Source organism: Bos indicus, chromosome 17 (assembly GCF_029378745.1).
Source record: "Bos indicus isolate NIAB-ARS_2022 breed Sahiwal x Tharparkar chromosome 17, NIAB-ARS_B.indTharparkar_mat_pri_1.0, whole genome shotgun sequence".
Classification (NCBI taxonomy): Eukaryota; Metazoa; Chordata; class Mammalia; order Artiodactyla; family Bovidae; genus Bos; species Bos indicus.
Genome location: NC_091776.1, coordinates 52,861,637 through 53,005,815, shown reverse-complemented (window position 1 = coordinate 53,005,815; position 144,179 = coordinate 52,861,637). Strand labels below are relative to the sequence as shown.

At 39.1% G+C, this 144,179-nt stretch overlaps 3 protein-coding genes and 1 long non-coding RNA gene across 14 annotated transcripts in view; 1 reads left to right on the top strand and 3 right to left on the bottom strand.

Moving 5' to 3' along the window:
• ZCCHC8 (zinc finger CCHC-type containing 8) overlaps positions 1 to 17,391 on the bottom strand; it is a 22,447-nt gene extending 5,056 nt beyond the window's left edge. Inside the window, exons 1-11 of one of the 4 annotated variants that reach the window (XM_019977686.2) lie at positions 16,852 to 17,391; positions 15,577 to 15,619; positions 11,910 to 11,984; positions 9,886 to 9,991; positions 8,672 to 8,746; positions 6,382 to 6,485; positions 6,203 to 6,268; positions 5,580 to 5,640; positions 4,970 to 5,112; positions 3,917 to 4,059; positions 1,009 to 1,130 (exon numbers count right to left, since the gene is read on the bottom strand). In XM_019977686.2, the coding sequence (XP_019833245.1) occupies positions 1,009 to 1,130; positions 3,917 to 4,059; positions 4,970 to 5,112; positions 5,580 to 5,640; positions 6,203 to 6,268; positions 6,382 to 6,485; positions 8,672 to 8,746; positions 9,886 to 9,991; positions 11,910 to 11,984; positions 15,577 to 15,619; positions 16,852 to 17,050 (1,137 nt within the window). In that variant the 5' untranslated portion in view covers positions 17,051 to 17,391. Of the gene's footprint in view, positions 1 to 1,008; positions 1,131 to 3,916; positions 4,060 to 4,969; positions 5,113 to 5,579; positions 5,641 to 6,202; positions 6,269 to 6,381; positions 6,486 to 8,671; positions 8,747 to 9,885; positions 9,992 to 11,909; positions 11,985 to 15,576; positions 15,620 to 16,851 lie in introns of those variants that run through there. The other 3 variants (XM_070769477.1, XM_070769478.1, XM_070769479.1) reach the window with 3 other exon arrangements.
• A 5,663-nt stretch (positions 17,392 to 23,054) lies between these two features.
• Positions 23,055 to 38,740, bottom strand: RSRC2 (arginine and serine rich coiled-coil 2). Of its 5 annotated transcripts, none has more exons than XM_019977607.2 (10): positions 38,583 to 38,740; positions 34,709 to 34,865; positions 33,612 to 33,655; positions 30,994 to 31,184; positions 30,321 to 30,524; positions 29,176 to 29,298; positions 26,722 to 26,801; positions 25,184 to 25,416; positions 24,749 to 24,838; positions 23,055 to 23,699 (listed from the first exon to the last, which is right to left on the bottom strand). In XM_019977607.2, the coding sequence occupies exons 1-10, from the start codon at positions 38,586 to 38,588 to the stop codon at positions 23,520 to 23,522; spliced, it is 1,308 nt and encodes a 435-aa protein (XP_019833166.1). In that variant the 5' UTR covers positions 38,589 to 38,740; the 3' UTR covers positions 23,055 to 23,519. The 5 variants fall into 5 exon arrangements, with proteins under 5 accessions (XP_019833166.1, XP_019833167.1, XP_019833168.1 ...); XM_019977608.2 differs by having other exon boundaries at positions 25,184 to 25,413; XM_019977609.2 differs by having other exon boundaries at positions 30,994 to 31,206; positions 38,583 to 38,729.
• Positions 38,741 to 38,839: 99 nt separating this feature from the next.
• KNTC1 (kinetochore associated 1) lies at positions 38,840 to 108,805 on the top strand. Of its 3 annotated transcripts, none has more exons than XM_070769476.1 (64): positions 38,840 to 39,048; positions 41,130 to 41,308; positions 41,969 to 42,089; positions 46,032 to 46,147; positions 46,997 to 47,075; positions 48,499 to 48,576; positions 50,077 to 50,111; positions 50,347 to 50,457; positions 51,434 to 51,527; positions 51,892 to 51,944; positions 52,158 to 52,273; positions 52,771 to 52,825; positions 53,349 to 53,447; positions 54,565 to 54,608; positions 54,714 to 54,779; positions 54,872 to 54,947; positions 59,583 to 59,708; positions 59,799 to 59,888; positions 60,274 to 60,327; positions 61,632 to 61,693; positions 64,551 to 64,662; positions 65,366 to 65,509; positions 65,695 to 65,751; positions 65,855 to 65,950; positions 66,957 to 67,073; positions 67,164 to 67,307; positions 67,736 to 67,834; positions 68,532 to 68,635; positions 68,784 to 68,883; positions 69,320 to 69,454; positions 71,030 to 71,149; positions 72,639 to 72,711; positions 73,794 to 73,861; positions 78,214 to 78,494; positions 79,405 to 79,577; positions 80,208 to 80,305; positions 80,858 to 80,996; positions 81,583 to 81,639; positions 82,138 to 82,301; positions 82,968 to 83,072; positions 83,373 to 83,501; positions 84,140 to 84,256; positions 85,369 to 85,478; positions 86,820 to 87,027; positions 88,411 to 88,500; positions 90,439 to 90,610; positions 90,697 to 90,755; positions 90,886 to 91,102; positions 92,269 to 92,342; positions 93,405 to 93,615; positions 93,760 to 93,869; positions 96,209 to 96,255; positions 97,641 to 97,719; positions 99,512 to 99,630; positions 100,008 to 100,143; positions 100,790 to 100,885; positions 101,264 to 101,320; positions 103,058 to 103,112; positions 103,426 to 103,489; positions 103,856 to 103,985; positions 105,070 to 105,159; positions 105,635 to 105,780; positions 106,815 to 106,905; positions 108,033 to 108,805. In XM_070769476.1, exons 2-64 carry the CDS (start codon positions 41,180 to 41,182, stop codon positions 108,048 to 108,050), a joined length of 6,615 nt encoding a protein of 2,204 aa, XP_070625577.1. In that variant the 5' UTR covers positions 38,840 to 39,048; positions 41,130 to 41,179; the 3' UTR covers positions 108,051 to 108,805. The 3 variants fall into 3 exon arrangements, with proteins under 3 accessions (XP_070625577.1, XP_070625576.1, XP_019833576.2); XM_070769475.1 differs by having other exon boundaries at positions 38,840 to 39,084; XM_019978017.2 differs by lacking the exon at positions 38,840 to 39,048 and having other exon boundaries at positions 39,097 to 41,308.
• LOC109571497 (uncharacterized) lies at positions 83,215 to 108,934 on the bottom strand. 2 transcript variants are annotated; one of them, XR_011561156.1, is made up of 3 exons: positions 108,802 to 108,934; positions 91,033 to 91,157; positions 83,215 to 86,971 (listed from the first exon to the last, which is right to left on the bottom strand). It is a non-coding gene; the product is annotated as an uncharacterized lncRNA (long non-coding RNA). The 2 variants fall into 2 exon arrangements; XR_011561155.1 differs by having other exon boundaries at positions 83,215 to 91,157.
• Positions 108,935 to 144,179: the final 35,245 nt, after the last annotated feature.

Sequence of the window (144,179 nt, the reverse complement as noted above, 5' to 3'; positions counted from 1 at the left end):
TCTGTTCACCAGACTCTAATTTAGACCTTTGGCTGCTTCTCTACTGCCCAGTCCCTAAGAATAGCTGGAATGAATTTTTTTTTTAAGTCATTTACTTATTTGGCTGCACTGGGTCTTAGCTGCAGCATGTGGGATCTAGTTCCCTGAGCAGGGACTGAACCCAGGCCTCCTGTGTTGGGAGCTCAGAGGCGCTGCCACTGGACCATGAGGGAGTCCCTAGAACGCATTTTTACTAAAATACCACCACCACCACCACCACAGTTAGTTGTTGAATCCTGAAACATAAGATAAAAGGTGCAAAAGATTAAGTATAGCAAACCTTTCTTGTATCGGAGAAATTTTACTTTGTGGGGGGAAAAGAAGGAAAAGTAGGAAAAAGTTACAGTACACATAGATTGATTAAAGGTAGAAAAATACTTCCCAAGCAATTCTGTAAAACTTACAATACTGCTTCAAACCACCCCATGTTGTTAAAAAAGAAATGATAATCTTTTAATTTTAGAACAGTTCCAGATTTACAGAATCTAATCATTCTATTTTAGTTCCTTAGGGCATAAAATCAGAAAAAACTGGGTTTTCTTTTTGACGAATTCAAGATTTCACTTAACATTCTAGTCAACACAAAAGAAATTAAAAAGTTAAACTCATAAGTAACACATTTAGTTGTCGCTGTTCAGTTGATAAATCATGTCCGACTCTTTGTGACCCCATGGACTGTAGCATGCCAGGCTCCTCTGTCTCCACTATCTCTCAGAGTTTGCCCAAATTCATGTCACATTTACTATTTTTTTCTGGTCACACTGCATGGCTTATGGGAGCTTAGTTTCCCAACCCAGGATTGAGCTCCCACCCTCAGCACTGAAAGTGTAGAGTCCTAACCACTGGACAGCGAGGGAATTCTCAACTTTAACTTCTTTATGAGACAGTAATTGCTATGTAAGGTAACATTTTGAACAATCTACACAAATACTTTTATATCCCAGAAGAATATAAAACCAATATACTTACATCTGGAATTCCTCTGGGAGTAGATATATTAAAACCTGGATAGTTTACCAATTTCGAGAGATCGTAAGTGACACTTTTATTTTGCTGTACTTCTCCAGCTTCTGTCTCTCCATCAGCACCATCTATTATGGATCATCAAAAAGGTGAATATTGCTAAGTGCCCATATAAACCCCTTTCTGGACCAAAAGCAGACCTGGAAAGTGCTTATATTTATGGCCACAAAATTATTCTGAGAATGGCTTTCATTATAATTTGTCTGAACAAAGATTAGAATTTTTAAACAACATGGACATACCATTTTGACAAAAATATAAATATTGAAAAACTTGGAAAGTTTAGTTCTTCCATGAATTGCTTAAAAGTCTATCTTGCACTGATTTTATGATCTGCCTAATGCTCTATTCCAGTTCTTTTATTTAAGAGACACTTATATAATGGTTACTATATATGAAAAATGTTTTCTTCTCAGATAGTACTTTAAACAGTTTATAAGTATTCACTCACTTATTCTTCACAACAACCCTAAGAGGTACTTACTACTAATACCACTTTACAGACGACAGAAATCCTTGAAGGATGGTTGAGAACTACTTCATTCTTTTCGAACATTTATGTTGCTAATCCCATGTCTATATACCTAAGGTAACCAAATGGTTGATGAGAAGTTTCTCTTTATAGAAGTTTTCAGGATAATAAGCCAAGAAGTAATCAAAGAATCAGAATACAACCACTGTGCCATCCTCAATAACTAGATATTGGCAACGTTCACTGATGACTGATTTCACCAACAATTCACAGCAAACAGGGACAGAGAAACATACTGAAAGAAACCATGGGGATGATCAGCAAAACCTCAAAAAACCCAGAAGGACAAAACTCAGAACTTTGTTAAAAACAAGAAAGGAATTTACAGATTAAAAGACATTTAAGAGACTCTCAATTATCTACACTCATGTGTCCAAAGAATCCCTAGGTGAGAAATTTAAGAAGAGACCGGTGGGGGGACTTCTCTGGTGGTCCAGTGGCTAAGACGCTGCATTTTCAATGCAGGGGACCCAGGTTCCATTCTTGGTCAGGGAACTAGATCCCACATGCCACAAGGAAGATCAAAGACCCTGTGTGCTGCAGCTAAGACTAGGTGCAGCCAGATAAATTCTGTCTTTTTTAAAGAGAGGACAGCAGACTTGCAAGCACCTACAGAAAGTGGCATGAGTAATGATAATTTGAATGTCAGCATGACTTGGGGACATAAAATATTAAAAGGACTGTGCTAAATATACTCTTTTTGGTACTACGTGAGAAGGGGGGCTTGGTAAATGTTTTGTTTTTATTTTAATGACCTAAGTAATATCTAGAAACACTTTCTTTTCTAATTTAGAGCATTAGAGATAATACTAAAATCTTAAGAGCAATCCTGTTTTCCTTCTCAGGGATAACCACTGTTGATTTGCTGTATATTGGTTACAACTTTTAAAAACTTATTTACTATCTACCAGGTGTCAGGCACTGTGCTACACGATAGACAGACATACATGAACTGTGACAGGGCATGAAGGAAACAAACAGGGTGCAGTGAGAGAGACTGGCAGGACACGCAGGTGAACGCAGGAGACAGACGTTTAAAGAAGCTGGTCAGGGGAGGCCTCTGCGAGTCTAAACCCTAAAATCTAGACGGTTCTTTTCAAAATATCTTCTACAAACATAACTCCTCATAGAAAATATACAGCATGGCTTCATCCATGTGGGATTTTTGTTTTTTTTTTTTTTTTTTTCTTCTTTTCTTTTTTATTTCTTTTCTTTTTCTTCTTTTTTTTCTTTTCTTTTTTTTTCGGGATTTTTGTTTTTTAAGATCAACAGCAGTGGGAGCAGCAGCAGGAGTAGCAGTGTTAGTGCTCAGTCGTGTCTGACTCTTTGCGACCCCACGGACTGTAGCCTGCCACGCTGCTCTGTCCCTGGGATTCTCCAGGTAAGAACAGTAGAGTGGGTTGCCATTCCTTTCTCTAGGGGATCTTTCCAAGACAGGGATCAAAGCCAGGTCTCTCTCATTGAAGGCAGATTTTTTACCATCTGAGCCACCAGGAAGATCAACAGTATCATAATAAATAAGCATTCCAGAAATTTATCTTTTAAACTCAGTATTGCATAAGAATCTTGCCATGGGAGCTCCATGGATTTACTCCATTTATTACATACATTCTACAAGGATTCTATCCCCTATTTCTACCACGGTTTACTTAGCCATTCTCCCTTACGGCCTTAATGTTGTCTTAAAAAATACATATATATTCTTAAAATTAATTTATTTTGGCTGCGCTGGGTCTTAGTTGTGGCATGTGGGATCTAGCTCCCCAACCAGGGCTTGAACTGGAGTCCCCTGCATTGGGAGCACAGAGTCTTAGCCACTGGACCACCAGGGAAGATCCCTTAATGTTGTTTTTTATTTTTCACTATCATATTCAATGCTAAAAAGTATCTTCATATACATACATTTCCTTGGGCACATGTGTGAATATTTTTATTTTTTTATGAATATTTTTCTAGATTCCTAAGAGAAGTTTTAGATTAATAAGACGGTTTATTTATTGTAACTTTTATAGATCTCCTGGCAGAGATGGGTCATATTTCTGTTACTATTACTGACAAAGGCAAGAGTTTATGAGGTCTAGCTGGAGAGCTAATACCTTGCTAGGTAGTCACTGAGCAAGTCCAGATAATTATTTGGTAACTCTCAATGAAGTTTTAGTTCCTTCCTTGTAAAACAAAAGAAAATCATGATATTTTTTAGTTAACTCAGTAGACATTAAATAAGACAGCCATTCCCATTCTATTTTATTGTTATTCTTTAATTAAAAAAAAACAGAAAGGACAGAACCCTTAAGTTGACTTATCTAACTGAACATACTATACCTTTCCCATCATAGAGCGCAAGCCCTGAGTTCTCCAGTTCGGCCTCTTTGAGCCACCCTGGTGGGTATCCTAGCTGGCGCATTCGATATATAAAAGGTGGAAGACTCTTGTCCGTCACACCCAGTGCATCCTGGAGTTCCTCACTGAGTAAAAATAAAAGAGGAGGAAAAAAATACTGTATTCTCGCTTGGATGAAGATACATACTCTTCTAGTATTTCAAACACGTCCATGTCCTTAGAGCACAGACTTGTGGACACGGCAGGGGTGGGGAAGAGGAGGACGGGGCAAACGGAGAGGGCAGCATGGAAACATACACATCACCATACGCAAAACACACCGACAACGCGAATTTGCTGCATGACTCGGGGAACTCAAACGGGGGCTCTGTAACAACCTAGAGGGTGGAATGGAGTGGGAGGTGGAAGGGAGGTTCAGGAGAGAGGGGACACATGTTCACTTAGGGCTGGTTCATGTTGATGTATGGCAGAAAACAACACAATATTGTAAAGCAACTATCCTTCAATTAAAAATAAATTAAAAAAAAAAAACCAAACCACTTCCATGTCTCATACTACACAGCATGTGGTACAGCAGCGCCTCTCAATCACAGTACAGTCAAGTCCCCTACATACGAACCTTCGAGTTGCCTCTGTATGCCAGCTGTTGTAGTGTTAACTACTGTCCTTTTCAAGGTACTGTACTATAAGATTAAAATTGTTTATTTTTTGTTAGTTTTTTAATGTATTATTTGTGTGAAAAATGTTAGAAACCTATTAAGCTATATACACTCAATTGTGTTAGTTGGGATACCTAGGCTAACTTTGTTGGACTAATGAATGAACAAACTGGACTTACGAACGTGCTTCTGGAAAAGAACTCCTTTATATGTAGGGGACTTACTGTAGATATTTTTTGGATTAACTGATGTACCTTTTATATAGAGACTTGTGGGAGAACACTTGTTTCCTGATTATTACCCTGAAGATACACAGAACTTGTTCCAAATGGTGGGGACACAGAAACGACATTCTAAGGTAACATGACACAGGTACCTAATAACTCCTGGCTTAAATCTTCCAAATCTCTCTTCTACTTCTTCTGCGTGGTATCGCTGCTGAAAATTCTGATTGTTTGTCTCACCACAGGCATCCATATACTCTTTTCTCTTTTCGCTTATTCGAGCAGCATTTCGAGGCTAAATCGTAATGTGTTTGGAAAGAATGGTATCAAGCAGTGTAGAAATAGTTCAGAAATTAAATAAACATAAGCACTTTCCCTAGGTCAAGCACACAGATTATTTCAGTTTTAATGCATAAGGAGCAAGTATAAAAGAGACTGGATAGTTTAGAAAAATAAGCAAGGAAGAGAGGCAGTCCTTCAATTTCTTATTACCTTGGTACTATCACAAAGTTTTTAAAATAAATTGTCTAAACACGAATTCTCATCATGTTTTATTCATCTCAAATAGAGACCACTGTAATAAATTATTATTTTTTAAAATAATGTCTTAAAACTTATGGACAAATTTGGAAAGATTTAAAAATTAAGAACTATAGGAAAGTAAGACAGGAAGTTTCTTTATATCGCACAATGCTATAGATGCATTGAAAATATTAGAAAGCTCTGGTTCAAAGATTTTTTTTTTATATGAGAAAAATTTACCATTGGGCAATCTTTCATTTGATGCTCTTCAGAACCACAATTGAAACAGTGAGGCTTTGGCCTATTTGGTCAAAAAACAAAGATTTTCACAATGTAAATAGAAATATCAAAGCAAATCAATAAAATTCTGTGTGACAGCAACGTGTATCAGAACAAGAAAGCACGCAGATCACCAATTACTAATATCTGCAGAAATGACCTCACTTTCACCACCTGTCCTAATGAGTTACACAAATATTACTTTTGATCAAGTCTTTTAACCAAGAGCCCTTATGTTCCCGACTGATCTGTTACCTCTGAATTTTGTCAGTGGCTGATAACAGAAGGATCTGAGGCAAACAGATTATCATATTTTCGGAAATTTGGAAAGGGGTAGATGGTTATAAGACAGCAATCAAAGACAGCAGTAATTATTCCTTTCCACCCACCCAGGCACATCAGGCCTGAACCAATGAGTTGCAATATGACTGACTTAGAGATTTACTCTATGTCTATGTACTGAAATTCTGGTTTAATCTGTTTATTTATAGTAAGCCGGTAATATTAACTTTTCAAGCTATAAGAGTTTATGGTTTTGGTTAATAAAGAAGAAGAAGAAAACAAAAGCAACTCCCCACACAAACCTTTTTGCCTTTACTTGTATTTCTTGCCCTTCTAGAGAAACAATGTGGCTGAAGACTTGCTGGTACCTTTAGTGAGTTTTATTAAGGAATAGTTATCATAGTCTGCACAATTTGGTTTTTTTTTAAAGGTGAACTTAATGGCAAGATGCATAAAGATCTTCATTCACTATGTAGGATACTTGGGTATTTCCCATCCTTCCGTAAGCTGAGGGTTTTCATTTAGTAGCGGTTGCCCCAATTTATCAAGGCAAAAATTAGTAAAATACAGGACACTTCCTACAACCTGCAGAAAACAAGTCAAAAAATATTGCTATTTAAGCAGAAAAAAAAAAAGATGACATTAGATACTGTAAGACTATGATTAATTGTTTTACCAACTTATTTCTGGATGATGAAATTACTAGAAATAATAATCAACTCCTTAGTGAAGGAGTCACATCCTGATGTGTCAGTAAAATCTCCATCACTGAATTCCCTCAGGGTGTCTAGACCATGGAGTTTTTCCTGTTGGATCGCTACTGTCAGGGGCACTCCCTCCAGACTTAAAGAGCAAAAATTTGTCAACAATTCTTCTATTTCCCATTTCTTTGCTTCCTTTTGTAGCAAGATCCTCTGAAAGCTGTCTTTATTTCTATATTCATTGTTTCCATTTCCTTGTCTCCCAATAGGAGAAAAATTCCATACAAATTTAGAAAAATTTCATACAGAAAAGTTGGAACACCATGAGCCCTCATCTAGATTCAACACTGGTTAACTGACATTTCTGTGTGCACATCGCTCTCTCCACACAAAAACATACTTTTTACTGAGCCATTTTTAAAAAGTAAGTTGCCACCACTCTCACCTTAGTCTAAGCTATTATTTGCTCCTGCTGGAGACTAACAACTTCCTACCCAAGTTCCATCTTCCACATATAACCAGCTACAACACTGCACCATTCACAACATGGCACCCCTAAATACTTCAGTATGAGCCTCCTAAGAATAAGAACATTCTCCTACGAATCATGATACCACCATCACACTTGAGAAAACTAATAACACTTTATATCATCTATATCCTGTCTGTGCTGGGAGGATGAAGAGCCAACAGATCTTACTGAGAAGATTTACAAGACATGGACACAACTCTGCATATGTGATAAAGGCTAATATCTGCAAAGGTATCATGTGAGATCACCCTATAGAGTGCCAAGTGGCAAGACTAGGACCAGTTAGTATAAGAAGCACATTTCAGCTCAACTTTTAGAAAGTGCAAATTTCTATCAGAGATGTGCAAAATGAAGAAGTATGTCTCTCTCTTTTTTTTAAGTGAATTCCACGTTACTGAGAAGAGTCAAAAAAAAAAAAAAAAGACCAGGATGCTAGCTATCAGGGCGCTTTAAAGAAAGATCCCTGACATTGAACTAGATAACTTCATCTCCCTTCTAAACAATAAGGTTCTGGGATTTAAGGTGGTGCCTGCCTAGGATGTTGCACACTTATTAGTCTAAATTGTGATATATCAATGGCACACAATACTCCATGAACATGAAAACTGGTCTTCCTTTAACGGAATCCAGGATTACATCATCTTCTTTAAAAACTTTTAAGTTGCAAAATCACACATGACACTGCACTGACACTTCTGAATTTTGCACAGGTATCAAACAAAAGGCCTGCATACAGGCTCATCTCTGTTAAAAATCTTCTGTTTTTCACTCACTATATGAGTCTTTCAAATATTTAACATTTCCAAGCTGTCACTTGTTATACTAGTAATTTATCCCTCTCAGATTCACCCATCTATAAGTTCCACAAGCATGCTTTCTATATTTTCATCCAAGTTCTTGAAAATGATGAGTGGGGCGAGGATGATGAACAGGTGGAATAAAGAGAACTTTTAGGGCAGTGAAACTACTCCATACGAAGGTCTAATGGTAGATGCGTATTACTGTACAAATCCATAGACACAGAGTACCAAAGTGACCCTTAACATAAACCATGGACTCTGGGTGGTAACGATGTGTCACTGTAGATTTATCAATTGTAACAAATGTACCATCTGGTGGGAGATGTTGATAGAGGGGGAGGTTATAAACGTGTGGGGGCAGGGGATGCATGGCAAATCCCGGTACGTTTCACTCAATTTCTCTGTGAACTTGAGAAAAATATAAAATCTATTAGAAACTGCTCTAAAAAATATAAAATCTATTTAAAAAAAAAAAGAAAGGAGAATGAACAGAGAGGATAGTCAGGAGAAAAAGTCCTCTGCGGTGTATCCATTGTACCCCTAGGTCACAATGAAATAGTTCTTAAAAAGCAAACTATAATATTAGAAGGCTGAAGCCTACACTGTTGTTTACAACAAATTTAATGAAAGAATGTGTGATCATTAGATGACACATCAGTTTACCATCTAAATGCTACCCAATGGACAGAGGATAGGAAATGTATCTGCAGAATTCAAAACTGAAGCGTCCAAACTTACACTAAAAGCTTCCTTATTATTAACGGCACTGGATTCTTCTACTTTATGGTCCTCTTCTAGCATAACACTGGATGGCTAACACAAAGAAAAACACAAGTTACAAAAGCTAAACAATTCTTAACAACTTTAAATTTCATAATTAAATCTGAATACATTCACTTTATTTTCTAACACATACCATTAAGGTATATAAAAGTTTGAATTCATTGCTGTGATAATTAGGGTGAGTGAGAAGTTAAGCTAGGTAGGAAAGTTTATGAAAGCTACTTCTCAAGTGGGAAAGTTAAAAAAGATATAAAAGATAGTATCTTCTGAAGCATTAGCTTACACTATGACTTTTATGTTAGTAAATATTAATTATGGAACTTTCAACATTTAAACTGACAAGACAGGCTTTATCTTCAAATCAGATAATCAAAAATTTAAAAATATAAACTTGATATTGCTGGTCAACACTGATACTCAAGGCACAAAATTCTGAAGTGTTTCTTGAATCAAAAATTAAATAACATTCACTACGGTTTTTATTGTTAAATGTATTGTTCCTTGAATCTTTAAAAAAAATTATATATAATAGATGAAAACTAAAGGTGACAAAAATTTAGTAAATCAGAATACTCCATTCTCCAACCTCTGAGGATAAACAGCTAAAGATCCTTATTTGAGAGCCTTTACTTACCTTAACTTATAAGTAAAAAAAAAAAAGCCCAGAAATCATAATCCTGATTCTCTTGAGATAAATTTATGCCCTAATAGTCACACAGTGGAATCTCTCAGATTTCTTTGGGCGTGCTACTGATTTTTAAAACAAGTAGAGGGGGGAAAAGGATGATATATGAACTTCTTCATTTTAGGAAAAAAAACAAACAAGAAAATCCATTTTTTATAGTCCCCACAAAAAGAGATGTTTTTCCCTGACCTAAAATTAATTTTCTGTCCCAAACCATGTGTCCAAGTTAGGGAATGACGCACGGGGAAAGGCTTTGAGTGTAGCCAGGTGTGAATATTACTCCCTAAGAAAAGCAATCACAATCCCAAAGAAAGCCCCATGGCTGCATTGGTCAGACTGTGGAGAAGGAAGCCAGGTTGCAGGATAGAAGGTGAACAGACAATCTCAACAACCATTTTGGTTTTGAGTCAAGAGGATCCCCGGAGCCACCTAATAATTGGCAGTAAAACGCAAAACCTACTAAAGTCTCTTAAGTTTGAAATACCTGGGGCAAAAGATTAAAGGAAGTCTTTTCCACATCATTTTTCTGCTGTTCCTCAAATCTTTTTACTAAATTTGATACAAATTCCTCTATTTCTTGATGATATTGCCTGCATAAGAGGACAAAATGGTCAGAACCCACACAAACACTGACTTGACTGAAGTCATGCATTTTTAGAAGATGGCATGTGTAAATACTGTTATTTTGTTTTTCAGAGTTTATATCAAATCACTGACTCTATGTAACAGTCTAATCTATTCTTTAGAGAAAAAAAAAACAAAACCCATTTTTGCCAAGTTAACAAAATGATGATGATAATCTAACATAGTGCCTAGCATGTAACAGCTGGCAGATACTTACACAAAGACTACATGGATTTATAAATTTTACGAACTTAATTTGTAAATATATAACACATGGAAATGGTTCAAAATTCAAAAGAAGTAAAAGAGTCAGTTATGTAACAAAAAGCCCCCTTCCTACCCTGTCTCACAGCAACTTATTTCTGCAACACACACACAATCAATGCATTCAGCTCTTCCACAGCCTCTTCCTACAGACTCTGCACACACAAGGCAACACCTATGTAAATATGACACTGGAGGGAAAAAAAAAAAGACCAAAATGCAATGCAAGTAAAATGACCGAGGTCTATGGTCTCCAGCTTTCCAGGTCAAGAACCATGTTCATCAAATACTCTTCAGTACTCAGTTCAGAAGGGGCCAAAAGAGCCAAATTCCTCTTCGTGGACTTGATGATTTGTCAGGTCTCTTTAGCTGACATTCTAAGATTTCTGCAGGCACAACCCCAGGTGAGTGGTGCAGACATTAATATTGTCAGGAGGGACTTCCCTGGGGGTTCTTTGGTTGAGACTCAGCGCTCCCAATGCAGGGAGTGCATGTTCGATCCCTGTTCGGGGAACTGAGATCCTACATGCTGTGCAGCGTGGCCAAAATATATATATTTTTTTTTATTAAAAAAAAAAAAAAAAGGTCTGCCAGGAGCTTGAGTTAGAGGCTGACTCTGATGGTGACAGTAGCCCTGGAGTCCCACGTGCCCAGCACCATGCCACCGGCTGTACCACCCCACACAGCCTCAGGTTCCACTTCTGTGAGATAAAGTAGCCAATGGATCTGCCATGCAGGTAACACCTAAGTATGCTCCCTTTACCTTGCACAGTGTCTAAGATAACAACATGTGATGCGTGAGGGGGCAAGCAACCATCTGAAATGTCTATGACCATGCTTCAAGCAAGGCATGGGTCAAGGCCTCAAACCATTTCAGAACATTCTAGCAAGCATCGTAGGAAAGCACTGAGTCATCCTAGACCCAAGAATACTGAAAACTAGCAAAGGTCTAGTTTTGATAGTCAAAAAAAAAAAAAATCACATGGTAAGTTTTCACCATAATCAACAGGGAAAACTCAGCTCCCTGATTTTGGTAGCGAAATGGTGGTAGCAGTGACTTTTATTAGCAGCTGTCTATTGGGCTATTGGGGCTTCCCTGGTGACTCAGTGGTAAAGAATCCACCTGCTAATGCAGGAGCTGCAGGAGAGGCAGGTTCAATCCCTGGGTAGGAAGATCCCCTGGAGAAGGAAATGGCCACCCACTCCAGTACTCTTGCCTGGGAAACCCCATGGACTGAGGAACGTAGTGGGCTATAGTCGATGGGGTTGCAGAGTCAGACACCATTTAGTAACTGAACAACAACAACACTGGGCTCTTACAGGTGCTCATTCAGTTCCCTAAAAGGTGGTTACTACTAGTGTCCTGTTTCCCAGTAAGGAAACTGATATGCAGAGAGGGTCAGTGACCTCTCCAGGTTCACATATGTAGAAAGCAGAGTTCAAATTCAGGTTTATACGACTGCAAAAATAAGAGCCAAAATCTGGCTCTTATCATGATTCCATAAATTTTAAGTAAAAGAATACAGATGGTATAAATACAGATGAAAACAGCATATTTATACAAATAGTGTATCATAAACACATTAGCTCATAATATTTAGGAAAGAAAAAATTACTTACTTTGAAATAACATTGTTCATAAATAGAATCTGTAATAAAGGTCCATCTAACTTAGTATTGTTCACCAATATTCCACTAAAACAAAAGTTAAAACATATTCTTAGAAGACATTAAAGTAAAACTTGCATATGTATATATAAACACTGAACCTTTATCATTTCTACGTACCAAAGATCATATAATATTTTATGAATAAGATCAAGAACCACCAGGAACTCCGGTTTTCACCAATTTTACATACTTGAACAATTTTATAAAGATTATCTTTTACTTTACATATGTATTTTAAATATTTCATAAAAAATTAAAAGCTGCAGTTCAGTTTTCAACCAAAAAGTTTCTTTACCTAATGGCTGTTTGTTTATAAACTGAGGAGAGGGAGGAACTGAGTAAACCAGCAGGTTACAAAGAATATAATTCTGAAAGAATCAGAATAAATTTGGCTTGGAAATATATAGGAAATGGAAACACTTTATAAATAAATGGGTAGACTCTTTTTGGAGGGCAGAGCACACTCCACTAAACATCTCAGATCCAAATTTTAAAGTAATGATGTAAAATTACACTATTCCTGGATGTGACTTTCAAAAACTGGAAAAAATAGAACTAGACTGCAGCCTTGAAATCTGCTATATATTCCTTCAGTAACCTGGGAGCAGCTGTATCTGATTTCTCCACACCTTCTTCAAATCCTTGTACCTGTACAGCATGTGAAATCAATCAATCTGTATGTGGAACTGCTCACATCAAGTAGAGAAATAAAATTAAAATATGAAGACATCCAGACACTTGTTTCAATTTGCACAAACGTCAGTTTAAAAAAAAAAATACATTGTGGGCTTCCCTGGTGGCTCAGTGGTAAAGAATCCGCCTGCTAATGCAGGAGGCACGGGTTCGATCCCTGGTCCAGGAAGATCCTACATGCCATAGAGCAACTAATCCCATGCACCACAACTGTTGAGCCTGTGCTCTACAGCCCAGGAACTGCAACTACTGAGCCCCTGTGCCACAACTACTGAAGGCCAAGCGCCCTAGAACCCATGCTCCACAAGAGAAGCTGTCGCAATGAGAAGCCTGCACAGCACAACTAGAGTAGCCCACACAGCAACAAAGACCCAGCACAGCCAAAAATAAAGAAAGAAATAAAACTATCCAGCAGAACAAAACACCATGTTTTTAAAAACCACATGCAATTGTGTGACTCTTGATTGGAGCTCAGTTTGAGCAATCAGCGATAAAGACATTCAGTTGGGGAAATCTGAATATGGCTGAGAATATTATTAAGGAAATCATGCCAGTTATTAAGTGTGATAATGGTGTTGTTGTAGTATATGAAAGTTTTTAGAAAAAAGAATACATGCTGAAATATTTGGGGTAAAATATGTATATGGAATTAGAAGAAGGTGATATGTCAAAATATTGTTAAATCTAAGTGATAAAAACATGAGTATTAATTATACTATTCTTTCCACTTTCTGTACATTTAAAATTTTCATCATATAAAGAAGAAACAACAACAAAAACCAACTCACAATGTTTACTGGCTAAAAGAAAGAAGCACTTTGATATGCAAGTTCCAAAAATAAGGGTTAAATCAAGACAAATGGGGTACAAATTTTATCTAAATTTTTTTCTTCCTTGGTTTTCTGTAGAAAGTTCTGTCAGTCTCAGAATGTGGAGAACCCTAATTCTAATTAAATAAATAAATATATAGATTACTCCTTTTTCAGGATACTAATGCTTCCTTCTCATGAATTGGCAAAGCCTATAATGCTCTAATCGTTTGAACTCAGGTGATTGTAACCCACTTATAAATATTTAATGTTCAAATGATCGACTCTATTACAAAGCATGCACCTGTCTAAATAAAATATCTTTACATATATAAAAATTATGATTTTTTTTTTAGGAATCCTATTCACATCCAATACATTTACTACCTAACTACAAACAACTGTAGATCCACAGACTGTGCTCACGTAGATAGTAAGGAAGGTAGGGCATAGAGAAATTATTCTTTAGACATATTCTGAAATATGTTTAATTCTAAAATTTTAGTCACCAATGTAGCAGGTTACTTCAGCTGGTACAGGGACAAAAAATTCCATGTTAAACTGCATCATGGCACCCCAAAGTCTGAAAGCCTTAATATACCACTCTGTGTAATAAATCTGTTTTAACAAATATTTTAGATTTAGTGACTACTAAATAAATGCACACTAAGAAATATTGGGGCCTTCCTGGTGGCTCCATGGTAAAGAATCCACCTACCAATGCAGGAGACATGGTTCACTCGCTCGTTCGGGAAGATCACACTTGCTGCGGAGCAACTAAGCCTGTGTGATACAACTATTGAGCCTGTACCCTAGAGTCCTCGAACTGTAACTACTGAGCCCAACTGCCACAGCTACTGCAGCCTGAGCCCTAGAGGCTATGCTCTGCAAGAGAAGCCACGGCAACGAGAAGCCTTCGCACTGCAACTAGAGAGTAGTCCCTTCTCACTGCAACTAGGGAGAAGGCAATGGCACCCCACTCCAGTACTCTTGCCTGGAAAATCCCATGGGCAGAGGAGCCTGGTGGGCTGCAGTCCATGGGGTCGCTAAGAGTTGGACATGACTGAGCGACTTCACTTTCGATTTTCACTTTCATGCATTGGAGAAGGAAATGGCAACCCACTCCAGTGTTCTTGCCTGGAGAATGCCAGGGACCAGGGAGCCTGGTAGGCTGCGGTCTATGGGGTTGCACAGAGTGGGACATGACTGAAGTGACTTAGCAGCAGCAGCAGCTGCTGCTGCAACTACAGCAAAGCTTGTGCAGCAATGAAGATCCAGCATAGCCAACAAATAAAATTACATAAAAAAGGAAATATCAACATGTGATTATCTATTAAAATTAGATGCCTGAAAGCAAATTTACTCACTGCACTTTTTTCAAAAGCAACTCCTTTCTCTTCTTCTAAAATTTATCTTGCATTGTTTCTACTTACAGACACATTTTAATTGTATAAATAAATCTTCAGCTATATCAATACCGTAATTTGAATTCTGCTGCTGCTGCTGCTGCTGCGAAGTCGCTTCTGTAGTGTCCAACTCTTTGCGACCCCATAGATGGCCTCCCACCAAGCTCCCCCCCGTCCCTGGGATTCTCCAGGCAAGAACACTGGAGTGGGTTGCCATTGCCTTCTCCAATGCATGAAAGTAAAGTCGCTCAGTCGTGTCCAACTCTTAGCGACCCCATGGACTGCAGCCTACCAGGCTCCTCCATCCATGGGATTTTCCAGACAAGAGTACTGGAATGGGGTGCCACTCCCTTCTCCAAATTTGAATTCTAACTTCCCAGAAATGTTCATTGAATAGAAACAACGTGAACAGGTTGATAACTTGCCTGAAGATAACTTGTTCTGAAGATTAAGTAAAAAATTTCTGGTTTGTGTTTCACACGTATTTTCACCCAGTCAGTTTCAAAGTTTAACGCAGTTATGAGAATTCAAATTTTACCCTCACAAATTAAAGGATCATTACTCTGATTTCTTCCGAGTACATGGAACAAATAGAAGCGATACAGAAATCCCAAATACTTTTTAAAACAAAAACAAAAACCTGTGATTAAATATTAATATCAGGACAAAATAAAAAGTACATTACAGTGCAATTTCAAGATCTCATACCTTGGTCGAGTCAAAATATTCAATTTTCTTTTAAGTTCTTGATGTTATTACTTGTTAAGGACTATAGCCCTCATTAAACAGAAATAAGATCATAAAATACAACTACTAACCTCACTTTTGATGTCAATGTTATAAACGTATGTTACAAAAGTTAAAAGACAAATGTTTTGAGGATGACACACTTATTGACCTTTTCTGTTGCAGGACTAGTATCTGGATCTAAAAAACTAAAATACATACCCTTCCAACATGGTATTTCTAAGACGGGGGTCATGTAATTCAAAATAGACTAACAGACTGAAACCAAAAATGCTATTCGGTCAACGGTGCACCGTCAGAAGTTAAACAGCCACTTAAGAAGACGTTCCAGGTCAAAAGCATCATGATAACTCAACAAGGTAAATGCAGCATAACAAACTGTTAAGAACTGAAAAATCTAGGATGGAATCTACGAATGTTCACTGCCAAATCCTTTCAACTTTACTGTCTTCAGAAATTTTCCACAATAAAATGTCCAGGAAAAAGGCATTATGAAAAAAAATGGCTTCGAAAACCTTACACTAGAAAAAAGTTCCTGAACCAAAATTGTAAGCTAAGTAAAAATAAACAAAAAATTTTAAAATAAGTTAAACCCCACCCGCAAACACCTTCTAAGAATGTATTAACATATTAACACATTTTGCTAGAAAGGCTGTGGACATGTAACTAAAGTCAAACGGAAACTTAAATGCACATTCCACACGGAAGCTGTTTCAAAGTGGAAGAACTTTCAAATGAATCCCCAATGGTCATCAGCAATGAACCATTTCTCTGTGCATGCCTCGACTCCTTAGGAACCCCAACTCCACAGAATGGGGCCACTAACTTTGGCCGCGCCTTAAAGACACAGGCGCCCAGGTCAATGTAGCCGGTATCTCCTAACACACCACATAGCGTGACTGCATCAACTTTACATTGGTTCCAAAAAAGGAGACCGGATAATGACTCAAAAGACGGGAACAGACGTGGTAAACAGTCTGCAACTGAACAGTTGAAAGAGTCCGGAATAACGCTAAAATCCCGCCCCAGACTCGCGGACGGGAGAAACGAATGAGGTCCAGGAGACGAATCCCACAAGGGGAGAGGTCTGCGCCGAGGCCTCGAGGACAGCTTACGCAACCCGAACCCTAGATTCTCAGGCTGAATTCTGGCCCTTGTGGAATTTCCGCCCGCGCCCTCCGAGCACGGGCCCCACCACACGCCCTGATGACAGGGCCCAGAGAGCGGGAAGGATATTCTCGGCGCGGAGCTGCTCGATGGTTTCCTCGCACTGCCGAAGCCGTTCCCGCAGCTCCACGTCGCCAATCCCATTCTCGTCCTCCTCGTCGCCGTCGTCGTCCTTGAAGCGGGTATGAACGGGCTTCGGAGTCGACTCCTCTGGGTGGTCAAACGCCTCGAACAGCTCTAAGTCGCCAAAATCCACCTCCGCCGCCATTTTGGGCTGTGGGAAAGATACGAGAAGAGGCGGAGCTGGCCACCAGGCCGGAGGCGAAGGTTTTGTTGGGCGGAACCGCTCTCTATGGCCCGCACCGCGCTAAGCCACTCGAGCAGCGTTTCCTCCAAACGTAGGCCGCCGAAGTTGCACGAGGGGCGGGCCAGTCCTGTGAGACTACAACTCCCAGAATGCAGTGGCGTCTCCTCTACCCACTTCCGAGATTGCTTGAGACCATGGCATTCTGGGATATGTGGTTTCTAGGCGACTGTTAACTCATTGTTTGCATTGCATACTGGGATTGGTTGGCTTTAACGTGAAGAAAGCCGAACCAGTTCAGAAAGTGTTACAATGCGAGTTGTTCCCGTTTTGCCTCAAAAGCAGGAAAAAAAAAAAAAAATCAGAGCACGATGCATGGCTTGACACAGATTCTGGTGTTCGTGCCAAACAGCAATAAAGAACTCCAGTTTTGCCACAGACTACCTTTTTTGTTCTTGGAGAAGGTACTTCAGTTGATTGGACTTGTTTCACTTTTTCATAAAAAGCTAGCTTGATTTTAGATTATTTTAGATTTGTCGCTAGAAGCTTTTGGTGGTATCTCTCCTTCAATCAACCCACTCCAGTACTCTTGCCTGGAAAATCCCATGGACGGAGGAGCCTGGTAGACTGCAGTCCATGGGGTCGCTAAGAGTCGGACACAACTGAGCGGCTTCACTTTCGCTTTTCACTTTCATGCATTGGAGAAGGAAATGGCAACCCACTCCAGTGTTCTTGCCTGGAGAATTCCAGGGACGGGGGAGCCTGGTGGGCTGCCGTCTATGGGGTCGCACAGAGTCGGACACGACAGAAGCGACTTTGCAGCAGCAGCAGCAGCACTCATTCATTCAACATTTATTTACCGAGTTCCGTGTGCCAGGCACTGTTCTAGGAGCTGAGGATGCAAGAGGGAGCGAAATAGAGACGGCCCTGCTTTCATAGAGGGTGCAGTCTAGCAAAAGAAACAAAAGTGAAAGTCGCCAAGTAGTGTCCAACTTTGGGACCCCACGGACTGTAGCCTGCCAGGCTCCTCTGTCCATGGAATTCTCCCGGCCAGAATACTGAAGTGGATAGCATTCTCTTCTCCAGGGGATCTCCCAACCCAGGGTTTGAACCCAGGCCTCTCACATTGCGAGCCAAGTCTTTACCAACTGAGTCACCAGGGAATCCCAAGAATACTGGAGTGGGTAGCCTATCCCTTCTCCAGGGGATTTTCTGGACCCAGGAATCGAACTGGGGTCTCCTGCATTGCAGGCAGATTCTTTACCAGCTGAGCTACCAGGGAAGCCCAAGTTCAGTTCAGTAGCTCAGCTGTGTCTGACTCTTTGCAACCCCATGGACTGCAGCACACCAGGCCTCCCTGTCCATCACCAACTTCTGGAGTTTACTCAAACTCATGTCCGTTGAGTCGGTGATGCCATCCAACCATCTCATCCTCTGTCATCCCCTTCTCCTCCCGCCTTCAATCTTTCCCAGCATCAGGGTCTTTTCCAGTGAGTCAGCTCTTCGCATCAGGTGGCCAGAGTATTGGAGTTTCAGCTTCAACATCAGTCCTTCCAATGATTATTCAGGACTGATTTCCTTTAGGATGGATTTGTTGGACTCCTTGTTGTCCAAGGGACTCTCAAGAGTCTTCTCCAACACCACAGTTCAAAAGCATCAATTCTTCATGGCTCAGCTTTCTTTATGGTCCAACTCTCACATCCATACATAACTACCGAAAAAACCAAAGCCTTGACTAGACGGACATTTGTTGACAAAGTAATGTCTCTGCTTTTTACTATGCTGTCTAGGTTGGTCATAACTTTTCTTCCAATAGGCGTCTTTTAATTTCATGGCTGCAGTCACCATCTACAGTGATTTTGGAGCCCCCAAAATAAAGTCTGTCACTGTTTCCATATCTATTTGCCATGAAGTGAAGGGACCAGATGCCATGATCTTCGTTTTCTGAATGTTGAGCTTTAAGCCAACTTTTTCACTCTCCACTTTCATCAAAAGGCTTTTTAGTTCCTCTTCACTTTCTGCCATAAGGGTGGTGTCATCTGCATATCTGAGGTGATTGATATTTCTCCTGGCAATCTTGATTCCAGCTTGTGTTTCTTCCAGTCCAGCATTTCTCATGATGTACTCTGCATAGAAGTTAAGTAAACAGGGTGACTATATACAGCCTTGACGAACTCCTTTTCCTATTTGGAACCAGTCTGTTGTTCCATGTCCAGTTCTAACTGTTGCTTCCTGACCTGCATACAGATTTCTCAAGAGGCAGGTCAGGTGGTCTGGTATTCCCATCTTTTCAAGGATTTTCCACAGTTTGTAGTGATGCACACAGTCAAAGGCTTTGGCATAGTCAATAAAGCAGAAATAGATGTTTTTCTGGAACTCTCTTGCTTTTTCGATGATCAGCAGTTGTTGGCAATTTGATCTCTGGTTCCTTTTGGGAAGCCCAAAAGAAACAAAAAGTAAACGTAAATGTTCCTGATCTTGGGTCAAAATGGATGTTGATGGGAATTCATTGTATTAAGAAATAAATATGCGTAATAAAAACATAGGAAATTATTGATATGTAACAAATTTAAGATTTCTGTAGGAGTCTAAATTGAGGAATTGAGGTTTGAACTGAATTATGAAATGTTAAGAGGGCAAAGTTGGTGGTGAGCATGGGCGATGGTATTAAGAGTCTTAGGCTGGGACTTCCCTGGTGGTACAGTGGAAAAGAATCTGCCTGCCAGTGTAGGGGACACAGGTTTGATCCCTGGTCTATAAAGATTTCATATGCCTCAGAGCAACTGAGCCCGCGTGCCACAACTACTGATTGGCTCTGGAGCCCTTACGCCACAACTACTGAAGCCTGCTCACCCTAGAGCTTATCTCTGCAATGAGAAGCCACCACCTGAGAAACCAGTGCACCACAATGAAAAGTAGCCCCCACTCTCTGCAACTAGAGAAAGCTTGCACAGCAATGAAGGCCGAGTACAACCAAAAATAGGTAAATGAGTATTAGGCTGAAGAAGTGGAGTCTTAGGCAGAGTGGAGCAAAATGTGGCTGGAACATTAGGCAAATACTCACAGACCACAGTAGGGATATTCTTTCCACTCCTAGAATTGGGAAGTCATTTCAACATTTTAAACAAGTGGTGTATCCATGACCCACAAATTTTCATTGTGATAAGATGATCCTGATTCCATGATTGGAAGAGGATTGGCATGGAGCAGTAACAACATTCTGATTGTAGTAGACAGATTGATATTTTGCAATAAAATAACAAATGTTTGCTTGGATTAGGGTAGTGTCAACAGTAACGTAAAGTTGATATTCAAATAGAGGATATTTAAGCGGCTTCCCTAGTGGCTCAGTGGTAAAGAATCTGCCTGCAATGCAGGAGACTGGGTTCGATCCCTGGGTCAGGAAGATCCCCTGGAAGAGTATTCTTGCCTATAGAATCCCATGGACAGAGGAGCCTGGCAGGCTGCAGTCTTTAGGGTCACACAGACTGGAATGACTAAGCAGCAGCAGAGGATATTTATAAGATAAAGTAACAGAGATAACTGAAGGGTTGTATAAGGAGAATGAGAGACGAGTGAATTAATTGCCCAGATTCTGACTTAAGAAACCGGCTGAATGACTGCTTGAAATAGAGAAAAATTGATGTTGACTATGTTTGGGAGTAAAGAGCGAGTTCCATTTTCGCTATGTGGTACCTTGAGTTAATTTTATCCTTAGAGGTAAGAAACTATTAATAAACTAGTGGAAGAAATTCTTGAAGCACTGGTGTATTAGTATATTGAAGGTAGAATTTTAGGCCCCAGTGGAGGCATGTATTAATCAGGTATTTGGGACTAAACTCCAGAAAGAGGTCTGAACTAAAGATTAGCATTTGGTTCAAATTTTTATGCAAAGTCAATACAAGGATGATAGGAGAATGAGACTGCATAATGTAGAATGGGAAGTCTGGGACTGAGTCCTAGAGGGCTGGGATTGAGAAGGATGAGACAACTGCAGAAATTGATGAATGGCCAATGGGAGAACTTGGAGAGGGCTCCAGGGAAATTACGTATTCTTAAAATCATCTTTTGGCCTATGAAATGTAACTTGGAATGATAACACTATTTGTTTCTACCTCCTTCTACCAACCTACTACTTAAAATGGAATTTACATTAAAAAAGAAACTGGGAGTATTTACATTATTTCTAATTTAAATCACAATCATAACCCAAATTGGAACCCTCATCTTTAAATTTACTTACCCTGCAAGCCAACTGCATTTACATAGTTTATCAGACCTTGCTTCCAACAGTGTGGTCTTATCTTCCTGCCTGCCTAGCTACCATGTCTTTACAGAACCTACTGGACAACTTATGTTCCTGTTGCATACAAAAGTAAAGCCAACATCCATCAGAAAGTACCAGGCTTTGAAAAAGAAAGCAGAGTAGTAGCCAGGAAAAAGGGGAAACAAAGTTTAAGCACATAAAAACTATGGAGTGAAAAAAAAAAAAAACTATGGAGTGTTATCTTCCTATGAAGTCATTTCCAACTGAGCCAAGCAGTTAACTGTCCCTTGCCTCCAGGACTCCAGTAATTGTTTCCTAAAGTTTAATCATGCAAATTACAATAATCTATATGCCTCCCTCTAAATTTATTGTCCAGGACAGTTGCCCCTTGGCTGTATGTGGCTATTAATAGTCCAAGTCACTCGGTCATGTCCTACTCCTTGTGACCCAGTGGACTATAGCCCACCAGGCTCCTCTGGGATTTTCCGGGCAAGAATACTGGAGTGGGTTGCCATTTCCTCCTCCAAGGGATCTTCGGATCAAATCCAGGTCTCCCGCATTGTGGGCAGGCTCTTTACCATTTGAGCTACAAGGGAAGCCCAAAACGGGGTTTTCACCACTGGACCACCGGGGAAGCCCCTACTGTTTATAAATGTAGCTAGTCCCAACTGGGTTAAAATACAAAACAGCCACTGGATTTCAAAAATAAACATGAAAATAACAAATGAAACCTCAATTAAAAGTACGTATTACCTATTCAATTATTTAGACATTATACTAAATGAATCAAAATTAGCTCCCTGTTTAAAACTGGCTACAAAAATTCTTAGAATGGACTGTTATTCATAATTTATGGCCAGCACCTAAAATACCAGAGAAAAATACAGGAAGTTTAATGTGTGCTCTCCATAACCACACTGCATTACAAGCCCACAGACTTTAACAAAACAGATTTCAGAAGGTACAGCTCAACAGCAAATGTGAATCTGGGATGACTTCCAAAATGAAAAACCAGTGTTTCTTTCCCCAGAAACTTAACTTTGTCACTTAAGAGGCATCTCTCCCTAGACTTACTGTGCTCTGGGAAAACTAAACATTTATCAGAATGCATTAAGTAGTCTTCCCTTGTTCTACTGTGCTGCTACATTGTGGAGATGTTTTTCAAAGGACTTTTCCAGGGAAAGCTAAAAATTATGAATTTAATAGAAGTAAATGAAGTACAAGTTCTGTAGTCCCCTCCTGCAAATCTATGCCCTAAATTTATTCAATTTAGTGACAAAGTAGATGGTTGTCTCTTTTAGCACTTTAGTCTATGATAGAAGAATTCTAAATGGATAATGAGGAAAGGGCATACAAAGAACTTGTTATAAGGCACTTTATTAAAATAAAAGTGCTTACATCCCTTTAATGTATTAATCTATTTCCTGAATAACATATGGAATATTAACAAATACTGTACACCAATTCTGTCCCTTATAATAGTAGGAAAACAGTATTACTTTAGTAAGTTTTTTCACTGCTCCCAACTTCCTTTTTACATTTTTGCTCACCATGGTATTGCCTATAGCGTAGTTGTTCTTAAAAAAAGAAAAAAAGAAAGAAATTTCCAGCCAGTGTCTTCTAACAGAAATTGCAAAATGCCATAGAAACCATAAAACAAATTCAAATAAGAATTCCAGGTAACTTAAATTAACACCAGTCTTGAGAAAAACCAATTTTATTATCATTACCACCCAGCTTTATTTGTGCTGGATTATGTACCAAATGGCCAGATCTTCTAAAGAACATCTACATAACATTTCTTTCATGTTTCAAGAGATGAAAATAACTGTACAAGGTTAAGTACAAAAAGTACACAAGACAGCGGACACCAAAAATTCATGTATGAGATATTTATCCCACCTGCAGCTTTTATATATTTGAAAAGTAGAATTCATGAACTAAAAAATATTGTCCTTCTATAGTCCTGTCAAGTTTAATGGAAGTGGGTTTAACCTGATTACAACACTAACACCAGTATCACTGATCTGATATTTACAAAAAAATCATATTTTTCAATAAATTAAAGTCAATGCAACGCCCATGCACGCTAGAATGCCAGCTGTTCGGTGATCAAGGACCTGGCATCAGAACCAGTCTGTAAGAGTCCCCAGTATAGTGTGGTCTTCAAACCGTGTCCATTCCTCGCATTGATGAGGTGAACCCCAAACCCATTCCTCTCTGTGTGTGGGTTTGTGATCTTGCCATTTCATACTGAGCATCTAGATTTCTAAATACTTCTTCCTGCTGTTTCAGTGTCTTATAACTTTCTTCATCAACAGAGCTACATCCAGCTTCATCTTCACTCTAAGCAACAGATACAAAAATATACTATTAAGATGAATTCACCTAGACTAGCAAGTACTTCTCTCACTTAAAAGTCCTGGTAGATCATATTTTTGCAGTATATATTTGATCTCACTTAGCTTCAATTCGTCATTCAAGGCAATGTTCCTTCTTGGTACTGGGATAGAAGATGTTAACAAAAATCAACTTCATTCAGTGGGAATGAGAAAGAACATTTAGAACATGAAAAACTATGTAAATAAATGTCTAGAAGAAAATGGGGATCAAGTTTCATCTTTTCAATGAAAAACCAACTCCCTTAGTACTGACCAATATTTGAACATTTGTGGACATTATCAGGTTACTGTATAAAACCTAAGACTGTATTTGTTTATCTATACATTACTCAACAAAAAAACACAACCTTCTACATCTCCTTTAAAGGAGATGGTCCACTGGTTGGGAAGCTGCCTTCCAACAGTGGACGCAGGTTCCATTCCTTGTCAGGAAACTAAGATACCACATGCCATGGGGCAATTAAGTCCATAAAAAAGACCCTGCATGCTACAACTAAGACATGATGCAGCCAAAAATAATAATATTAAAAAAAACTTTCTTGAAAAAAAAATAAAGGTCTGATGACAGTTAAATCTTAACAAATACTCTATCAACAAATATCAAATTTAACAACCTCTATTGTCAGCTAGTGATAATTTATTGGTCTAGTGTGTTTCATTTATGTTCTATTCTCAAAATTAACCTAGAAAACATAAATAAAAATGCACTAGATGTATAGCAAAGGGAACTATGCTTAATGTTATGTGGCAGCCTAATGGAAAGGGAAGGGGAGAATGAATACATGTGTATGTATGGCTCAGTTCCTTTGGTGCTCATCTGAAATTATCACAACATTCTTAATCAACTATACTCCAATATAAAATTTAAAAAAAAAGGCATTAGAAAGTATCCAGAGATGGCATATCACTAAAATAACACTGAGAACCAATGTTACCCTAAAGATACAAATTTACATGAGTTTTAATACAAAGTGTGCAAAGTGTGTAACTCACCTTAATACCCATTAATTTCCTAAATTTGACATTTTGGTCCTTGTTTCCAAAATTCAATTTCTCCCATATTTCAGCAGATTGGGATTTGTCCTGTTAAGAAACAATGCACTTTTAAGACATGTAAAATTTAAATATCTTTTATTAGGATACTCAAATTTTCCATAATACAGCCTAAGTAAAAAAACCATTAATGACATTCTATCAATGGAGTTGGTAATTGTCTTATATAAAACATAAAAACTAAGGAACTCTTTCCCTTTAATAAATATGTGGGCATACTGGTTTTCTCTGAAAGTCTGACTTAGATCATGCATTTTTTTCCCCCAGTATTAATAATAGTAGCAAGAAAGAGAAACCCAAACTAAATTATTCCAATCCAAATGAATTTTTCTAACTTAGAAATCAAGAACAAAACAGGGGAATAAGAAAACTTACTCCTTCTTTCTTGCCTTGCCATAGCATTTTCCTTTTTTTCTCTTGTTCAGCAAATTTCATTGGATTCACAGCTGCTGGGTTGTAATAGCTAGGTACAGCTATTCCGGTCTCTGCCAAAGCTTTCGCCTGCAAGGCTGCCATCTGAGCTGCCATAGCTATCTGAGGAGTTACTTGTGTTCCTGACGCCAAGAGGGCAGCAACATTGAGAACAGAACCTCCAGTAGCGGCAGCTGCTGATGAGGAAGCAAGTATGGATTTTAATGAAAACAAGCATCTTAATTTACAGTAACATATTATTTATATGCAAGAGCTACTAAGGTGCAAAAGGCAGAGTATTTTCACCAAATATAAAAAAATGACTTGAGTGTTAAGCTTATAAAGCAATAATATTCTAGCAAACACTTAATGTATTCATCAATAGACATTGCTGTATGTAATTCCTTGTATGAACTAAAACTTCATTTTCTTCTCTGAGGATAAAGAGAATTCTGTAAACATGAAAAAGGTGTACGATTTCAATGGAAATGAACTATGGTGACTGTAGCTAAACTTTTAATAACTTTCATTTGAATGGTTCTTGATAGGTCACAATATGATTTCACTATATCATTTGAAACTCATATGAAATATTTAAAACTATTAAACAGGTTGTTGTTGAGTTGTTAAATTGTGTTTGACCCTTTGTGACCCCGTGGACTATAGCCTGCCAAGCTCCTCTGTTTATGAGATTTTCCAGGCAAGAAGACTGGAGTGGGTTGCCATTTCCTTCTCCAGGGGATCTTCTCGATCCAAGGATCAAACCCACATTTCCTGCACTAGCAGGTGGATTCTTATCACTGCGCTACCTGGGAAACCCAAACAGGTTATTACACTCACTTAACAGATAGATACCTGGCCCAAAATAAAAAGTATCAGGTCTGGTACTTCTACCTTCCAAATAACATTTCATACAAGCTCTCTTTGATCACCCTTAAGACATCCACAGGCAGTGCATTTATGTCATATATAAAAGCTTGGATTCCTTAAGCAGTGATGGCTAACATGCTACATGAACAATAGTAGTCACTATTCACTTGTCAAAATTATCTACACTGACCAAGTCAGAAATACAGCACAAAAAAAGTTTTATGAGGTAGAAAATTAAAATAACATGTTTAGGACTTCCTCGTGTTACAGAGAATAGAAACCTGCCTGCCAACGTAGGGCAAATGGGTTCAATTTCTGGTCAAAGGAGATTCCACATGCTGTGGAGCAACTAAAGCTCGTGAACCACAACTAGTGAGCCTGTGTGCTGCCACTAATAAAGACTGTGCACCTGGAGCATGTGCTCTGTAACAAGAGAAGCCACCACAACGGGAAGCCTGAGCACCGCAACCAGACAAAGCCTGTGCGCAGCAACGAAGACCCAGTGCAACCAAAAATGATTAAAAAAAAAAAAAAAGCTAAACACACACAAACAACAAACAAAAATAACACGTTCACAAGTCAGTAATGGTTTTTAAAATGCCGTGCATCCATAATAAAGAAGAAAGATTTACCTGCAGCTATTTCCTGTTGTTTTTGTTTTTCAACCATTTCCTTTTCTCTCTGTTCTTGTAATTTCTTTGCCCTTTCCAACCTGTCAAAGACAATTTAATAAAAAATAACAACATACAGCCAACATTTATCTTTATATGTATACATGTGTAGGCACAAAACACTATATAGAATTTTAAATAAATTTAGTATTTTCCACAAACTGACATCTGCATGTGAGAAAAAAAGCAATCATTCTTAAGCTGGTATCACAGTCACAATCCAATGTTATTTCAATACTGGTTTTAAACATTTTTAAATTTACTGAATAGCCAACAACTCTAACTGCTTTTATGTATAGTTCCCAGAGAACAGTTAAAATGGTTAAGAGATAAAAATTATTCAGTCTTCATCAGTGCTGGTTACAGGAGAAGGATAAAATTTAACCTTGCAAATTTGAAACACTGAAAAAATATATCCGAGTAAATTTTAGGTTATGTTCAATAATTTACAGAATTACCTAAAAGCTTCTTAAGTGAGGCTGATTGGGAGTAAGGCCAATCAAAACATGCAGATGATATTTATATTTAAATAGACTTTATTGTCTCTAAATTAAAGGAAATTAAAAAGGCAAAAATAAAATTTCTAAAAGGGCAAGCAAACCCTTCCTATAATCTAATAAAACAGGGGAAAAAACTATTAGAAAATTATTTTTAGGAGATGAAGAAATTAGTAAAGGAATTGGAAACATGAAACACAAACTCATCCCTAAGCAAAATAAAAACAAATTCTGGTTCACACTAAATTCACTAATGAATACACATACTAAACAAAATGTGCTGTCAAGTCAGCACCTGCTATATTACAAATCTTAAGTAATGTTATCTTCATAATGAGTTCCTGAAAGAGAAACCCCTTTTCTTCTCTGAAGACTCCTTGATTTACCAATCATAAGTTAAACACTGTCCCCTCCCTCCTTTTAACATGGTATAAAGAGGCAAGGATTGGGGAAAGTTTTTTGGGGGAGGGGAGCAGTGGGCACGATGGGTAAAATATAGTGGTAGAAAACTGGCATTCCCTTTTTAACAATTACTGAAATTTACATAAAAGGAATATAGCAATCTTGCACACATAAAGGAAAGGCATGTAGTAAAGCCTCGAACTTGTCCTTGGAAACAAAAGTTTCTGATTAGAATTAATGTTAAAATATAGATTTATAAATACTTAAAAATATTTCAAACGTAGTTTTAGAATTCTGTTATTCAAAAACAAAAAACAAAAAGTCTACGTACTGTAGTTTAACAACAAATAACCACCCTTCAAATTTCAAGGTAGCCAAAGAATAATTTGGTATTCTGAAATTAGAGCATTTCATGTATTGTCATCTGAAAATCACTCAGGAGACTAAGTCAGTTTTAGAGGCTAGTCACAAACTCAACTTTAATAAAATCAAAAAATAAAACACAAAAAAATTCATGATCAAAGTTAATGAACTATTCTTCATACATTAGTTCAGATATTGTGGAAAATTATTTCCTAACTCCGTTGATTTTAGTTTCAGGAAGAAAGTGTTTGACAACTTTTTGTTTGCATATTTTAAATGGCCATTGCAGGTTTGGAATCAACACCATTCACTAAGGTGAATGGAATGAGGAAGGGGTGAGCTCACACCTTTGCTGCTGCTGTTCAGCTGGAGTTTCTGCCAGGCTGGGTTCGCAGGGCAGCAGCCCATCAGGTTACATTGTGATAACTGTATTTTTGTAATGAAAAAAAAAAATACAAACTCAATTTCATAGAGAAAAAAAATCAAAATCGAAAGATTTAGTTTTCAGAATATGGGAAAACCTGCAAACAAGGGCTTGTATTTTACTTTACTTCTTGCCTCTATCAGGTAGTTCAGTCAATGGTTTCGCAGATTTAGTTAGATAGCCCTGTTGTTTGTTGTGTGGTCCCACAGTCACCCATCTTTGAAATATTATAAAACTTAAAAATACAGTGATCTTTCTACGGTATTAGCAGTAAAAATTTTAAGATCAAATGAAGTGGTTCATTATTTGGCACCTTCAAAATAAGAAAATTACTGACAGAATTCTACTTATTGTTTCTGAGACTGTGTTCTTAGGAACAAAGAAAGTAATGACAAAGCAGTTTTAGAGACAAAATGGACAGAGTTCTTAGATCAGATTTAGGATTTTTAAAAACGTTTCCAATTGCAAACTGAAAATATTTATAAGTCTAGATTGGAGAAAAATGAATGAATTAATCGTGGAAGAGAAAAAGAGCAACTGCTGCAAAGTACCTTTTCCAGAATTAACAAACCACTTACATAGCTCTGTATCACAAAGCACCAAGTAGTCATGGCTACATTTAGTTGTTTGAATTCTTCTGACTGAAAGCATTCATTTGCCCTACACAATTGAGTATCCATTTCAAGATGAAAAGGAGAAAAAAAATCCATCAAACAAAAATATACACACCTCCGAGCTAAAGCTTCTTGTGCATCCATTGCTGTGTTTCTGCCTCTAAAGGGAGGTGGACTAGGAGTTCGGCTTAAACTTCTGCTAAATCTTCTTGGTTTTTCAATTCTCTTCTTCCTATCTCTTTAATAAGTCATATTTTACATGTCAGTATGGCCAAGTAATACTTTACTAAGTCAAAATCACAGTTACATAGTTCAAACTGTGTAAGACTAGTTTTCCATAAATTCAATGTAAGCACTCCTTTTTCAGATGACATTTAGGTTGTTTCCAATTTCTTGCTATTATGCCCAATGTTGCAAAAGTTAAAAGATATGTACATTAGTAATTTTACACATGTGTAGGTCAATATATGTGCTTCCCTGGTGGCTCTGCAGTCGAGAATAGGCCTGCCAATGTAGGAGACACAGGTTTGAGCCCTGGGTCAGGAAGATCCCCTGGAGAAGGAAACAGCAACCCACTCCAGTATTCTTGCTTGCAAAATCCCATGGACAGAAGATCTTGGCAGGCTATAGTCCATGAGGTAGCAAAACAGTGGGACACGACTTAGCCACTAAACAGCAAGGTCAGTATGTAGAATAAATTTCTAGTAGTGGAATCAATAGGTTAATCATACAAGTGACAAACCCAAGTTCTTATAATAAGTTTAAGTGCACTTATACCCATATTTCAGCCTTTTATAGGCTGTTTGACTTAAGAAGCAATAAATTAACAAAGAAGCTTCCCCACTAACTTTATACCAGTACCTGTGAATACAGATATAATATACTATTAGTCCATGGGATCGCAAAGAGTCAAATACGTGTGGCCTAACTGAACACTATTAATAACTGCTTTGTAGGGAATAAACCTATTCTTTGAATACTTGAAGTGATCTTTATTGAACTTCCAGTTTCAACAAATTGAAGCCTCCTTCCAATCAAGACAAGTTTGAACTAATAAGCTCATCTTTTGAATATCTGAGAAAATAAACCAGTATGGTGGACAGAGCCCATGTACTGACTTTGCTTCTCGGACCAGGTCCTAGCTTTACCATTTAAGAAGAGTATGATACTGAACTTCTTGGGCAAGTTACTTAACCTCTCTAAGTCTGACCTATCAGACCCTGTTCCTATCTGAGTTTATTCAAGATGATAAGTACCTACCGACTTCTACTCCTTGTCCTACTCCTGCTTCTACTCCTATGCCTGTGTCTTGATCTTGAGCGGGAACGAGATCGGATCCGACGTTTTCTTTCCCTGCTTCTGGATCGTGATTTCTTCCTCTCTCTGCTTCTGGATCTTGACTTCTTCCTATCCCTACTCCTGGATCTTGACTTCTTCCGCTCTCTGCTTCTACTACGATGACGCCTAAAATTAAAGCACACAAATTTTCAGTTATTTAAGAGTTCTGTGTTCAATTATAAACATTATGAATTATCTGCAGCATATGCAGCCAATACTCCTGTGTTGTATAACTGAAGTTTTTTAATGAAAGGAGTTACACAAAAAATAGACCTTTGTTCTTATTTGATGATGCTTCCTAGAGAATAACGTGATAATGTCAAAAATGGAATGTTTCCTACCCCAATTTAAGATTTAGTTTAATAGTTAGCAGCAAACAAATCCTATACCAGCAATGTAAGAGGACTGTTATATGGGCAAACTATATATAGTTTTCAGCAATATTTTTTTTTTCCACTGTAAAAGACAGACAAATCAAAAAGTTAAAAATTCCAAATATTCTAACCAAGATTTTGTTGCATTGCTCTGTTAATGTAAACTTTTTATGTAATTTAGAAGTTCTGTAGAAGGCATTAACTTAGGAAAAACTACTTACCTTTCACGAGACCTAGACCTTGAGTGACTTCTGCCTCTTGATGATTTTCTTTCTTTGCGTTTGTGTCTGTCCTCACCATTTTCAGATGAATTCAGCCGCTCTCTTCCTTTATCAGAAGAATGTTCTTTGTCATTATGTTCCTCAGACTTGTGTTTCTTAGACGACTTATCTTTGGATTCATGTCTTCTTGCCTGTTTTAAGAAGAAGTTGGTTCTTTCAGGAAAATAGTGCAACAAAGAGAGTTAGTATGGGTATCAGAAGCAAAAATGTTGTGATGCAACATTAGTAACCTTAGGAGTGTGTGGCAAATTTAAAAAAGATCTAGTTTCACATCACCCAAATGTTGCAAATATATACTAATTTTACTTTTTCCTTATACACCCCCCAAATGCAGTTTTTACCCCAGAATATTTTCAATATCACAATTAAAACAATGACTTTCAATGTTAAAATAATATAAACCATTATTTCAGAAAAACAGAAATCCCTCTTGTTTCTTTTATCTAAAAGGGAAGTACACATGTATCAAATTTTTTTCAAATTTCCAACAAACCTTTTAGAGAAACAGACCATATATATATATATATAAACACAACAACTTCTAAATCCAGAGTACATAGTAAGTTAACAATAGTGAAGATAAGGACACAGAAATGCAGCAGAAAATGCATTTCCAATTAGGCAGTTAAGTAAAATTAATCTAAGTATTAATATTTTCTGCAATTTCAAATTACTTTACGCAGAGTTAAGTGTCCTTTTTATATAGCTATACTGCCACATCCTTTCTTAAAGACGGCTCTTGATTTTTCTCCCAATGTCTACACTGTGAAGCAATCACTTTTCATCTTGCAATATCCCAACAGGCTTGGAGTTCTATTACATTTCATGTACCTAGGGTAGAAAATGGCAACCATATCTTTTAATTTTTATGAAATCAAACTAGGTATAACACAATTAATCCCTATACCATTATATAATACATACTTCCCCCATATTCTGAAGAATTATAAAAACTGAGGCTTTTCCTTTCACAACATATGCATTCAGAGACTGGGCTAAATCAATTGTATGATCAAGTCTCCATCCTACACTCACTGAATTACAAAGTGCTAAATGTTAGATTCCCCCACATTAGGATTTGTTAGATCCATCCTATAGCTAAAGCTTACAATCCTGGACATTTCAGAATCACAATTTTAAAGCTAGAAGGAAACTCAGATCCTCAATTCCCCTTACTTTATATAAGACTAAGACCTCAAGTCACAAAGCTACGTATTAGGAGAGTTGAAACCAGACCCCATATTTGATGCCCAGACTACGAGAGGACAGTTAGCTCATAGGTTCCAAACTAGACCTTAGCATATTTCCAAGATTAACTTTTCTTAAAAACAAAAAACTCAGTCAAACATTTTGGAACATGCACGATGATACATTTGAAAAGGGTCATAGTAGGTAATTCATTATTTTGCAGAAAAATGAGAGACCTGGAGACACAGCTAAAGTTTAGTTTCAATGCCAGTTCTCTGTATGAGCTTATAAAACACTATTTTCTTGATTTTGCCATATGGCGGCAAAGTGGAAAAGCTTTAAGTGGTTAAGCTTGCAAAAGTTTTAGAGTTTATTTTAAACCAGTTTTCCAAACATAACATTACTATTATTTTAAAAAGAAAAAAAACCATTTAAAACCCTTAACTGATTTAAGATATACTTAAGGGAAATAGGAGTTTGAATGACTAATAGTTACCTTATCATGAAGTAGGCTTATTATTTTGCTATCTGAGTCTGCAGCGTCTTCAGTTCAGTCTCTTCGCGCATTAGCACGCTGAGTATGATTTATTATAGAAATGTTATCATGTGAGCTAAACAAAATAGTCATTTTCACAAAAACTCTCCTAAATTAAAAATGTAACAGAGCTTCCATTAGGGGAAGAGGTGAAGTCCCTGCCCACATTTGTTTAAGGAGTCCCTTGCCCAGCCCCCAGGAGACTCTCCTCCCTTTTGGCTTCTACTTCTGCTCTTCCTTTGTTGGCTCATTCCTTGTCTTCTCAGGTGGGCAAGTTATCTCTTCTGCAATACAGCTGCTGTCTGTATCCTCAAGTTTTGCTGTCACTGCCACCTTTCCAGCTGTCCCTCACTGACGCTTTTATTTCAAAATTCAGTATTACTATTAGGGAACTAGTTTACTAATGAAAAGGACTCTTGTTACCTTCCACAAAGAAAAAGTAGCCCATAGATATCCAGAGTACTGCTACTTAAGAATGATTGCTATTTAAAAATCCTGAGCAGTCGTAAGGCATAAGGAGACTCGGGACCTCAGATTAATGGAAGCTCTGTGCAACAGGCCTAAAAAACCAATTATATTCTTCATATGAAATTTTTATGGTGAATATTTTCACAACATAACATATTAATAGTTTCTGAATGAACTTTTCATATAAACAACTATCTTCTTGAAAAAAACGATGAATCCAAATCATGCTTATTTTATAACTCAATTAAACCTTTTAAATTTCAAGTTTTGGTACTTACCTTGACAATATCATATATTCACACAAACATTTCTACCAAATACTTTACAAGTATTTTAAAGTGCCTATTCACTACAAAGTGTTAATTACCTCTTTGCTTCTGCTCCGGCTCCTGTGTTTTCTTCCTTCATTATCTGTGAACACACAAAAATTCACTATAAATAAACATATAAAGACATCTCAAACATAAATTCCAAAACTCACACAAAGAACGTTTCTGTCCATTTGCCTAACTAAAGAATTTATTAAATATTTACTAGTCAAGTAAAGCCTCTAAAGCCTATTTTTTATGGCAGGGGTGGGATATTTGAAACAAGCAATCTGAGTAAACCAGAATATAATCAAGTAAGTAAGTAAAGGAAGTTCCACAAAAAGTCCATGTTCTATGACACATGACCAAACAGAAACTTTTAGGTAGCCACAGATTCTTAGTATTTTACAAAACATTCTGTCCAGTCCATCTTGTTTCCTATTACACAGCAAGTCAAAAGGACAGAAGACTTCCTTTAAAAAGTAGTTGTGATGATACTGCACAGTTTCCAATATATAGATAAAAAATCACACTTAAAACCATTTTGTAGATGATTATCTGTGGGTACAAAAGATATATAACTAGATCCCGGGTCTTAAAACTTTTATTAAACTCATTTCTATTCTACTTCTCATTTAAGTACCTCATTAAGTATTGATTCATTAGCAATACAGCATGCTTTCTATGCCACATCAGTCTAGTTTTTAAAAAAAGAAGTTAAAGACCATTTCAAAACACAACTCTTGCTTTCAGAAATAATTTAACATTAAGTTAAAAAGAAAATCAAGGTTAAAAATATTCTTGTAACTTATGTCAGAGATGTGAAATAAATTCAGAATACGCCACTGCTCAGACTGCATCTTTCAAAATATTGTTTTGCCTGTGTTAAAACGACAAAATTTAAACCTCTAGGGCTAATATTAATGTGACACAAGTTTAATCATACAGTTTGAAAAATTATGAAACTTCTGTATGTATTAGGACATTTTTAGTCCTCATAATTGAAAATTTCTCCACCAAATTACCAACGCACTTTTCACTATTCATTTCTCAATTCGAAGAACACATATAAACTGTATCAGTAAACTAATATCTTTTACATTTTCACATGGATTATAAAAATGCTGGTAGTGGTATCTTTTCTAGCAATTCTTACCTGACTTTCGTTTTCTTTCTCTTGACCTTGACCGTGATCTTGAATAATGATGTTTTGAGGCTCTAGGAGAAACAGATACATCGGACTGCTCTTTTTTCTTATCTGTATCTGGGGATGTTTTTTCTGGGGCTAGTCCATCTCGTTCTGTGTCACTAGCCTACAAGTTCAAAGAAAAATCTTTGTAAATTCTTAACTGCTTTAAAAATGTTTTCAATTTCTTAAAAGAGAGAGGAGGAAAGAAAGACACTTATCCTTGGGTTTTACACAATTAAAAACAGAAAATCAAGTAACCAGAACAGCTGATTTCCAAGTGGCTAAATATGCTTTGTACTTAATAAGTCTGAGTAAACTGAAACGACTAACCCAATACCAAACAGACGTATGTAACTGGATGGATTTTTTTTATTCATTGTTTTTACATCTTTCAAAACAACGAGGAAAGGAAAAATAAGGGTCCAAGTATTTCCAATAAATACTTAAGCAGAGAAAAGAGTCCATTTTAGATCTCTGAATTCATTTAGTTGCCTTTACTACATGGGCATAACAAAAAGGCATTTTAAATGAGCTGTGAAAGGTTAAAAAGACTGAGGACTGTGAAATCTTAAAAAGCAGAATGCTTCTAGAATATTATACATGAAAAAAAAAAATTAACTTACCTATCTGAGAACCCAGTATTAATTTCATTAACCCTCTTTAATGAAAGCCCCTTGGCACAGTGCTTCTCCAAGTCTGCCTCTCCTCACATACGGAAAAATTGTTTCTGCTTTAAAGCATTATAAGTTACACAATACAAACTTTAAAAATGGAAAGAAACAGTCAAGTGTACACTCACTCTGAGAGACCTGATTTACCTGAGACAGTAGGGTCCTTCATTTAACTATCAGCTCTTTGTTTCCCAGTTTACAAAAGGGAACATCTTTTTTTTTAAAAAAGGAAACTTCCTGTGCCTTGATCATGACATAGTACTCAGCACAGAGATCAACCAAAAAATGAAGAAACTAATTCCAGTTATTAGTTTTCCATTAACAAATGTATTTCTGTAAGAAATTGATTTAAGTAAGTCATAGGAGAAACTAGAACCTTAATGTTCTTGAGTCAGATTCTGATAAAAGGCAGGGAAAACAATTTCAGTATATGTGGAAGGTGGTGACCCATCTGACCAAAGAGGGAATATGAAAGAGTCAATACGCTAATATGCCTGAGGAGCTAATTACTTAGGGCATGAATTGGCAAAGTATGGCCCCTAAAAATGACTTTTACATTTTTAAAAGGGTTGTTAAAACAAGCAAGCAAGAAATGTGACAAGAGACTATCTGTTGTATGTGGTCCACAATGCCTAAATCATTTACCAACTTGCTCTTTACAGAAACAAATTTCAATGGTGAATTACTATACATTTTCAGCAGAAGGAATAATCACATGATAATGAACTTCTTCTCTTAGGAAAATTAGTCCAGAAAACAAACACCAAGTAAACTAAATGGACAGTAATTTAACAAGTGAAGTTTGAGAGGCTGCATTATTTCACCAACTTTTTTCTGAGGGTCAAAAATGAACCCAACTCACTCAAAGCTGGACACTTCAGGAATAAACTAATACATTTAAAGGGAGGGATGTATTTACAGACTGGGTTAGGATAAAAGACATTATGTGTTAAGCGTCTAACAATATTACCAAAAAACAAGAAACAAGTGGAAGCACATAACTACTGGGGAGGCTCATTCGAGCATATTTGCTTCTTTATGTATGGGTCGTATCTAGAGTCAGAAAACTTTTGTGCAGAAAGGCTCTCATCCCTTAGAATCAGACTCAACTTTCATTCCACAGATGGGATTCAGCAATATGAGCTGACTCACCACAGAAGATACTCTATCTGCTGTCTATTAATATATGATACTCTTATCACACAACAAAAGAGGATTCTGATTTTCACACTAATACTGGTTATTTTCTTTTATTCTTGCCCTCATCACTATTCTTAAGGATTGTTTATAACAAGTTTATGATATGTTGGTCAAGTTACACTGAATATAAAATAAAGCAACAGCAAAAACTTCAAGCACTGCTATCTCTTCTCTCAGTGCATGCCACTTTTCTGTCCAACTGAGACAGCATACCTGAAACCACTGGCACATCTCATTCACTTCTAAGACATCATGACTAGTTAAAAATCTTTCCATGGAAATGCCAGCATCTAGCCCAGGTCCTAAGTTTTCAGTCAATGGTTTATTTAACTACATGCTTAACATTAAGGAAGTCCGGCAACAGGGAAGCCCAATGTCCTTGACTTAAAGGAAGGCACTCTGTAATACGGGGTAATAACACATCAAACAGCCATTTTCATCTGTAAAATATATACAACAAGACGCCAACAAAAACCATCGTATCACTAAACAGATGAATAATAGGCGGCCACTTAGACCACCCTAAGCTTTTATGTCCTTTAGGATATTTTACAGTAATTAAGATCTCAATTTAATAAGTTCAGTTCTGTAAATCTTATATGCTAACTGCAAAAATGCCCTTCACTCTAGCATTTGCTCTATTAGAAAAACATCATGGTTTCTTAAAATTTACATCTTTACTCAATGACGCTCAAGACACAATATACCTATGTTTTCGCAGTGCAAAGAGAAGTACATTGGACTTAATACTAGGCTACATCTCCAGGGGATCGTGTCTTTCTATCGAACAAGGCACTGAAGAAACAAATGTTTTCTTAATATCTGAGCTCAGGTAAAACAATATTCTTCCAAGACACTATTTAAACAAAAGAAAACACCAAATCGATTATTTGCACAAATACCAAATAGCCTGCCGACTGTTTGAAACTGGTTCGATTGTTATCAAAAAACCCAGTTCTAAATCAAATCGATTAGGAATGGGGTGACAGGGAGGGGCAGATTAACGATTTCTTATGCCAGATGGAGTACTCTATATGTAATAATCCTATTTATTTTCGAAAGCGAGAAAACAACTTTTTAATCAGTAGAAAAGGATGCAAAATGTTTGCAATTTTCTTTTAACCGGATAAAGTAAAACGAAATATTCCCACAATAATGCGACCCATCTGGACTGGGTATCATATCCAAAGTAGGCTTATTTTACACAAGAGGTAATTGAAAAATTGTAATTTTCATTTAAAATTAAACGGGCCAATGAAGGACTCAAATTTAAAATAACAACGCCAATGATAGGGCTTGATTGTTTCTCAAAGACTTCAAAACGGAGCATCATCAGTCCGAATTCGTAGTTTCAAAGTCTTCTCCTAATTAAATCGAATTTCTACCCCCTTCCAGAAACTCGTTCCCTAGATGCTTACTAAGGAATAAACTAAGGTTTACGCAGACGCCAACACTAATTGAAATTTTGCGATTAGAATTGTCTCATTGAGCGTAGGCAAAATGATCGCTCCTAGACTGCTCTCTTTTCGCGTTCTATCCCTTACAGGTACCGCCTTTCTGACCCAATACTTTTCAGAGACGACCCCTGATCCCTTTTCTCTTTTCCCCAGCCCTCTCCCACTGCGAACATAAATGCCCAAGCCTTAACGAAATTCAATATAACCCACTAACTAGTGAGTAAGCTAAACTGCAGTCAGTCCTGTGAACCAGAAGGAACCAAAAACTGGGAAAGAGACAGGAAAGTTCTGGAAAAAAAAAAAAAAGACACTCCCTGCTGCTCCCCACCCCCAACAACAGCGCCTTATTTCCCCCTCCCTACAGCAGCCAGCCATGATGGCGGGCGCAGAAGAAGGCCAAGGCGCCATTTTGTCCACACACAAGTGCGGACAACAGCCCTGGAAGCCGCTCATCCCTTCTTTGGAGAGTAACAGGAAACTATCCATGATTTTAAACTCAAGTTTGGCACCCACCGCCATAGTCCAGAGTCTTGGCCGCAACGGCGGCGCCTCCACTTGCCACTTTCCACAGTACTGGCCGCTTCGACGCTTCGCCACGGACTGAATCGCTCGCGCAAGAGACCCGGATGGCACAAAGGGGGGAAAAGGCCCGGCGCTCAGCACAGCTTGCTGGGAGGAAAAGGGGTGGGGATAAGAGTTTCTGTAGCAACGCGGTTAGACGGTGATTGGTTGTTCTTTTGAAGGAGCCGGTAAGGCGGGGAGAGGGCGGGGCCAAGGACGTACCACAGAAAGATCTGCCTGGATTTCAGAACTGGTGGAATTTAGGGTGGGGCGACTTCCTATTTCGCTTCTAGAGCAATCTTGGCCTCCCCTAGTCGCCGTAGAAGGGGTTGGGCTTGGTTTTCTCCCGCCAATTTAAACCTGTGGCAAAGACCCTAAAGACTCTAGTAGCGGTTGTGGGAACGTGGATGCGGGGGAGGTAAATTTGAGTGTTCTTTAATTTCTTCAATTGCAGGTGAGGAGGGGGAACCACGCTACTATAGGAGCTGGGGGGTGGGGTGGTTTTAGGTCGAAATAGAAGAAACCTCAGCTCAGTTTGGGGTGTTATCCTGTTAAGACGCCGGCGGGAGATTGGTTGGAGTTGTTTCTTGCTGGCCCATGTCTAGCTGAGAGCCTATTTGAAACTTTCATTTCGTTTAATTCGTTTATGTGTTCACTTAGCACCCAGAGTAATCTCAGACTTAATCACATCACTCACAGGCCTACTTAGTATTTTTTCCACCCTAGCACTGAGGATGAAAGCCAATCTTGTAATCAAGGATTCATTGGTTCCACCTGTTGGTTTAGCCCCCGCACTATCCCATTCTTCATATGGCCCTACAGCAGCCACAAACTCATTCCACCCTCTGCATCTTTGATATTTGGCCTGCATCTTTGTCCCCCCTGAGCCTTGCATAGTTGCCTTGTCTTGTTATTGGGATCTCAGCTCAGTTGTCATCTCTTTCCCCTTCCAGATTTTTCTTATGCGCCACCCCCTGTTCACCTGAGCATTATTTGTAGTTGTGCATTTACTTATTTTTTCATAGGGAAGCAGTATAACAGTTAATAACTGGCATGAATTTGAATCTTCTCTAGCGACATCGTTAACTCATTTTAGGTGACCATGGCCATTTACTTAGTTCCTGATTCATGCTTCTCACCTGTAAAATGGATTGTGCAGATTAAATGAATAATACATTCAAACTATTTTGCCTGCTAAATACCGCATTTATTTTTGTCTGTCTTTCCTATGGGATATGAATTTCATAATGACAAAGACCTTTTCTGTCTTCTTCACAGATGTATTCCCAGCTCCTAGAACAGTGCCTGACACATAGTAAACTTTTGTCAAACGAGTGTGACATACCTGGGAGGCTGATAATATTTCTCTGTTCTTACAGATGTGGGACTCCGAAACTCATAGAAGTATTTACTTCAGCCTGTCTTAATCTCCCAATTCCCGCCCAAACACAGACACTAAAATTATTGTCTATTCTAATGTGCCTTGTTTTCGTGCCCTTGCTTACATTCCTAGTAAGAGCTCTTCCAATATTTAAAAAGCTCCTGTAAGTACTAGCTCAAATGTTACCTTCTTCCACCAATACAGTAGTGGATTAGCTGCACTTAAAAGTGAGTGCTTGCCGTGAAACCAAGCATTGTTTTGTGAACGTTTGAAACTGGTAGTGACCTTTCTGGCTATGTACAACTGTATTCCTATTTTACAGAAGAGAATTGAGGAACAGAAAGGTTAAATTACTTGCTTGACCACAACAGATTATTAAATGTAAAAGAGCTCCAAGTCAAAAATCATTTCTTTCCTGTACTGTTACTGTCAAAGATTTAAAAAAATATCTGAGCAGTTATCAAAACAACTGTAACTATTTGGTTATTTTCCCCTCCAGTCTTGATCCAAGCATTGCTTTTCATTTTAGTATTCTATGCCCTGGAGACCCAGTGAAATGAGTTATTTAAGTCCTTGCTGATGAAATAGTTAAGTGACTCCTAAGGTTGCAGACACACTCTTTGGTCCAGTCAGAAGCCTGATCCGTTTTTTTCCACCTCTTGTTAAGATTTATGGCGTAACAATTCTGGAAACATGAATGGACATGGTTTTTTAAGTTCGTCTGGAACCGTAACCAACCTAAGGTATCCCAGACAATATGCATTCAGAAAGTTCACTGTTTTTTGCTATTCTGGTTAAAGATGTTTTTCAAATGAAAGCTTGTTATAATTTCACCTAGGTATACAAAATACTAGAAACTCTAGGACACATTGGTAAGATCGAAATTGCCCGTGTCCCTAAACCAGTATGTTCTTCTCTAGTGATAATCATAGTTCTAGTTCCATATATCTTATTGATCCAAAGTGTCTAGTGACCACAAAAATAACACAGAGAAGTCTCTGTTTATTGGTGTGTATGTGTATATTTGTATACATATATATATATGTATTTAATAAAGCCTTTTTATTTCCCAAGGAGCTGGAGTCTATGCAACGATGTAATTTGGTCTGATTTTACAGTTGTCATAGGGAAGGCAGTGATTCCTGATCAGGAAAACAATCTCAGAAACATGTGGAATGATATTGAGCTGCTAACAAATGATGATACAGGAAGTGGGTACCTAAGTGTTGGTTCAGGAAAAGAACACGGAACCGCTTTATATCAAGTAGATTTACTAGCAAAGATCTCCTCTGAAAAGGTAATGGTTATGTTGCTGTTTTCATTCACAAAATTTTTACTGTGTTTACTAAGACTGATAGCCACAAGGTAGTTGTTTATAAATGAGTATAGTCCTTTCTCGGGGATTCAAAGTTTAGTGTCAGGTTACTGGAAATTTCCATCTGAATTCCCCATACATCATTTTAAGGTCAATATTCCAAACCTAACTTTTCATACATCCTCTTGACATTTTAGAAACACAGATGTATGCAAAAATGATACAAAGAATATCTACCACCAGCTTAGGAAGTAAAACATTACCTAGAATTGAAGCAAGCCCCTGGGGTCTCTCCCTGATGGTCCAGTGGCTAAGACTCCACGTTCCCAATGCAGGATTCAATCCCTGGTCAGGGAACTAAATCTTATATGCTGCAACTCAGAGTTCGCATGCCACAGCTAAAGACCCTGCATGCCACAAAAAGATCTAGGATCCTGTGTGCCACAACTAAGACACGGTGCAGCCAAATAAGTAAACATTAAAAAAAAGAGAAACACTTGACTAAGAAGTTATATGGGCTCAAGAAAAGAGGCCTGTCAAGTGAAGTTTTAAACTTGGGTGCTTGGGTGATGACATCATTGATGACTGTTGTTAAACATGTATGAAAATGCTTTATTTTCGTCCTACTTTTCCCTCCCCCAGGCCTCATTAAATCCAAAAATACAAGCATGCAGCTTAAGTGATGGGTTTATTATTATAGCAGACCAATCGGTGATACTGTTGGACAGTATTTGTAGATCTCTTCAGTTACATCTTACATTTGGTAAGTCTAACGTAATGCAGTAAACAAATTGGAAGTCAACTATATCTTGCTGCCAATTTCTACAGCATTGCCTTTTCTTTACTCCATTATTTATAAGACTTGAAATTAAACTGATTTTAAGAAATGAATCTTGAGTACCAGATGGAGAGGATACTGAGATGATCCTTTCTGTCAATAAGTCTAGGGAAAAGCATACTAGGAGAGCAACAGTTGATTTGCAGGGTTTTTGTATTAGTAGAAAACGGCTTCCCTGGTGGCTCAGTGGTTAAGAATCTGCCTGTAATGCAGGAGACACAGGTTTGATCCCTGGCTCAGGAAGATCCCCTGGAGAAGAGCATGGTAACCCATTCCAGTATTGCCTGGAGAATCCCATGGACAGAGGAGCCTGGTGGGCCACAGTCCATGAGGTCGCAGAGTCAGACACGACTGAAGCTACTTAGCACACACGCATGTTCAAGTTCCTGGATCTTATGCATAATTTCAATACCATCAGGAAATATTTGAATACTTCTAGCACTATATATATTTAAAATGTGCTTATGAATGAATTCCTATTGGATTAAAGAGCTTTAAGTATGTATATGCAAATATGGATTTAAGAGTAAACTAAGGGACAAACAAGTCAGTGGTTTTGTTGGAAAATAGGTGAAAATATTGTGAAAGTTTTTCTGAAATTTTTGAATGGTTCTATGAAGACCTACAAGACCTTTTAGAACTAACACCCAAAAAAGATGTCCTTTTCATTATAGGGGACTGGAATGCAAAAGTAGGAAGTCAGGAAACACCTGGACTAACAGGCAAATTTGGCCTTGGAGTACGGAATGAAGCAGGGCAAAGGCTAATAGAGTTTTGCCAAGAAAATGCACTGGTCATAGCAAACACCCTCTTCCAACAACACAAGAGAAGACTCTACACATGGACATCACCAGATGGTCAACACCGAAATCAGATTGATTATATTCTTTGCAGCCAAAGATGGAGAAGCTCTATACAGTCAGCAAAAACAAGACCAGGAGCTGACTGTGGCTCAGATCATGAATTCCTTATTGCCAAATTCAGACTGAAATTGAAGAAAGTAGGGAAAACCACTAGACCATTCAGATATGACCTAAATCAAATCCCTTATGATTATACAGTGGAAGTGAGAAATAGATTTAAGGGCCTAGATCTGATAGTAGAGTGCCTGATGAACTATGGACTGAGGTTCGTGACATTGTACAGGAGACAGGGATCAAGACCATCCCCATGGAAAAGAAATGCAAAAAAGCAAAATGGCTGTCTGGGGAGGTCTTACAAATAGCTGTGAAAAGAAGAGAAGAGAAAAGCAAAGGAGAAAGTATCTGAATGCAGAGTTCCAAAGAATAGCAAGAAGAGATAAGAAAGCCTTCCTCAGCGATCAATGCAAAGAAATAGAGGAAAACAACAGAATGGGAAAGACTAGAGATCTCTTCAAGAAAATTAGAGATACCAAGGGAACATTTCATGCAAAGATGGGCTCGATAAAGGACAGAAATGGTATGGACCTAACAGAAGCAGAAGATATCAAGAAAAGGTGGCAAGAATACACAGAAGAACTGTACAAAAAAGATCTTCACGACCCAGATAATTACGATGATGTGATCACTGACCTAGAGCCAGACATCCTGAATGTGAAGTCAAGTGGGCCTTAGAAAGCATCACTAGGAACAAAGCTAGAGGAGGTGATGGAATTCCAGTGGAGCTATTTCAAATCCTGAAAGATGCTGCTGTGAAAGTACTGCACTCAAGATGCCAGCAATTTTGGAAAACTCAACAGTGGCCACAGGACTGGAAAAGGTCAGTTTTCATTCCAGTCTCAAAGAAAGGCAATGCCAAAGAATGCTCAAACTACTGCACAGTTGCACTCATCTCACACGCTGGTAAAGTAATACTCAAAATTCTCCAAGCCAGGCTTCAGCAATATGTAAACCGTGAACTTCCTGATGTTCAAGCTGGTTTTAGAAAAGGCAGAGGAACCAGAGATCAAATTGCCAACATCCGCTGGATCATGGAAAAAGCCAGAGAGTTCCAGAAAAACATCTATTTCTGCTTTATTGACTATGCCAAAGCCTTTGACTGTGTGGATCACCATAAACTGTGGAAAATTCTTCAAGAGATGGGAATACCAGACCACCTGACCTGCCTCTTGAGAAATCTGTATGCAGGTCAGGAAGCAACAGTTAGAACTGGACATGGAACAACAGACTGGTTCCAAATAGGAAAAGGAGTACGTTAAGGCTGTATATTGTCACCCTGCTTATTTAACTTAAATGCAGAGTACATCATGAGAAACACTGGGCTGGAAGAAGCACAAGCTGGAATCAAGATTGCCAGGAGAAATATCAATAACTTCAAATATGCAGATGACACCACCCTTATGGCAGAAAGTGAAGAGGAACTAAAAAGCCTCTTGATGAAAGTGAAAGAGGAGAGTGAAAAAGTTGGCTTAAAGCTCAACATTCAGAAAACGAAGATCATGGCATCTGGTCCCATCACTTCATGGGAAATAGGTGGGGAAACAGTGTCAGACTTTATTTTTCTGGGCTCCAAAATCACTGCAGATGGTGACTGCAGCCATGAAATTAAAAGACGCTTACTCCTTGGAAGGAAAGTTATGACCAACCTAGATAGCATATTAAAAAGCAGAGACATTACTTTGCCAACAAAGTTTCGTCTAGTCAAGGCTATGGTTTTTCCTGTGGTCATGTATGGATGTGAGAGCTGGACTGTGAAGAAGGGTGAGCGCCGAAGAATTGATGCTTTTGAACTGTGGTGTTGGAGAAGACTCTTGAGAGTCCCTTGGACTGCAAGGAGATCCAAGCAGTCCATTCTGAAGGAGATCAGCCCTGGGATTTCTTTGACAGGAATGCTAAAGCTGAAACTCCAGTACTTTGGCCACCTCATGCAAAGAGTTGATTCACTGGAAAAGACTCTGATGCTGGGAGAGATTGGGGGCAAGAGGAGAAGGGGACGACAGAGGATGAGATGGCTGGATGGCATCACTGACTCGATGGACGTGAGTCTGAGTGAACTCCGGGAGTTGGTGATGGACAGGGAGGCCTGGCGTGCTGCGATTCATGGGGTCGCAAAGAGTCGGACACGACTGAGCGACTAAACTGAACTGAATTGAGAGAAATTGAAGTGTTTTTGTGAGAAGAGCTGAAAAATTAATGAATTATTTTAAAACAAAACTTAGCTGAAAAGGAATTAGAAGGTATGCACATGAGAATAAAATCTTGATCTCAACATGTAGGAGGAAAACCCATATTTTGTGTAATCTTAGCATATCTACCCTGATGGGGCCACAAGATTCAGTTTCACCAATGGAAAGTGAAACTCTGTCTACATATAGTACTCTGTGTACAGATATTACTAGTAAATAATTTTAGTTATAAACAATTTACTTTCTACTGCCTTTTGTCTTAGTCTTCCCCTTTCAGTCTTCACTTCCCCCTGGCCTTCTTGCTTTTGTGCAAACAATAACTTTCTCACCTCCTTCAAATTTTTGTTCAGATCTGACAAAGGGAGCTGTCCTGAGCACACCAATTAATACCACATGGCTCTTCAGAGCTCTGTTTCCCTCCTCTGCATCACCTTTGTTTGTGTCATATAATTAGATTGTTATGCTGACTGTTTATCATCTATTTCTGCCTTAGCATTTGAGTTCCATGAAGATGGGACTCTTGGTAATATTCTCAGATGTATACAAAAGGCCTTGAGCAATGCTTAGCCTATCAGTGCTCAGCAAATATTTATTGACTAAGAGTCAGTAGCATTCCTTTTGCCATTAATCACTACTTTCCTGAAATATTTAAAAGAAGCTTCTTAAATCGTTGACTTTTAATAACAAAATTTGCGATTCTTTGTATTGAAAATAAGCATTTTTGGAGGAAGCTTGGCATAACTTTGATTTGAAATTTTCAGATACTGAAGTGGATGTAGTTGGCCTGTGTCAAGAAGGAAAGTTTCTTTTGGTTGGGGAGAGAAGTGGCAACCTACATCTTATTCATGTAACGTCAAAGCTAACATTACTCACCAATGTAAGAGCTTGTTACCTTGTTATGTTTTTCATCTTCATTATCTAAATTCTGAACTATCTCTTAGCTAAAAACTCTAGCAAAGCTTTGCTTGATTTGTGTTTTAAATTACAAGAATAATGCTTCTTAACGTTGAATTTAAGAATCATAGCTTAGAAACTGAAAAAAATGCATAACCTGAAAGTTGAGAATTACGTTTTTTTGGGTGGACTTTCTGAGAACTTTAAGCCCAGGGGGCAGTCTCTCAAGATAGCTCTGAGGGACTGCTCTGAAGAAGTAAGAGAGGAGCTAGGATATATAGGAGTTTTGCAAGACAGACCATATAGTTGGAACATCAAAAGAGTACTGTTAACTAAAGAAAATCAGGTATCTCAGGTTAATGAATTTAGTGTTTTCTATGTATGGGAAGATGCAAGAGTGGGCTCACTGAAATCATTCCTTGATATGTGCACCTTTACCACCCAGGGCCAGTATCAGGCACTTCCCCATCCAGAGTCCCTTCCGTGTACACGTGGGAGTAGCTGCCGTGGCTGAGGGCTGGCCAGTGGGCAGCCTGTTCATCTCCATCCTGAGTTCCCTCATGGCTGGATGTGGCTGCAGCATCCTTTGTTTGCTGAAATGGCAGGCAACATTTTTTAATCCACAAAACATGACATAAGTGCAAAATGGAAAAATTACAGTTTGAAGACTGTATACTTGTCCATAACAGTTTTCCATTTCAAGACTAAAATGTTTGGGATATAGGTAAAATTATTGCTAATGATAATTGATAACCCTCGAGTTTAAAGAAAATAATCTTTGATTGTATTTTTCTGGGTTTAATCTTATCATTTGATATTAATTTGTAATTAGGCATTTGTTCAGAAAGCTAACGATGAAAATCAGTGTACTTACCGGAATCTTGTTATTGAGAAAGATAGTTCAAGCGAAGGTAAGTTTTTAAATTTCTTTTTTAATATCTTCTTAATAATGTTCAGTCAAAAAATCAGATTTGTACTTAATATATTAGGTAAATTAATTTGCACTAGGTGGCTCAGTTGGTAAAGAATCCGCCTGCAATGCAGGAGACCTGGGTTCGATCCCCTGGAGGAGGAAATCAACCCACTCCAGTATTCTTGCCTGGAGAATCCCTGTGGACAGAGGAGCCTGGCGGGATATAGTCCATGGGGTCACAAAGAGTGGGACACAACTGAGTGACTAGCACTTACACAAAGTTAAACTTTTGGGGTGCAATTAATATTGTTTTAAAAAAAAGTTTATTTTAGATCTTTTCAGAGGCTTAAATGTTAACTCTTCTTAAATAATATATCCTAAACTTTTTTATAGTTTTAAGAGTTCTATAGATAATTAAGGATACATAATATTCTTTTAAAATGTTGTTATGGATTTTAGTATATTTATTATACTTCTTTTTTTTTTTTTAATTTTTTAAAATTAATTTTATTTTATTTTTAAACTTTACATAATTGTATTAGTTTTGCCAAATATCAAAATGAATCCACCACAGGTATACATGTGTTCCCCATCCTGAACCCTCCTCCCTCCTCCCTCCCCATACCATCCCTCTGGGTCGTCCCAGTGCAGCAGCCCCAAGCATCCAGTATCGTGCATTGAACCTGGACTGGCATCTCGTTTCATACATGATATTTTACATGTTTCAATGCCATTCTCCCAAATCTTCCCACCCTCTCCCTCTCCCACAGAGTCCATAAGACTGTTCTATACATCAGTGTCTCTTTTGCTGTCTCGTATACAGGGTTATCGTTACCATCTTTCTAAATTCCATATATATGCGTTAGTATACTGTATTTATGTTTTTCCTTCTGGCTTACTTCACTCTGTATAATAGGCTCCAGTTTCATCCACCTCATTAGAACTGATTCAAATGTATTCTTTTTAATGGCTGAGTAATACTCCATTGTGTATATGTACCATAGCTTTCTTATCCATTCATCTGCTGATGGACATCCAGGTTGTTTCCAAGTCCTGGCTATTATAAACAGTGCTGCGATGAACATTGGGGTACACGTGTCTCTTTCCCTTCTGGTTTCCTCAGTGTGTATGCCCAGCAGTGGGATTAACAAACGTTAACTGGCCTTTATTTTGATGTAGCTGAGATTATTTTTTTCTGGTGAATGAAGTTTGGTTTATAAAAGTTTCTAAGAAGTAATTTTGCTTTTACAGATAATTTACCAACTCTCTATAAATAACTTTTATCTGTGTTGCTACTATATTATTTGGTTATTAGACTTTAAATGAGCAAATGGACATATTTTTAAGCTAGGTCCAGACTCTGATTTAAATTTTTTATTGATGTGCCTTTTAAAGAAGCTGGCTTGATTTTATTTTAATAGATACCTATTATATGCTGCTGCTTACAAACAATGGACTTTTTTATATTACGAACCTTCAGCTTGTAAAAATTCAACAAGGTAAGTAATGTATTATTTTCTTATTACTGATTTGCAGCGAATTTTTTTTTGAGCAAAGGGCTCTTTTTTTTATCAATAATTTTATTAATTTTTTGTTTTCACTGGGTCTTTGTTGGTGAGCGTGTGCTTTCTCTATTTACAGAGATCAGGAATTCTGCTCTCCTGTCGCGATGTGCAGGCTTTTCATTGTTGTGGCTTCTTTTCCTGTGGAACACAGGCTCTAAGGGGGCATGGGCTTCAGTAGTTGCAGTTCCTCAGCTGTAGAGCACAGGCCCAATGTTGTGGTGCACAGGCTTAGTTGCTTCTCAGCATGTGGGATCTTCCCAAACCAGGAATTGAACCTGTGTCTCCTGCATTGGCAGGCATAGTCTTTACCGTTGAGTCACCAAGGAAGCCCCACAGCAATATTTCTTATGTGTTTTCCAAGTAATTTTAACATAGTCTCTTCGAGAATATTTTAGTGTAACTCCATTCTTTGATACTGGGCATACTTTGAGTATTCGTAATATACTTATTCTCCAAGTTAGGGCTGCAACAGAATCTGAAGAACTATTTATTTATAGCCTTCAAGGACTTTACAACTTAGTCGGAGAGACGGGCGATATGCTAACATAGTAATAAATGCTTTTTGTTGAAATGAATGAACCTGTAAACTGAAATGATTGCATTAATAATTAATAATACAGAGCAGTAATCTCGAGTGTGTTAGTGAATTGTGTGGATCTTATATCCCTCTGAGCTGGCAGAGATTGAGGAATTGATTCTAGGCATGTATTCAACAATTTTTTTTTTTTTTAAAGATCTACTATGTGCTAAGAAGGCTTCTCAGGTGGCACTAGTGGTAAGGAACCCACCTGCCAATGCAGGAGACATAGGAGATAAGAATTCAATCCCTGGGTGGGAAGATCCCCTGGAGGAGGGCATGGAAACCCACTCCAGTATGTATGCCTGGAGAATCCCATGAACAGAGGAACCTGATGGGCTACAGTGCCAGGGTCACAAAGGTCACAAAGAGTCGGACCCAACTGAAGCGATTGAGCATGCTTGCACACATGTGCTAAGGATGTGCCAGATGCTGGGGCTATGAGGAGATTTAAGGTACACAGTTCTCTAAGTTTGATGAAGGAGCTGGACAAGTGAAACTGCTCTTCCAAAAGGGAGTGCAAAGTGTTGAGGACATCACAGGTAGCACTTCAGAGCTTGACTAGGAGAGTTGGGACAGGGAGAAGACGCTGAGTAGGAAGAACCGTGGTGCGTGAACGTGTGGAGAGGCCCTATAAGGATATAAGACACGCTGGCAGGTGCCCTGAGTACAACATGCCATCACAGTTTATTTCTTTGGTCAAGGGCAAAACTGAAAAGTCACCAGCACTTTATTAATTTCTGACCAGTTGTTCTTCTCACTAGATTGTATATAATTTCATCTTGACACAAAAGGGGAGACTTGTATGTATTTTATGTCATACTATAAATTTAGCCTACTTTGTCTTTTTCATGCAGCGATTGAAAAGGCAGACTTCGATACAGCTAAGAAGGTAAGAAGACAAGACCACACTGTCTTCTTAAAACTTAAATGCCAGTTTAGGAAAGTGTTTCTGCATAATTGTCTAATGGTTGATTTGGGGGAATTAGCATAATAAAACATTTTAATGACATTCCCATTAAAAGATACATTTGTAACTGTTGATTTAACTGATTTTTATCAATCTTTCCAAGGAGTTTGGACTATGGAGCATATATATAACATTCTTATTTTTTTAAATCTTGCAGTTACAAGGACAAATCAAGTCCAGCTTTATTTCTACTGAGAATTATCATACTCTCGGTTGTCTCAATCTTGTGGCTGGTGATTTAGCAAGCGAAATCCCTGTGATAATTGGGGTAATTCTTTTTTTTATAAAATTTCAAATTTCTTTTTCTGAAACATTTCTTCATTAAAACATAGTTTTGGTAAAATTGTGAATTTGTAGTGTATAGCAGAAACAGGGAAATTAGAAAATTTCATGAAATTAACTCAATAGAGTTAACTAAGTTTCTACATGGGAAAAACTATTGCATCTTTATTTTCACTAATCTCTACCTGACATTTAGCATGTCTTTAAGTTAGGGCTTCCCAGGTGGCTCAGATGGTAAAGAATCTGCCTGTAATACAGGAGACCTGGATTCGATCCCTGGGTCCAGAAGATCCGCACAAGAAGGGAATGACTTCCAGTATTCTTACCTGGAGAATTTCATGGAGAGGAGCCTGATGGGCTATATAGTCCATGGGGTTGCAAAGAGTTGAGCAACTAACACTTTCACTTTTCACTTCAGCTATGAGTGCAACAGCAGCAAACAAAACATCTAATATCATATTCGTGGAGTAGGCAAAAATTCTATATTGAATTATATTATTACAGCATTTACAACATGTTTGCTTGCCAAATTTATATATTAAGCAGGTATTTTTCCCTATCTAGTGAGTGTATCCTGTTCAGTATTTCATCGGGCATCAAATAATTTGAAATGAATATTTATGAATTTTTTTCAAATAGTAATTATTTTAATGACAGTACTTCATCAAGCACTGTATTTATCTCATAATTCTAGAGGAAGTCTTAAAGCTTATCTGGTGTCTCTAAGTTGCCTGAACGTGCCTGCTCCTTGTTAAATGTTCATGTGGTAGGAGTTCACTTTTCTTTTCATTCTGTTCTCTTGAAAACTAAGAGAGGAACAGGATGATAACAGCTAGCTGAGCTTGAATATATATAAATATATTTTGAAATTAGTCACATGTACAACTTTGATGTTTCTACCTGGAAGAGAACTTGGGTCTGAAACCAAGTTTGTAATTGACATACTGTTTTCACTTCTGTAGGGAACTGGCAGTTGTGCACTCTCAAAATGGGAGCCAGATTCTTCCAGGAAAGGGATGACAGTTAAGAGTGTTATTGATTCAGAGATTATCAAAGGTAAAAATAAGTTAATGAAACTACTTTTGGTAATTGAAAGTGAGTTGTTATTTTCATGTCAATATGCTAAGTCTAGCATGTGGCCCATTTTAGCAAATAACTCTTGCGAACAAGCCAGCTTATTAGTCTATGATTGTCTGCATATTTGACTTCTTGGAGCATTGCTGTTGTTACTCTTCATTTTGGGAGGTTTTTTGTTTTAGTAGTCATCCAGAAAAGTAGAGGGGAGGAAATAAATGGGAATGGAAACTTCTTGTTTAAGTGCACTTCTGCCTCTTCATAAGTATGTTAGTTTACTGTCTTAAATATGGCGATACATAACCCAGAAACGAAGGCCTTACACACCTTGCTTTCTCTTTTGTAGGTGCAAAGAAGTTCCAGCTAATAGACAACCTACTTTTTGTTCTTGATACTGATGTATGTTTCTGATATTTCGCCTTAAGTATTTTCACTTGGTTTTATATTTAACAGTGGAAATGTTGTTAAACTTTACCAAGACAAGGACTTTAGCTGGGGTGAATTACTGTCTTGTGTAATGTACTTTATTTCAGTTACATATCAAAAGATAGATTCCCAAATGTAAATTTTTAGCCATTAAGAGGATGTGTCAATGAAATGTCTCTTTTGCAGAACGTGTTGAGCTTATGGGATATTTACACCCTAACTCCCATATGGAACTGGCCTGTCCTTCATGTAGAAGAGTTTCTTCTCACTACAGAAGCAGAGTCACCTTCATCAGTCACCTGGTACATTATGACACTCAACATTGATTTCCCTTCTGTTAGAACCAGGTTTCTTGCCTGGTTCTGATCAGATCTTTGCTACCCCGTGGTCTGTACAATCCATGGAATTCTCCAGACCAGAATACTGGAGTGGGTAGCCTTCCCTTCTCCAGGGAATCTTCCCAACCCAGGGATCAAACCTAGGTCTCCCTCATTGCAGGCAGATTCTTTACCAGCTGAGCCACCAGGGAAGCCCCATTATGTGTTACATTACAAATAACACTGTGAACAGACTGACAGGGTAAAGACCATTTCATTATTAGCCATTAAGGACAAATGGGTTACGCAAAAAGCTCCAAATGAATGTGTTAGAAAGAGTGTCAGTCTAGGCCATAAACACTGAGAAGTCAAATTCATTATCTTCTGTGTGAATAAATTTTTATACAAGGATATCACTTTGACTTAGCTTATATCTAGCAACTGGCTTATGTGATTCACTTAAACCTTCTTTTCTCTTTCAGGCAAGGGATTACAAATCTCAAATTAGTGGCTCTAACAACTACTACTAATAAGAAGGTTTGGGAGAATTTATTTCACATTTGTCCATATTATGTGTTAGAAATAGCATTAATACAAAACTAGTTGTTAAGTAGTCTTGAAATATATTAGCTCTTAGTTCACACAGGTACTTGACAGATCAGAAATAACCCTGCAGAGCTCTTTTTTCTCATCTAAAAAACAAAGTATAAATCTCTGTTCCATACTTTAATTGGAGCATTTCCATAAGAAAATGCTTATTATAGTGATACTTCATAGTTCTGACACTGAGGAATTACATTTGCCTTACGTTTACATTTGTCTTCCAAATTACATTCGCCTTAGGTTCAAATTGTAAAATGGACTCCAGGTAGCAGATTTAGAAGATGGGATAGGATATAATTTTATATGTAACCTTTAAATGATACAGTAACAGATTTACTTATTTTTTCAATTAACTTTGTATCAAATGTTTTCATCTATGTCCTGGATTGTAAGTGCTATCTTGTGCTTAGAGGTTTATACTGACCTAAGAAATTCATAGCTGTCTTGTTTTTCTTAGATGAAAAACCTTGTGGTCTGTTCATTACCTGCGATGGAAATACTGTATTCTTTGGAAGTATCTGGTATTTCTTCTCTGGTGCAAACAGGAATTAGCACGGTAAGCTGACATGTATTTTGAACTACTTTATAGCAACAACAGCAAAAACAATTAAGAATAACTGAGTCAAGAATGAGTGGAACCTAGTGGAATACCTGGATAGATCTCAGGTTTATAACTATATTTATTGTTATCATAGGTCTTGAGCTACATTTATTTGTAGGAGGTCGGTTTTCATTTAAAAAGACAAGAAAATTAATTGACTAAGACATCAGTCAATTGCATATTCAGTTTTCTTGTCTGTTCACAGGGAATATAAATAATTGTTAATTTGGGAGAGGTTATCACTTTTTACTTATTTTTTAACTGTTATCCTAAAAAAGTTTTTTCTTACTATGTTTCATCTCTTTTTTATACATATGCCCTGTATTTTTTCCAAACCATTTGGAAATTACTTTCAGACATCATAACCTCTCATCTCTAATTTCAGCAGGTATCTCCTAAAGAGTCAAGCCATTCTTCTAAAACATAGTCATCACACTCACAACATTTAACATTAATGCAATATTATTGTGAAATATGCCATCCAAATTCAAATTTTACCAATAGTGCCAATTACTTGAGAACTTTTTTTTTTCCTGACCTAGGATTCAGTCAAGCATCACAAATTGAATTTTGTTGTTGTGGTCACATGGTGGTTTACTTTAATCTCTAAAACTTCCCTAGTCTTATTTTGGTCTTTTCCGACACATTTTCTTGAGTACTAGTAGAATGGTTGAATGTTCCTCCATTTGGATCTGTCAGCCTCGTCATGATTAGATTTGTGCTAAGCTTTTCTGGCCAGGATCCTGCATAGGTGATGTTGTGTCCTGACTGGATCACATTAAGGGACTCAAGTTTACTCATCTTGTTATTGGTGCTGTTAAATTTGATCACTTGGTTAAAGCAGATCTACCAGATTTCTTCCTTGTAAAGGTATACGTTCCCCCTGATAATTAGTAAGTGATTTCTGTGGTACTATTTTGAGACTGTGGGAATATTCTTTTCTTCAACAGTTTTTCCCGGTAATTTTAGAATCCATTGATGGATAATTTCTGCCTAAACCAGTTGTTACTGTAGTAACTATAAAGTGAATTGATAGCATTTCTCAATTTTAAACATGTTTTTACTCTTGTAGGATACCATATACCTTCTGGAAGGAATTTTCAAAAATGATCCAAGGTAGGTCACATTTTGTTTATCAGATGCATCATTAAATAACAGCATAGTTAAAACTTATTTACTAATATTAAATGACAAATGTCAATATTAAAATGTTTTTTTCAGTTTGTCTGAAGACTCAGTCTCCGTTTTAGCACTCAGATGTCTTACAGAGGCTTTACCAGAAAACAGGTAACTTCTTTTTTTCTAAGCCTTACCTTAATGAAAGACTTGACTTCTCTGATTAATAAAAATTTTACTGAAATTTCTTTTCAATTTTTCAGATTGAGTCGGTTACTTCACAAACACAGATTTGCTGAAGCTGAGAGCTTTGCCATTCAGTTTGGACTAGATGTTGAGGTAATTATTCATGTATTCATTCATGTATTGAAAGCATTTCTTCATGTACTAGCGGCTGAGGAGACAAACAGGTAAAACATGATTGAGATTTAGTGTGATCAGACCTGTAATTAAGATATGACCAAATAGAGTAAGGGATTCAAAGGAGATACTGAACTTTTAAGTAGGGTGGAAAGACTTCCTGGAGGAGGTAATTTTATGTCTTATCTTGAAGATATTCCTGATAGTCCTGGGAGAGGAAGGGAATTCTAAGTATTAGGACACATGAAGAAAGTGAGGGATGGGACTTTCCTGGCAAACCAGTGGCTGGGGCTTCACCAACCAAAACAGGTGGGGTTGCAGGTTTGATTCCTAGTCAGGGAGCTAGGATCCCTCATGCCTAGAGGCTGGAACACCAAAGCATGGAGCAGAAACAACATTGTAACAAGTTCCGTGAAAACTTAAAAAAGAAAAATTCATCCCTTATTAAGAAGAAATTCACACAGATATTAAAAAGAAAGAAAGTGAGGGAGTCTTATGGTTTCCAGAAACTCCTAGTAATTAGTCAGGACTAGCATATAGGTTCATTGTGCATAGAAAGAAAAGGAGATGATGGAGAAGAAGGTCAGAGCCTAGAGGGCTTTGTGTGCACTGCAGAGGATTTAGGTTTTGTTCTGCAGGTGATAGGGAGCTACTAAGAATTTCACTGTATAAAGAGGGGAAATTGATAATGGGATTGAACCCGTATCTCAGTTGGAAGACTGAGCCAGTGCAGCGAGGTAGAGACATACAGGAGGGAAGGCCAAGAGAGGTGTGTAGAAGGTAGAAGCAGTGGGGCTCAGTGATCAAACAGGGTGATAATGTTGGGAAGGGACTTGCAGGACTCTGCTCAGTACACTAGTTGGAATGTGATGATATGACTTAAAATGAAGAGTGTTGTGGAAGAGTTAGGGATAACATATAAAGGGTTCTGCCTATGAACATTGCATGTGTGACTTCCCTAGTGGCTCAGTGGTAAAGAATCTGACTGCCAATGCAGGAGATATGGGTTCAATCCCTGGTCCGGGAAGATCCCACATGCACCTAAGCCCGTGTGCCACAACTATGGAGCCTGTGCTCTGGAACCGGGGAGCCGCAACTACTGAAGCCTTGTGTGCCCTAAGGCCCACACTCCCCAACAAGAGAATCCACTGCAGTTCCATGCAGAGTAGCCCCCACTCACCGCAACTAGAGAAAAGCCCTCACAGCAACAAAGACCTAGCACAGCCAAAAAATATAAATAAATAAATAAAATTATGTTTAAAAAAACATTGCATGTAAGGGATCTTATAAAATGAGGCTCTCTGATAGGAACCTGGAGAGTGATCTGAGCTGAATCTGGAGGTGGATAACACAGGGGAATGGCTCAGACCTCTCAAGGAGAATGTGGAGAGTCAGAAGAGATCTGAGTATGAGGTACAGGGCACCACCACATGGGACATAGAGGAAGAAGGGCGATGAACACATTTGGGAAGAAACCCACACAAATGTGCAATTGAAGAAGCCAAGGAAGAAGAAACTTTGAAGTTTAGGGAGGAGAATCCCTGGCAGTCCAGTGGTTAGGGCTTCTTGCTTTCACTGCTGAGGGCCTAGGTTCAATCCTTGGTTGGGGAACTACGGTCCCATAAGCCATGAGACGTGGCCAGAAGACAAAAAGTTGAGTGGAGAGTGATCAGCAGTTGCAAATATTACCGATAAAATCAAGCATAAAAACTGAAAGTTGTTGAATTTGGTGATTAGGAATTCATTGATAGCCCCTGAAAAGTCGTGGTAAGTAATGAAGGAGGGAGCCTAGTGGTAGTGAAGAACTAATATTTCCTTTGTGGGTGGTGAATATCCACGTGTTTGTTGTTTAAAAAATGTAGCATATTGGGGACTTCCCCACTGATCCAGTGGCTAGGACTCCAGTAATCCCAATGCAGGGGCCGGGGTTTGATTGTGGTTAGGGAACCAGATCCCCACGTGCTGCAACTGAGAGCTTGTGTGCTGTAGCTAAAGATCCCGTGTGCCACAAAGACCTGGCGTAATCAAATTTTAAAAAAGGGAATGGAAAAATGTAGCCTTTTATATTACATAACAACCTAAATGGGAAAAGAACTTGAAAAAGAGTAGATGCAGTGCATATGTATAACTGAATCATTTTGCTGTACACCTGAAATTATCACATTGTTAATCACCTATACTCCAATAATTAAAACGTTTTTAAATATAGCATTTTAAAACACACAAAAGAATTAATTCCATTTATTGTTTAAAAGTGTATATGAGTAAAGAAGTAAGTAAGTTAATGGGATAAAAAGCACCAAAATTAAGATAACAGATACTTCTAGTTCAGGGAAGGAGGATGACATGTTTGGAAGAAGAGAATGGGATCTTAAACTATATTAGTAATTGCTGCGGCCAGCACAGCAGGTAGGGAATCGAAAGTGGTCAATGCACAGTTTGGGAAAAAGAAACTAGAGACAGAATTAAAGTCTTAAAGATGGGACTGGGAGACTGAAGACCTCTTGGGTCAAGAGCCCTGTTCCTTGGAGCCACATCACTTTTATTTAGTGTTTTGGCAAGCAGAAAGTATTTTATGTTACCATGAAGTCCGCCTTCTGTGTCCCTGGTCATGTCTCCCATTTTATTGATTACTTTAAACTATCTTTGTTATTTTCTTGTGCAAGGGCTATCACCTAGCTGGAGGTCATAGACCTGAATATGCCTTGGGAAAACATCTTAGTGTGTGTACAAGCAGTGTTCTGAGCTTGCGCTGACCCGGCACTCCAAGGTCCACACTATGTTTTTCCTTAGCTTAGCAGGGTGTGACAACCCCAACTGATCAACCCGATGTACTTTTATTTGGGTGATGCTGTATTGCTATATTTTGCTTTTATTCTTTTCCCATGGCTATTTTCTCATGGCTTAGCCAGAGCAACAGGCGGCTGACTATTAACCCTGCAAGTAATGTGCTTTATTTTTTTTTATTTGAGTGATAGATATACAAATATTTGTTATATTATTATCTTGTTAAACATCTGAGAGTTTCTAATTTTTAAAAAGGTAAATAGAGCAAAAAATCAAAACCAGTGAAAGGTGTTTTCAGGTACTGGAGACACAGAACTAGAGAAACTACTCTTTTATATCTTTTTTATTTTATTTTTCTCTTTTAATAAAAAAAATGGGTGTACATGTGTTCATATGTACATCATGTATACATATCATTTTTAGTTTTCGGAACCAGAAAGCCCACGTTAAAATTGGTATTTTGTTTATAAGAAAGGAACCTGAAGTACTTCCCTGGCAGTCCAGTGATTAAGACTCCATGCTTTCAAAGCAGGAGGCTCTAGTTTGATCCCTGGTCGGGAAACAGATACCACATGCCACATGGCTAAAAGATAATTAAATAAAATTAAAAGAAAAAAGAAACCTGAAAATTTGGCTTTGTCTATATTCAAGTTGTATCTAGCAGCTAAAGAACCTTTGATGGAAAACTAGACATGAAACATAATTGTGTGGTCATCTTCTAAAAACGAGCTCCATTTATTAAAAAAATTTTTTTTAATTAATTAATTTGGCTGTGCTGGATCGTAGTTGCAGCACACGGGGTCTTCAGTCTTTAGTTGCAGTATGTGGGATCTTTGGTTGCAGTGTGCGAAGTCTTAGTTGTGGCATCTGGGATCTAGATCTTTGATCAGGATCAAACCTCGGCCCCCTTCATTGTCAGCACCGAATCTTAGCCACTAGATCACCAGGGAAGTCCCTCAATTAACTTCTGGACAGCATAATTTCAGACCTTCTCTTGAGTTTCAGGCTTTTTGGAAGGGGTTTTGAAATTTTTGTTCTGTTTGTTTATTTACTTTTGGGTGTGCTGGGTCTTCACTGCAGCATGCTGGTTTTCTCTAGTTGCAGCACATGGGGGCTGCTTGTAGAGCACAGGCTCTGGAGTGTGCAGGCTCAGTAGCTGTGGCTCATGGGCTTCTCTAGTTGTGCCGTGAAGGCTTAGTTGCCTCATGGCATAGGGATCTTAGTTCCCTGACCAGGCATTGAACTTGAGTCCCCTGCATTGGAAGGTGAATTCTTAACCACCGGAGCACTTGGGAAGTCCCAAGTTAAGTTTTCTCAGCCATACAATAGGGATCTTAGTATTTACCCATAGGATTATGATGAGGTTCAAATGCTTACTTAGGTTTTTATGAGAATTCACTGAGATAATTCACATAAAGCTCTTAGTACACTACTGGTCACATCTAGTGAGGACTCAGTAGAAATGATTTATGTAACTTTGCAATCTGGATTACCTTTCAGTTATCTAAGTGTTACCTTCTTTAATGCTTTTTTTTTTTTTTTAATATTTATTTTTATTTATTTACTTGGCTATACCAGGTCTTAGTTTTGGCATTTGGGATCTTTAGTTGCAGTATGTGGAATCTAGTTCCCTGACCAGGGATTGAACCCAGGCCCCCTGCATTAGGAGCACGGAGTCTTACCCACTGGACCACCAGGAAAGTCGCAATGCTTATTCTTGAACTGCATGAATACTCACTTTTTTCTTTTTTTAGTATACAGCATAAGGTTTCATCAACAAGTGTTATTTTGCTTCAGACTTCTTGATGTGGCATGTTTATATTACAGCTTGTTTACAAAGTAAAATCAAATGATATATTGGAGAAACTAGCTTTGAGTTCTCTGGACACCAGTGAGCAGACTAAATGGCAAAAACTTGTAAATGAAGCCAAGGAAAATCTACATAAAATCCAGGTATGTTTTCCCTGTTGTATACTGGAATATTCAGATTGATGGACTGATCTGCATTGTGTTGCCTTACCATGTCTGGCATTCATGCAACAGGATGATGAGTTTGTGATGAATTACTGCTTGGAGGCTCAGTGGATAACCTATGAAACCACCCATGAAATGCTAAATTATGCCAAAACCAGGGTAAGTTTTTCTAATGTTTGTTCATGTTAGTTTGTCTTATACAAAATAAATAATTTCCAGAAAGCTGAATTGTTTTTATATCAGTTTTTAAAGTGCATTTTTAATATACATATTTTTTCCAAGTGATGCCATTTTTTGCTATAGATTGTTCTTCTCACTGATCTTTGACTGAATACTGTTGCTAGTTAAATTCCTTAAAATCAAGGTGTAATATGGGCAAAATGTGAGCTGTTTTCATGCAATGCATTATTTTTAAGATATATAATTTCTTTATTCATCTCAGTTCAGTGCAATTTAATTTTTAAAAATGATTTTTTTACTTTAATTCACAGAATGGAGAACCTGACATAGCCAATATTCTAACTATGTTTCTTATTCATCTTAGCTTTTGAAGAAAGAAGATAAAACTGTTCTTGTCTATTCTGATGGCTTAAAAGAGGTAATTGCATTAGATTTATAGGTTAATTTGGGGATGAATGTACTAATAGAATATGCTTTTGAATTCAAGATAGGTCTGTACTTTTTCAAGAGCAAGTTACTTTAATACATTTTTCCTTATTGCAAAATGGGATTAATAATAGTACTTAAGGGTTATTTTGAAATCAAATGAAATATTTCCTCTTAGGTATTTTTTTAGTGATTGCTACCTCAAATAATTATAAATTATGATAGTTACGATGGTGTCAAAAAATATATGTGTGTGTACATGTACATACAGATCTTCTTAGACTTATGATGGGGTTATGTCCTGACCAACCCATCATTAAGCTGAAAATATTATAAGTGAAAAATACATTTAAGGGACTTTCCTGGCAGTCCAGTGGTTAAGACTCCGTGCTCCCAATGCAGGGGGCACAGCTTCCATCCCTGCTCGGGGAACTAAGATCCTGCATGCCGCATGCAAATAAAGAAAAGTACGTATAATACACCCAACCAACTGAACATCGTAGTTTGGCTTCGCCTACGTTAAATGTGCTCAGAGACTTACATTAGCTAGAGTTGAGCAAAATCATCTGACTTAAGGCCTACTTTGTAATAAAGTGTCAAATAGCTCATGTAATTTATTGAATACTGTACTGAAAGTGAAAACACAAAATGGTTGAAAGGGTATCAGTTGTTTGGGATTATGAGGCTGAAGGGGAGCTACAGCTTCTTAATTCTTCCCAGCATAAGAAAGTATTGTCTTGTATATTGTCATTAACACAGGAAGAGATCCAAATTTGAAGTGTGGTTTCTATTGAATGCATATTGGTTTTCCACCATCATAAAGTCAAAAAATCTTAAGTTGAACCATTGCATGTCAGGGACCATCTATATAATTTTTAACTCTTATCTTAAAGTAAATGTTTAGTATAATCCAGCTAGGTTTTACCAGAAGGTCATATTTATAAATCAGTGGGAAAACTAATTGATTTTGAAAGACACTTTCCCTGCTAAGCTTTAGGCACTTCCTACATCATCCATTGGGATTGAAACATTTGGAAGGCAGATTTAAAGGCACAGTTCATATACAAATACCTTCCTCTTTGCAGTTTTATTGCAATGACTGTGACTGGAAATGTTTCCATCAGTCCAAGTTTTATGTTTTGTGTTAAATAAAGGCAGTCATATTTAGGGGTATTGACCTGTAATGCAGGATAAAAGGAAAATATGCGCAAGATTTCTAAAACAATGCCTAATTTTGGGTGTTTTTTATTTTAATGTTACTGCACACAATATTCAGACTGTTGGGTTTATTTTTAGGTACTAAGGGCTCATGCAAAATTGACTACTTTTTATGGAGCATTTGGACCAGAAAAATTCAGGTGTGTACATTTGGACTGTCATAAAAGATACAGCAATGCTTTGTATGAATTTGTGTTTCTAGGGAGTGAATGATGGAAAATGTTATCCTCCCTGCTAAACTTTAGGCACTTCCTACCTCATCCAGGTAAGGCAGACCACCTTACCTGCCTCCTGAGAAATCCGTATGCAGGTCAAGAAGCAACAGTTAGAACCAGACATGGAACAACAGACTGGTTTCAAATTGGGAAAGGCGTCCTCAAGGCTGTATATTGTTACCCTGCTTATTTAACTTATGTGCAGAGTACATCATGTGAAATGCTGGGCTGGATGAAGCACAAGCTGGAATCAAGATTGCTGGGAGAAACATCAATAACCTCAGATGTGCAGATGACACCACTCTTATGGCAGAAAGTGAAGAAGAACTGAAGAGCCTCTTGATGAAAGTGAAAGAGTTGAGTGAAAAAATTGGCCTAAAACTCAACATTGATAAAACTAAGATCATGGCATCCGGTCCCATCACTTCATGGAAAATAGATGGGGAAACAATGGTAACAGAGACTATTTTTTGGGAGCTCCAAAATCACTGTAGCCATGAAATTAAAAGACGCTTGCTCCTTGGAAGAAAAGCTATGACCAACCTAGACAGCATATTAAAAAGCAGAGACATTACTTTTCTGACAAAGGTCCGTCCAATTAAAGCTAAGGTTTTTCCAGTAGTCATGTATAGATGTGAGAGCTAGACTATAAAGAAAGCTGAGTGCCGAAGAATTGATGCTTTTGAATTGTGTTGTTGTTGAAGACTCTTGAGAGTCCCTTGGGCTGCAGGGAGATCAAACCAGTCAATCCTAAAGGAAATCAGTCCTGAGTATTCACTGGAAAGACTGATGCTGAAGCTGAAACTCCAGTACTTTGGCCATCTAATGTGAAGAACTGACTCATTGAAAAAGACCCTGTTGCTGGGAAAGACTGAAGGCAGGAGGAGAAGGAAGATGGCAGAAGATGAGACGGTTGGATGGCATCACTGACTCGACGGACATGAGTTTGAGCAAGCTATGGGAGTTGGTGATGGATAGGGAAGCCTGGCGTGCTACAGTCCATGGGGTTGCAAAGAGTCAGACGTGACTGAGCGACTGAACTGACATCATCCATTGGGTTTGAAACGTTTGGAAGGCAGATTTAAAGGCACGTACCTTTGGCCTTAGCAATTCATTTCTGGAAATTAATTCTATTAGATATACTAACGTGCACCAAGAAAGCATTTATAAATATGCAGTATAGCTACTTCAAACATAAGTTTATTTATCGTGATAAACTAACAATGAAGGAAGCTTTATTTTTTTCCTTGTGGCTCTTCAGTTATTCCAGTACTATCATTAAACATTCCACCTTTTCAGTGCTAACTGAAAATGTTACCTTAATTACATATTAAAATTCTCATGTGTGTTTAAGTTTCTGGAATATAATTGTGTTCACTTGATCTCATCTCTATTCATTCACCAGTATCCAATAGTTTTAATTAATGTAGCTTTAAAGTGTCCTATTAACTGATAGACTAGTCTCATTATGCTTATTTTCCAGAATTTGGGGGATTACTCTTTTCTGTATGAAAGAGTCAGAATCAGCTTATTCAGTTTTTTAAAAATCTTATTTTTGTTGGATTTTTTATTATTTTTTAAATGGGAATGTGCTGAACCTAAGATCAATTTGGGGAGAACCACTATCTGCAATATCAAATCTTGATATTTAACGACAGTATGTGTCTTCCTTGGAGGAGGAAATGGCAACCCACTCCAGTATTCTTGCCTGGGTAATCCCATGGAGAGAGGAGCCTGGTGGGCTGCAGTCCATGGGATCACAAGAGTCGGACACAGCTTAGCAACTGAGCCCACACGCACATGTCTTCCTACTCATTCTATTCTTTTCTTATATTCCTGAGTGGTAGCTACTCAGTTGTCTTCATGTAGATTTTGTATACTTTATGTGAATTTTGTTCTTTCTTCCTACTATTATAAATGGAACTGTATCATATTCTCAAAAGAATATAGAAGCTATTGTTTTTTTAAAATTACTTTTAAATCAGTTACCTTATTGAACTCCTTTTTTTTTTTTGCTTATAGTAATATTTCAGTTAATCTTGCTTTTTCCAAGTATATTATTATATATGCAAATAATGATAATTTTGCTTCATTTTTTCATTTCTTGCCCAGTTTCATTGACTGATACTTGTAGGACATTATTAAATAATGGTGGTAAACAGACATCCTTCTGTTAGTCCTGATGTTAGTGAAAATGCTTATTTTGTCTTATTTAATCATGACACAGGCTTGTAGAGTATTGTCTTTTTGTCATTTTAAGGAAGTATTCATCTTGTATTTCTGAGCTTTAATTAAGACTGGGTAGTCACTACAGCATTATTGATTATAGCAAAAGACTGGAAATAACCCTAAGGTTCACCTGTGGGGGGTCTAGTTAGATTATAGTAAATCCATGCCATGGAATCATATGTAGTCCTTAAAAAGAATAATAACTATATTTGCTCATTTGGTACAAGTGCCAAAATAATATTAAATGAATTTTTTCAAGTATAAACAGTATATATTAAAAATTCATTGAAATCATTCATTTAAAATTTAAAATGGTTGCTTGAATATGTAGTGATTATTTCAGAAAGGGTCTATAAGAAGAGCTGTGCCTTCTGGGGAGGGAAATACAGGAATTCTATAGGTCTGGATAAGAAGGAGACTAATTGTATAATCTTTGGTATTTTTTTTTAACTCTGAGGAAAAAAACTAGTTAAAATGCATAATGATATCCACTTGTATAACTTTAATATATATTTTTAAACTATTAGCTTCTTTCCTCTTTTTGACTTTGCAGTGGTAGTTCTTGGATTGAATTTCTGAATAATGAAGATGACCTTAAGGATATTTTTTTACAGCTAAGAGAAGGAAACCTTGTTTGTGCACAGTACCTCTGGCTGAGACATCGGGTAATTTCTTTTGCATTTTTTTCTGAATGGCTTTATAGTTCCCTAGAGATGTTATTGAATCAGTGTTGGAAACAAATGAGGTGGGAGGAATGACTGGGCAATGAGGCGTTTTCAGACTGTTTGATAAAATAGAGAAAACCGTTCTCTGATGATATTAACTCAGAGGAAATATGATGATAAAATAGGAACTTACGTTGTCTCATTACTCAGAGTCTAGTTGGGTCCTAAACTTAGCTCAAGAGGTAACATTCTATTAAACAGTTTATTGCCACAGTTTATTCACACCTTCTTTGTTAATGGTGGGGAAGGTAGTCATATTGCAGCTCAGATAGTGGTAAAGGGTTGCCTGTTACAGTTGCTGCTCTAAATCACCTGAATAATGATATAGGATATTAGGTCTGAAGAGCAGGATCTGGGTGTGAGGCTGTTAAAGACACATGCTTGTTAGGGCTTATGCTGTCACCTTCAGTTAAGTTTTCCTTAGAAAGGCATCTCTGCCAGTTCCTCTGCCTCGATTTATTAACTCGTACTCACTGCCGTGAGGTTTCATGGAATTTGGCTACCAACATGAATCATTTGCTTTAAGGGTCAATTAAATCAGTAAAATATTTCTTGAGATGACTTCCTAATAAGTCTTTCCCTCTTGGGAGGCTCTCAGTTTAAATTTATCAGATAAATCTTAGTTTCTCACTCTATGATTTAGGCAAACTTTGAAAGCAGATTTGATGTGAAAATGCTTGAGAACTTGCTCAACTCAATTTCTACACCAATCTCTCTGCAAAAGCTTTGTCCATGGCTTAAAAATGATGTGATCCCATTTGTGAGAAAGACTGTACCTGAAGGACAGGTAAGTTGCTGTCAGTGTTTCCACTCTGGATGATTCAATTTTATTTTTTACTTTATATGGTTAAAGATTAAGTCATGCTAACACCAGGTAGTTCATTTTAGTATCTCTTTTGAAAGATTATCATGGAGGTTTTAAATTATTTCAGTGATTATCTATTTGTACTTTATATGATGTATCTATTTCAGAAAATTCTTGCAAAATGGTTGGAGCAAGCAGCCAGGAACCTTGAATTAACTGATAAGGTAATACCAGTATACTTAGTAGTAAAGAGACATTTCAAGTACTCCCCATTTTGTTTTGAAAATAAAAACATTATTTTTAATGGTCTCTAATATTTTTTTAAAGGCAAACTGGCCAGAAAATGGGCTTCAACTGGCAGAGGTATTTTTTACAGCAGAAAATGAGTTGGGATTGGCATCCTCTTGGAGTTGGAGTTCCTTGGTATGATACAAAAAAGAAATTTTTAGTAATAAAACATTTGATTCTTTACCATCTGAGCCTCCAGGGAAGCCCAGTTCAAAAGTATTTAATTTATATTAAAAAGTTTATCTCTGTAGTTAGACATATGTGCCTATTACATTTTCTTTCTGTGTGTTCTTTTGTTGTGTACATTTACAATCCACAAAAAGGAAAATCCTAATGTTTCTGTCACAACTTCAACCTGTTCTAATGCATTGTTTTTCTTTATTGAACCAAAGGGAAACAATATATAAACATACTCCTAAGTAGTCTAATTGGGATTTTATGCATTAGTAGCATTTCATAGTCCTTTAAAAGGGCAAAACTTAATAATGCATTAGGATTAGTTTTTTTGGAGAAGGAAATGGCAACCCACTCCAGTGTTCTTGCCTGGAGAATCCCAGGGACGGGGGAGCCTGGTGGGCTGCCGTCTATGGGGTTGCACAGTTGGACACGACTGAAGCGACTTAGCATAGCATATACTATTAAGAATAAAATAAAAATTTTTTCTGTAGGTTGCAAGCAGTATATTGATATCATATAATCTTTATGTTATAATCTATAAAGTATATTGATCATTATATGTTTTTTCCACAAGAGAGCTTTTCCTCTTTTTCTTTTCCCTAATTGCCTTTTATCAATTGAAAATTCTGTTTCTTGTATATAGCTTTAGGAAATGTCATAGCTTTATATCTGGTTTTAATCTATAGCTTTACATCTATATGATCAGAACATTGAGGACCATCTAAATGATGTTTGTGTACCTAAGTATATTTGGGGTTCTGAAAAAATATTACACTGTATTAATAGTTTTTTCTATTTTTTTTTAAGAAAGAAAAATTTCAGATTTCTATTGGATTCTGATCTGTTAATTTGTACTAGTTAATTTTAGTTAGACTTATACAAAATTTAAAGGCATAAGTTATTTGTCTTTCCCTCATACTTTTATTTCATATCCGTAACAACTTCAACATTTTTGTTTTACAAGGATAATCAAAACATGGAGGAAGTATGTCAGTTAAGGACTTTGGTAAATAACCTTCGAGAGTTAATCACACTGCATAGGAAATACAACTGCAAATTAGCCCTCTCTGATTTTGAGAAGGTAGGTAAAAGTCTAGATTTATCAGAATTATTTTACCACAGTCAACATGACTAGAGTTTGCATTTATGCCATCTTTATTTTGATATCCAGGAGGATACAACCACCATTGTATTCCGAATGTTTGATAAAGTGCTGGCCCCCGAGCTTATTCCTTCCATCTTCCAGAAATTCATAAGAGTTTACATGCATGAACATGACTTACAGGAGGAGGAACTTCTGCTTTTGTACATAGAGGTAACTTCTTTTTTCCTGGATCCGTGCAGTGTGTCGTTGTATTGAATGTTTAACTCTTTGAGGAATGTGGATACTTAACATTAGGATTTGTGCAGCATATTGTTGTTAAGAATGTGAGTTAACTCTGCTACTCATTGGCTGGTAACCTCGACACAATGGGATAATATTAGGACTTTCTGCAAATGGCTGTTGTGAAATAACAGAAGTGTGAACAAAGTTTTCTGCGCCATGTAAAAGTGAAGACCAAGGTTTTGGCAATTTTGCACTGTTGACCGTAGTTCATCATTCATAGCTAAGTACAAGTTTTTGGTTTTTTAAATATCCATAAAAGCTGTTTATCTGTATTTATTTATGTGTGTGTGGGTTGGTTTTGTTTCTTTGTTTTCTAGTGAGTTTTAAATTTAAACAAAATGTTTGTCTCATTTTAGGATTTACTGAAGAGATGTAGCTCAAAGTTCACCTCACTCTTTGATACAGCCTGGGAAGCAAAAGCCATGGCAGTAATAGGATGTTTATCTGACACAGATGTAAGTGAATAGTGATCATATAGGGTTTTTTTTGAGCATTGCATCCTTTCTTAAAAGTTTCTTTTTTCTGGTCACAAAAGCAGCAGATATTTTTCGCTGTTCACCTGAAACTGCCACAACATTGTTAGTTGGCTATATTCCCCAGTACAGAACAAAAGCTTAAAGTTTGAAAAAAATAAATATTAAAAAGCAAAACCAAGAAAAAGCAATACATATTTGTTAGAAAGAATTTATATAATATGAAAAAAATAATAAAAAGAAAATAAAATCACAATCACCCATGATTCTTTTTTCTCGTGAAAATAAAAAGTGAAAAGTCTTCTCATTCCCACCTGCAGAAATACCACGTGGATATTTGAATGCATGTATTTCCAGCATTTCTATGGTCTTACAAACATACAGTTTTTAATATTTTTATCATATGCCTTTATTTTGACTTCACACTGTTTTTAGTCATTATTGTAAAATGTGAATAAAATCATAAAAAACCTTTTTAAACACAGAGACTGTAGAAAATAATGACTTAATATGTGTGAATTTTGGAAGAAATACATGGTTTTGCTGTCAGAAGATGAAGTATTCTCAAGTTTCCATACAGCAGATGCAGGGCCCTTGCTGTAGATTGGGCAGCATCGTTAATTAGCATGAAACGTAAATCCGAGGGCTAGTCACTGTTGGTGCGTGTGTGTCTTTGTAGCTCATATTTGATGCTGTGCTCAAGATAATGTATGCCGCAGTGGTCCCCTGGAGTGCAGCTGTGGAGCAGCTGGTGAAACAGCACCTGGAGATGGACCATCCCAAGTAAGACTACAGTCTCCTGATCTACTTTTTTGGTGTGGGATAAACTATGTTTTGAGTTGAAATTAACATTTTTTTCTGTCCTTTACTGTGTCTCTTAGTATTTCATAACAGAGACAGTCCATGTTAATATCAATAAATTTACTTTTAGGGTCAAGCTGTTACAGGAAAGTTACAAACTAATGGAGATGAAAAAACTTTTACGAGGCTATGGAATAAGGGAGGTGAATCTCTTAAACAAGGAAATAATGGTAAGACCAATAATTGAAGAATCTTTTAACACCTTTGTTCCACTTCTAGAACACCACGGGAAATGTGACCGGGTTTTACATTCTTAAAGATTCATATACCTAGGTTCTTCACTACTTTCCTTTTGTTAGATAAGATGTTAACAGAGTGTTTGGTTATTAAAACAGTAAAGACAACAGATAATTAAGGAGCTAAAGAAGCAGATTACATCATAATTTGTGTACTTTAAATATATATAATTTTTACTTATCAATTAAATCTCAAAGCTAAGGGGAACCAAAAAAAAGTGAAAGGATTGTCATTAAATTCAGAATACAAATTGTGTTTTAATTCTTCATACAGTTTAGCTTTTGCCTCATTGTTTTAATTACATAAACATGATTTCTGGGTTCTCTGTGAGATTTCATAACAAAGAAATATGAATTATATCTATTTCAGAGGGTGGTCAGATACATTCTCAAACAAGATGTCCCATCTGCTTTAGAAGATGCTTTGAAGGTGGCTGAAGCATATATGTTGCCTAAAGATGAAATCTACAGTCTAAGGATTATTGACCTGATTGATAGAGAACAGGTGTGAAAGTTTTATATTATTCTTACTTTTATCCATATATGGTTTCTTTGTTTTGAGTTTTTAAAGATTTAACTATCAAATTATACAAATAGACAAGCATTAAAGCAAAGTTATACCAACATTAGGCATTAGATTGGCCTCTATCTATAGTTTTTTTTCTTTTAAAGTATTTTGTGAGTACCTAAAGAGCTTTCATGGGAGAAGGCAATGGCACCCCACTCCAGTACTCTTGCCTGGAACATCCCATGGATGGAGGAGCCTGGTAGGCTGCAGTCCATGGGGTCATGAAGAGTCAGACATGACCCAGCGACTTCACTTTCACTTTTCACTTTCAAGCATTGGAGAAGGCAATGGCAACCCACTCCAGTGTTCTTGCCTGGAGAATCCCAAGATGGGGGAGCCTGGTGGGCTCCCGTCTATGGGGTCGCACAGAGTAGGACACAACTGAAGCGACTTAGCAGCAGCAGCAGCAGCAGAAGCAAAGAGCTTTCATAGTCTTTGGTAGTTAACAAAATTTAGCTCATGTTTTATATATGCTATAGGACCCTTTGTTCCCAGAATAGGATGTGGGTTTATTTTTGTATTTTTAAGTGTCTTTATATAATTCTAAAACTATTCAGTTCAGTTCAGTTCAGTCGCTCAGTCGTGTCCGACTCTTTGCGACCCCATGAATCGCAGCACGCCAGGCCTCCCTGTCCATCACCAACTCCCGGAGTTCACTCAGACTCACGTCCATCGAGTCAGTGATGCCATCCAGCCATCTCATCCTCTGTCGTCCCCTTCTCCTCCTGCCCCCAATCCCTCCCAGCATCAGAGTCTTTTCCAATGAATCAACTCTTCCCATGAGGTGGCCAAAGTACTGGAGTTTCAGCTTTAGCATCATTCCTTCCAAAGAAATCCCAGGGCTGATCTCCTTCAGAATGGACTGCTTGGATCTCCTTGCAGTCCAAGGGACTCTCAAGAGTCTTCTCCAACACCACAGTTCAAAAGCATCAATTCTTTGGCGCTCAGCCTTCTTCACAGTCCAACTCTCACATCCATAATGACCACAGGAAAAACCATAGCCTTGACTAGACGGACCTTTGTTGGCAAAGTAATGTCTCTGCTTTTGAATATGCTATCTAGGTTGGTCATAACTTTCCTTCCAAGGAGTAAGCGTCTTTTAATTTCATGGCTGCAGTCACCATCTGCAGTGATTTTGGAGCCCAAAAAAATAAAGCCTGCCACTGTTTCCACTGTTTCCCCATCTATTTCCCATGAAGTAATGGGACCAGTTGCCATGACCTTAGTTTTCTGAATGTTGAGCTTTAAGCCAACTTTTTCACTCTCCACTTTCATCAAGAGGCTTTTTAGTTCCTAAACTATTAGGCATACCCAAGAATTACAAAGGGTAGTATTTTAATTTTTTTGTTTTCTGTCATATGAAACAATTTTCAGATTTTTAAACCATGGAATCATAATCTGTTTTTCAAAATGATATCATTTCATCTTTAAGTAATAAAGTTAGGAGGTAAATCCAAATCATTCCTTGCCAGTACCAGCTGTTTTTTTCTTCCTTTCAAACTCTGACTGTAGGGTGAAGATTGTGTCCTTCTGTTGAGGTCTTTGCCTCTTGCTGAAGCTAAGAAAACTGCAGAAAGAGTAATCATATGGGCACGACTGGCTTTACAGGAAGAACCAGATACTTCTAATGAGGTGAGATTTTGACTAAATAAAATGAAGATAAATCCAGTTTTTATGGCTATTTATCAATAGGATAGAAAAGACAGACTCACAGATAAGAGTATTTGTCCTTCTCACTGCTACAGTGGCCTAATATGAAAATTCCTGTTTACTATGTCAAAAATTTATCATATAGAAATAAAAACAAATATGGCTGCCTTGGAGCAGTGCCTCTGGGCCCACACTGAGTAATCTAGGATCTGCAGATCAGAAGGAATAATTGAAGCACCTGTTGGACATAGAGTTTTCCCTAATGCCTTAAAGTGTAAACAATGTTTTACATTGCATGGGGCATAATCATTACTCTCAAGTAACATCAGCCGCAGAAACAATGTATATCTAATCTGAGAACAGAATCTTGAAACTTAGCAGTTACCAGAAAGCCAATTCAGGATAGACAGATAAGGAACCTAAAACCTAATTTATCCAGGGGAGTTGAGTTTTTTAAACCTTTGGAGATACTTACTTCCCAGTCATTCTCAGTGATTCACTTCCCTTCAATTTTTTTCTTTTTTTCCCATTGCAGCCTTTTTTTTTTTTTTTTTAAGAGGTGGAGGCTGCTCCTGGTCTTAGTTGCTGCATGTGGGATTTAGTTCCCCGACCAGGGGTCAAACCCAAGCCCCCTGCATTGGGAGCATAGACCACCAGAGAAGTCTCCACTGCAGTCATTCTTTTACCTTTAGGGAAATGATTTTTTAAAACACCTAAAATTTATTATCCTCTTACTGTTCACAGAAAAGCAGTGAACATCGTTGTGAAGGAGGCCCTGTTGTTAGCTCCTTACTGATTGAGTTTAGAAACTAAAATTTTAAAATTAGTGGCTTTCCCAAGAGTATTTGGAAAGTGGCAGTGCCTCACATAAAACTCTGTCTTCTCAATTACCAGCTTCAACTGCAACCCATGATCAAAATGTTTGAGTACTTCATATGAACCCGACCCTGACTAAGCCTTTTACATACATCATCTCTTTAAATTAAAGCTTTTCCCTCGTTGGTTTTTCTTATCTTAAAAAAAGAAAGTTTTTTTTTCTTTTTTGGTCTTGAGAATAATTATTATTTCTTAGACTTCTGATTTCTATACTAAACAAGTTCAGTTCTTTTTAACTTTTCCAGAGAGCTTTATCCCAATGTTTTCTCAAATAAGTATAAGCTATTAAACAAAATCCAAATGCTTGTTAATTATAGTGTAACTGAAAGGTGATATGGGAGATTTACATATTCTGTGATATCCCTAAATCATACATGAGAGAGTCCGTTTGGTATTTTTCATATTTAGCTTATATAGTATTCGTATATCATCCTTTCCTTGAGTGCCCAACTCCCTATAACACAGACCTCTCAATTGTTCAGCCATTTCTATTATTTATTCTGATTCTGTGCTTTTTATGTATTTGTTTATATATGCACTACCTATACAATGGCAGATATAAGAAATGGACTTCATTTTGCATTTCTCTTTTTAGGACAAGGCCTGGAGACTGTCTGTAGCGAAAACATCAGTAGACATTCTTAAAATACTTTGCAACAGTCAGAAAGGTATTTCCATTTCTATTCCCTCACTTTGGTATAGTTCTAAAACCGATCCTTTTCAGGAGCAGGTATCAGTGACATCTGCCATACTGGTGCACAGGCTCTGGTCATGTCTTTTTGTTTGTTTGGCTCAGACTGTATGTTTTCATGTTTGTAATATTTATTAATTTGACTGCGCCAGCTCTTTTTGCAGCATGTGGGATCTAGTTTCCTGACTAGGGACTGAACCCATGCTTCCTGCATTGGGAGTGTGGAATCTTAGCCACTGGACCACCAATGAAATCCCCTGGTTGTCTTGTTTGATCCCACACATTTTTCTTCAGGAAAAGCCTTCCTTGCCTTATTCTTTTGATTAGCAGTGTAAGAGCAGAATTATCTAAGAGTAGCTCATCATTTGTGTATACTTCAGTGACTGTTTAACGCCAGGCTAGATTTCTCTGGTGCCTTGCACTGTTCACTCATATTGCTCACTTATCATTTGATTATGGCTGAGGAAAAAACCATTTAACCTTGAACTTAAAACAGTTAGCAAGGGACTTTCCCAGCAATCCAGTGGTTAAGACTCCACCTTCCGTGGAGAGAGGGCCCGAGTTTGATCCCCGGTCAGGGAACTAAGGTCCCGCCTTGAGGTGTGGCCAAAATTTTTGAAAAAATAAATGTACTATTTCCAACAAGAAAAGCTAGAACAGACAAATAATTACCAAAGTAACTTTCTTGGAGGGAAAAAATCTAGACTTTATTTCAGAAAAATTGCCATTTCTCATGTAACCAAAAAACTTCTTTTTTCTACTTTCAAAGAGAATACTTAGATTTCTTTTTTTTTAATTGGAGCACAATTGCTTTACAATGTTGTATGGTTTCTGCCATACGTCACCATGAATCAGCCATAGGTTTACTTATGTCCCCTCCCTCTTGAACCTCCCTCCCTAGATTTCTTTTTGTGCTTACTTAAATTGTCTTCTATCAGAATCTGAAAAGAACTACTGAAGATTTGAGAAAACCAAAGTGAATTAAAATTTTAGCTTTTAAAAATTCTGATAATATCAGAATTTGGATGTCTTCTATAACTTTTAAAAATTGAATTACAGATAATCTGCAGAAGAAAGATGAATGGGAAGAAACCTTGAAACAGTTTAAAACTGTTGCTAGCTTACAGGTAAGTTAAGCCATGTTGAACATTATTACCTGGCTAATCAGTGCATTTGGCATAAATGATCAGTTCCTCCTTAAGATTTTCTGCAGTAGCCTTCAGGAACTTTAGATATACTGGTTTTCCTTTTCTCTTTTTAAAAAAAGTAATTTTATTTATTCATTTACTTTTGGCTATGCTGAGTCTTCTTTGCTGTGCAGGATTTTTCTCTACTTTCCAGTTGCAGTGCTCAGGCTTCTCACTGTGGTGGCTTCTCTTGATAGCAGCACATCAGATCAAATCAGTCGTTCAGTCGTGTCCGACTCTTTGCAACCCCATGAATCCCAGCATGCCAGGCCTCCCTGTCCATCACCAACTCCCGGAGTTCAGTGAGACTCACGTCCATCAAGTCAGTGATGCCATCCAGCCATCTCATCCTCTGTCGTCCCCTTCTCCTCTTGCCCCCAATCCCTCCCAGCATCAGAGTCTTTTCCAATGAGTCAACCCTTCGCATGAGGTGGCCAAAGTACTGGAGTTTCAGCTTTAGCATGATTCCTTCCAAAGAACACCCAGGGCTGATCTCCTTCAGAATGGACTGGTTGGATCTCCTTGCATTCCAAGGGACTCTCAAGAGTCTTCTCCAACACCACAGTTCAAAAGCATCAGTTCTTCAGCGCTCAGCCTTCTTCACAGCCCAACTCTCTCTTCAGTAATTGTGGTGCAAAGGTTCAATAGTTGTGGTTCCTGGACTATAAATCATAGGCTCAATAGTTGTGGTGCCCAGGATTAGTTGCTCTGCCACTTCAATCCCGAACCAGGGATTGAACCTGTGTCTCCTGCATTGGGCAGGTAGATTCTTTACCACTGTCTGTTTTTTTTGGAAGCAGCTTTAATGCGATATAATTCACATACCACACATCTCATCCATTTGAAGTGTATGTATAATTCAGTAACTTCTTCGATGTACTGCATTACTGATTGTTTAAATCACGGTCAAGTACATACAATGTAAAATTGGCCATTTTAACCATTTTTCAAAACACAATTCAGTGGTGTTGACTCCACTCACAGTGTTGTACAACCATCACCGGTGTCTGCTTTTTATCACCTCAAGCAGAAACTTTGCATCTGTTCAGCAATACAACTCCCCATTCCTCTCTTCCTGCAGCGCCCGGTAACCTCTAATCAACTTTTTATCTCTATGAATTTGCCTGTTCTAGAAATTTCATAAAAGTGGAATCATACAATATTTGTCCTTTTGTGTCTGACATTTTTTGCTTAGCATAATGTTTTCAAGGTTCATTCATGTTGTAGGATGTATAGCACTTCCTTCCTTCCTCTGAATAATATTCCACTGTACAGCTCTATCACATTTTTATTTATTTCTTGATGGCCATTCAGTTTGTTTTCACATTGGGGCTGTTGTGAATAATGCTGCATTGCACATGGATGTTCAAATATCTGTTAAGTTCCTGCCTTCAGTTCCTTTGGGTATATACCTGGGAGAGGAATTGCTGAGTCATATGGCAATTCTGTCTTGTTTTAACTTTTTAAGAAATGTTCTCTCTTTTTTGAACTAGTCAGTTGTTCCATGTAAGATTCTAACTGTTGATTCTTGACCCGAATACCCGTGTATAAGCGAAGAGGAACTAAAGAATCTCTTGATGAAGGTGAAAGAGGAGAGTGGAAAAGCTGGCTTAAAATTCCACATTAAAAAACTAAGGTCATGGCATCCGGTCCCATCACTTCATGTCAGACAGAAAGGGGAAAAGCAGAAGCAGTGACAGATTTTCTTTTCTTGGGCTCCAAAATCACTGCAGATGGTGACTGCGGCCATGAAATTAGAAGACAGTTGCTCCTTGGAAACCTAGGCAACGTATTAAGAAGCAGAGACATCACTTTTCTGACAAAGCTCTGTGTGGTCAAAGCTATGGTTTTTCCAGTAGTTGTGTAGAGATGTGAGAGCTGGACCATAAAGAAGGCTGAGTGACAAAGAATCGATGCTTTTGAATTGTGATGCTAGAGAAGACTCTTGATAGTCCCTTGGACTGCAAGGAGATCAGACCAGTCAATCCTAAAGAAAATTAACCCTGAATATTCAATGGAAGGACTGATGCTGAGGCTGAAGCTTCATTACTTTGGCCACCTGATACGAAGAGCTGACTCATTGGAAAAGACCCTGATGCTGGGAAAAATTGAAAGCAAGAGGAGAAGAGAGCAGAGGATGAGATAACATCACTGACTTAATGGACATGAACTTGAGTAAACTCCAGGAGACATTGGAGGAGAGAGAGGCCTGGCGTGCTGCAGTCCATGGCGTTGCAAAGAGTTGGACACGACTTTGTGACTAAATAACAACTCTCTTTTTAAACTATATTCTATCAATCATTTATGCCTTTTTAAAAAACCATTTTGATTTAAGGTATCTGTATAGATTATTTAATTCCAATGACCCTGAATGATGGCTAACAGTAGCCATCACTTACTCAGTTCTTACCATGTACTATACATGATTCCAGGGGCTTCTCATGTGCTATCTAATTGTCACAGTAGCTCCCCACAGAGGTTACTATTACCATTCTCCTTTATAGAGGAGGAAACTGAGAAACCACAGCGTTTCAAAATATTGTGAAAGAGAGCAAATTTTATGTAGAAACCAGTCCAAAAGATGACTATCTACTTCATGATCTCTACTTTTTTTCTATATAGTTTCATTCTAGGCAGTTTGCTTTTTCTTGAAAATTAATTTCTGTTTACTTTGAACGGATTAACTGTCTTCAGATGTGAAATTTGAAATTAACTTTATTTTGGCTCCAGGTCTTTCCTAATGTGAAAAGACTTTGTAAATAGAAAGGCTATCAGGGCTCACAGAAAAGTAGGAAATGGAGTACATACAAGGATCTCTTTGTGAAAGGTTGAAGTAAATACACTGGCAAATGTAACTCTCAACTGTTTTATCTCGAAGTATGGGAAGAAGAAATAACTTATCACAATTTATTGTACCACAGTTTCTCAAAGAATAGCCCATGGAATCCCAAGGGTCTCTGAGACCCTCTCAGGGAGTCCATGAGGTTAAAACTATATTTATAGCAAAAATAAGAAGTGATTTTTTTCTTTCCAGCCATATTCTCTCATGAGGGTAGTGGGGTTTTCAGAAGCTTCATGCTGTGATAACATTGTCACTCTAAAGACTGATAGAATGTGCATTTTTATATGCCCATGTATTTAAAATTTTTCTGTTTAATTTCCAATACAGTAAATATTGATAGATATCTCATTAAAATTTGGGGGAGGGCCCTGTTTTGTTTTTGGTTATGCTGGGTCTTGGTTGCTGTGCAGACTTTCCTCTAGTTTCAGAGAGGAGGGATGCGCTCTAGTGGTGCTCAGGCTGCTCATGGTGCTGGCTTCTATTGTTGGGCTCTTGGGCATGCAGACATCAGTAGTTGCAGCTCCCGGGCCTAGTTGCTCCTCGGCCTGTGGGTTCTTCCTGAACCAGGGATCGAACCTGTCTCCTGCACTGGCAGGCAAATTCTTGAGCACTGAGCCACCAGGGAAGCCCCCCTCAATAGTTTTTAAGAGTATAAAGAGGTGCTGCACCCCTAAAGTTTGAGACCTTCCGTTTTAAACAATAGATGTCTTCATGTAAAGCACCCAGGAGTCAGGATAAGTTAACTTCTCCACATTCTTCTTACATTTGAGAATTGCAGATCTTTTAAAGCAACAGTTTTGATCTAAGCAAAGTCGTGTTTAGTTATGCTACTATTTGTGGAGCATTCCTTGTGCCAGGTGTAGTGGGGAGAGGCCAAGGATGCTGCTAAACAACCTTTTGTACCCAGACAGCCTCTGCAGGAAACAATTATCTGGCAGATAGAGAAACCCTGCTCCAAAGTGTGGTGTCAAATAAAAAAGTCCCCCTCACTGCCACTGCCTCTTGGTGCCCTTCCTTGGGCTTCAAGAGGACTTTTTCTATTGGGTTGGAAAAATAAATCCTAGTTCTGGAGTTAGAAGCCAACCAGGAGTTATTACAGAAAACAGCAAAGCTGGCTTCTTCACGCCGCCAGGGTGGAATTGCACAAACCTAATACTTAACCCCTTTCTCCTTCTGCTCAGGGTTAGGTTTAGAATTACTGAGAATTACTGTAGGTTTAGAATTACAACAGAATTGCTGAGCCAAATATACTCAGCAGTGCTGAAGTTAGGAAACCCTCCGTTAAAGTGATATTTTCCCCTGTCCCAACCTTTATATAAGTTACTTTTGAAATATAGAGACTTAAATTCTTAATTTACAAGGGAGAAAAGAGATTCATGACACACCAGTGATGTTCAGCCATGGATGAACTGAACCGACATGGGGCTTTGTCTCGCTTGCCTTATTGCAGGAGAACTTTGAGGTCTTTCTTTCATTTGAAGATTACAGCAAGAGTTCCCTGGTAGCAGAGCTCCGGGAGCAGCACATTAAAGCTCACCAAGTTGCACAGGCCAAACACAAACCCTGGAGGCCAGCAGAGCCCCGGGCCACTGAGGAGCAGAGGCTGAGCACTGAGTCCAAGCTGCACCGACAGGCGCTGACCCTGCAGGTGTCCAGGCAACAGCTGGAAGCCGAGCTGACCTTGAGGGCCTTGAGCGATGGGAACGTGGAAGCTGCACTGAGAAAATGCAGGTGAGTTCTTAGTCCCCAGATCACACAGCTCATCAGAAAGGAACACCCACTTCATTTATTTCTTTGATGATAAGGATAGGGCTGGTGGTAAGTCAGAAAGAGAAATACAAATACCGTATATTAACACATATATGTGGAATCTGAAAAAATTGGTATAGATGATCTTATTTACAAAGCAAAACTAGAGATACAGACGTAGAGAACAAACATATGGACACCAAGGGGAATGGGGGAGGGGGGTGAATTGGGAGATTGAGATGACACATATATACTATTGATGCTATGTGTGAAATAGATAGCTAATGGGAACCTACTGTATAGCCCAGGGAACTCTGCTTTGTGGTGACCTAAACAGGAGGGAAATCAGAAAAAAGAGAAAAGTATATGTATGTATATATACTCTCATATATATACAAGAGTATATGTATGTATATATAAAGAGGATATATGTATGTATACATATAGTTGATTGACTTTGCTGCACAACAGAAACTAATACGACATTGTAAAGTAACTATAATCAACAATTTTTTTTAAGCTATAAGCCTAATTTTCAATAAGCAATAAAAAATTTAAAAAGATACATAGGGCTGGTGACCCTTTCACTTCCACAGAAATGATTCTTGGTTTCTCACCCTAAGAGCCTGTCTTGGTTGCCTGAGTCAGAAAGAGGGAGCGTAGAAGTCTAGTAACTGACCCCCCAAGTATCTGAACGGTTCAGATAACTGAACCATTGAGTATAGGTCATCTTGCACTACAACAGTACCCCAAGCAAGTTTTCACTGTGTACTGTGAAAGCATTTAAAGACATTGTACATGTTGGTAGTGATTATATATTAGTCTGAGTAAGGCAAACACATCTGTTTCCCATGTGAGTGTTCTAACTTCTGACGCTTGCTTTCTTCTAAAGGGACTTGTTTAAATATCACTGCAACACCGACACTGGGCAGTTCCTGTTCCTGATGTGTCAGAAGCTGTGTCACATGTTGGCCAGTGGCGTTCCAATGACAGTACCTGTGGGTCTAAATCTTCCCTCCGAGATACATGACCTTGCATGCCAGGCTGCCACCATCTGCAGTCCAGGTGACAAGATTTATAATCTACATAGTTTTATGTTCTCTGCTTCATTCCATTTTTGTCTAGCTAATGCTGTCCCCTTACAATTGGACATGTGAAGGTATGGAGTGATCGTTATCCCCTTTCACAAAGGGACACTTATAATTGAATCTCTGTGGGGATTACTATTTTAAAATATTTCCAAAGTTAGCAATGTCATTTTTTTTTTTTAATATTTATTTCTCTATTTGGCTGTGCCAGGTCTTAGTTGTAACAAGCGGAGTCTTTAGTTGCAGCGTGTGAGATCTAGTTCTCTGACCAGGGATCGAACCCAGGCCCCCTGCATTGGGAGTGCAGAGGCTGAGCCTCTGGACCACCAGAGAAGTCCCAACAATGTCATTTCTGACTGTTGACAATACTCACTTTCAGGGGATGGTGAAATTCCTTGCCTCCCCATATCTGATCTTACTTTCCAGTCAAGCTTAAGAAAAATATTGACCTGTATTATTTAGGGTAGTCAAAGCTATGTGAAAACCTTTCTCTCTACTTTGTGGCCTGTCTTAGAATTTTGAATGGTAATTATTAAAAAGATTTGTTGTTGTTGTTGTTATTCTAAACACATGAAATAATAGTTTAATGATTTTTCTCCACTTTCAGATTTTGTGCTGGACGCCTTAGAACTCTGTAAATATACTTTGATGGCAGTAGAGCTTTCCAGACAGTGCCAAATGGATGATTGTGGAATTCTCACGAAAGTAAATTGCTTTGAATTTCTTTCCCTTAAACAAAACCCCAGCCCAATCCATTATATACCACTTTTAAATTATTTGCATAGTTTATAAAAATACTGAATCAACCTCTTATATTTTCTTACTCTATACCAGAGAACTACTTAAGGACATGAGACCACTTCTCTTTTCTAGTCACATTTATTGGCTTTAATTTGCATTCTTTTGAAACAGTGGGCCTCAAACAAGGCATCTCTGGACATTGTCCAGAGTAACTATTTAATTTTTTTTTCTTTGGCCTCACAGTTTGTGGGATCATCCCTGACCACGAATGGTACCCAGACCCCCACAGTGAACACACCAAATCCTGACCACTGGACTGCCAGGAAATTCCCTGAGCAGTAATTTAACTTAAAGCAGCATTATTTTAAGCCCTCGACCAGAAGAAACAGACTTTATAGTCTGGCTAAAATTACATTTGGCTCTAATAGATCTGATTCTGGATTCTACTCAGTGAAGAGGGTATCTGTGTCCCACAGTGTCCTTATCTATGTGTTTTCTGTACACTTTGATATTTAGACTTCTTTCGGAACTCATAAAGATCCATATGAGGAATGGTCTTACTGTGACTTCTTCAGTGAAGATGGAATAGTTCTTGAGTCACAGATGGTGCTCCCTGTCATCTATGAATTGATTTCGTCACTTGTACCTCTGGCTGGTAATTCTCATCTGTGTAATATCTTTTTCCTGTGTATTTCTGGGTTTGGAACTGGAACTACTCACAGTAGCATGGATGAATCAATTGTAGGCATGAGTGTGTGCATGCTAAGTTGCTTCAGTCATATCCAACTCTATGTGACCCTGTGGACAGTAGCCTGCCAGGCTCCTCTGTCCATGGGATTCTCCAGGCAAGAATGTTAGAGTGGGTCGCTGTGCTCTTCTCCATATTACAGGCATAATGCTGAACAAATGAAGCAAGGAATAAAAGAATACATATTGTATTATTTCATTTATGTAAAAAACAGGCTATAAGGCGGCCATGCTGTTGGAAATGAGGATAGTGGTTACTCTTGGGGGGTTGACCAGAAGGAGACAAGGGGGCGGTTTCTGGGAGCTCTTAGTGTTCTGTTTCTTGGTCTGGATGTACACTTTTCTGTGTATTTTTCTGTATGTATACTTGGGTTTTTTATTTTTTAAGTAGCAGATTGCTTTAGAATGTTATTTGATAAGAGCACAATATTAAAGTATCCCTGGGACTATGTGTTCTATGAAAGAGTTATTATTGAATTTATTCTGTTTTGTAGAAAGCAAGAGATATCCCTTGGATTCTGTGAGTTTACCATACTGCTTCACCAGTGAAGGTATATGGCATCAAACATGTATAACCACTGTTTCCCTTTTGTAAATTTGCCAGTACAGAAAGTTCTTTAAATCCTGGATATGAACCTGATACAATGTCCTCATTTCTTAGTTACTGCTGTTACATTGTTACTCTTCCAAACAGTCAGGAGAGTGGGTCATTTGGCTTATCTATTGTTAACTTTTGTGAATCTGTTCTACATTTTGGTCTTCCAAGTGGAGAAGTGGTTTTCTTCAGCTCATGACTTAAAGCATCTCAGAATAAGCAAGTTAAAATCAAAGTACCTCCATACCCATGTACTTAACTATTTTCCGGTTTCAATCAGACCTCTTGTTAACTCTCATTTACTAACTTTGAGAACCAATTCTATGACTATTCTGTGCATTGAAGAAGTAGACCGTCCCAGAAGACAGTTTCCAAATATGGTCTTTGTTTAAAAAAAAAATCTAAAGATTAAAATACTTTTATTCAAGTAAAATTCCTTTTTATCATTTCACAGGAGACAGCCTAATGTTACCTGTTATCAATTCCATCTCTGCCTTGCTTCAGAACCTTCAGGAATCTAGCCAGTGGGAACTGGCCCTAAAATTTGTGATTGGTTCCTTTGGTACCTGTCTTCAGCACTCTGTGTCAAGCTTCATGAATGCCAGTTTGAGCGAAAAGGTATTATTTCGAGAACAAATATGTTCAGTTTGCAAGAATATAAATACAAAAGCACTGTTAAACAAAGGAATTGGGAGCCCACATTTTCCCATTTGGCTTTGTAGTGAGGAAATGGATTATTTGCCAGGTTTAGGAAACATCTGTTGAACATCTACAAAAATGTATACTTGATTTTATCGGAAATTGTCCATCTGCTGTTTGTTTTTACTGTGGCCCAAACTATTGTAATTATTACAACATTATGAAAAGACTGTAGAAGACAAGCTATCTATTGATAACTTGCTTATGAAGCTGGTCTCAGAAGGAATTGCATTCATTTCTACTACGCTATTGATATTTACTAAATGTGAGTTTTTCTTTTTTTAAAAAAAAACAGCTTTATTGAAATATAGCTTTCAAAATTAAAATGCACGTATTTTAAGTATGTCAACCAATGTATTTTCACCTTGTTGCCAACACTATAATCAAGGTACAGAGTATTTTAAAAGGTTCTATTTTTGTCCTTTCCCCTTCACGTCCCAGCTTTCTGTCATTATAGATTAAATGACAGTGCTATTTGCATATGATGGTGAATTTTCAAAGTTCCTTAATATTTAAGAAAAGTTTTCAAAATGCTCATAGAAATGGACCTGAGGATTCTTTCCTTTTTTTTTTTTTTTTTTAAAGTTGTTTGAAGAGGCCCCTTTAGTTAAATCCAGGCACGTTGTTATGGAATTGAAAGAGAAAGCTGTTATGTTTATCAGGGGAAATGCCACCACACTCTTGTACAAAGTGAGTATTTGTTTGTGCTAAGTTCCTCTCCCTCCCCACTGCCCCCACCCTGATTGCTTCTGCAGGTAAGTGTGTTCTGTCACATAGAACTTGCTAGAGTTGCTTTCCTTAAATTTGTAATAGTGATAAAAGACATGAAATCTAAGCAGCAAGTCAGAACTATTTTACTATAAATAACTTTTTGTGCAACGCTTGTTCTTTCTTAGTCTGAAATTAAATTTAGTGGCAAATCAGCTGTTAGAGACCGAGTTCTGTTTTAATTGTGAGGAACTTGCTTCTCCAGGTGCTTTCTCCCTACAGGTATTTAATTGTCGCCTGGTGGATCTCGACTTGGCACTGGGGTACTGCACTCTCTTACCGCAAAAAGAAGTCTTTGAGAATCTCTGGAAGCTCACAGATAAAGCATGGCAGAATTACGACAAAATATTGGTATGACTTAAGGAGGCACACCTTCGGTTCCTGAAGAATTAAAGATTTAGCGAAAGAAATAAAACTGGTCTTGCCACCAGATTTTCAAGATTTAGCAGAAGAAGCATCAAGCTAACTCACATGGTTTCTATTAGCTTTTCCCTAACTAGTGACACACCAGAGATTGCATATGCAGGTCCTAAGCATTGCTCAACCCAGGGAATTGTATTTTTTTTTTTCTTAAATCTGTATGCAGCCACAGAACCTCACTGCATATTCTTACTCTAGTGTATTTGAAACCTTAAATTCACGGGCCAGTTCTTTTTCAAAGGACAAGTTTAATGGATGCGAAACTTGTCTTTAATATTTGTTTTAAAATTGCCCTTTGTGGCAATTTTACTTGTAGGATAGCTCAAATTGGGCCTTTTCTTATGAAAGAAATCCAGACTAAATTTATGGCATCACACTAAAAGCCAAATCACTGAAGTAATTATTACCTAAGTGTAAGTAATGATGGTTTACAAAGCAACATGTAACATTCCAACTGTTACCATAAAGAAAGACTGAAGATTATGGTTTTTATTGTTGAGTTCTGCATAAAAAAGCATTAAAACATTGTCTATTTGCAACTGAATTTTAATTCTATTTTAACTTTTTAGGCAATATCTCTGGTGGGCTCTCAGTTGGCCAGTCTCTGTCAGGAAACAGAAACGAAGTTTAAGTTCTGTGAACTCAGTACTGATGCCCGGTGGGGTATTCGTCTTAGTAAACTTGGTGTGAGTATTCTTCAAGTGCTGTGAAGTTTCATCCATTCTGATAATTACCCAGTTGAAAAATGTGAAACAAAGGACTCGTTGTCCTTTCCTTTTGGAGAGGTTGCTCATACTCGTGCTCAGTGACTTTAGTTGTGTCCAAGTCTTTCGCAACCCCATGGACCGTAGCCCACCAGGCTCCTCTCCTCTATCCATGGGATTTTTCCAGCAAGAATACTGGAGTGGGTTGCCGTGCCCTTCTCCAGGGGATCTTCCCCACCCAGGGTCTGAGCCCATGTCTCCTGCTTTGCAGTCCGATTCTTTACCAGTGAGCCACCAGGGAAGCCCGTTGGAGAGGTTATATGTAAATATAAACTGTGGCACATAAGTTTTAGGTAAATAAAGTACCCTCATTTTCAATCTCAAAGCAATAAGGACCTTTTGCCTCATTTTCGTTTTGCTCTATTTTTAAGTAAATTAGAAGCTTGATATTTCATCTACTAAGCCTTCTCATTAGGAATGTATCTAGTATTAATTGACATTTAAAGCTATTCCAGGCCTGCCCTTTAACCTCATACTTTATTGTGTGTTGGTAGGTTAAAGATAATATAGGTAAATGTAAATACAGGTATACTAAGCTTCAGCAACTCCTCCGAGGGAGTAGTAAGTGGCCCTTGTTTTTCAATTTGCAAAAACAAAATCCTGTTTTCTTTACTATGAATGTAAAGCATTTTATTTTATTTGCAGATAGTTGGCTTCTCAGGAATGAAACCACTGTAGAATGTATTTTGAATATGTATTTTGAAGCCTCATTCCTATTCCAGAATGGGACTGTTTGTTGCCAACTGCCATACTTTAGTGATGAATTGCCAGGGGTTAGTATGACTGAGATTTTGCACCTGAAATTTCAGAGTGATGCTCAACTTGAACACAACTAAAGTCACTGAGCACGAGCATGAGCAGCCTCTCCGAAAGGAAAGGACAATGAGTCCTTTGTTTCCAATGTAAAAGTTGAAGGAGCTATAGAAAAATGTTTCTCTATAAAAGTGGACAGTGAAAGGGCACAGCACGATGGTACCCTTGTTCTGATACATTTCAGTTTAGCAGGTTTTTTCTTTTGCTCTTTTTATTTCCAGATTTCTTTCCAGCCAGTTTTCAGGCAACATTTTCTCACCAAGAACGACCTCATCAAAGCTCTCGTAAAGAATATAGATATGGACACAAGCATCATTCTGGAATATTGCAGGTAATTCTTTAAATCTCAATGGTATTTTTGCTATTAGCGTAACAAACTGGTAATCCTAATGAAAGAACACAGTGATTAACAATGATTATGACACATGACCCATGACTTATGATGTTTTCTTTTGCTCAACCCCACACTGAGTAAATCCAAACCAGATTAAATTCTCTTATATATCACCTTTTAAATTCACTGTTTAGTGTTTTCGCAGCTTGCCTCATGATAAGCATCACCTAGGGCCCTTAGTTAAAAATATAGATTCCTGGGTCCCTCTGTTGGTTCTGATTCAGCTGATCTGAGGCCCAGGAATCTGGTCTTAATATGTGTTCCAGAATCCAGACCATTTACATGATCAGAGAAGCTTGGGATATTCTTCCAAGCGAGTAAACTTCTGTATCAGATCAACTTAGGGGCTCAAAGTAATCTTAAAATTGGTGGAAAGTATGATTTAGGGAGAATTGTTTTAAAAAATAACTTAAAAAATCTAAGACTAAATGTTATTTATAGATACAGTTTAGTGTAATGAGAACAGTCAAACGATTTGTAATTTACATTTGAGTTTTATCTGTCTGATAAATTTAGGTACTAAATCTGTTGGCTTATTATTAGTTTCAAAGTGGTTTTCCACACATCATCTCATTTCATTTTTATTGTATATTATCACCAATTTATGTATGAGTGAACATACCCCTCTCAGGTGCCCTGCGCAGGGTTAGATAATAAGTGATCATTTCTAAAATACCACGGATGCCGTAACCCTCACCCAGTTTGTGACAGGTGAGTGGAATCTTGAGTTCTTGATAGTGAGACTGCTGAGCGCCCTTCCTCACCAGACAGGGATCTAGTTCTTTGTCCTTGTGGATGGTGGGGAGTATTGTCCCCGGCTGTCACCATCCTGGACTTGCAAGTCAGGAACTGGAGGCTACTCATAGCTCTGAGGAGCTCTGATTTACCTGTACTCCGATGTAACGAAACTCAGCCATTCTTGTTTGGACTGCTGCAAAGCCAGAACGAGGTACACACACTCCCTCTTCTTTTTAAACTGAAACTGGGAGATTTTTGCCTGTTGTTTTCTGGTATTGACCTCTTTTGTGAAATTTAAAGAGCTCTAATTTTGTCAGGCTAATTTCACCATCTTTATGCTCACATGGTGTTGGTGATTTTTCTTTGGTTGACAGTGACTCTTTTGCCTCAGGCAGCCCCACTGAATAAATTTAGATGACCTTTAGAATTTCAGGGAATGACTTTAAAATTGTTGTATGTAAACCTGAGTTTTCTGCGAGAAGCTCTGTCTAGAAAGATGTGCATTCTGGGAGATTCATGTGTAACTGAATACTATTTCAGCACGTTTCAGCTGGATGCTGATGCGGCCCTTCAGCTGTTCATTGAAACACTCCTCCACAACACGAATGCCAGCCAGAGCCAGGGAGACGTGAGCACAGGATCCACAAAGCAGCAGCGTTCCAAACTCCTGGCCAAAGCCCTCGAAATGGTTCCTTTATTGACGAGCACAAAAGATTTGGTCATCAGTCTTAGTGGAATACTGCATAAGGTAGATGAATGGTGAAATGAATGCATCGGGTCATTTCAAACAGCCCTCCTACTCTTAACTAATCAGATATATATGGTAACCAATTGGAAAAGTAAGTCCTATATTTTTTTGTAAAGTATTTTCAGAAAATTTTAGATTTCTGTATTCTTATTATAATTTAATATAGCACTTTTCCTTTTTTCCCCCCCAAAATAAAAATAGCCATTTTTTCCAGACTTTTAAAAATAGCACACATTCTTTGAAAAAAATCAAACTACAGAGAAGGGTATAAATCAAAAAGTAAATTTCCCTATAATCCCACTCCTATAGATAAAAAGTTAATAGTTCAGTAGATATCTTAGATCTTAGACTAAATATACTATCCTTTTACTCTCTTTTTCTCATTTAACATATTTTACATGTCAATAAATAGACATCTCTCCCATTTTTGGTAGATAATGTATTTATTATTCCACTATGTGGATGAAACATCCTGTGTTTAACCAGGCTTTTATGAATGGACTTTTACATTGTTTGCAAATTTTAATTACTCTAAGTTGTTACAAGGAATATCTTCATACACACATGTTTGTGCTCTTGTCTGTTTTGTTGTTTTTTTTTTTTAGGGGATCTTCTGAGAATTGGAACTTTGAGGTCAGGGGGTAGTTTGATGGGGGAATGAAGGTGGATGGATGGGGAAATAAAATCATGCCTACAAGAAATACTTCAGTTAAAGTTTTGTCTGTAATTCAGCCAAAAATAATATAGGCTAGCTCAAAATTTATAGGTACTATAGAAATCATCTTCTCACTTTGTTCAGTGTTATTATTCATGTGAATTTAGTTGCCATTTAAATTGTTTTTTTTAAGTAATGGTATGTGGGCAGAAACGGAACAAAGGAAATATTTCCTTTCTTTTTATAAGCATATATAGATACCACCCAGCTAGTTTTTGTAGCTTGTATGTGATTATAGCTGGAATGAAGTCCTTTGAAAAGGTTTTACTTGGAGGCCCACACTTTTAATTATGTCATTTCCAAAAAAAAGGTCGGTTTTATCCTGTTCTAATTTTCTCATCGTAAAAGACAGAAATAGAATTTTAATTTAAAAATCTTATAAAATTGTAAAATTTTGATATGTTTATTTTTCTAGGTTTTTAGTCCTTTAAGAACATTTTTCTTTATTCAACCAACTTTGCCTCATTTCCAGATGTTTTAAAGCACATGTGTTTATTCTAAGAGTTGATTTTAGAGATAAGAAAATGTTAGTTCATTTTTTAAAAGAATAATCTAATACGGTAATGCACTGAGGTGTTATATTTGTAATCTGTGCCAATGAACATAACTAGCAACATCAACCAGCCTGGCAACATCTTCAGTTTTGATGTATTTTTGTTTTTATGCAGTTGGATCCCTATGACTATGAGATGATTGAAGTCGTCTTGAAAGTCATAGAAAGAGCTGATGAGAAGATAACCAACATTAATATTAATCAGGTATAACAAATATATCATAGATTTTAAAGTTATGTTTTTAATTTAGATCTTTTTAAAAATTAATGTTATTTAGTGTCTTTCTGAACTGTTCTCTGAGCTCCCTTGAAACTGTACATTTTTTTTTTTACTCTATTTCCTTTTCTTTAAAGGGATACAGAGTAAAAAGAGTTTTTTATTCTCCATGTTTTATCTTATTTTATTTTTTGGCCACGCCTCTGGCATGTAGGATCTTAGTTCCCCAACCTGGAATTGACTCTGCACCCCTTGCATTGGAAGTCCAGAGTCTAGTACAAAGTCTTAACCACCAGAGAAGTCCCCTCTCCATGTTCTATCTTAATCCAGTTTTTGTCCTACTGAGGCAATTTAAAACTCGCCAAAAGTACAAAGCCACTAAAAGACTGATATAGAAGAATTAAGGCAAAAATATTTGTCATCTGGCAAAAAAATCCCAAAGCATGTAAGACCCAGAATCAGATTTAGCTTTCTATATTAGGTAGGTCCTGGACTCAATTCTATTTGAGTTCTTGCAGTAGCTTACTGGGCTTCCTCCCTGGTGACTCAGATGGTAAAGAATCTGCCTGCAGTGCAGGAGACCCAGGTTCAGTCCCTGAGTTGGGAAGATTCTCTGGAGAAGGGAATGGCTACCCACTCTAGCATTCTTGCCTGGAGAGACCCATGGACAGAGGAGCCCGAGAGCTACAGTTCCCGGGGTCTCAGAGTGGGACACGACTGAGCAACTAACACTTTTTAGTAACTTCCTATTCTTTTACATATTTTGGTCATAGGAGCTTATATATTTTCTTAAATTAGCTTTTAAAAATCAAAAGAAAATGGGTTGATTTAAAAAGTAGTACAAGCCCCAAGGATTTCCCAGGCATTCCAGTGGTTAGGGTGCAGCACTTTCACTGCCAGGGTTCAATTCCTGGTTGGGGAGCTAAGATCCTACAAGCCTTTGCTACTGCTGCTGCTGCTGCTGCGTTGCTTCAGTCGTGTCCGACTCTGTGCGAACCCCATAGACGGCAGCCCACCAGACTCCCCCGTCCCTGGGATTCTCCAGGCAAGAACACTGGAGTGGGTTGCCATTTCCTTCTCCAATGCATGAGAGTGAAAAGTGAAAGTGAAGTCGCTCAGTCGTGTCCGACTCTTCACGACCCCATGGACTGCAGCCCACCAGGCTCCTCTGTCCATGGGATTTTCCAGGCAAGGGTACTGGAGTGGGGTGCCATTGCCTTCTCTGTACAAGCCTTTAGGTATAGCCAAAAAAAAAAAGTTATATGAGCCCCAAAAATATAAGATATAAATTTAAAAGAAGATGCATGTGTGCACAGTTGCTCAGTCGTGTCCAACTTTTTGTGACCCCATGTAGTATAACCCACCAGGCTCCTCTGTCCTTGGGATTTTTCAGGCAAGAATACTAGAGTGGTTTACCATTTCCTTCTCCAGCAGATTTTCCTGACCCAGGGATCAAACCCGTGTCTCCTGCATTATCAGGCACATTCCTTATCACTGAGCCACCTGGGAAGCTACAGAAGCCCTAAGAGAGGACATAGAGGATTCATTTTAGATCTACTGCCTATGTACTTAAAGTGAAATCAAGTATTTTTTTTTTTTTTTTGAAATCGAGTATTTTTAAGATACATCTAAAACTATTTGAAGAGAGTATAGAGAACTTCGAACTCTAGAGTATAAGACATCCCACCAGCAACAGTGTTGCTGTGGTTTAATTTCCAGTGGAAATTAGTGTAATTTCTTTAATAATCACAAAATTTATGGTTTAGAAGACTAGTATAATAGTTTTAAAGGTAAAACTACAAAAGGTTTTGATCATCTTTATGAGGAGAGACTGTCCCAGGAATCCTGTGATGGTATAGAATTAGACATAAAATGCTTAACGATTAGTTTAATCTCACAGGGAAAAACCTTTTTATTTTAATACAGGCACTAAGTCTTCTGAAACACTTGAAGTCATACAGAAGAATTTCTCCCCCAGTGGACCTAGAACATCAGTATATGTTGGAGCACGTCATAACTTTGCCATCAGCTGCCCAAACCAGACTGCCTTTTCACCTAATATTCTTTGGCACAGCACAGAGCTTCTGGAAAATTCTCTGTATGTTCATTAACCTCTTTTGAATTGTCCTGAATAGCCAAAACCTTTTCCATAGGTAAATCATACTATCTTTGTTTCCTTTCCAGCTACAGAACTCAGTGAAGAATCCTTCCCAACCTTGCTCTTAGTTTCCAAATTAATGAAGGTAATGGGTTACAACCGTGAAAGTCGTATCTTTGTTCTGTGATTCTTTCAGCCCCTCTGCAGAAAAATTTATGTAAAGCCCATAAAAGTGAGCATATAAGTCAGTCATATAACTTTTCCCTTCTTTGAAGTTCTCTTTGGACACTCTGTATGTGTCTACAGCCAAACACGTTTTTGAAAAAAAGCTGAAGCCCAAGCTCCTGCAGTTAACACAGGGTAAATCCTCAACACTGATTAACAAGGAGATAGCCAAGATCACGCAAACCATCGAATCCTACCTGTTGTCCATAGTTAACCCAGAGTGGGCCGTAGCCATCGCCATCAGTCTTGCCCAGGATGTCCCAGAAGGTATGGATTCTTCCTTTAATTGAGCTTCAAGTGGTTGGCTGTGTTGTTTTCGTAACTTGTTAAAAAAAAAAAAATGATGCTCCTTTCATTTCCTTCTGTTTCTTTTAAGGAGAAGAAGTATGATAGCTTAGAAATGTATGGGACTCCACTGGCAGTCCAATGGTTAAGATTCCATGCTTCCAGTGCAGTGGGAGGAGTTCGGTCCCTGGTCAGGGAGTTAAGATCCCACATACATGTTGCGTGGCATGGCTAAAAAACTTTTTTTTATAAAAGTAGAGAAATATATTTGCCCCCCTGTCCTCACTTGTAGCACTGTCATATGTTAAAGAGGCACCAGTGAGGGGACTTCCCTGGTGGTCCAGTGGCTAGGACTGTGCTCCCAGTGGCAGGGGGTCTGGGTTCAATCCCTGGTCAAGGAACTAAGAGCCCACATGCTGCAACTAAGAGTTCAAACGCCACAACTAAAGATTCTGCCTGCCACAAGTAAGACTTGGAGCAGCTAAATAAATACATTAAAAAAGAAGAGGCACCAGTGAACTAAGCAAGATGCAGTGTTGCTTGCTTGGCGCTCAGTGCCAGAGGCACTGCCTAACTTGAGTATAAACTCATACTCTCTCATGTCTAATCATACGTACTTTCTGTAACGAAACCTTAGACACTGTCTCATGGTCAAACAGGTATACAAACACTTAAATAACTTATATAACACTTATATAAACTTGCCGTGTTTTCAGTTGTAACAAAAGTTGAAAATAAGTAATTTTTCTAAATGCTCATTTGTCAAAAACTGGTTAAAAAAAATAAAGGGTATTCATAGAGTACTGTGTAGGTGATTTGGAAAGATATCCGAGATATATATTCAGTGAGAACAACAGATTATGCTCCATATATGATCTTATCCCATTTGGGATAAAACACTTGTACACACGTGTGCACACTTGCACACAGAGAACTTCTGGAGGAATGTAGAGGTCTAGGGAATGGGAATAGAAGCTGCAGAGATGGCCCTCTGTGGACTGTGCTTCCTGCTTTGTCTCCTGTCCTGCTTAAATTGTTTTTTTACAGTGAGTATGCCTTCCTGTTGTTTTAAAACTGGCTAATTTGACTAAAATACATTGTCTTGAAAGGATTATGATTTCTTTTAAGTCTTTTCTTTATCTCTTTAGGTTCCTTCAAGATGTCCAGTTTGAAATTCTGCCTATATTTAGCTGAGAGGTGGCTTCAGAATATTCCATCTCAGGTGAGTCTGAACTGTAAGATGGGAGGCTCCTCTTTCTTTCTTTCTTTCTTAAATTGAAGTATAGCTGATTTACAATATTAGTTTCAGGTGTACAACATACCGATTCAAAATTTTCATAGGTTATACTCCGTTCATAGTTATTATAAAATATTGGTCTATATTCCCTGTGCTGTACAGTGTATTCTTGCAGCTTATTTACTTTATTCATGGTAGTTCATGCCTCTTATTCTTGTGCCCCTCCCAGCTTTCCTCTCCCTACTGGTAAGCACTAGTTGGTTTTCTCTATCTGTGAGTCTATTTCTGTTTTGCATATATACTCATGTGTATTTTTTAGATTCCACAGATAAGTGATGACATCATACAATATTTGTCTTTCTCTGTCTGACTTATTTACTAAGCATAGTACCCTACAGGTCTGTCCATGTTGCTGCAAATGGCAAAACTTCATTCTTTCTATGGCTAAGTATATTCCTTTATATATATATATATGTATACCTCCAGTACTCTTGCCTGGAAAATACACACACACATCACACACTGTATCTTCTATAGCTGTTTATCTCTCAGTGGACACTTAGGTTGCTTGTATATCTTTGCTATTATAAATAATGCTGTTATGAGCATTAGGGTGCAGGCTCTGCTTTTTTTTTTTTTAAGGTTCACATTTCTATTTCTTTTTTAAAACTTATTTTTAATTGGACGATACTTGCTTTACAACACGGTGTTGGTTCCTGCTGTACCACAGTGAGAATCAGCCATAAGCATACATATATCCCCTCCTTCTTGAACCTCCCTCCCCTGCCCTCATCTCACCTCTCTGGGTTGTCAGAGTCCACTTTCTTTTTAATTTAAGTTGTGCTCTCTAGCATCCCTTTTCAGCCCACCCTGGTGATAGATATTTTCAAGGGTTGGGGACCTAAACTGGAGAAAGAAAATGAGGCTTGGTGTAGATTACTAAGGTTGTAACTAAGGCAGGAAGGGACCTTGATTGATAAAGATAGATTCTTAGTCTCACTGAAGATTTAGAAAACAAGTTTCTGTTTGCTTGGAATTTTTTAAAAGGATGAGACACGTGAAAAAGCTGAAGCTCTGCTGAAGAAGCTTCATGTTCAGTACCGGCGATCAGGCACGGAAGCTGTGCTCATAGCCCACAAGCTGAACACTGCTGAGTATTTAAGAGTGATCGGAAAACCAGTCCATCTCATTGTCAGTCTGTACGAACATCCCAGCATAAACCAAAGAATTCAGAATTCATGTGGGAAAGATTATCCTGGTGAGGGCAAAACTCTTTTTGTATCTTTCCATCCAAGGAGAATTATCCTTTTGATTCCCTGGTATCTTGCATTGAAAACTTGGGGTTCTTTTTTTAATTCTTTTTTTTTTTTCTTTTTTTAATTCTTTATCTTAAATATCTTAGATATTCACACAGCTGCTAAAGAAATAGCTGAAGTCAATGAAATTAATTTGGAAAAAGTCTGGGACATGTTGTTGGAAAAATGGCTGTGCCCGTCCGCCAAACCTGATGAAGTAAGTGCTTGCTTTGATGGTGTCTGTTGTTGAGTATGAGCCAGTGGCGTCTTCTCAAAGAAGAGGGTGATTATTTGTCTCGCCATGATATGACTTCTCATTAGAAGCACAGGCTCTTAGAAGAAGGAACATTTGAGCATTTTAATACCTCTGTTATCTGATGAGTTTTAATGAAGTTGTTTACTTTTTCTTTTCCTTTAAATATTATTTTGCAGCTAGTCTGTCTTTTTTCACTTGCTAGTATTTTTTTAATTGAAATATAGTTGATACATTCTTCCTTTTAATTGATGGTTTCAGATGAACTGTTATATAATAGAAGTGGCCTATGCTTAGACTTGATGGTCATACGATTATTTTTTATTTAGAAATAAGTTTAAAGGTACAGAAAAGTTGGAAGAATAGTACAAAAGAATTAGCTGTGTATCCTCCACCCAGATCTGTCAGTTTTTAAACATTTTGCCACATCTGCTTCGTCATTCTCCCTATGTTTACCCGTAACATTTTTCTGAACCCTCTGAGAGTAAATTCCATGTGTCATGCCCCTTTACCCTTAATAATTAGGTGTGTAATTCAAAGAGCAAAGATTTTTCTCTCATTGAACCACAGTATAATTATAAAAATCAGACACGATTTTGATAGAGTATTGATAAAATACATATATGTATATGTTTGTATACTTGAATTTATGGTCCATGTTACAGTTTAACCAGTTGTGCCAATGATGTTCTTTATAGTAATTTTCTCCTCTGAGACCAGGATCTAATCCTGGGTTATGTGTTGTATTTGTCATGTCTGTAATTTCTTTTACTCTAGAACAGTTCCACAACTTTTCTGTCTTTCATGACACTGACATTTTTGAACAGTTCAGGCTTGTTATTTTGTCAGCGGCCCCTCCCCTTGGGCTTTTCTGTGTTCTCATGATAAGACTGGAGTTTTGCATTTGGGGCAGTATGTTACCTGGGTGATAGGGTGTCCTTCCCAGGGTATGAGGTTTAGAGGCACATGATGCCTCTTTGCCCAAATAGAGGATGTGAATTTAGATAACTTGGTTACACTGTTGTTTATTTCTCTCAGACACAGTTACTATATTTCCTTTTGTAATTACTAAGGGAGGTGTTTTGAAACAGTGTAATATCCTGCTCTTCTCCACATTCCTCCCTGCACCACCCATAGCCCTTACTTCTTTTGTATTGATGATTCTTACTTGACTCTTATCTGTGCTGAGACTTTGTCTTTTTTGGAGGGTGCAGACTCTCTGGTTTGCAAAATGTCTCATTCTGGATTTATGTTTCTGATGTTTCTCATGATTAGATTCAAGTTGTGGATTTTTAGCAATAATATTCTGTAGGTGATATGTTCTCTTCAGTGTATCACGTAAGGAGACACATAATGTCAGTTTTTTAGAAATAATATTAGCATCTAAATTTGTGATGGGATTCAGCATTCCAAATGCAAAATTCTCTGCACCGTTTCTTCTCAGTTTTCAGGGAGAACTTACTTAAGGAGATTCTGTAATTCTTCTGTTCACCTAGGCAGGTGTCCTTAGAAAAAAATGTATTTGTAAACAAATAGTATAACTGATGTGACATTAGCTTTTCAACTCATGGTTTTTATATCACTTGTAATTCAATTTAATAAGTATTTTGTAAGTGTTACCAAGAGCAAGGACCATGTATCAGTGGAAACAGAAGAGTTAGAAGCATATCCAGGCCACACAGAATCTATGGTTGACACTCAAACCCCCATGTTTTAACTTAATGCATAAATCTGGAACACTAAACTGAAATCCCTGTGAGACTAGAAACTGTATTTATACACGTAATGCACCTAATGCATTTCTGTGTAAGTCCCCATAAATATGTACTGAATTAATGGACAACTCATATAATTCACAGTCCTTTCCTTTTAAAAGTTACCCAATGAATGTAAACTCCAGGAGGACAGGAATATTTGTTTTGTTCACTCAGGGAACCCATGTGCCCAGAATTATGCCTGGTGCGTGGTAAGCACTCAGTATGTATTTGTTGACCGAATGAATTTGAGTAAACCCATTTTTAAAGCAAGAATCTTCTCATAAAGTGATGAATTACACTAATTTCTTATCTGTAAATGTAATTGTTTTATAAGTCTTTTTTTTTTCTTTGTTGTCACCAAACATGGAGGTGCTGGGAGTTGAACCCCAGGCCTTGTGCACACTACGCATGCACTCTGCCGCTGCACCACCCCCTCCTGTAAATACAGTTTTGCATGTTGGACTTTTTCATTTAATAGACTTTCATAATCTTATGTAGTCAATCAGTTTTCTTCTGTTTTTAACTTGTTTATCCACTTTTTCAAAGACACCATCAGAATTGTTTGAACTTCAAGAAGATGAAACACTACGAAGGTATTCTTCCTTTACTTATATTTGTCTACACCCTGTTGCCCAATAGGAATCTTACCAATGATTTTAAAACCAGTAGTTTTAAAAAAGGCTTTCTTAGTATAACTTGGATCAGAACCTCTGAGAAGAATCAGTTCACTGACACAGGACTATGAGTGTGTTTAAATATCTCCAGTCAAATAAATAAGAAACAACCAAGATCCAGGGTTTCTGAATCCTCTGTGAGTTCGTACATTTAGCAGAGAATGTACTGTGAGCAAAGGAAAACTCTTGTGTAGCCAGGACTCTGACCCCAGACTTGGACGTGTTCTCTGTCCCTGTCAAGCTAGGCTGGTTCAGATATGGGCCACCAGGATTCCTTTTTCACGTCTAACCTAAGACAGACCCAGAAAGGCACACTGGTGTCACGTACTATAAGTCTGGTTGGTAATGGCTTGCTCTCTTGAGCAGACTTATCGGTGCTCAAATCAGAAAACATGGTAATCCGTTAATGACACTTGGCTTAGGCATGGGAGAGTGAGTGGTGGCATGCATGCCAGCTTCTTGCCGTTTTGGTGTAGGCCAGAAGTGTCAATGGTCGGGTCGCTCATGAAGCTCTACACCCCACATCAGCCGTGGAGATCCTATAGTAAGAGAGGGTATAGGAAGATAAGCCCCAGAAAAGGATTTCTCCTGATCTGGGCAGAACTGGTCTAGTACCCCCTCCAGGCTCTCCTTCCCTCTGGGCACTCCCTCGTCTTTGCTTAGTCTTTCAAGAGCAAGAACACCTTTGAGCAAGAGGAAGCTCCTGGAGCATCTGACCGAAGCAGCCAACACGGAAAGGCTTAGGGGGAATAGTTCATAGAGAAAACTTCCAAGATGGAGATCCCAGAGAGTAATTCATGGCAATTTCATAACTTCCTGTCTTTTCCCACTAGAATCTCTATCCCTTTTTCCTCCAATTTGCCTGATCCATCTTGCCCTTCTCTTGGGGGCTGGGGGGAAGGCAGGCAGTCTGCCCTGCGTCCCGAGGTTAAAACGTGCCACTAACAAGGTCCTGTGAATTAAAACACAAGTTTCCATGTATAGTGGTGTTCAGTGTACTTTGCAGCTATGGTTTGTATTAATTTCTTAACCAGAGAGATTTAAACTATCAGAGGTTGCTTAGCCATTTCCTAGATGAGAAGAGTGAGGCCTATCTTTTGTGTCTTTATTATCTTCTTTAGCTGTGAAGGAACCCAAGAACAGATTAAGCATCCTTTAAAGAGGAAAGTAAACAGTGGCCTTGACCCATAGCCCTTCAGGCCTTTGTTTGGGCTGTCTGATGCTGTTTTTTTATGGATAATAAAGCAAGTCTCTAATCAGTCACTAAATTAAAATCTAAATGTAATAAAAAAATATTTTTTCAGAGTCCTGTATCTCCTTCTGTCTCGTCCAGTTGATTATAGTTCAAGAATGCTGTTCATCTTTGCAACATCAGCCACAACCGTAAGCTCTAAAAATTTGGTCAGAACTCATTTTTGTATCTCATATTTCAGCTTAACATTTTTTCCCTGCATATTTACTATTGACAGATGACTAAGATAATGCTTTCTCTGTACTTTCTCAAACTATGTCTTACTCTGTAGATGAGGTTTGTAGTGTCTGCTGAGCTCCATTTAGTGCTGGCTGCAGAAACATCCTATTTTGCAAACTGAGTGGTGCAAGCGTTGGCAGTTCCCACGGGTTATCCATGTTCACTGTCCTAACACCCTGGTCCAGTGTTAGTCATTCAGTAGTGTCCAATTCTTTGCAATTCCATGGACTGCAGCCCACCAGGCTCCTCTGTCCATGAGATTTCCCAGGGAAGAATACTGGAGTGGGTTGCCATTTCCTTCTCCGGGGGATCTTCCTGACCCAGGGATCGGACCCAGGTCTCCCGCATTGCAGACACTTTACTGTCAGAGCCACCAGGGAAGCCCCCAGTCAACATTCCTAATACCAGGGACCCCCAGCCAGCAGGAGTGAGAGAAGTCTCCACTCTGGTCTCCAGGCCCTGCCTGACCTGTCGCACCCCCTCCCACTAAACTCTTAACTAGTCAGAACTTCCCCTTATCTCTAAAAGCATGTGACTTCTTTGACCTTCAGGCCTGTCTGTATGGGAATGCTCTCTGGGGAACTTTCTTTAGCGCTTCATGCTCTCATTGCTGAAGGCTCAGGTTTGCTCTCTGGTCAGGGAGCTGAGATCCCACAAGCCACAGGACGTGGGCAAAAAAAAAAAAGTGCACTCTGAGGCAGTTGGAGCTGAGGGAAAGGAAAGATGTAGGTCAAAGGATAGAAGGAAGAAAGAGGGAAAGGCTAAGATGCTGATCGTTTGTTCTTGATGACAAGCAGCGTGAAGGAACTCCCTCTTTCTCTTGCATCTTAGTTTATCTGATAGTTATCCTGGCAAGTAAGTAAAAATGATATTCCTTGAAAAAGTACCAGGTTCAGCTCCCAGCTCAGTCATACAAGTGCTTTTCCCTGAGAAAATCCTCACACCGCGTTGTGTTTATGTGTACTTCCTGTCATGTCACGTGGACATTAATGAAAGCATTTTGATTAATTAATAATGTGTATGCAAATGTGAACTCAGTTATATATTAATTTTTACTACTTCATCAAGAACCCTCTTATGTGGACATCTCCCTTATTTTCAATACTGAAAATGTGAAGAATGCAGTGGCTTTCACAGCAGTCGGGTGTTCCTAGCATTTACCCACCAGTGCTTTTGCACCATGAGTGCAAATATTGGGTTGGTCAAAAAGTTTGTTCGAGTTTTCCCATAAGATGTTAAATAACATCTTATGGGAAAAACCTAACCTGAACTTTTTGGCCAACCTGTATTAACAAAGTGTAAATGGTAGAGTCCATCATGGTATTATTATGAAAGTGGTTCTCACCCTGTTCTTTCTGAAAGACTGTGAGGAACCCTTCAGCCCTCAGGCAGGGGACCATGGAACACAATTTGAGAACCACTGAACCCCCTCCCCCAAGGGCAAACATAGACTTGAATCTTTCTTTCTTTCTTTTTTTTTCCCCTAATTTAGCCATGCAAATGGCTTCAGGGATCTTAGTTCCCCCACAAGGGATTGAACCTGAGCCCTGGGCAGTGAAAGTGCAGAGTCGTAACCACTAGACTGCCAGAGAATTCCTGGCTTTAATCTTTTAAAAACCAACATGGCTCAGGTCACCTAAATTGAAGCTCAGTTACCCAACTAAAACCCACGGGTGCAGCTCTAAAACTTCTTTGGTCTTACAGATGCTCAGGATGCACCAGCTCACTTTCGCCCACAGAACTCGAGCCCTGCAGTGTCTCCTCTACTTGGCTGACAAGGAAACTATAGAATCTCTCTTCAAAAAATCCATCGAAGAAGTGAAGTAAGTGGAATTTTTAAAATTGTATTAATAGAAAACGGGTCACTCTTTGGAACCATAACTTTTAAGCCTCTTAGTTCAGAAGATTACATTAGAGGGGCTGTGTCAACAAGGTGCTCTTGCCTCGAGTGTCCTGTTCTGGCAGAGAGGAGACAGGCCCTGAAGGACATCTTGTTTCTCTCGAATCTTTGAGACTTTCAGAAACTGAGTGTTTTCTTCATTTTCCTCCAGTTGATTTCTTTCTAATATTTCTTGACTATATCTTAGAAGCCTAAAACAGACATGTAATAGACCAGTCCAATATTTCTAAGTGTTGGCTTTTATTTTAAACGTAAATGTGGCTAGTGAGGAGATTCCCATTTCCTGCCTCTGTTTTTCAGATCTTACTTGAAATGTATAACTTTTCTGGCATCGTTTGAGGCGCTGAATATCCCCATCACCTATGAATTATTTTGCAACAGCCCTAAAGAAGGCATGATTAAGGGTCTTTGGAAAAACCACAGCCACGAACCCATGGTATGTACACCAAGATACCTGCAGTGGCGGCCTCCATCGTCTCAGATGCTGCCTGCCACCACTCAGATCCCTGAAAGACAGATCCAAAGAAACCCTTGATTCCTGAACAGGTCTGCTGTTCTGAGAGCTTTCCTGTTTTCCTCTCCTGGCTGGTGACACGGCAACTTGGAAGTTGCCTTACCTCTCTCCCAAAAGCCTAAGGCCTGAAGCCATCCCTTCCTACCAGGGCAGGGTGGTGGGGGTAACGCTTTTTTAATCCACCCCAAGCCTGTCTGTCCTCATCTAGACAGACTGTCCTTGTGCAGGAAGTTTTGTTCCTCTTCCTTCTAGTTACCAGTGGGAGTTCAGTCTCTGAGGCAGCTGGAACCCAGGGCAGGAAGGATATGCGGCCAATAGGCAAACTGTTCTAGGACACAAGAAACAAAGCGGGGAGGAGGAGGAGCCTGAGATGCTGTTTGTGAGTCCATAACATCAAGAAAGAAAAATAATTTTTTTCTTTCCCTAGACAGATGAGGGTCTTCATTGAAATTAGGCAGTAGACACAGGTTGGCTGTAAGCATATTTTGTCTTCAGCTATCCTACCTTTTCCAAAGATGGTTGAATTTACTGGTGTCTTGATTCAGTATTTTTTTTTCCCCTGCTTCAGGCAGTAAAGTTGGTGACTGAGCTTTGTTTAGAATACAAAATCTATGACCTGCAGCTTTGGAATGGACTCTTGCAAAAGCTTCTTGGCTTCAATATGGTAAGTAAAACTCAGTGCCTTAGACTGCGGTATATTTTAAAGATTTTGCACAGCATCTCCTAAACATTTTGCACTGATACTTGTTACTGAACAGAAGTATGTGGAAAATGTTCACTCTCATTTGGTTCATGCCCAACTTAAAGAATGTGGCATGAGGCCAGAGAAAGTGCAGTCTCAAAACTGACATAAATTTCACTTGAAACATACAGAAGATTCCCTGATGTCTTTTGATGTTTGTGGATTTATAGGTGACCTTCTCTGCTGACCCTCAGAGAAGATACATTTGCCTGATATTCTTTGTGAAAGTTTCAGACTCCTAGATTGGACTTTGGAATTTTTCATTTGGTAATCTTCAGAACTTTTGTTTCATTTTTTCAGATTCCTTATCTAAGGAAGGTTTTAACAGCCATTTCTAGCATCTATCCTCTGTGGCAGGTATGTAGTTTTCTAAAATAAATTTTATAGAATTTAATCTTTAGACTCACTGACCTTGTGACTCACAGGTACCCTGGATTAAGTAGTCAGTTCCTCAGTGAAGCTGCAGGGTGCTGTTCTATTAAAATGGTGCCTGGACCAAGAATACTCAGCTCAGACTTTGCCTTCCCCAAGACATCACTTCCCCAAGTCCCCTAAGCCTCATGAATCACATCTCCATTCATGCCCTTAAAATACATGGGCTCAACTATAACTCTGGTCGTGGTATAATGTATTTATTTTTAAAACATTTATTTACTTATTTATTTGGCTGCATCAGGTCTTCGTTGTGGCATTTGGGCTTAGTTACCCTGCAGCATGTGGGATCTTAGTTCCTTGATCAGAGATTGAACCCCTGTCCCTTGCATTGCAAAGCAGATTTTTAACCACCAGACACCAGGGAAGTCCTGGTATAAATTATTTAAATCACACATGTGACTGCCCATCTTGGATTTTGAAGATTCCTAAAGTCAGAAACCCTGTCTTATTCATCTTTTCTGCATTTCACGTGTTGTTCACATACACAATCACTGTACATATATGTAATACATATAATATATAATATGTGAGTGCTGAGTCACTTCAATCCAGTCATGTCTGACTCTTTGTGACCCTACGGACCGTAGCCCACCCGAAATATATATTTTATTCTTAGTTTGATAACTTAGAACATATGCTAAGTAAAACGTGAAAATTTTCCCTTACCACTTCCCTTCATAATCTCCCCAGGAGTGACTCCTGTTGACAGTTTCCTTTGTTCTCTTCTAGAGTTTCCTAGTATCATCTAAGCAGGTGTATGTGTACGTGCGTGTGTATATTGTGTGTGTGTGTGTTCATTTTTGTACATATAAATTAAATCACATTCCAGATGAAGTGTTTTTTTCCATGTAACGATGGTATCTTGGAGATTGTTTCCTATTAGCATGTACAGATCTCCTTTTTTATTGAGATATAATTCACACGTAAAATTTACCCTTTTAAAGTATACAATTAAGTGGCTTTTAGTATATTCACAGACTCGCAGATAGAGAATACAAAGAAGTGATTACCAGAGAGAAATGGGGAGTGGCAAATTAAGGCTATAGGACTAAGAGATAGAACTACCATGTATAAAACAGATAAGCAGGACTTTCTTGGTGATCTAGTGGCTAAGGCTGCACTTCCAAGGCAAGGGGCCCCGGTTCAATCCCTGGTCAGGGAACTAAATGCCACCACTAAGAGTTCATGTGCACAGTGAAGATCTTCGATCTTTCATGCTGCATCTAAGACCCAGTACAGCCAAAATAAATAAACAAAAACAGATAAACAGCATGGACGTATTACATAGCATAGGGAGTTATAACCATTATCTTATAATAATCTTTAGTGGAGGATAATCTGTAAAAATACTGAGTCACGATGTTGCATACCTAAAATTAATATTATAAATCAACTATAATATAGTTTTTTTAAATATAAGAGAGTATTTTACAGAGCAAAAAACAATAATAAATCAGCCAGGATTATGTGTTAATATCCTAAAATATATAGTATGAGGAATATTCTAGAATCTTGATGCTCTAGAACAGGGAAATGGCAACTTAAGATTTTGGTCTTAAGGTCAAGAATATAAGCCCTTAAATGTATATAATTCTGTGACTGCAAAGCAGAGTTCATAAGACCCCAGACATGAGTTCTCTGATACACGTGTCTCCACAGGTCCCCTACTTCGGCAGAGCTTGGCAGTGTGTGGTTCAGATACCACTGCTTTCAGGTATTTTTCTGTCCCCTGAAATGTTGACAGTAGCCTTTTATAGTTTTGTATATAGACACATTATTGGGTTTGCTTTGGTTTCTTTGTGTGTGTGGTTTTTTTTTTAGTGTGGACCATTTTTAAAGTCTTTCTTGAATTTGTTACAATATTGCTTCTGTTTTTTATGTTTTGGGTTTTTGGCCATAAGGCCTGCCGGGATCTTAGCTCCCCAACCAGGGTTCAAACCTGTGTCGCCTGCATTGGAAGGCAAAGTCTTAACCAGTGGACCACCAGGGAGGTTCCTAAACACATGATTGTTGCTTTTTATTTTCAGCCTCTTGTCCTTTAAGCCCCAGTCAGCTGTCAGATTGTTGTGAGAGTCTCATTGCTGTTCTAGAGTAAGTAAAATATTTTTCCTACCCCCCAAATCAAATTTGTTGCTTATAAAATTCCTTTCTAATAAACGTACCTTATGAGTAATGCCTTTTTCCTAGGAAGTTAAGCACACCACTTGATTGAAAATAAAATATCTCTATTATTTTTACAGTGTCTACTTTCTTTGTGCAGTGCAGCTAATGAACTTATATTCAGTACGCATTCTCTAAAATTTGTACCTAGTTTTAATGTAAATATAGAGTACCTTTTGTGATTACTGTAAATCATATAGTTAGATCATAGATTTTTAGTCTTCTAAGTATTTGTTGCTCAACATGTATAGACTTGAATCCGACAGGTTATTAACTAATTAACATGCTCTCTTGAAGATGTCCAGTTTCAGATGACCTCGACATGATCAGAGTGGCCAGACAGTATGTCCAGTTAGAGCTTCCGGCTTTTGCATTAGCGTGTCTAATGCTCATGCCCCACTCAGAAAAAAGGCACCAGGAAATAAAGGTATCTGACAAATTACTCATCTGGGGCTGCCAAAGAGGTGGAAGGTCTCACATTGCATGTCCCCTGCCAAAGATAGCACTTCGTTTTCATCAAACCTGTAAAGCATGAGTAGGATAGAAGGTTTGTGTTGGGGTCTAGTGGGAGGTATGACTGAAAGATAGATGAAGGCTTATCTTAGAAAGCCTTAAGAGGAGTTTGGACCTTATTCTCTATCAGTGGAAAACAGTGAATTTTCCTGCAAATGCAAAGTGAAATGCTCAGGCGGTATTTAGAGGGAAGTAATCCACTTGGGCTTGATCAGAAGAGAGAGGGAGCAAGAAGTAAAACTCCTAAGAAGCTCTTGCATTTGGATAGAAATTCATCTCACCTGATGCACATACACCAGCCTTGTGACTAGGCCAGGGAAGCTTGAGGAGGTGAGTGCCCAAAGGAGGGTGGTGGCAACAAAAACAAACCAGAGGAAGATGGCTTGAGTGCAGCTTGACTTGGTGATTAGTTGCGGAAAATAGAAAAGTCAGGTTGTGTGTGGGTGTCTGAAAAAGGCACATGAGCATTCTGAGGACAGAACTTTTAAAAATAGCTCCCATCCCCTTTATACTATAGAATAAATAGAACAAAGCATTTTGAACTGTTTTACAACGATTTCCCCATGGGTAGATAAGCCAGTTCATAAAGATCTATATAAATGAACACACGTATTTTTTATTTGTCACATGCTCTATTTGTTTCATTTTTTTCCCAAAGCCATCTGTGCCTGTCCTTGACTTTGTTCTCTTTTGACTAGTCTTAAACTCATCTGTTGATGCTTTTCAGAGTTTTAGTATTTAAATAGATTCCTTCTGGCACTTAGGATGACAAAATGTTTATTAAACAGCTCTTTGCCATTGAAATAGTTATTTGTAAAATGCTTTTTCCTTACTTCAGTAATTTTGTTGTTGTTGTTGTTATAGAGGCGGTCTTTTTTCTGTACTAGATACGCTTTAAGATATTTCAAATGTAAATACGAAAACCTTCCAGGTTTGACAGAAATTAGTAGTGATTATACTTTTCTATTAATTATATTTTGACTTTTTTTTTCCTCCAGAATTTTCTGAGCTCGTGTGACCCTCAGATCATTTTACAGCAATTAGAGGAGCATATGAATACTGGCCAGTTGGCAGGGTTTTCACATCAAGTAAGTGGCAGTTTCCTCTCCCTTTTGTTATGAAAAATTTGTTATTAGGAGGTAATCAATTTTCCCCAAACCAAGATTAAGCTGAAAACTCACCATCTCCATCTGTTTGTTAATGTATACAATTACGTCACTCTCATTAAAGCCTTAGTAAATTTTTAAAAGTCAGACACCCTGGGTGTCCTGTTTACTTCTGTGCACAGTGGAAAATCTGTAGCCTTCAATGCTTGTCACTGTGAACAGATTTTCCTCAAAAAAAATCCTGAAATGCTTAACAACAACAACTTTTAATTTATTCACTGTATGCTAAAATGGGCCAAAGCAGTCCCCCCCACCCCCCAGCCCACTGCCTCAAAAGGAAGGCTTAGTCACAATGCAGTGATTATTTAACATCTAATTATCACAAATGCTTTGATATTGAAGGAGACAGTGTGGCATTTAACACATTTTGAATATGATGATACCTGTTATTCTATAGATTAGAAGTCTGGTGCTGAAAAATATCATAGATAAGAAGGAGTTTGGGATTTTGGCAAAGACAAAATACTTCCCAGTGTTGAAATCACACATGATGAATACCAACAACATCACTGAACTCGTAAACTATTTGGCAGATGAGTTAAGGTAAGTTGATAAAATTTTTTTAAGAACAACTTAATGTAAAAAAAACAATTTAATGTAGAATATCCTAAAATTTATCTTTACTTTGGAGGAAGATATCAGATAATTATAAAGCTATTTGGTTGTAATTAAAGCTCTGAATATTAAACTGTAGCATCACTACATTATGCATACCATACTGCTAACACATACTCAGAAGTAGCTGTTTTGTAACCCAGTCTCTTGGAACATGAACTTAGAATCAGACAATTACTCAAGCTGCCTGAAATCCCAAAATAGGCATCTCACAGTCCTGCTCTAAAACCCAACATTACAACTTTACTCCTTAGACACTTGACTAGAGGCATGGACAACTGGATATAACATCATTTTTGCTAAGCTTATCTAATTTTCCAGTACCCACAAGTTTAGAAATAGTATCCCTTGGGATGGTGTTGGGAGCAGATTTGGAAATTAAAAAGAAGGGCAAAATGAGTTGGCACTGAAAAAAGAGAAAGCTCAGTCAGGACTGAAATGTTTCCAGATCCATCCCTACGTTTGTTTGGTCTAACTGTGCTGATCCCTGGGAAGTGTCTCTTTCTTAGTAGCATGCCATGGATTTCTTTTTCTTTTCTTTTTAAAATTTTTATTTCTTTTTTTATTTGGCTGCACCGGGTCTTAGTTGCAGCATACAGGATCTTTAGCTGTGGCATGCGGAGTCAGCATGTGGGATCTTAGTTCCCTTTCCAGGGATCAAACCCTGGTCCCCTGCATTGGGAGCATGGAGTCTAAGCCACTGGATCACCAGGGAAGTCCCATACCGTGGATCTCTTTCTGCTTGTTTACCGCCTGTGATCCAGCCGTAATTACAGGTTGTCATTTATGAACAAGTAGTATTTTTTGCGGTGCGTTGATATACTACGCTGCACATACTTTAGGTGTGTCATGTGATAGATCTTGCTGTACACCTGTGAAGCCACTGCCATAGTCGAGATGGCAGACCTACATATCACCCCCACATTTTCCTTATGCCCTTCTTCTTCTCTTTGGTTTCATAGTTTAGATGACGCTTCAGTCTTTATAACTGAATATTACAAGCATTGTGGGAAGCCCATACCACCAGGCACCACTCCCTGTGAAACTCTGAAGGTAAATCTGGCCCAAGTTACTGGGTTTTAACCTGACACCATTTCTGTTTCTAGGGTCTTGATATTGAACCAGCCTGTTGTGAAGATAAATGTGTTTTTATGTACAAACTGCCTGTATTTTCACATTTCACTTTTTGTATGACAGAGTCCCAGACTCAGAATCAGGAGGTCTTGGTTCCACTCATTTGTGCCAGGAAGCAGCCGTGTGGCCTCAGGCCAGTTGCTGTACCTGAGTGGCCTGCAGTTTTCAGATCTGGCCCTCCCAGCCTCTCAGGTGCTCTCAAGAATCAGGACTCCTTGTGGAGTCTTGTTTTTAATACAGGAGCAGGTGACAAACCAAGTTTTATTGTATTTACTTATTTGGCTGCACCTCAAAGCTTGTGGGATCTTAGTTCCCCACCGAGGGACTGAACCCCGGGCTCACAGCAGTGCAAGTGCAAAGTCCTAACCACTGGACCACCAAACTAAATTTCAAAGCACATTGATTAATGTTGTGCTGGAGTTTCCATTGCTTTTATTTCTTTTTCTTTAATTAGCTAAGACATACATGTCCAGTATAGAAAAACAAAAATCTGGAGGAGAAAAAAATAATAATAACAAAAAAACTGAACACTTGAAATCTCAGTAACCAGAGATAAGATCACTGTTTACATGTTCGTGTGCATTCTTCCAAATGCTTTTGTGTATAAAAACCACACATAAATCATTTTTACTCTTGTTCTGAACTTAAGTATAAGGTAAAATTTTTCATTTTGATTGTGTTTTGGTAGTTTTAGTAAACATTATTAGGTTATTATGGTTTTTTCTTCCCTCGGTCCAGATCAAGCATATTAAAATATTTAGCCTACATTTTGTTAACATCCATTAGTAACTTCTTTCGTTCATTTCCAGTCTGTTGTGATCAATGACATAAGATTACCTTTTTCAAAACGGGAGAGTATTGATTCAGGAGACAAGTTTGTGGCCCTTAAAATGTATCTGTTTTTCTCTGATCATAATTGTCTAAAATGCAAAATAACCTCATACATAGATTTTTAGCAATATAGTTGTCTTTTCTGTAGTTTGTCAAACAATTTTCTATTTAAAACACTGACACTCATAGAAATGCTTGTGTTTCTTCCCATTTAGATGTTTAATGGATCCTAATAGATCAAAGTTTTTTCAAGAAGAACAAGAAGTTTGGAATCTGTTAATAACTGACACTATTTATTACAGTTTTTAAATTGTGCAATCTGTGTGCAATAGCTATTGTCAAATATTCCCCGAGAAGTAATAACTAAGATGCTTAGTAACAGCAGAACTGCCTCATAAACAACTCATGTCCCAAATTAATAAATCTTTTCCTTGCCAGTTACGTGCATAACTGGTAGAGACTCAGTGTTTTTGTACTGTATATGAAGAAAAGTATTTTGCTCTCCCAATAAGTAAAGCAACTGCTTACATCCTTTTCTTCTACCTATGTAAATAAGAATATCAGTCTCTTTTTTTTTTTTTTAAGTCTTTATTGAATTTGTCGCAATATCGTTTCTGTTTTATCTTTTGGTTTCTTGGCCACAAGGCATGTGGGATCTTAGCTCCCTGACCAGGGATCAAACCTGTGTCACCTGCATTGGGAGGTGAAGTCTTAACCACTGGACCATCAGAGAAGTCCCAGAATATCAGTCTTTTTAACTGATAGTCATTCGAGTAAATATGTCTATAATCTTTGCTGCCGTGCATATCCATCAGTGGCCAGCTAGATGTACAGAAACCACTCTGGATAGTTGAAGCGGAGAAGGATTGAGTGTCAGGAACTGATTACAAAGGTGTCAAGAGGACTGAAAGGCAAAAGGGAGATGAAGAAGGGGCACTGGAGAAGCCGAAGGAAAGGAGCTATTAGCCTAACATCAGAACCTACCTTTGGGGACTTCCCTGGCGGTCCAGTGGTGAAGACTCAGTGCTTCCCATGCAGGGGGCTCGGCTTGCATCCTTGGTCCAGGAGCTAAGATCCCGCAGCAGCACATAAAGTGGGGAAAAAAAGAGAAGAAGCTGCTTTCGCTCCGAGCCGGGGGTGCCGCTGTTCCAGAGACTGAGCCTCCTCCCCCGGCACTGCTGCCCCTGCAGCCCTTGGTTATCCTCCGCTCGTGCTGCACTGCCAAGCCCCTTCCAGTAGGGGAAAAAACAGCAGCATTTTGCTTTCAGCAACCTTCTAATTCCCGTGCCTGTGCCAAGAAATGACAGAGCTAAACAGAAGCCATCTGGCAAGGAGCCTGAGAGATGAAGGCTGCAGGCTGTAAGCCCCTGGCAGGACAGGAAGGAAGCTGGCTGGAAGGGCTGCGTGAAGCTGCAAACCTTCAGCAGTACCCAGCACACAGAAATGTTAATCACACCTCTTTTGGTTCTACTTGTGAATAAACTGAAGCTGATAATACTAGAATTCATTTGCCTTTGTTTGGCTTGTTGAGAAAAATATTTCTGTATAGGAAAGTCAACGTAATATGATCAAAAACCTGGGTTTTGGATAAATAACAAGTCTGGGTTTGACCCCCCTGGTTCCATCACCTACTGTGATTTCCAAAGGTCTTTACGAAACCCTATTCCTACCAGAAATAGATGTCTCCTTTACTGCATCCTCCCAAAAAGTGGGCAGTTTTTCTTTTTAAACTTTTTGCTAATTTGATCAGTGAAAATAGTGTCTCGGTATTTACGTTTGTATTTCTTTAGCATCTATGTGATTAATCCTTAAGAAAACTGTAATTATAAGGCTGAGCTCACAAGTAGAGCCTGTGATTGTTACTCTTGGGCATAAATGTGCAAGGAACAAAAGGGTCATGTGGTGGCACCAGAACTTAACAAATGGAAATGACCGTTCCCACTTCAGCAGTCCCCAACCTTTTTGGCACCAGGGACCGGTTTTGTGGAAGATAGTTTTTCCACAAATGGGGGTCGGGGGGGCGGGGGTGGTTTCGGGATGATTCAAGCACGTTACATTAATTGTGTGCTTTATTATTATGACATTGTGATGTATAATGAAATAATTACATAGTTTACTATAGTGCAGAGTAAGTGAGAGCCCTGAGCTTGTTTTCTTGCGCTCAAGCAGTAATGTAAGCAATACGGAGTGGAGGTAAATACAGATGAAGCTCCACTTGCTCGCCCGCTGCTCGCCTCCTGCTCTGTGGCCCAGTTCTTAACAGGGCACCTACCGGTACCGGTCCATGGCCCAGGGGGTTGGGGACGCCTGCACTTCCTGGACTCAAGCTGGGCTAAAAAGGATTTCTTTCTCCGTCTTAACACTGGTTTCATCGTTCAGAGTAAATTTCTGGATGTCAACTAGATTTATTGTAGTGATCACTTCATCAAATATACAAATGTTGAGTTATGTACACCTGAAACTATTATTACATGTCAGTTATTCCTCAATACAATAAAATAATTTTAGATTAGGAATCGTATCAAATAAATTGGTGGAAGATGAATAGACATGCACATAAGTTCTGATAGGTAGCAGGTTAGCTTTTTTTTATTATTATTATTATTCTATTTTTCAGCTGTAGCGGGTCTGCTTTGCTGCCTTCGGGCTTTCTCTAGTTGAGGCGAGCAGGGTCTACTCTTCATTGCAGTGTTTAGGCGTCTCATTGCAGTGGCTTCTCCTGTTGAGGAGCACAGGCTCTAGGCACACAGGCTCAGTAGCTGTCATGCAGGGGCTTAGTTACTCCTCAGCATGTGGAATCTTCCAAGACCAGGGATCAAACCCCCGTGGCCCTTGCATCTTCAGGTGGTTTCTCAACCACTAGACCACCAGGTGAGCCCACAGGTTAGCTTTTAATATGCCAATGAAGTGGTTTTTTGCTATATAAATATACTTGAATTTAAGTTCAAATACATAATTAGAATCTTTCTTGTTATGATATTTATTGTATTTTTATTAGCCATGACCATTATTTTTATTTTCCACTCATCTCCATACAGCCATTCTCCCTCCCCTTCCCTAAGCATATTCTAAAAACTCAGGCTCAGTAGTTGTGGCTCATGGGCCTGAGAGCTTATGGGCTCAGTAGTTGTAGTGCGCGGGCTTAATTGCTCCGAAGCACGTGGAATTCTCCCAGACCAAGAATCGAACCCGTATCCCCCATACTGGCAGGCGGATTTACCCACTACCACCAGGCATGTCAATAGACAAAGATCTTGATGAAATTTAAAAATTTTATATTCTGGGACTTCCTGGTGGTCCAGTGATTAAGACTCCATGCTTCCACTGCAGGGGGCGCTGGTTTCGTCCCTAGTCGGGGACTTAAGATTCCCCACATGCCCATGTAGCACTGCCCAAAAAATTATATTTTAAGACAAGAAAAATTGAAACAAAACTTTATCTGCTTGTGTTGGCCTCCTCCCTCCCCTCCTTTATGCATCGTGTGTCTGCATTATGAGTTAACCAGACCTACCCTGTGGCAGAAATACCCGCTCAGCCATAAAACCCAATTTTTCTTCTTCTGGCACTAGCCGTGTAACTAGAAGATACCATTCCTTTCTCAGTCCTATAAAGTGTCATGATGACCCACCACTGACATTGTATGTGCAGATATCTTCAGTGAGTGCTATGTAAAATGCCAATATATTGGTTTCCTTATAACGATTGGTTCTGTACAGACTGGTCAGACGACCTGGGAAGATACTGGGCCACACCTAATGGAAGTTTTTAGCTTAAATACTTATGACCTTATTGATGTTACTAGCTATATTACATGTATTCTGCCTAATTCACAAGATTATTGTTTCTTGCATGGCCAAATGCATGACTGATCCTCAGATAAAATGAATGACTTTGAGGTGATGGATAATATTGTTCTATAAGATCAATGATTGTAATAGTGTAGCTCTAGATATGGAAAGAAACAACAGGAAAGAACCATTTTCTAGACCATAGAAGACCAGTAAGACAGGTAGTCCAGAGGCCTTTGGTTATAGCTAATAGGGCCTAGTCCAGTAATGTGTGTGTGTGTGTGCTCAGTCATGTCTGTGACCCCATGGACTGTAGCCCACCAGACTCCTCTGTCTATGGAATTCTCCAGGCAAGAATATTGGAGTAGGTTGTCATTTCCTTCTCCAAGTCCAGTAATAACACAGCCCCCCGCCCCCTAAAAAAGAAAGGCCCATCAATGAAATCCACCCCTGACCTAGAAATGAACATGCCTAGCATCGTGGGCAATGGCAACCCACTCCAGTCCTCTTGCCTGGAAAATCCCATGGGCGGAGGAGCCTGGTGGGCTGCAGTCCATGGGGTCTCGAAGAGTCGGACACTACTGAGCGACTTCACTTTCGCTTTTCACTTTCATGCATTGGAGAAGGCAATGGCAACCCACTCCAGTGTTCTTGCCTGGAGAATCCCAGGGACGGGGGAGCCTGGTGGGCTGCCGTCTTTGGGGTCACACAGAGTAGGACAAGACTGAAGCGACTTAGCAGCAGCAGCATCATGGGACAAATTGGTCACAAAATACCTCCCAAACCTTGATTGCAATTAAGACTGAAAGAAAGGAGTTATAAAATGAATGATGCCCACCGTCCAGTTCTACAAAAATCAAGTCATTAACTGCTGTAGTCACTGACCTACAACACACCCTGAAAGGAATTCAGGGTGAAGATCAAGCTGAGGCACTTTGTGCTCTGGGAAAAGCAGAACTGGCCCTCAGATTGTTAGATATTTTCAGGAGAGAATTTTGTAAACCCAGTTTCTTGCATCTTCCTGTACTTGGAAAGGCACCAAACCCACTATGGTGTCTGTTCCTGTAACTAACCTCAACCTTCTACCAATATGTCTGATAGATTTCATGTCCCCCTTCACTGAAATCACATTGGAATAGCCCTCAGAGCTCTCTGAGTCACCGTCTCCCAACCTATAATCCTTAGATTGGTTGGAGTAAAAGTTTTCATTTCTTTCTTATACTATTGATTTTTTTCATCAATACTCTCTAGGAAGATTTTCTATTTAAAAAAAGGTTCTTTAAGACTTCCCTGGCAGTTCAATGGTTAAGACTGTGCTTCCACTGCAGGAGGTATGGGTCTGATCCCTGGTCAGGAAATTAAGATCCTGCAGGCTGCTTGATACAGCCAAAAATTAAAAAAAAACAGTTCTCTCAGTAGATCTACCAGGAAAAGGCACCCTTCTTTGGAGGGTCGAATTCTTTTTTCTTAATTTGGCTGTACCAGGTCTTCGCTATGGCATGCAGGATCTTTAGTTGCAGCATGTGAACCCTTAGCGATGTAGTTCCCTGACGAGGGGTGGAACCCAGGCCCCCTGCCTTGGGAGCACAGAGTCCCACCAGGGACTCCAGGTGGACTCTGTACCACCAAGGAAGTCCAGGGTCACATTTTTTAAAGCACAGTGTTTAAAAACTAGATCTCAGTTGCAGCCCAGTATTTCCTGCCCATATACACCAGGACTTACAAGTGGATCCAGTCTACCTGCCTTTCTAGCCTCAATGTTCCCACTCTTCCCTTTTCTCTGGCCAGCCTCTCCCCTTCCCCAGTCACTTACTAGGCCATAACCATATTTACTTCCTTCCCAAAACTATTAAAAGTTACCTTTGTCGCCTTCTCTATTGATCATCTCATATTCATTAATTTGTCTCCAAACCTTAGAACTGTGCCTCATGTAGGAGACTTTTAATATGTTTGTATGAGATAAGTAAATTTTGGCTACCCATTTTTCAGGGTAAAATTCCTTCCTTGAATGTTTCATGGTCACATGCACACATGAAGGCACCTCATTACACATAACAAAAAGAGAAATTTAGCAACAACTAAATAAGTAAAGACACTATATTTAATTTTCGTGACTCATGCACAGTCTTTCATCATCTCTAGCTTTGCATGAAGTGGCTCATTGCCAATCCTTTGACTAGTTGGAGTAAAGAATCTAATTAGTGGGGCACTCTGCTTGCCCTTTTTAAGGATGGAAAAGCTGGTCTGACAAGATGGAAGATATTCAGTCTTTGTACTGTTTCTTCTGGGGCCCAGAGATTTGGAATCTACTTGCTGTGCTTATGTAAGCACATTGGCTCCCTCCCCTGGGTAGTTTTTGACAGAGCTTTAAGAGAATAAGACCAAAGAGTTTGGGTGAAAACGTCCATCCAGATGGGAGTAGCCAAGTAAGCATACAGATGTGCTTAAGATAACCAACGGGTTCTTTTTAGTTGTTGAATGCTGGTGCCCTAGATATAATAGGCTAGTGATCCCCAAACTTTTCTATGGCATGCCCTTCAGTTAAAAATGTTTGAATATGTACTCCCAATGTATATTCCTTTAGTAGAGATTTTGAAAAGAGGAAATATGAACACATTTAGTATCTTCTAATAACCTATCATGGGAAAAAACCTAAAGCTATATACCTGAAACTAACACAATATTGTAAGTCAACTATAGTTAAATTTTAAAAAAGAAGACAAAGAGGGACTTCCCTACTGATCCAGTGGCCAAGACTCCTCACTCCCAATGCAGGGGGCCTAGGTTTGATTCCTGGTCAGGGAACTAGATCTTGTGTGTGACAACTCAGGCCCAACACAGCCAAAAAAATAAATATTTTTTAAAAGAAAAATAAAAAATTGAGATTTTAATACTTTCTGCCTATATCCAATGGGTTGTCCTGCACACTTCATGTTGGAAACCTCTGGCATAGACAACTTTACTTTGCAATACTCTTAATATTGAGGTGTAATTTACGTATGATAAAGCACACAAATCAAAGTTGGGTTACCTTTTCCCTATGTCTACAGCTGTACAATGATAATCCTTATCAAAATGTAGAACATTCTAACACCCCAGAAGACTACCTGGTGCCCCCTCCTAGATAGAGCATATTTCCCCCATTAATAACCATTGTTCTGACCTCTACCATCATAGATTATTAGTTTGACCTGGTTTTGAACCTTCTTCAAGTGGACTGTTACAGCATCTACTCTAGAGTCTGACTTCATTCCTCAACATTTTAAGAGTCACCTATATTATTTTGTATAGCAATATCAGTAGTTCATTCTTTTCCATCCTTGTGAGTATCGTATTGTATTAATGTACCTTAATTTATCTATTCTCTCTCTCTTTTTTTTTTTTTTTGGCCAGACAGCATGTGGGATCTTAGTTCCCCAACCAGGGATCAAACCCGGTCCCCCTTCATTGGAAGCTTGGCGTCTTAGCCACTGGACTGCCAAGGACATCCCTACCCATTCTACTTGCTTTTTTCTTGTTTGTGCTGGGTCTTCATAGCTGTGCGTGGGCTGTCTCTGGTTTGGTGAGCAGGGGCTACTCTTCACTGAAGTGCACGGGCTTCTCATTTCATGGCTTCTAAGGAAACGGCAGCCCACTCCAGTATTCTTGCCTGGAGAATCACATGGACAGAGGACCTGGCAGGCTATAGTCCATGGGGTCGCAAGAGTCAGACATGACTTAGCAACTAAACCTTGTTGTAAAACACAGGCTCTAGGCTCACAGGCTTCAGTAGTTGCAACGTGTAGGCTCCAGGGTGCGTAGGCTTCCATAGTTGCAGCATGCAGGCTCAGCAGCTGCAGCTCTTGGACTCCAGAGCACAGGCTTGGTAGTTGTGGCACACAGGCTTGGTTGCTCCATGGCATGTGGGATCTTCCCGGACCAGGGATCAAACCAGTATCTCCTGAACTGGCAGGTGAATTGTTATCCAGTGTACCACTAGGAAAGTTCCCCATTCTACTCTTGACAGATATCTGGGTTATTACCAGTTTTTGACAATGATGAATGAAGCTGCTCTGAGCACTCCTGTACATGTCTTTGATGGACAGAAGCCCTCATTGAGAGTTTCCCTAATGGCTAGAGAGTAACCCCCACTTGCCACAACTAGAGAAAAGCCCAAGCAGCAATGAAGACCCAGCACAGCCAAAAAATAAATAACATTAAAAAAAGAAGAAGAAGAACACTCACTGATTGTGGGTGTGTTTCCGGGAGTGGAAGTGCTTTAGTAAACATTGCCAAACAGTCTTGCCAAAGTAGTTATACCATCTACACTCCCTCCAGCCATGTGTGAGAGATTACCCCACATCCATGACAAGACTTTGAATCATCAGTCCTTTTAATTTTATTATTTTTATGTATTTTTAAAATGTGTATTGGAGTTTAGTTGATTTACATTGTTGAGTTAGTTTCAGGTGTACAGCAAAGTGTTTCAGTTATACATATGTGCATATTCATTTTTTTCAGATTCTTTTCTCATATACGGTATCAAAGATATTGAATAGAGTTCCCTGAGGTATACAGTAGGTCCTTGTTGGTTATCTATCTTATATATATATATAGTAATGTGTATAGGTTAATCTCAAGCTCCTGATTTATCCCTCTCCTCCCCATTTCCCCTTTGGTAACCAGAAGTTTGGTTTTGATATCTGCTAAGTCTGTTTCTGTTTTGTAAATAAGCTCATTTGTATCATTTTTAAAAATTAGATTCCACATATGGTATCATATATTGTTATTTCTCTGTCTGACTTCACTCTGTATGATAATCTCTAAGTCATCCATCTTGCTACAAATGGCATTATTTTGATCTTTTTTATGGTTGAGTAGTATTCCATTGTGTATCTGTACCATATCTTCTTTATCCATTCATTTGTTGATTGGCATTTAGGTTGCTTCTATGTCTTGGCTGTTGTAAATAGTACTGCAATGAACACTGGGGAGCATGTATATCAGTCCTTTTAATTTTAGCCATCCTGGTGGGAGACCTTACAATACTCTTGATGAAGTGGGAGAAAATGCCAGGACAAACATCTTGTCTTCCAATCTGGTTTATCTCCTCTCACTTTTCCACTTGGGATTTATGGATGAGTTAAATCCACAGTGTATCTGTACATCTCAGAGTCCAGTGGCCATCATTCTATATGATCTCAACTGGGAAGCATGACAAGATTCTAAATCTGAATTCACAACAGCTAAGTCTTACCATAAACTTTAGCAAAGATTAAAGAGCTACTCAGTGGGTTTTTGTTTTATTTCTGGCACTCTTTAAACATCCCAAAGCAACCAGAAAACAAGGGTTTGTGCTTTTCGAACAACCAAGGCTTAGTGTTTTTCAGAGGGAATAAAGACATTCCTAGAGCAATTTCTCATTTTGAATTCTCCTTCCGACATCCATAGGACCAAAGAATACAACCTCTAAACTGACTTTCCCTTGGTAAGTAGTCCTACAGCTTGAGAAAAAAAAGGCTTTTTTGAGATATGGTTCACATACCATACAATTCACCTATTTAAAGTGTACAATCCAACACTTTTGAGTACATCACAAATATGTACAACTATCACTACAGTCTTCCCTGGTGGCTCAGATGGTAAAGAATCTGCCTGCAATGTGGGAGACCTGGCTTCAACCCCTGGGTTGGGAAGATTCCCTGAAAGAGGACATGGCAACCAACTCTAGTATTATTGCCTGGAGAATCCCCATAGACAGAGGAGCCTGGTGGGCTACAATCCATGGGGTTGCAGAGTTGGACATGGCTGAGCAACTAAGCACACATATCACCAACCAATTGTTGAACATTTTCATCACCTCTAAAAGAAACTGCATACCCTTTAGCTATGATCTCTCTATCCCCCTTCCCAATCCACACCTCCCAACCAACTGCTAATCTACCCTATGGGTTTGCCTCTTCTGGACATGTGAATATGTAAATAGAATCATATGATATGTGGCCTTTGCAACCACAAGCTTCAGTCATGTTGTAGCAGATGTATCAATACTTTATTCCTTTTTATGGTGGAATAATATTCCATTGCATAGATAGGTCATGCATGCCTGCTAAGTCGCTTCAGTTGTGAGTCTGACTCTTTGTGACCCAATGGACAGTAGCCTGCCAGGCTCCTCTGTCCATGGGATTCTCTAGGCAAGAATACTGGTGTGGATTGCCATGCAATCTCCTCCAGGGGATCTTCCTGACCCAGGGATCAAACCTGCCTCTCTTACATCTCCTGCATTGGCAGGCGGATTCCTTACCACTAGTGCCACCCGGGAAGCCCTGTAGATAGACCACACTTAGTTTATCCATTGATGGAAATTTGGGTTGTTTCCACCTTTTGGCTATTATAAAACTACTGCTATATTCTGTAGCTTTTTAGTCACCTTGATACTTTTAGGAGCTTTCGTTGTTGTTATTTTCAATATGTACACATATTGACTTACTCATCCTTAAGATATCAGTTAAGACTCTGTGATCAAGAAAAAATCAAAATATGCATAGAAACGAATGAAAATGAAAACGCAACAACCCAAAACCTCTGGGATTCAGTAAAAGCTGTGCTAAGGGGAAGGTTCATAGCAATACAAGCTTACCTCAAGAAACAGTAGAAAAATCAAATAAATAACCTAACTTTATACCTAAAGCAACTAGAAAAAGAAGAAATGAAGAATCCCAGGGTTAGTAGAAGGACAGAAATCATAAAAATTAGGGCAGAAATAAATGAAAAAGAAACAAAGGAGACTGTGGCAAAAATCAACAAAACTAAAAGCTGGTTCTTTTAGGAGATAAATAAAATAGACAAACCATTAGCCAAACTCATCAAGAAAAAAAGGGAGAAGAATCAAATCAACAAAATTAGAAATGAAAATGGAGAAATCACAAGACAAAACAGAAATACAAAGGATCATAAGAGACTACTATCAGCAACTATATGCTAATAAAATGGACAACTTGGAAGAAATGGACGAATTCTTAGAAAAGTATAACCTTCCAAAACTGAACCAGGAAGAAATAGAAAATCTTAACAGACCCATCACAAACATGGAAATTGAAACTGTAATAAAAAATCTTCCAACAAAAAAAAGCCCAGGACCAGATGGCTTCACGGGTGAATTCTACCAAAAATTTAGAGAAAAGCTAATACCTATCCTACTCAAACTCTTCCAGAAAATTGCAGAGAAAGGTAAACTGCCAAATTCATTCTATGAGGCTACCATCACCCTAATACCAAAACCAGACAAAGATGCCATAAAAAAGGAAATCAGGCCAGTATCACTGATGAACATAGATGCAAAAATCCTTAACAAAATTCTAGCAAACAGAATCCAACAACATATTAAAAAAGATCATACATCATGACCAAGTGGCTTTGTCGCAGGGATGCAAGGATTCTTTAGTATTTGCAAATCAGTTAATGTGGTGTGATACACCACATTAACAAATTGAAAGATAAAAAACATGACTATCTCAATAGATGCAGAGAAAGCCTTTGACAAAATTGAACATCCATTTATGATAAAAAGCCCTCCAGAAAGCAGGCATAGAAGGAACATACCTCAACATAATAAAAGCCATATATGATAAACCCACAGCAAACATTATCCTCAATAGTGAAAATTGAAAGCATGTCCCCTAAAGTCAGCAAAAAGACAAGGGTGCCCACTCTCACCACTACCATTCAACATAGTTTTGGCCACAGCAATCAGAAAAGAAAAAGAAATAAAAGGAATCCAGATTGGAAAAGAAGTAAAACTCACTGTTTGCAGATGACATGATCCTTTACATAGAAAACCCTAAAGACACCACCAGAAAATTACTAGAGCTAACCAATGACTATAGTAAATTTGCAGGATATAAAATTAACACACGGAAATTCCTTGCATTCCTATACACTAATAATGAGAAAACAGAAAGAGAAATTAAGGAAACAATTCCATTCACCATTGCAACAAAAAGAATAAAATACTTAGGAATAAATCCACCTAAAGAAACAAAAGACCTATATATAGGAAACTATGAAACACTGCTGAAAGAAATCAAAGGTGACACAAATAGATGGAGAAATATACCATGTTCATGGATTGGAAGAATCAATATAGTGAAAATGAGAATACTACCCAAAGCAATCTATAGATTCAATGCAATCCCTATCAAGCTGCCAACATTATTTTTCAGAGAACTAGAACAAATAATTTCAAAATTTGTATGGAAATACAAAAAAACCTCAAACAGCCAAAGCAATCTTGAGAAAGAAGAATGGAACTGGAGGAATCAACCTACTTGACTTCAGAGTATACTACAAAGCTACAGTCATTAAGACAGTATGGTACTGGCACAAAGACAGAAATATAGATCAATGGAACAAAATAGAAAGCCCAGAGATAAATCTATACACCTATGGACACCTTATCTTTGACAAAGGACACAAGATATATAATAGAGAAATGACAATCTCTAAAAAGTGATGCTTGGAAAACTGGTCAACCACTTGTAAAAGAATGAAACTAGAACACTTTCTAACACCATACACAAAAATAAAATGGATTAAAGATCTAAATGTAAGACCAGAAACTATAAAACTCCTAGAGGAAAACATAGGCAAAACACTCTCTGACATAAATCACAGCAGGATCCTCTATGACCCACCTCCCAGAGTAATGGAAATAAAAGCAAAAATAAACAAATGGGACCTAATTAAAAGCTTTTGCACAATGAAGGAAACTATACGCAAGGTGAAAAGACAGCCTTCAGAATAGGAGAAAATAATGGCAAATGAAGCAACTGACAAATAATCTCAAAAATATACAAGCAGTTCATGCAGCTCAATTCCAGAAAAATAAACGACCCAATCAAAAAATGGGCCAAAGACCTAAACAGACATTTCTCCAAAGAAGACATACAAATGGCTAACAAACACATGAAAAGATGCTCAACATCACTCATTATCAGAGAAATGCAAATTAAAACCATGAGGTACCATCTCACACTGATCAGAATGGCTGCTATCAAAAAGTCTACAAACAATAAATGCTGGAGAGGGTGTGGAAAAAAGGGAACCCTCTTACACTGTTGGTGGGAATGCAAACTAGTACAGGCACTATGGAGAACAGTGTGGAGATTCCTTAAAAAACTGGAAACAGAACTCCCATACGACCCAGCAATCCCACTGCTGGGCATACACACCAAGGAAACCAGAATTGAAAGAGACATGTGTACCCCAATGTTCATCACAGCACTGTTTGCAGTAGCTAGAACATGGAAGCAACCTAGATGTCCATCAGCAGACAAATGGATAAGAAAGTTGTGGTACATATACACAATGCAATACTACTCAGCTAGTAAAAAGAATGCATTTGGATCAGTTCTGAAGAGGTGGATGAAACTGGAGCCTATTATACAGAGTGAAGTAAGTCAGAAAGAAAAACACCAATACAGTATATTAATGCATACATGTGGAATTTAGAAAGATGGTAATGATGACCCTATGTACAAGACAGCAAAAGAGACACAGATGTAAAGAACAGACTTTTGGACTCTGTGGGAGAAGGCTAGGGTGGGATGATTTGAGAGAATAGCACTGAAACATGTATATTACCTTATGTGAAACAGATAGTCTAGGTTTGATGCATGAGACAGGGTGCTCAGGGCCAGTGCACTGGGATGACCCTGAGGGATGGGATGGGGAGGGAGGTGGGAGGGGGGTTCAGGATGGGGGACACATGTACACCCATGGCTGATTCATGTCAATATATGGCAAAAACCACTACAATATTGTAATTAGCCTCCAATTAAAATAATTAATTAAAAAAAAAAATAAGACTCTGTGATCAGGGAACTTCCCTGGTGGTCCAGTGACTGGGACTTGAGTTCCCAATGCAGGGGGTCAGGGTGTGATCCCTGGTCAAAGAACTAGATCCCACATGCCACAACTAAGACCTGCTGCAGCCAATTAAATAAATATTTTTTAAAATATATGAACAGATTTTTTTCCACTCCCACTCTTATCTCTGGCAGCAATTCTCTACACATACCATGGTATTTCAAGCCGTTGCTCTCATCCCCTCTTTGCCTAGCTAGTTCCCACTCATTTTTATTTTATTATTATTGTTTTTACTTTCTGGTCACACCTTGAGACATGTGGGATCTTTTGTTCTCCAACCAAGGATTGAACCTGCACCCCTGCAATGGAAGTGTGGAGTCTTAACCACTGGACCGCCAGGGAAGTCCCCTTACTCATTCTTTATTCTGTGATGTTTACTCAGTATCCAAGTTCACTGGAACTTCTTCAGAGAATATCTTGTTTATATGACTATGCATCTATGTATGAAGCATTAGGATATTCCTTGCATTCAAATAAATAATACAGTGAACCAGGAGAAATGGCATGTCACCAGGACTATTGCCGACTTATTTTTTTCCAACGTTCTTTATATAGACTTGATTTTTTAAGTCTACAGAGGATGTTACTCATAACCCATACTCTGTTTCATACCTCAGAAGAAGAAGTGGTAATTTACAAAATTTCTTCCTCTTCTTTCCACCTTGTAATACATGCCCTGTGGTTGGTGATTTTTTTGGTCATATGGAGCCAGAATATCTAGGAAAACTTTTGTCATGAAATGATATGAATGCATATGCTGGTGCTTCGATCTCTCTTTCTAAGATGACTCTTAACCAGCCACAGTATACAACATTGATTGTAATAGTTCAATCATACATAGGTTTGCCATGTAAAGATAAGAACTCTGGGGACTTCCCTGATGGTCCTGTGGTTAGGACCCCACACTCTCACTGACAAGGGCCCAGGTCCAATCCTTGGTCAGGGAATTAAGATCCCATAATCTTTAGTGGGATCTTAGTTCCCATGATCTTTTACAGTGTTGTCCCCCCCTAAAAAAAGAAAAAAAAAAGAATTCTACCTGCTAGTATTTTAATGGGTGGCCTTTTCTCGGCAAGTTCCACGCTTTTGGTTCAACCTAGATTACTGGTGGGATTTTTCTATATTTTCATTTTTATTTCTGGGCTTAGCAAGAATAAAAAGAAAATGTGAGTGGTGAGGGTTGAATGGAAGAGGGAAAGGAAGAAAGAACCAGAAGGATGAAAGCTAGTGGCTAAGCTATACCATCACATCATCTTCATCGAGCCTGCTTAGTTAGGTCTCTCGAAAGGCATCGAGAGAATACTCAAGTTTCTCTCCAATTTGCCCCAAATATCTCTATATTCATTTTCTAGGGCTGCCATACCCAATGATCACTAACTGGGTGCATCAGAAACCTATTCTCTCACAGTCCTGGAGGCCAGAGGTCCAAAATAATAGTGTCAGCAGGACCACTCCCTCCAAAGTCTCTAATGGAAAATCCCTCCTTATCTCTTGCAGCTTTTGGTGGTGCTAGGTGTTCTTTGGCTTTGTCAGCATCACTCCAATGTCTGTCTCCATTGTTGCATGGCCCTCACTACGTGTCTCTCTGTCCTTTTATTTTACTTGTTTTATTTGGCCTAACTGTGGCTTGTGAGGCCTCAGTGTCATGACCAGGGCCCCTGGCAGTGAATATCGAGTCCTAACCACTGCACTGCCAGGGAATTCCCCTTTTCTGTCTTTCATATGGACACTTGTCATTGGATTTAGGGCCTATCCTATTCTGTAGGATCTTATCTTAGTTCTGACCTTAATTACAAATGCAAAGACACCATTTCCAAGGAAGGTCATGTTCTGAGGTTCCTGGTAGACATGAATATTGTGGTGGGGAGACTATTCAACCCACTCCAAACTCCTTCAAATTCTACTGCTTCTGCCTTTGGATATAGTATATACACCTTGAAGTGACAGTGAGCTGTCTACTTCGCTACTAATAAGAAACAGTTGTCTTACAAATTTAGCAGAAGTAAACTAATGTACTGGGAGCCTTCCTGGTGGCTCAGACGGTAGAGAATCTGCCTGCAATGCAGGAGACGTGGGATTGATCCCTGGGTCAGGAAGATGGCCTGAAGAAGGGAATGGATATCCACTCCAGTATTCTTGCCTGGAGAATCCTATGGTCAGAGGAGCCTGGTGGGCTACAGTCCATGGGGTTGCAAAACACTGGACATGACTGACCAACCAACACACACACAAACTAACAACAGAAGAGTATGGAAATTGCAATGGATTTTTCACAAAGACAACATGCCCATGTAGTGAAACACTCAAATCAAGACATAGAACATTCCTAGTATAGATTAGGAACAATATTCTTTCTTTTTTTTCCATTAAAGAAAAAATTTTAATTGTGGTAAAACACAACAAAATATACCATCTTAACGACTCTAAAGTACAGTTCAGGGACTTCCCTGGTAGTCCAGCAGTTGAGAATTCACCTTGCAATGTAGGAGACTCAGGTTTGATCCCTGGTGGGGGAACTAAGATCCCACATACATTGGAGCTACTAAGTCTGCAAGCCACAACTAGAGAGTCTGAGCGTTGCAATGAAATATTCCCACATGACGCAACAAAGATACCATGTGCTGTAACTAAGACTGGAGGCAGCCAAATAAATAAACATTAAAAATAAACTATACAATTCAGCGGCCTTAAATACATTCACATTGTTGGGCAACCATCCCCACCATCCAGTTTCAGAATTTTCTCTCATGTGAACTAAAGCTGTGTCCCCATTACTCAATAATTCCCCATTTCCGCAGCCCCGGGTAACCACAATTCTACTTCTGTCTCTCTGAATTTGACTACTCTAGGGACCTCATGGAAGTGGAATCATACAGTATTTGTTGCTTTGTGACTGGCTTATTTCACTCAACGTAATGTCCTCTGGGTTCATCCATGTTGTAACAAGTCAGAATTTCCTTCCTTTTAGGGCTGAGTACTATAGGAACCATATTCTTCTGAAAGGTGATGAAAACCTCCTCTGGATTTTAATGGCTAAGTCTTTACTTATTTTCATCCCTGATTCTAATTGGTAAATGATGTATGTTTCATTTATGTTTTCCTCTTTGGTGATTATAGGTTTTCAGGGGTTTAAACCAGAACCTAGAGCCCTTTGCTCTGGATCCTGTGGCTTTGACCAAGTTACCCAATCTCATGTGCATTTTAAGGATCTCACTGAATTTATAGAAAAGCTAGAAGAATCAATGGCTTCACCGACTCTATGGACAGGAGTTTGAGTAAGCTCCGGGACTTGGTGATGGACAGGGAAGCCTGGTGAGCTGCAGTCCATGGGGTCACAAAGAGTCAGACACAACTGAGCAACTAAACTGAACTGAAAAGAATCAACAGCTTTCAAAAGTGGATGCATGGGTGCTGAGTTGCTTCAGTCATGTCCAACTCTTTGTGACCCTATAGACCGTAGCCTCTGTCCATGGCTCCATCCCGTGGCTCCTCTGTCTGTGGGATTCTCTAGGCAAAAATAGTGGAGTGGATTGCCATGCCCTCCTCCAGGGGATCTTCCCAACTCGGATCAAACCCGTGTCTCTTATGTCTCTTGCATTGGCAGGTGGGTTCTTTACCACTAGTGCCACCTGGGAAGCCCTCAAAAGTAGAGACAAGTAACCCAAAGGGCAAGTCTCAAAACAATTTTTCATTCCTCTTTCCTTTCCCTTTCTTTGCAGTTGGCTCCTAGGCATAGCCCAAAGGACCTTGGCAGTGGTTTAGTCCTCATCCTTCCGCCCATCTGAAAGTCAGTGGGAGTCTGTGTTTTGTTTCCTTTTATTTAAGCACACTCACTCATTGTTTTGGAAATACCTCACATTCCAGGCAATTCAAGACTTTTGGAATAAACAAGTCACCTCTTAAGAGATTAAGACCCATTGAACATACGAATCCCTAGCTGAATGGGAAAAATGAAACAACCAAGATGTGGAGACTGAGGGGAAGGTCATTCTGTATCTTTGTTAGAGATTCTCAGAGGGATAGTTTAAATTCACTTCCGTCATGGCTAAGGCCCTGCTGCATTCACAGACAAATGCAGCACCTTAATTAGCATGGGCCAGGACCTAGCTCTTTCAATCCATCAACTGTGAAACGGGTTTTTTCTGTAGGCTATGTAAGTCATTTATTTTCATAGTTTACACTTTATACAATGACTTAGGACTAAGTGCCGAGAAGTATATAGTAAGAGCAAGATCAAATCCAAACACACTTCAAGTATTAATCTCTAAGGGGGATGTGTGTGTGTCTTAGTTGTTCAGTCGTGTCCAGTTCTTTTGCATCCCTGCAGACTGTAGCTCTCCAGGCTCCTCTGTCCATGGAATTCTCCAGACAAGAATACTGGAGTGGGTTTCCATTCCCTTCTCCAGGGGCTCTTCCCAACCCGGGGATCAAACCTGGGTCTCCTGCATTGCAGGAAGATTCTTCACTCTCTGAGCCATCGGGGAAGCCCTTTTAATCTCTAATACTAGCCTTTATATGCCCTTATAAAAGCCCACCCAGTTGCATTATCCTTTTCCTGAAAGCTTTCTATCTGTGGAGTAAAGCAGGAAACATATAGGGTTGTGTATGGTCGGGCCACTCAAGATGGCTGACCTCTTGCTCTTTGTCCATCTCTTGCCTGATGAGCACCTGCTTCACTTAAACTCTACACACAGGACTGACCTTCCTACATACCTGCCCCAGCTGTTGATTGTTCTCATCAAAATACTGCAGGAAGGAGGACCCCTTCCAGGGTTCTAAAGTGGGCTCTTGTCTAACTCTCAGAAATGAATTGTCTGGGGAGACTCATGTGCTGACAAAGCAGGAGATTTTATTGAGAAGGGGGCACCCAGGTGGAGAGCAGGAGGGCAAGGGAACCCAGGAGGACTGCTCTGCCACCTGGCTCACAGTCTCAGGTTTTATGGTGATGTGAATAATTTCTGGGTTGTCCCTGGCCAATCCCTCTGACTCAGGTTTCTTCCTGGTGGTGCAGGCATGGCTCAGCCAAGATGGATTCCAGCGAGAAGGATTCTGGGAGGGGTGGGACACACGGCGTCTCTTTTTGACTTTTCCCGAATTCTTCCAGTTTGTGGTAACTTGTTAGTTCCGTGTTCCTTACCGTATTCCTCCTGTCATAAAATAACTCATGAAAATGGTTAGTATTGGTGCCTGGCAAGAGTGGGCAGTTTCAGTCACTGTTTCTTTTAACAAAAGGGGCGGTGAGGGGCGTGTCTCTCTGCTGGTTTCCCTGGTAACTAGTGAACTCTTCTGACCTCAATTCCCCTACAACTGGCAGTCTCCCCTCCCTCTCAGGAGCAAAGACTGTCACCATGTCCCGCCCGCCGTCTACTGCACGTGGTGGGATGTTGCTCCAGGACCGTGCTTCAGACATGTAAGTTCCCTCATCCATTAAACCGTGGATGTCTCTGCTGCTGACTCTGGGCTCTTGAAACTGGGGAAGCACGGGCCTTATTGACCTGTGGAGAGCAGTCCAACAGGTGGCCATTCCAGAACTTTCCAGAACCACAGAGAAGTGAGGGAAAGGGCATGGAGAGGGATCCACTTATCTTCCTCTGCTTTCCCCCAGTCACAGCCTAGTGATGCAAAAGGTCAACTTGACTTTGAAGCGAAAAGTGCTCACCTTTACCATGTAGAATTGACATTTCACACATCCGCAGTGTTCGGGCATGTTTCAGGGTTCAATGCTAATCTGTCAAATCTCAAGAGAAGCCGCACAAACTCAGTGGTGTGCCTAGCAATTCCATATCGCCAGCAGTACTCAGAGCTGACAACTCTATAATTATTTAAATATTGTACCTAAAGCTAGTCCATCTGGTTTTTGAAATATTCAGTGCTAAGACTGGCTAGAGACAGGGAATATGAGACTGGGGTTTGTCTTTGGGGATCACACACTGACCTGCCTCTTGAGAAATTTGTATGCAGGTCAGGAAGCAACAGTTAGAACTGGACATGGAACAACAGACTGGTTCCAAATAGGAAAAGGAGTATGTCAAGGCTGTATACTGTCACCCTGCTTATTTAACTTCTATGCAGAGTACATCATGAGAAACGCTGGACTGGAAGAAACACAAGCTGGAATCAAGATTGCCGGGAGAAATATCAATCACCTCAGATATGCAGATGACACCACCCTTATGGCAGAAAGTGAAGAGGAACTCAAAAGCCTCTTGATGAAAGTGAAAGTGGAGAGTGAAAAAGTTGGCTTAAAGCTCAACATTCAGAAAACGAAGATCATGGCATCCGGTCCCATCACTTCATGGGAAATAGATGGGGAAACAGTGGAAACAGTGTCAGACTTTATTTTTGGGGGCTCCAAAATCACTGCAGATGGTGACTGCCGCCATGAAATTAAAAGACGCTTACTCCTTGGAAGGAAAGTTATGACCAACCTAGATAGCATATTCAAAAGCAGAGATATTACTTTGCCAACAAAGGTTCGTCTAGTCAAGGCTATGGTTTTTCCTGTGGTCATGTATGGGTGAGAGTTGGACTGTGAAGAAGGCTGAGCACCAAAGAATTGATGCTTTTGAACTGTGGTGTTGGAGAAGACTCTTGAGAGTCCCTTGGACTGCAAGGAGATCCAAGCAGTCCATTCTGAAGGAGATCAGCCCTGGGATTTCTTTGGAAGGAATGATGCTAAAGCTGAAACTCCAGTCAACTCCAGAGTTGACTCACTGGAAAAGACTGTGATGCTGGGAGGGATTGGGGACAGGAGGAGAAGGGGACGACAGAGGATGAGATGGCTGGATGACATCACTGACTCGATGGACGTGAGTCTGAGTGAACTTTGGGAGTTGGTGATGGACAGGGAGGCCTGGTGTGCTGCGATTCATGGGGTCGCAAAGAGTCGGATATGACTGAACGACTGAACTGAACTGAACTGATACACACACACACTCCTTGCCCAGCTGTGAGACTGACTGCGTTTGAAAATTCTTTTGCTTTTAAGATTTTTTTGATGGGAAAGTGAGTCACTCAGTCGTGTCCTCTTTGTGACCCCATGGATTGTAGCCCACCAGGCTCCTCTCTCCACGGGATTCTCCAGGCAAGAATACTGGAGTGGATTGCCATTTCCTTCTCCAGGGGATCTTCCCAATCCAAGGATCGAACCCAGGTTTCCCACATTGCAGGCAGACTCTTTACTGACTGAACCACCAGGGAAATCATTTTTTGATGTGGACCATTTTAAAAATCTTTATTGAATTTGTTAAAACTCTGCTTATGTTTTCTGAGTTTCGGGCCACGAGGCATGTGGGGTCTTAGTTCCATGACCAGGGATCAAAATTGCACCTCCTGCATTGGAAGGTGAAGCCTTAACCACTGGACAACCAGGGAAGTCCCGAAAATTCTTTGTCATTAGCTATCTACCTACAAGCTGAAAGGGTTTCTTTCTTTCCTTTTAGCTGAGCCACTCATGAGGGTATGTTTTTGCTCCGGGGAGAGACACATGAACATGGTTACCATTAGTCTTGCAATTCTTGCTCCCAGTTGGATAAAATCAATACCTTTGCCTTGTTTTTTCAGAACCTTCATTGGGGGTTTTGGGGTAGCAAATAATAAAAACCTTGCTGCCAAAACTAGAAATGGCTTTAAGAGGGCATTTACTATCTTGCGTAACCTGAAGTTCAGATACTGAGTTCCCAGAACTTGCCGACGATGTAATCGAACCCACGTTCTTTCCATCTTTCCACTCGGCCATCCTTTACTGTGCTGGTTTGGCCTTCGCTTGTCATCTCACAAAAGGGCTCAGCTGCTCCAAACATTACATCCTTAGGCAAGAATTTCCAAAGTTCCTTTTTTTTAAAAAAAAATTGAGGTAAAATTCGCATGACATAAAATCAACATGTTAAAAGTGAGCAACTCAAAGCAACTCATATACTAAAGCATATATATGGAATCTAGAAAGATGGTACTAAAGAGTTTATTTGCAGGGCAGCAATGGAGAAACAGACATAGAGAACAGACTTACGGACATGGGAGAGGAGAGGAGAGGGTGAGATGTATGAAGAGAGTAACAGGGAAACTTACATTACCGTATGTAAAATAGATAGCCAACGGGAATTTGCTGTACGTTTCAGGGAAGTCAAACAGGGGTTCTCTATCAGCCGAGAGGGGTGGGATGGGTAGGAGGGAGGGGAAATATGTATACATATGGCTGATTCATGCTGAGGTTTGACAGAAAGCAACAAAATTCTGTAAAGCAATTATCCTTCAATTAAAAGGATAATAAATAAATAATAAATAAAATATAATAAATAAATAAATAAAATATAAAAAATAATAAATAAATTTTTAAAAGAAAAAAAAGTGAGCAACTCAGTGGCATCTAATCCCTTCACAATGTTGGCAAGCTATCACCTCTACTGAGTTCTAAAATATTTGCATAACCCCCAAAATACTCACTAAACAGGGGCTAACTGCTTATTCCCTCCTCTCCAATTCCTGGGAAACTACTAATATTTCTGCCTCTAAGGATTTGCCTATTCTGGACATTTCATATAGTTGGAATCATATAATACAGGCTTTTCCACTCAGTCTGGTGTGTTTGAGATCCATCCACATTGGAGCGTGCAGTAGCCCTTCATTCCTTTTTCTGATAGTCCGTTGCCCGAATATGCCACCTTTTGTTTGTCCATGCAGCTGCTGATGGATATTGGGGTTGTTTCTGTCTTTTGGCTGTTGTGAATAGTGCTGCTGTGAACACGCCTGTGTGTGTATTTATTTGGGTAGCGGATCTTCAGTTCTTTGGGGAATATACCTAGGAATGGAAGTACTAGGAGATTTTCTTTTTTTAATTTTCTTTTTTTTTTTTTTGGTGGGGGCACGGGGTGGAGCACTGTGCGTAGCGTGTGGGATCTTAGTTCCCTGACCAGGGATCAAACCCATGTCCCCTGCAGTGGAAGTGCATGGACCACCAGGGAAGTCCCTACCAGGAAATTTTCTGAAAAACATCCCCAGACTTCCCCTCACATCCTATAGATCAGAACTGTGTTATATCTCCATGCCTACAGCAATGTCTTGGCAAGGAGAGTGAGACCACCACTATTGTCCAAAACTAATTGAGACTGACACCATGTAGCTGGGTTGGAACCCAGTCACCTCTGAAGGACACGGTCACTTGGAAGAGGGCCATTTTCAGAAGGTGGTGACCTTGAGCATGAACGCTGCGACACAGGTATGCAAATCCTCTGTCAACCATCCCTCCCCATATTGTTAGAGCAATTTGCTTTGTGTTCAAGGGTGTAAACTTGACTATTCTACCTGGCAAGCAGCCTTTCCTTTGGGGATTATTCATCCTGCAAACATCTGTCTTAAGGAAGAAGTGTGGGGACTAGGGTCTTGACAAACAGCATGTCAGACAATGAAACCTACGTGAAATGGAAACTCTTAAAAAATACTAGAGGAAGGACCCTGGTGGATTCAGGGTGTGCCTGCTTTGTAGAGACACTGGGAATGTGTTTCAAAGAACTTCCATTAATTATTTATTTTTTAAATTGGAGTGTAATTGCTTTACAATGTTGTATTAGTTACTGCTGTACAACAATGGGAATCACCATAGGTAGATATATATCTCCTCCTTCTTGTGCCTCCCTCCCACCACCCCAACCCACCCCTCTTCAAAGAACTCCCATGAATTTAATATCATCTAGACTCTTCTTTACGTATCCAGATTTGCCTTTCCCTCCACCACCAAGCCATATGGAGTTCATTTTTCGTCTATTTCACAAACATTCCTTGTGCATCTACTATGTGCCAGGCACTGGGAAAGACAGTGGAGAGAGTGTGGTAAGGCAGAGAGCTTAGCTCCTATCCTCATGGAGCTATTACTAACAGTGCGGTAGAGGAGGCTGAGGTTAAATAAATAATTCTGGAGAACATTTTTAAAATTATTTGCCTGTCAGTAATTACTTTTTTCTTTAATTGAAGTATGTTTGCTGTAAGTTACATGTGTACAATATAGTGATTCACAATTTTTAAAGGTTATACTCCTTTTATAGTTATTATCAGATATTGGCAATATTCCCTGTGATGTACAGTATATCCTTGTAGCTTATTTTATACCTAATGTGTGTGTGCTCAGTTGCTTCAGTCAAGTCCGACTCTTTGCAACCCTACAGACTGTAGCCTGCCAGGCTCCTCTGTCCATGGGATTCTCCAGGCAAGGATACTGGAGTGAGTTGCCATGCCATCCTCCAGGAGATCTTCCCAACCCAAGAACTGAGCCGATGTTTCTGCGGCTCCTGCACTGCAGGCAGATTCTTTACTGCTGAGCCACCGGGGAAGCCCTTATACCTAATAGCTTGTACCTTTTGCTACCCTACCCCATATTTCCCCTCCCCTAGGTAACCTCTACTTTGTTCTCTGTATCTGTGGGCCTGCATTATTTTTGTTATATTCACTACTTTGTTGTATTTCTTAGATTTCACATTTAAGTGATACACAGTATTTTTCCCCATCTGACTTATTTCACCTAGAATAGTGCCGTTTAAGTCCATCCATGTGGCTGCAAATAGCAAAATATTGTTCTCTTTATGGCTGAGTAGTATTATGCTGTATCTATATATGCATATATATAGATATGCATATATAAATATGCAGTGGACAGACCATATCTTCTTTATCTGTTCATCTGTTGATGGTCACTTATGTTGCTTCCCTTTCTTTACATTTGTAAGTAATGCTGCTATGAACATTGAGATTATGCAAATTGTTTAAAAACTAATATTGTGATAGATGTGACAAAGAAATGAAAAACCCAGGGCACAGTGAAAGTGTGGAAGAGAGGAAGTATTCTGATTAGACCCTCCCTGACAACAGACACAAGGAAAGATTGCAGACTTCCTGTACTGAGTGGTTAAGGGAAAGCAGTGACTCCAGCCAATGTCACTGAGGTCCCTCAATTAGCCAGCAAGGCCAAGTCCAGGCTCTAGGGACACTACTTAGAGTATAATGGGGACCCATTTGTTTCCAACAGGATGTTTATGGGAAAAATAATACTAGGTTTGAAAATGAAGGATTGTTTAGACCCATAAAGGCCAGAGTGGGGATGTTTCGAAAAATTGAAATGCAATGCCCGTGTCCCTCTGTGCTGTGCTGTAAGAGAAGCCCACGGCCCAGGTGCCATGTCATGTCACCATTTGGGCTTCAGTTGACTAGACCAGCCCAGGGGAGTCATCCATTGGTTGACTGACAGCTGTAATCTGGCCGGGCTCATAAGCTTTGCTCAAAAAGGCACTCTGTATTGTATGTCAGTTTCTTGGGGCTGCTGTAACAAATTACCACCACACTTGGTGCTTTAAAACCATAGAAATTTATTCTCTGACAGTTCTGGGGACCAGACATCTAAAGTCAAGGTGTTGACAGGGCCACATTCCCTGTGAAGGCTCAAGGGGGGACCCTTCCTGTGGCTTGCAACTCTGGGGGCCCCCCGTGTTCCTTGACCTGTGGCCACCTCACTCCGTTCTCTTCTGTCTCCACATGGTTTTCTCCTCTCTGTGTGTCTCTTATAAGGAGACACTCTTGTCACTGGATTTAGAGCTTATCCAGATAATCCAGGATGATCTTATCTTGGGATCCTAAATTTAATTATATCTGTGAAGAGCCTTTTTCCATATAAGGTAACATTCACCAGTTAAGGTTCTGGGATTAAGCCATGGACATTGAATGGGTTGAGGATCATCATTCAACTCACTCCCATAGGATAGTGACTATTTAGACACGATCATATAGGGGAAGACGCTGAACAGTGACGATCCAGATAGGTCCTCTCTTTATAGAAGTCTGAACATAAGACTCCAGTACTTTTGCCAGGAAAATCCCATGGACAGAGGAGCCTGCTAGGCTACAGTCCATGGGGCTGCTAAGATTCGGACTCGACTGAGCAACTTCACTTTCACTTTTCACTTTCATGCATTGGAGAAGGAAATGGCAACCCACTCCAGTGTTCTTGCCTGGAGAATCCCAGGGACAGGGGAGCCTGGTGGGCTGCCATCTATGGGGTCGCACAGAGTCAGACACGACTGACGCGACTTAGCAGCAGCAGAACATAAGATATGCAAGAAACAGACACTTTTGTTGGAGTTGGGCACAAGCCAAGAGACCCCGAAAACAGACAATCAGAAGTCAGAACAATGACCTACTGAGGCCACATCCTAAGAATGGAGATAATTCTAGAGCTTCTTTCTCCTGTCATACCGTTTTCATTGATGTAAGCTAAAATGTAGGGCTTCCCTGGTGGCTCAGTGGTAATGAACACACCTGCCAATGCAGGAGACGTGGGTGTGTTCGATTTCTGGGTCAGGAAGATCCCCTGGAGTAGGAAGTGGCAACCCACTCCAGTATTCTTGTCTGGGAAATCCTATGGACAGAGAAACCTGGAGGGCTTAGTCCATGGGGTCGCAAAAGAGTTGGACACGACTTAGCAACTAAATAACAACAAGCTAAAGTATATCTTTTGTTTTTCATCACATTTTAACATCTTGGGATGTGCCTAACAATAGCTGGCATTTTTTCTTTTTTTTCTTTTGGCTGCACCTGGTGGCAGTTCCCTGATCAGTGATTGAACCACTTAACCACTGGTGTCTTAATTGTTGTGTTTGTGGAGGCAGCAGTCCTGAAGTGATGGACATTGTCTGCCTGCAGGTGAGCACCAAGAGCATGGGGATCGAAAGGCCCACGATGGGTGTCAGTGCCTCAGGGACAGACTCTTCTCGCTCCTGTGAGCCCAGGTGTTGGAGGAGGGGTGAGGCAGGAAGAGGATCAGACACATTTAGCAACATTCCCATTGGAAGATTCAGAAGGAGGCTCCCTGCATGATCCCTGAGTTGGCAGAAGAGCCCAGTGCCAACTGTGGTTCAGTCTGTTAAGAAATGCCGCATCATCAGCATTCTTGAGTCACGGAGGACGATGCTCAGTGAAAAACACAGACCTCAGTGTGACTGTGTTGAAGACTGATCAGAAGAGTCAGATGCTAAAGGAAGGCATTGTATGTGTACCGTCACCAGTTTATTTTCATTTTCCTTTTTAATATATGCTCAAGAGTGACATAGGAAATTAAAAAACCGGGCACTAAAATAATATAAAAAATCCAATACAAAATACCAGTCAAACATTTTCAAAATGATGTTTTCAAAATTATTTTGCCACAGTGGGTGTACATTCATTTCCTGTCTTCATGGCACATAAAGTAATGATGTGTCTTCTATCAGACGGTATTCAGATGTAACCTGAGACAGTATTATCCAGGGACCTGTCTGGTGGTCCAGAGGTTAAGACCTCACTTTCCAGTGCAGGGGGTGCAAGTCTGATCCATGGTCAGGGAGCTAAGATCCCGCACGTCTCGTGGCCAAAAACCCAAAGCATGAAACAAGAAACATCGTAACACATTCCATAAAGATTTTAAAAATGGTCCACATCGAAAAAATAATCTTAAAAAAAAAAAAAGACAGTGTGGTCCCAGAGCTCCACAAGGCTTGACGGTTTCCCTAGCAAGCTCATTTCAGGTGCTTATGTAACGTTCATTACCTCAGGTAACCCAGAAGTTCCCAAGTAACACAGTTGGCCAAAAGTTGAGCAAGGAACAATGCTTAAACTCAAAGCCTTGTGGGCTGTTAAAGAACACACCCCAAATCCTGGATTAGAAAGAGAAAAGGAAAAAAAAAAAAAAGAAAGAGAAAAGGAGGCTGGCTTACTGCAAGGACTTACAAGATCCCTCACTGTTTTATTTATTTATTTGGTTGTGCTGAGCGTCTTGTGGGATCTTAACTCCCTGTCAGGGACTGAACCTAGGCTACAGCGTGAAAGTTTGGAGTCCTAACCATTGGACTGCAAGGGAAGCCCCTCTCACTGTTTTGTTTTGTTTTGTTTTGTTTTTTAAGGTGAACTGTTTAGGTTTTCCTTGAGGCTGATGATCTTTACTATGCTGAAGCACAGCTGCTGCTGCTAAGTCGCTTCAGTCGTGTCCGACTCTGTGCGACCCCATGGACTGCAGCCTACCAGGCTTCTCTGTCCCTGGGATTCTCCAGGCAAGAACACTGGAGTGGGTTGCCATTTCCTTCTCCAATGCATGAAAGTGAAAAGTGAAAGTGAAGTTGCTCAGTCGTGTCTGACTCTTAGCGACCCCATGGACTGCAGCCCACCAGGCTCCTCCATCCATGGGATTTTCCGGGCAACAGTACTGCAGTGGGGTGCCATTGCCTTCTCCCTGCTGAAGCACAGACTAGTCTCTATTTATTTATTTGGCTGTGCTGGGTCTTAGTTGTGGCCCATGGGATCTTCAGTCTTTGTTGTGGCATGCCAGCAACTCTCAGTTGTGGCTGTGGGATCTAGTTCCCTGACCAGGGATCAAACCCAAGTGCCCACAGTGGGAGCGCAGTCTTAGCCACTGAACCACCAGGGAAGTCCCCGTAGACTAGTCTTTATTCCAGTATTTCTCAACCCCTTTTCCTTTATTGCCCCTTCCCTGGTTACCTTTTCAGACTTTAAAAAATGTTTTTATTAATTGTCCTGCTCTGTGAATTTTTTCTTATTGTGATAAAATATATGTATTTTATTGTGCGCTTGCTCAATTGCTTCAGTTGTCCTATTCTTTGTGATCCTATGAACTGTAGCCCACTAGGCTCCTTTGGCCATGGAATTCTCCAGGCAGGAATACTGGAGTGGGTGGCCATGCCCTTCTCCAGGAGATCTTCTCGACCCAGGGATTGAACCCATGTCTCTTATGTCTCCTGCATGGACAGGCAGGTTCTTTACCGCTAGCGCCACCTGGGAAACCCACTTTAACTATTTTAAAACTGCATTAACTGCATTCACAATGTTGTGCAACCAATACCACGATCTCATTCCAGAATTTTTTCATCACCCCAGACAAAAACCCCAAACCCATTTATTAAGCAGGCCTATTGATTGGAAAAGAACCTGATGCTGGGAAAGATTGAAGGCAGGAGGAGAAGGGGACGACAGAGGATGAGATGGCTGGAATGGCATCACTGACTCAATGGACATGAGTTTGGGTGAACTCTGGGAGTTGGTGATGGACAGGGAGGCCTGGCGTGCTGCGATTCATGGGGTCTCAAAGAGTTGAACATGACTGAGTGACTGAACTGAACTGAACTGACTGGTCTTTTATGTCTGGCCTTTACCACTCATCATAACCTTTTAAGAAATATTTTACCCATTTATTTTTGGCTGCACTGGGTCTTAGTTGCTGGGTGCAGACTTCTTCTAGTTGTGGGGAGAAGAGGCTACTCTATGGTTGTGGTGCATGGGCTTCTCTTGTTTCAGAGCACAGGCTCTAGGGTGTGAGAGCCTCAGTAGTTGTGGTATACCAGCTGCCCCACGGAATGTACGATCTTCCCAGACCAGGGATAGAACACATGTCCTCTGCTGTGGAAACATGGAACCTTAACAAGAGGACTGCCAGGGAAGTCCCACTTTATTCCTTTTTTATGGCTGAATAATATTCTATTGTATGTTCAGATGGATGGACCACATTTGTTTATCCATTCATCTGCTGATGGACTTTTGAGTTGTTTCCACATTTTGAATACTGTGAATAGTGTTGCTATGACCATTTGTGTTCAAGTGCTTGTTTGAACGTCCATTCAGTTCGTTTGGATATAGTCATAGGAGTGGAATTGCTGGGTTCCTATAGTAACTCTACGTTTAACTTATCAAAGACCCATGAAACTGCTCTCCACAGTGGTAGCACATTTTACATTCATACCAGCAGTATATGAGGGCTCCAGTTTCTCCACATCCTCACCAAGACCTGCCCCCCGGCTTCGCCCCTTAAAAGGGTAATACCTCACATATACCACGCATTTATTTGTGTACTGTGGCCCTTTTAAGGACAGGCTTTGTGTCTAGTGAAAACATTTGCAGGGGGTCCTAGACTCAGAAGCCCGCAGGAGTTTATAAAAACATTGCTGGCTCACCAAAAACACATCTGCCAGGCCTCGGGCCTTGCAGGCTGCCAGGTTGCAGACACTGATCAATTTTATTACAATATATATAGGGTGGGTAGAGCATCATTTATTCCATCATTTCCCTTTTCCTTTTGTGGCCAGTTTCCTACCACACACACAAAAAAACCCCACAATGCTCTAATAAACATCCTTGTCCCTAAGTTTTGGTATTTTTATTTCTTTGGGATGGATTCCCATGAGTGGGATTAATGGGTCAAAGGGTTTAGTTTCCATCTTAACAGATGTTGCCAGATTGCTTTCCCAAATGGTCACGAAACTCTACATGTACCCTTTTCTCCATATTCCTGCCAGCACTTGACAGCATTGCTTGTTTTAGTTACATCAATCCGTCTGATGGATGCACTGTTTCATTGCTTCTTTAATTTCCACTCTTCTGACCACTGTGCAATTTAAAGAGCTTCATATTCATTTGTTGACCGTTTGGTTTTGCTCCTCTATAAGTAATCTGTTCATAATCTAAAGTCCATTTCCGTCTTTGTTGTTTGTCTTGTTCAGGTCAATTTGTAAAAGCTCTTTTTTAAAAAAACATTAATCAATTTAATTTGTACAGAATTGGCTTGCTTTCTTTTTGTAAGATGATGTATCTAGGGACTTCCCTGGCAGTCCAGTGGTTAAGACTTCACCTTCCAATGCAGGGGGTGTGGATTTGGTCCCTGGTCAGGGAACTAAGATCCCACATGCCTTTCCATCAAAAAAAAACAAAACATAACACAGAAGTAGTACTGTAACAAATTCAATAAAGACTTAAAAAATGGCCCACATTAAAAAAATATATATATCTCTGAAAAAAAAAAAAGACGGTGTGTCTAACAGGAGAAAGCAATGGGTATTTATTTATTTGGCTACCCCAGGTCTTAGATGAAGCACACGGGATCCTCTGTCTTTGTTGCAGCAAGTGGGATGTTTCGTTGTATCATGTGGGATCTAGTTTCCTGACCAGGGATCCAACCTGGGCCCCCTGCAGTGGAAGCCCAGATTTTAACCACTGGACCACCAAGGAAGTCTCCATGAAAGCTTTTTAGATAGTATCCATTTGATCTTTGGCTTAATTGCAGAGAAGTGATTAAGACCATCCTTCTCTGGGGCAGGCTGCCAAGGGTCACATCAGAACTTAGCCCCTGACTGGCTGTGTGACCTCTACAAGTCATTCAACTTTGTTATGCCCCAGTTTTCTCATCTATAAAGTAGCAATCATCATCAATATCATAATTCCTACCTCCCACTGTTGTTCTAGACACAAAGGGTCAATACAGGTCAATAAGATGGTGCGTGGCACCCAGTAAGTTAGGCAACCATGGTTGGTGACTATTATTTGTATTACAAATATTTTTCCAGCTCCATCATTTGCACTGGCTTTATTTTTGGTGTCCCTTGTCACATAAAACATTTTAATGTTTACATAATCAAATACCCTTCTTTTCTTTCTTCTGTTCTGAGTTCCCAGGCTTGGTTAAGGAGAGCTCCCCATTTCCTTCATGTGAATTTCCTTGATGTGATCATCAGAGACATATAATTCACCATGTCCCACACTGAGGGGCATGGTCCTCCCAGCTCCTAATCTGTCTCCTCTTCTTCTCCCTCAGCCCTCCCAGATGAGACCTGTAGACCACTTCACTTCCTGTCTTTCCTCCTCTCCTTCTCCATGTTCCCCACTGAGACCTGTGAAACACTTCCCCGCCCACCCCCCCCCCCACTACTCGCCAATCTCTGAAATTTGGTTGAAATAATTTAGTATTTCTTAGAGTTCCCTTGGGCTTCCCTGGTGGCTCAGTGGTAAAGAATCTGCCTGCCAACGTAGGAGCCACAGGAGACATGAGTTCAAACCTTGGATCAGGAAGATCCCCTGGAGAAGGAAATGGCAATCCACTCCAGGATTTTTGCCTGGAAAATCCATGGACAGAGGAGCCTGGCAGGCTACAGTCCATGGGGTTGCAAAGAGTTGGACACAACTTAGCAACTAAACAACAGAACCCATAGGGGATGTCCATTTGGTTTCAAGAGTCCTTTTCTGTTACACAAATCCCTCTCTGGATCCCCTTAATCTTTTAAGTTTTTTTCTTTTTTTAACATGAACCATTTTTTAAAAATCTATTGAATTTGTTATAATATTGCTTCTGTTTTATGTTTATTTGGTTTTTCGGCCATGAAGCATATTGGATCTTAGCTCCCTGACCAGGGATCAGTCCTTCACCCTCTGCATTAGAAGGTGAATCTTTACCACTGGACCACCAGGGAAGTCCCAGGATCCACTTAGATGTAAGATATCCCATGCCTACGTTCTTAACATTGTTTTCTCTCTTTTTTTTTTCAATTTTCCTTTCAGGTTCAGTTGTAGTTTGGTTAGTCTTTTCTCAAGTTGTTTCCACAGACAGAATCCTGGGAGTTAAAGTCTCTGAATCCTTGACTATTCTCCTTTTGCCACAATAGATGGAAAGTATTTTGGAAACTAGATAGAGGATTCTTGGGTTGACGTCCTTTCTCTCTCTTCTCTGTCATCTTTCCATAGCTTAGATAAAAATCCAATTCCAGTCTGATTTCTTTCTTTCATGAATATCTTCTGCTTTTCACTTGACACTTATCTTTAAGATTTGGGAATTTTACCAGAATGTGACCACATTAGATTTTATCTCATTAGACCAGTCTGGAACTCAGTGAACCTTTTTATAATTACTTTATTTATTATTTACTTATTTTGGCCATGCCACACAGCATACGGGATCTTAGTTCCCGCACCAGAGATCGAACCGGAGCCCCCTGAAATGGATGGGTGGCGTGGTGGTGTTTGTACAAGTTTGTGGATATTCCAAAAAATAGTTGAACTGTACTTTAACAGAATGAATTTATCATTTTGTGGCCTCTTGGCTAAGATCGAGCATCAGTATCTGTTTTTAGTCAATGTCCCTGGTTGAACTGTGGTTGAGGGCTGGAGGGCAGAGACCTCAGGGAGTTGCATGTGCCTTGGTTGGGTGGCTGGGAATCCAGTCTGTGTCAGGAGCCAGCCTATGACCCAGGACACCACGGTCACCACTGCCAGCATGCAGCCACTGACCATGCAGCCAGGGGACCTGCTGAGGCTGCCAGAATCAGCTGCAGACAGTCTCTCTTGGAAGTTTCTCAGGCTTCCCTCTGCCAGCTGGTTCTTTCTCCTAGATTCCATTTTATTTCACTCTATCAGGACTGATCACTACGCTGTTGAGATAGAGGGAAAGTGCTGGCTTTTTCCTCAATGGGAAAGACAGTTGAAGGGTCTGGACAGGAGCTTGAATCATGTGTTCTTGCTGTCCTGTCATTCTCAGGCCTTTTAGGAATGTGTCTGAAAGACAGTCTCTTGACTGTAAGAATATAAGAAAGTACACGAGCTAGTCCACAAAATGTTGGTGGTGGTTTAGTCACTCAATCATGTCTCACTCTTGCGACCCTAAAAACTAACCTTCCAGACTCTTCTGTCCGTGAGATTTCCCAGGCAAGAATAGTGGAGTGAGTTGCCATTTCCTTAAATGACCTAAAAAAAGAAAAGACTAATTTTATAGCATGAGAAGTATATCTCAGTATAAAATGTATCCATATCTGTAAGGGTTCTAGGCCCAGGACTTCTTTCATGCTCTGCATCCCTAGCACCTAGCCGATGAGTGGGAAAGCTGGAGTGTCAATCCAGGAGCATCTGATTCCAAAGGCTGTTCTCTTTCACCTCCACCTCCAACCTTGTTGGTACCAGGTTGCCTGGCAGCAAAGACTGTGCTGAGTTGAAACTTTATTCTTTTTTTTTTTTTGGCTGTGCCGGGTCTTAGTTGTGGCACACAGGATCTTCATTGCAGCGTGGGGGGATCTAGTTCCTTAACCGAGGATGGAACCCAGCCCCCCTGAATTGGGAGTCTTAGTCACTGGATCACCAGAGAAGCTCCAAACCCTCTTCTTTTGATAATTGAAGACTTTTAAGGTAGGAAAAGAAGGACGATTCAGTTTTTGTTTTAGAAGGATAATTTTTAGGAGTTTTATGTGAATACTCTGTTAGAAATAATAGCAGTAGATAAGACTATTCAGCAGTTTTTTTTCTGGGTGGACTATAGTTATTTTAGTAGCTTTTTAAAAAAATTTTGTGTTTGAAATCATGAATTAAATGTCAGCTTTTATGGGAACCCTAGAGGACAGTGTGATTTTTTTATCTCATTCATTTTTTTAAAAAACATGCATTTTAATGAATTTTGAGATTGGTTTCCATCATTAAACAAAAGATATGTATTAAGACAAAGCAGTTGGATCATGTTTGCCTATGAAAAGTCAACCTGTCTTTAATGCTATTGTTCTGCTTTCTCTATAGTTGAATTTGTCTGCTTTGTAGCACAGCAGGTCTTATGTGAAATCCTATTCAAATTAATAGGAGATAAGCGGTTTTAAATAAACACCTAAGGCATTCCAGCCAAGTTCCAAAACCACTGGCCAACTGAGGCATAGGACAAAGATAATCAGATGCTATGAGCTTGTTTGGGCCACTATAAAACAAAGTTTGTTTGTTTTTTTTAACATTTAAAAAAGGGTTTTTTAAAAAATGTTTCTCACAGTTCTGATGGCCAGAAGTCCAAGGCATTGACAGGGTTATTTGTTCTGAGGCCTCTCCCTAGCTTTGCAGATGGCCATCGTCCCCCAGGTGCTCACATGGTCTTCCCTCTATGCATGTCTGTGTCATAATCTCTTTTTATTTTTTTTTTAATTTTTAAATTTTTTCGCCTACTGGTTATTTATTTTAAATATAGCAATGTGTGCATGTTAATCCCAAACTCTTTATCCCTTCCCCCCATCCTTCCCAGCTGGTAACCATATGTTCATTCTCTAAGTCTGTGAGTATATTTCTGTTTTATAAATAAGTTCACTTGTGTCTTTTTAGATCCTACAGAAGTTGTGGTGCTACGTATATACAGTGGAATGTTACTCAGCCATTAGGAAGAACGAAATAATGCCATTTGCAGCAACACGGATGGACCTGGAGATGATCACACTATGTGAAGTCAGACAGAGAAAGACATATGTGGCATCTCTTAGATGTGGGATCTAAAAACCAAAAGCCTCCCCTTTTTATAAAGACACCAGTCCTATCTGATTAGGGCCCCACCCCTAAAGACCTCCCTTTAATTACCACTTTGAAGACCCCTTGTTCAAATGCAGTCACATTATGAGGTACTGGAGGCTAGGACTTCAACATGGGAATTTGAAGGGGACACAAATCAGCTCATAACAGACACCAGGGTTTGTGTGCTGTCTTGTTTCCTCTTAAGCTTGCTTTGACTCCAGTGTGGTTCACTGAAGGGCCTGAAACAAAACTGGCTTGGCTCTGGAAAGAGGTTGGGATAAGAACAGACTGGAGACAGGAGCTCCCCAGCCAGAGGGACCAGGATTCCCCAGAGATATCACCAGCAAGTTAGAAGCTGCTTGGGAGGCAGTGGGACCACTGGGTTGTTTCTAGGGTGTGAGGACGTCAGCTCCCATCAGTGACAAGGAAAGATGAGGAAATAAAACATGTCCCCTCCAAGCTCTCCGAAAGTCAGAGTCAGAAATTACTCAGTTTTCATTTCAAACACAAAAATGACTCAGAATTTTTCAAATATTCTTTTATGGCATCTCTGAGATCTTGTAAGCAATAACTTCAATGTACAACCATTTTCAGTTTGTGGAAGAGACTTCATTTCAACCTGACAACCACCCTCAAACATGCTTCAAACAGCAGCTGGTGATCTTTCTCCACGGGGTTTTAAGAGTGAGGAAAATGTTTATATGAGAACTACCCAGGCTACAAATGATAAGAAATCACAAAGGATGCTGGCTCAGACCTTGTGTGTGTGTGTGTGTGTGTGTGTGTGTGTTAGCCACTCAGTCGTGTCCAATTCTTTGCAACCCCATGGACTGCGGTTCACCAGGCTTCTCTGTCCGTGGGCTTCTCCAGGCAAGAATACTGGAGTGGGTTGACATACCCTTCTCTGGGGGATCTTCCTGAGCCAGGGATCGAACCTGCGCCTCCCGCATTGCAGGCAGACTCTTTACCATCTGAGTCACCAGGGATGCCCCTCAGACATAGTATCCCACCCTAATTCCATTCTCAGATCACTGCTCCTGGGGTAGGGATCTTGCCTGACCCAAGAGAGGACTGGGGACAGAGAATGACGGATAGGAGACAGGGTGAGCTACAGAAGAGGGACAGTTACTCTATAGATTTGCAGCAGTTCTTCTTTTTTTTAATCACATGAAACTCATATAACATGAAATGAACCATTTTAAAGTGAAAAGTTCAGTGGCATTTAGTACATTTTCAGTGTTGTACAACCAACACCTCTCTCTAATTCCCAAACATTTTCATCGCCCAAAAAAGAAACTACAGGCTGTTTAGCCATTCCGCCTTTGAAGGACATTTGCAGATTGTTCTTCTAAAAAAAATGTAAAACATTACAGAAACAGTTGAGGCCTCCCCTCCATCAAATCTCCCTCCTTCCTTCTACAGAGGTCATCTGTATCCTGCAGTTGCTATACATCCTCATCCATGATTTTTGTTTTATTACATATCAATGCTTCCAAAATCCATGTTATTTTGTTCAGCATGTTTTAAACATTTACAACAATGTTATCACACTGTACAAATCTTTTGGCAGCTTGCTTT

What these genes read in the sequence shown, in the direction of transcription:
- RSRC2 (XM_019977607.2), bottom strand. An exon ending in GCCGGAGCAGAAGCAAAGAG is followed by an intron (nt 31,185 to 33,611) that starts GTAATTAACACT and finishes TTCTTAAAACAG; the next exon opens with GCAAGAAGACATGAATCCAA. An exon ending in ACAACAGGAAATAGCTGCAG is followed by an intron (nt 25,417 to 26,721) that starts GTAAATCTTTCT and finishes CTTCCTCATCAG; the next exon opens with CAGCTGCCGCTACTGGAGGT.
- KNTC1 (XM_019978017.2), top strand. Translation starts at nt 41,054, where the DNA reads ATGTATTTAATAAAGCCTTTTTATTTCCCAAGGAGCTGGAGTCTATGC. An exon ending in TCTTAAACAAGGAAATAATG is followed by an intron (nt 68,884 to 69,319) that starts GTAAGACCAATA and finishes TATCTATTTCAG; the next exon opens with AGGGTGGTCAGATACATTCT. An exon ending in ATACTGCTTCACCAGTGAAG is followed by an intron (nt 81,640 to 82,137) that starts GTATATGGCATC and finishes ATCATTTCACAG; the next exon opens with GAGACAGCCTAATGTTACCT.